Source organism: Anolis carolinensis, unplaced genomic scaffold, assembly GCF_035594765.1.
Source record: "Anolis carolinensis isolate JA03-04 unplaced genomic scaffold, rAnoCar3.1.pri scaffold_12, whole genome shotgun sequence".
Taxonomy (NCBI): domain Eukaryota; kingdom Metazoa; phylum Chordata; class Lepidosauria; order Squamata; family Dactyloidae; genus Anolis; species Anolis carolinensis.
Window position 1 is genome coordinate 9,559,310 of NW_026943823.1, and position 134,197 is coordinate 9,693,506.

General features: G+C 41.2%; 2 protein-coding genes across 4 annotated transcripts; one reads left to right on the forward strand and one right to left on the reverse strand.

The window, feature by feature from the left end:
- The first annotated feature begins 5,735 nt into the window (after positions 1-5,735).
- On the forward strand, positions 5,736-25,422 carry LOC134294032 (proteoglycan 4-like). 3 transcript variants are annotated; one of them, XM_062963674.1, is made up of 6 exons: positions 5,736-6,288; positions 6,517-6,648; positions 20,082-20,122; positions 20,238-20,353; positions 21,447-22,872; positions 24,195-25,414. In XM_062963674.1, the coding sequence occupies exons 1-6, from the start codon at positions 6,152-6,154 to the stop codon at positions 24,371-24,373; spliced, it is 2,031 nt and encodes a 676-aa protein (XP_062819744.1). In that variant the 5' UTR covers positions 5,736-6,151; the 3' UTR covers positions 24,374-25,414. The 3 variants fall into 3 exon arrangements, with proteins under 3 accessions (XP_062819744.1, XP_062819745.1, XP_062819746.1); XM_062963675.1 differs by having other exon boundaries at positions 5,738-6,288; positions 21,447-22,868; positions 24,195-24,361; XM_062963676.1 differs by lacking the exons at positions 5,736-6,288; positions 6,517-6,648; positions 20,082-20,122 and having other exon boundaries at positions 20,297-20,376; positions 24,195-25,422.
- A 1,777-nt stretch (positions 25,423-27,199) lies between these two features.
- Positions 27,200-88,332, reverse strand: rps6ka6 (ribosomal protein S6 kinase A6). Its single transcript, XM_062963673.1, has 22 exons — positions 87,838-88,332; positions 72,911-72,970; positions 64,949-65,068; positions 61,757-61,838; positions 60,987-61,067; positions 59,965-60,044; positions 57,882-57,988; positions 55,056-55,093; positions 53,356-53,498; positions 50,899-50,969; positions 48,358-48,446; positions 47,080-47,144; positions 45,272-45,374; positions 43,925-44,049; positions 40,527-40,652; positions 37,882-37,971; positions 35,873-36,031; positions 34,828-34,989; positions 33,864-33,940; positions 32,175-32,292; positions 29,426-29,566; positions 27,200-28,658 (listed from the first exon to the last, which is right to left on the reverse strand). The coding sequence occupies exons 1-22, from the start codon at positions 87,961-87,963 to the stop codon at positions 28,533-28,535; spliced, it is 2,289 nt and encodes a 762-aa protein (XP_062819743.1). The 5' UTR covers positions 87,964-88,332; the 3' UTR covers positions 27,200-28,532.
- Between the last annotated feature and the right edge of the window lie 45,865 nt (positions 88,333-134,197).

The following is a 134,197-nucleotide window of genomic DNA, read 5'->3' on the forward strand; positions in this document are numbered from 1 at the left end:
CTTCCTTCCTTCCTTCCTTTCTCACTTCTTCTTATTTAATCAATGCATTAGGACAAAATATAAGAATTATCCTGACCATTAATGCAACAGAAGATTTCACTCATGTTTTGTATTTTTGGGCTTTCCTCTGCACCTCAGTCAGAACGCTGGCCTCTATGAAACTGAAATAGAAGAGATGATGTCTGGTTTTGAGAAAATGCAAGTGAATGAAGGCAGCGAAGATGAGGAAAAAGAGGAGGATCATGACGATGAAATGGACTCCGGCAATGAAAGTTTGCACGAAACAGAACTTGCATTGCCAGCCACTGAGTCACATATGTCCAAGGAAGAAGCTAATTCACAGAAAATGGCCCAGAAAATGTGTATGTCTCTTACCCACTTAGTTTATCATTTAGAAGATAATAAGTGTGGGGAGGTGGGAAATAATCCTGGGGAAATGATGGGGAAATATCTCTCTCCTGTCCCTGAACATGAAACTGTGCATGAAACTATAGGTAAAGGTAAAGGTTTTCCCCTGACATCAAGTCTAGTTATGTCCGACTTTGGGGGTTGTTGCTCATCTTCATTTCTAATCTGAAGAGCAAGTGTTGTCCTTAGACACCTCCAAGGTCATGTGGCCAGCCAGAGCGGTACCTATTGATCTACTCACATTTGCATGTTTTCGTACTGCTAGGTTGGCAGAAGCTGGAGCTCCCCAGATTCGAACCTGTGACCTTTTGGTCGGCAAGTTCAGCAACCTGGCGGTTTAACCTGCTGCTCCACGGGGGTCTCACATAAAACTATAGCTGATGTTATTAATTCCTGACTTATTTAGCCCAAAAACTCATGTTGTGAGCTGAGACCCAGTGAACCATTTTCAGTATCTTAGATCCTCATAGTGGTAATTTTTCAATTTCTGGGCATTTATGCTTTTAATAGCAATAATTAAAACATAGAATGAGATTAAGGTAGAACCCCGTTCTCCAAAGGCTGGGTGGCCATCTGTCAGGAAGGCTTTGATTGTGTCTTCCTACAAGGCAGAATGGGGTTGGACTGGATGAGCCTAGGCTTCTCTTCCAACTCTGATTCTATGATCCTTTAGAAGTGACATTCCAGCTACTCCAATTCCCATAATGTCCCCTCCAATAAGTTCAGTGTTGTTATTTTTTATGTTCTCAGCTTGACTTAAAAGTCCAAAACTTGATTCTGGGAAAAAAATCCCAAGCAAAACCTGAAAAGATCTCACTTCAAGTGGAGATATTCCTAACTGTATTGTTACCATTCTTTAGTCCTAGATTTCATATTTGGTGAGTTGCCTCCCAAGTCTTTGATCAAGACAAAGCTCTTGTTTCCAAGGCCACCCTACCCTCTACAAAGACCACCGTTTCACACAAAAGTGAGTAAATCATACCTGCCGTTTACATTTAAAGTGTTGGCTTCTCATAATCGGAGATCTGTCCAGGTCTTGTTTTGGCAACATTGGTTGCTTGGCTTCTAATTCTATAGCTGGACTTTGAGATTGTGTCCTGGGAAAGCATCTCTCCAGAAATCTCTAGGTCCACCATCACCATTCAGTGGTCATCTTCTGGCAGAAGTTGACCAGAGAGCCTCAATGGAAGATCTAGAGATTCATAGAGAGAATATTTTAATCAAATCCGCAAACCTAAACCCCAAATATGGAGGGCTGACTTTAATTATTTCCAGTATAAAAATGGGATTTTTTTTTAGCTCTTTGAAGCCCCCCAGCCCCAACATAAACCCTAGTTATGGGTTAAAAAATCTCATTCAAAAGACGATCAATAGATTGTATTTCTAGCCTTTCTGCTGTTGTGACTGATTATGCAGGGAGGCTAATTTACAACACCATAAAACTCCCAGCAAAACACGAGGAAAGGAATGAGGACGTACAGCCACTACTGGACGGTGAAGCAACAGCTCCCCCTGTGGCCGGAATCGTGAAGCTGGAAAAATGTTTAAAAAATGCCTCTGAGTCTGTCTAATGTATGTTGTTTGTCTGTTGGCATTGAATGTTTGCCATATATGTGTTCATTGTAATCCGCCCTGAGTCTCCTTCAGGGTGAGAAGGGCGGAATATAAATACTGTAAATAAATAAATAAATATATTGGTACTACAGTAGAGTCTCGCTTATCCAACATAAACGGCCCGGCAAAACGTAGGATAAGCGAATATGTTGGATAATAAGGAGGGATTAAGAAAAAGCCTATTAAACATCAAATTAAGTTATGATTTTACAAATGAAGCACCAAAACATCATGTTAGACAACAAATTTGGCAGAAAAAGTAGTTCAATACGCAGTAATGCTATGTAGTAATTACTGTATTTACAAATTTAGCACCCAAATATCACAATGCATTGAAAACATTGACTACAAAAATGTGTTGGATAATCCAGAACGTTGGATAAGTGAGACTCTACTGTATTTTATTCCATTGCTTCTTGGATAGTCGATTGTTTCTTGTGCCGGCAGGACTGCTGACCAACAGGTCTGCAGTTTGAAGCCAGGGAGAGCAGGTTGAGCTCCCTTTGTCAGCTCCAGCTCCCCATGCGGAGACATGAGAGAAACCTCCCACAAGGATGGTAAAAACATCAAAACATCCGAGCGTTCCTTGGGCAACGTCCTTGCAGCCAGCTAATTCTCTCACACTAGAAGCGACTTGCAGATTGAAAAATCGCTCCTGACCTGAGTTGTTGGTCTCAAGGATTATCAGAATATATTTTGTAAAATGTGATGGATTTCTTGGCATTTGTGTTTTTAATAGCAATAATTAAAATATATAAGGAGATGAAAGATGCATTTTATGGTAGTAGCAGGAAAATCCTGGAATTTGTTTTTTACACTTCTTAATGTAAACATACAAAAAAAAAATCTGTGCTATTGTTGTTTTAAGATTTGCTTCACTCCTGAAGAAAGAAGCCAAGAAACCGTGACCAATGCTCCGGAAAAGGACGCGAAGGAAGCAATTCTGGAGAAACATTTCGTTCGCATTGGAGGCATGTTGATTATGCCAGTCCCGGCACCGGGCCCGATCTTCACAGATGAAGAAATATAAATGTTGAACCGTAAGATCACTTAAAACAGCAACAAAGGATTGATAAAAAGCACAACTCTGTCTTAGGTAATAAAGTCAAAGACACAAAGAATGAATGTCTGTCAGAAGAGTTGAGCATAAAATCAGGAACAGCCCAGTTGGTTTCACAAATCATTGGGAAATAATGGTTTCCCTTCAAATTTTAAACTAGACATAGTTGCTTATGATGCCTGAATTCAGGAAACTGTGATTTTCTTAAACTATGTTTGGAGGAGTAGTATCACTATTTGGTTCTGCTTTCTCAAGTATTTATTTTTCATGTCAGGAGCGACTTGAGAAACTGCAAGTCGCTTCTGGTGTGAGAGAACTGGCTGTCTGCAAGGACATTGCCCAAGGAACGTCCAGATGTTTTGATGTTTTTTCCATTCTTGTGGGAGGCTTCTCTCATGTCTCAGTGTGGAGCTGGAGCTGACAGAGGGAGCTCATTCGTGCTCTCCCCAGGTTGGATTCAAAACAGTAACCTTCAGGTCAGCAACCCAACCTTCAAGTCATCAGTCCTGCCGGCACAAGGGTTTAACCTACTGCGCCACCGGGGTAATAAATTCCAGGAGAAGCACATACTCAGCTTGGCTTCCTTTGGAAGGAACAATCATTAGAGACTACTGGTGTTTTATAATAATTTGGAATTTATTACAAATGCAGGCAGTCCCCAAGTAACAAACAAGATAAGGTTTGTAGGTTCGTAAGTTGGAACAGGTACCTCACAACCTCTGAGGATGCCTGCCATAGATGTGGGCGAAACGTCAGGAGAGAATGCTTCTGGAACATGGCCACACAGCCCGAAAGACATACAACAACCCTGGAACAGGTACATTTTTCAAGTCTAACTCCAGCTATATATATACAGTAGAGTCTCACTTATCCAACGTAAACGGGCCAACAGAACGTTGGATAAGCGAATATGTTGGATAATAAGGAGAGATTAAGGAAAAGCCTATTAAACATCAAATTAGGTTATGATTTTACAAATTAAGCACCAAAACATCATGTTATACAACAAATTTGACAGAAAAAGTAGTTCAATATACAGTAATGCTATGTAGTAATTACTGTATTTACGAATTTAGCACCAAAATATCATGATATATTGAAAACATTGACTACAAAAATGCGTTGGATAATCCAGAACGTTGGATAAGTGAGTGTTGGATAAGTGAGACTCTACTGTATATATATATATATATATATATATAGAGAGAGAGAGAGAGAGAGAGAGAGAGAGTCAAAAATAAATAAATAAAAAACCGATAAACTCAAGGAATCGCAAGCAGCTAAATAGTTTTAGACCAAAAACGGGCAACAGCGACTGCATTGTCTGTAGCTTTAAGCAGTTCTTCCTCTGTGCATGAGGCAGGGCACGGTGGGCAAGCATACAGATGTGGAGTTGTTTGTTCTCCTCCACAGTCGCACAACGTGGAGGGTTCTTCTAGGTCGTGCCATTTGGCCAGGTTGTCTTTTGATCTGCCAATTCCACTTCTGAGTCTGTTCATGGACTTCTTGGTTTGCCCCTGGAAGAAGATCCTTGTGGGGAGCCATCCAGTTGGAATTGCCTGATTTTGCTGCCCACAGGGATATTCTTGCTGTTGCTGGAGGAACATTTAGAGGAATGGTAGTTCTCGTGAAACTTTTCCTTGATTTGAGTCTACTGGGAGGAGGTTGATAGCCATGCAGTGTGTGGTTTTCACAGTATTCAACCTTATTTATCTTGCAATTGGCAGCAACTTCCCGTCACACATTTGGGGGGGGGGGGGGGCAATGCCAGCTAACTTATAAAGTCTAAAAGCATGTGTGTGTATATATGTAACAATTTGAATGAAACAAAGCAAGAACGCTTATGGGGTCATCACATACATACACTTTAAAGTAAGAACATCCTCTGAAGTTTGAACAAAGAGTGGCATCCAGCCAAGGACAAGTCATAGTATCAAATGAAGATTCTGCTAAGACAATTGTCCTGTGTTCCATCTTATTCCTGTCAGAGTATTTGCAGCGCAGCAGTAGTTGGATGGAAGCAGTGGAATGCAGAACGAAGAGACACTCAGAGATGTTGGTAAAACTATTTACAAAGTTTTACTGTATGCAGCAGTAATCAACACAAACAAACTTGCAGACGACAGACGAACACAGGACTGCTCTGTTCTCCAACAGAACTTGACTCGAACTCTAGGCAAACAGAACTCAACTGAACAGAACTGAACTGATGCAATCGTTATGCACAAAGACTTGTGTCTGGATACTCCCTAGTTCCAGCCACACATCAAGGTCATCATAGCTTCTTGGCAATTAACTCTTTCCACATTATGGTACATTCTGGATGATGCAATCAGTTGCAATACAAGCATGGCACAAATTGCATTTAAACACTATCAATACACAAATCCCACATTAACAATTCCTACTAATGGAAAGCCCAATGTATTTTATTTATTCATTAGCGTACAAACTAGATGTTACCTGACAGTCATTGGGACTGCTGTCTGCTTACTAGTTCTCTAGTTCTTGTAATGTGTTGTCGAAGGCTTTATTGGCCAGAATCATTTGGTTGTTGTGAGTTTTCCAGGCTGTATGGCCATGTTCCAGAAGCATTCTCTCCTGATGTTTCACCCATATCTATGGCAGGCACCCTCAGAGGTTGTGAGGTAATGGGTTGCTGTGAGTTTTTCAGGCTCTATGGCCATGTTCCAGTAGCATTCTCTCCTGATGTTTCACTTGCATCTGCTGTCCAGAGTGGGAGAAAGAACACAACAAACAAACTACAGACGCACCAAGAAATTTCAATAAATGCTATGTTCAGCAAAGGATAAGAGGGATCCTCTTACCACTGCAGGAGTCTACCGTATGCCATGCAGCTGTGGACGAGTCTACATAGTAAGTCTCATTAGAATGAATACAAATCCAATATGATATGAGCTACCTGTTGGCGTGAAATCTGTGTTCAGCGTGATGAATGTCAACCTACCTTGTTATGTGTGTCTTCTGTTTCTTTATGACATCATTATCTCTTCCCAAGAATTTGCAGGATGACTTCACAATATACATCCACAGCTAGAAGGGGAAAAAATGGCTACCAATGGAAAAAGCACTGACCAGCCATTGGTTAGAATGAAAGAAGAAGGAGGGGAGGGGGAAAATCTTACGACTTCTGAGCACGATACTGATCTGCTCAAAGATGTCCCAGAAACACCCACAAAATCTAGGTAAAGTGTAATCTCCCATATGGCATTATTGTCATGCTTGCCCGTAAATCCAATTTTAACATGTGATTGAGAAGAAATGTCCTGTCTAATGGAGACTGGCAATGGCCACACTTCAGGCAAGAGTTTGGTACTTGTATGTTATATCTGATGCTGTCTGGCCTACATCCTAAGCAGTAGTGTGTGTGTGTCTACCTATCTATTTATCTATAAACATTTTCAAACTACTAGGTTGGAAGAAGCTGGGGCTATCAACAGGCACTCACTCCGTTCCACAGATTGGAACCGCCGACCTTTCGGTCAACAAATCCAGCAACACAGTAGTTCAGCCCGCTGTGCCACCGTGGTCCCTAACAAGCAAACGTGAGTAGATAAATAGGTACTGCTCCGGCCACATGACCTTGGAGGTGTCTATGGACAACGCCGGCTCTTTGGCTTAGAAATGGAGATAAGCACCAACCCCCAGAGTGGGAATCAATTAGACTTAATGTCGAGAGGAAACTTTTACTTATATATATATATACACACACACACACACACACACACACACACACACACACACACACACACACATACAGTAGAGTCTCACTTATCCAAGCCTCACTTATCCAAGCTTCTGGATAATCCAAGCCATTTTTGTAGTCAATGTTTTCAATATATCATGATATTTTGGTGCTAAATTCGTAAATACAGTAATTACAACATAACATTACTGCTTATTGATCTACTTTTTGTGTCAAATTTGTTGTATAACATGAAGTTTTGGTGCTTAATTTGTAAAATCATAACCTAATTTGATGTTTAATAGGCTTTTCCTTAATGCCTCCTTATTATCCAACATATTCGCTTATCCAATATTCTGCTGGCCCGTTTATGTTGGATAAGTGAGACTTTACTGTATATGTGTGTGTGTGTGTGTGTATATATATATATGAAAGTGTGTGTGTGTATCTCATATATATGTGTGTGTGTGTGTGTGTGTGTGTGTATCATATATACTGTATATACTCGAGTATAAGCCTAGTTTTTCAGCCCTTTTTTAAAGACTGAAAAAGCCCTCCTCGGCTTATACTTGGGTGAGGGTCCTAGTTGGCTTATATTTGGGTCAGCTTGTACTCAAGAATATATGGTACATTTATTATTTTTCTCTATTATTGTTGCTACTATTACATTTATTTTACTCTATTATTATTATTATTATTATTATTATTATTATTATTATTGCATTTATTATTTTCCTGTATTTATTATTATTATTATTATTACATGTATTATTTTCCTCTATTATTATTAAAAGGATACATAAGCACATTTACATTGAAGAAGATGAGAATAATGATTTGATCAGAGTTGGACAGTCTTATTTTAAATTTGAGCTTGTTGTAAATATTCAAAAACATTGAACCTACTGATGCCTCAATTAATGTAATTTTATTGGTATCTATTTTTATTTCTGAAATTTCCCACCCTCGGCTTATACTGGAGTCAATGTTTTCCCAGTTTTTTTGTGGTAAAATTAGATGCCTCGGCTTACATTCGGGTCGGCTTATACTCGAGTATATACGGTATGTGTGTATATATATATATATATACACACACACACACACACACTACTTGTCTTATACACTACCACAGTACTTTTCTTATGCACTGCTACAGTATTTATGTTCACAATATAGTCTTTGGGGTATTGCGTGGTTTCCAGGACATATGGCCATGTTCTAGCAGCATTTTCTCCTGACGTTTCGCTTGTATCTGTGGCTGGCATCTTCAGAGGATATAGTCCTTGAGTTAATGATATGGTTGGCTTTGCAACCATTTGTGACAGTGCTCTGGTCCCTAACCTATCATCTAATTGGAGGGATGGCTGTATTGCAACAAAAAATAGGTTGAAAATAAAATAAAACCTGCTGTCCTGGACTGAGTTTTTTGAGCTTCCATGATTGGCAGTAGCTAGTAGCCACCCGTCATTAAAGCCATCAATGCGCATTTAAGAAAGCATCTTTTCTCCTTCAGTGCTCATTAAAGAAACATCTCCAGCCATCACCGCAACAGATGCCTAGAGGAAAAACAGTTTCCCGCTGCATAACCATAACATTATTGAATATTTCTCAAGCTAATAGCAGCAGAGTGGTACACACTAGACCTTGCCGCCTTTAATTGTATTTTCATTTCAAGCAGCCAATAGCTACTTATTTTGTTTCCTCGGTATAAATGACTTGCGTGCAAATGTACTCATGTACTGAAACATACCAAAGGAAGCAATTTCTTCCCGAATCAACCTGCTGCAGGCTCCGACGCATCAAACGGGAGCTTGTCTGCCAGGTCTTTCAAATTAGTCCCACTTGGCTTCTATTTGGGTGACCATAATGAATAATATTCAAAGTGGGGCATAACTGGGATGCTGGGAGGGTGGGAAGGAGGGAGGGAACAACACATTGATATTTTAGAAGTAGGAAATAGCTGAATGCTAGGCAAGGATTTCACCCTTCTTCTTATATGCACTACACGTTCATTTGAAATCATTTACCTACCAAATAGTGCATGTATATATATGAATAGGGTTGCCAGGTCTGGTGGCCCTCAGATTTCCACACCCTTCAACATTTCACAGATAAAATCTGGACAATGTGGCTAAACAACATCAGAGTGTGGTCAAAACAGTAAATGTTATGAATGAGTAAGTGCAGACAAACCAAAAGAGTAGTTTGCTTTTGCCTCAGTCTACAACAGTGGTTCCCAACCTGTGGTTCATGGACCACCAGTGGTCCCCAAGTACTAAAATATGGTCCACAACCTCACTGTTATTACACCGTTGCAACGAGACTGATTGGTCTCGCAAAACCCTCTAATAGTGCCGAGGCAATGGGGATGTCGGGAGGGAAGAGGCTGACTATCCATGAAAGGCACGACAACAAGGCTCCTGACTGCTGCTTCTCCTCCTCCTCCCTCCCTGTGAGCAGAGCCATTCTATGTGGTAACTCAAAACACAGGTTTCTATAATCTACAGAGAAACGTAAAAAAAAAAAGGAAAGTATGGTATATAGTATGTAAGTACTGTTGGTAATGTAATATTATATTCTATATAAACAACTTAGTGGCACTTGTTATACAAGCTGCAAAAGAAGGGGATTATGGTGTCGTATTTAACATCAATCTAAGTTGTTTATATAGAAGATAATATTACATTACCAACAGTACTTACATACTATATACCAGGGGTCCCCAAACTAAGGCCCGGGGGCCGAATGCGGCCCTCCAAGATCATTTACCTGCCCCCCGCCCTCAGTTTTATAATATAATATTTTTATATCAGTTTTAATAATATAATATATTGTATATACATATAATATTGATAATAATATTATGTTATACAATATAATACTAATAATAATACCATATAATAATATTAATTATATGTTATATATTACGTATTATATAATAGTATAGTGGTATAGTTCAATATAGTAATATATAATGCTAATATTGTGCTATGCTAATAATATCATATATTGTGTGTACATACAGCTGCTCTGAGTCCCCTTCTGGGTGAGAAGGGTGGGATATAAATATAGTAAATAAATGCAGTAAATAAATAATTAATTTTAGACTTAGGCTCAGCCAAAGTCTGAAATGACTTGAAGGCACACAACAACAACAATCCTAATTAACTTGACTATCTCATTGGCCAGTAGCAGGCCCACACTTTCCATTGAAATCCTGATAGGTTTATGTTGGTTAAAATTGTTTTCATTTTTAAATATTGTATTGTTCTTTCGTTGTTGCTGTTGTTGCGCTACAAATAAGACATGTGCACTATGCATAGGAATTTGGTATTTTTTCAAATGAGAATTCGGCCCCTCCACAGTCTGAAGGATAGTGGACCGGCCCTCTGCTTCAAAAGTTTGAGCACCCCTGCTATATACCATACTTTCCTTTTTTACCATTCTATGTGGTGCCTGGAAGCGAGGGCACTTTGGTGTCTTTATTTTTAGGTCTGTTCCTGGGGTTATTTGTGGTGCTTATTAAGAAAAATGCACTGGATAGACCACAATTGCTCTGGATAGATGATAAAATATGGTTTTCTGTGGGCAAACAGATGGCAACTGGATGACATACATTCTGTATCAGAAACTAGAGCTGATGTGGTCTATCCAAAGCAATTTTCAGATTCAGCACCCCAAATTACCAAAGTGAATCTGATTCATAATCCTTTCGGTACTAATGTTGGAGAGTGGTCCCTGGTCCAGTGGTCCCTAGTCAAAAAAGGTTGGGAACCACTGGTCTATAGGGAAGGGCAATACACTTCCCACTGGCCACTACCTGTATCCAGCCTAAAGAGAATGAAAAAAGACTCACATGGAGAGATCATAGGGGAGAATTTTTGGTTTCCTTCCCAGATACTTTACTAAAAAGATAGAGGGTGTGTGGACAGCCAGAGAAGCATCTACAATGTCTGATTTTTATAGGGATTTTGGTTAATTGGAGTCACCCCTATTTTTCCTTCCCTCTCTTCTCTTTCCCAGTTGGGTTTCTGGCAATGGTGGAGCAGGGGCTTCTTGGTGTGGGGTGTGGAGGATGCTAGGTGTGTGACTAGCCCCCTTTCCCTCCTCTAACACTCACTGTGACTAATCAAATGCACTTATTCCAAAATGTGGAAAAAATGGCAACATACAGAAAACTTCTGGTTCCAAGCCTTCTAGGTAATGGAGGCTCAACCAGTATGTATGTATGTGAATCCATATCTATCTCTACATTCAGATCTGGATATATTTAAGATTTCTATATACAGCAAAGAGGATTCCACCTGAACATTAGGAAGAACTTCCTCACTGTGTGAGAGAGCTGTTCAGCAGTGGAACTCTCTGACCCAGAGTGTGGTGGAAGCTTCTTTTAGACAAAGGCTGGATGGCCATGTCAGGAGTGCCTGCCTCGAATGTGATTCTCCTGCTTCTTGGCAGGGTGTTGGACTGGATGGCCCACAAGGTCTCTTCCAATTCTATGATGCTATGATACTATATAGGTTAGAAATATATGCTAAAAGGAAAAAGGGAGCCTGCTACAATGATGGAAGGGAGGAGAAGGGGGCTAGTCACACAACCAGCACAATTCATCATCATAATGTTTTGTCGCTCATAAGAATAAATATATTAATGAGTTGTGATAGGTTCCACTTTTTATTTTATCAAACCATTTTCCTTTATGAAAATCAGATGGTTTAAAACTTGAAAATTAGGTAAAATATGGACAGCAGTAGAAAACATGATCAAATTTAGTGGTATCTAGCATAACTTCCCAATAAGTGATAGTAGGCACCCTTTGGAGGTCCTGGATTCCCCACTTCCCTCACTTTCCAGCTTGCAATTTCAACTTGAAATTCAGCACTATCATTAGAGAAAGGGAAGCATTGAAGTGCATTGTTGTTGTTGTGTTCTGTTGTAAGAACCATATATTGTCTAAGTTAGATAATACAATAGGAAAAAGGAAAACAAGAAAATGTAGGTACCAGCCCTTCCTTCTGTTTTATCATGAACTGTTAGGAGAAATGGATGTTAGCAGGCAGCTTTGGAAGAGAGAGATGAGCAAGTCCATGGAAATGGACTTGACAGATGCAGACACCCTTTAATGGAGGCATTTCAAAAGCTCCCGTCTTGTTGATAAAAACTGGTCAACAGAGTTTAATCTCTCCAAGAAGTACTGTCATGGGTTGTTTCCCATATAATCAAAAGACTGTATTGCTCTTAAAGAGTTACTCGTACAGTTCTTCACATGGACACACTTTTCAATGCATAGTCACACCAAGGTGTCATGGAACCAAGTCCCAGGGCTGAATTTCCAAGCCCTGGACTTGGAGTCATAACATAAATAATTCCGGATGTCTCATGGAGCACCTGGCAGAAGAAGATAGAAGAGCCTGGGAACTCGGGGTTGAAAGTATAAACAATTATAATTGGTAGAATGTGTGGGAATAATAGTAATGTGATACAGGGGGTGGGATTTGGTGATGATATTTACGTGTGGTGTGACGTTACGACAGAGGTGATAAAAATGATTGTATGTAAACATTAGGTCATTCCCGACTTTTCCAAAGTCATGTATTCTTCAATAAAGATTGGATTTGAGAGCAGCAATCTTTGACCTGCGTTCAGACTGGTCCTTTGAAGTGAGCCTGACATTTAAGTCGGGAATCCCCGTTCTCACCCTCCTGCAGATTCGCAGTGAAGTGATAATGAGTGGAGAAGGCGATCAAAGCCTAAATGGAGCAGAGAGGCCTCTGCCAGGGGCCCGGCCGTTGGGGGAAGAAACGCTGCAAGCAATAGCTTCCTCTACGGGGTACCCCAGGCCTAACGGCGTGACCCAGAGGATTCCCAGAGGAGGAAGAGGCGTCTCGGCGGCTGCAGAAACCAGCTGGGGATCTGGAGGAAGCATGCCGGAGACCGTGGCCCTGCGGTTATCCATCCTGGAAACTAATTTATCCAGGCTGTCGGAAACCGTGGGGAGATTGGTGCCACTATTGGAAGAGAATCTCCAGAAGGAGCCCACCCGATATGGCGCCGAGAGAGAGCCAAGTAAAGAAGGGGCTTGGAGCCAGAGGGGCCAGCGCGCCTCAACGCAGAGCCCCGTGGCGGCGAGGGGCGAGGGGGATGAGGAATACTGGCAGGAACTGGAGTTCCGGGACAGAATGGCGCGCGAGGTGGAGCGCCAGCAAGCTCTGGGAACTCTGAGACCGCCAACTCCAACAGGACTCCCAACCCCCCGAATGGGCGTCGGGGTGGAAAGACCACTGGGACCAGGAATCGGGTCCAGTGGATTAGCAGAGGAAGGCGGAGAGGAGCCGGAGATCCAGGAAGAGGAGGAGGATGTGCCGTACGACGAAGGAAGGCGAGGTGCGGGGGCTACGGCGAGGCCCGCATTCGGATGGGGAGAAGGGTCGACAGCAGCGGCAGAGTTTCGGGAGCCGCGGGGAACGACCGCCGGAGTGGGGCGCGGCGTGTTCAAAGGGGCCGTCCAAGGGAACCCGATGCAACCCTTCCCCATGCCTCCCAGACAGCATCAACGGGCCGCAGAATGGATGCAGAGGAGGGAAGAGCTCAAACTGGAATACGGAGGGGAATCATCTGAACTGAACTTTTTCCTCATTGGCATCAGGGGATACATGGCGGACAATGCACACACATTCCCCTCCGAAGGAAGCATGGTGCGGGCCATCGGCAACACACTAAAGAGAGGAGCGGCCAGCTGGTATGTGCAACTACATGCCAGACGCGACCCGTGCTTGAGGTCAGTGCCCCGCTTCCTCGCCGCACTGGAAAACCGGTTCAGAGACCGGCTAGAGCAATTGAGGGCTCGAGACCAGCTTAAAGGAATAAAGCAGAGGGACAAAACGGTGCCCGAGTACGCAGAGGAATTCCTCCATCTCGCAGAAAGGGTACCAGAGTGGTCTGAAGTGACCAAAGTGGAGATATTCAAAGAGGGACTACGCCCCAAGGTTTTTAGTTGGGCGGCGCACAGAGACGATCCAGAGACACTTCAGGGCTGGATACAACTGGCAGGGCGCGTCGAATCCACCCTGGCCCAAGTAAAGCGATTCCGGAGCGGCGGCGGCCAGCAAAGACCGGTGGCGAGGGGTCGAGGAGAAACGAGGAAGCAGAAAAGGCCCGGAGGGAGGCCGGGGATCCCCTTCAAAGGAGACGACAACAGACCCAAGCCAGGATGCTTTGTGTGTGGGAAGACGGGCCATCGAGCAGCAGAATGTTGGGCCCGGAAGGGGGAGCCGCAAAAACCCCCAAAGCCCAAGCCAGCAGCCGGGAGACGAGCGGAGGAGGAGGTGCGAGCCCCAGAATCTCCGGAGAGGCTGGTGAGTCAAGACAAACGCATGCTAGTAGTGCTAATCTGCCTATCGGGGTTAGAGAATCGGGCCACCTACAGGGCATTCGTGGATTGCGGTTGTTCTAGGAACATTATAACTCCGGAATTAGCAGGAGCGCTAAAATGCCGGCAGACGCTGCTTGACTCCCCGATTGCATTTTCGCAGCTAGATGGATCAGTTGCTGCTGGAGAGGTATCTACGAAGGAAATACGGGGGGTCCCATGTAAAATAGGCAAATGGGAAGGAAGAATATCCTTTGTGATAGCCCCTATTGCCACATACAATGTCATACTAGGGATCCCATGGCTCGAACAGGCAAATCCCGAAGTAGATTGGAGAGGAAAGAGCCTGGCATTTAAAGAGCAACAAACACAATGGGAGATAAGCAAAATAGCAGCAGAGGAGGACGAGGGAGATGAAACAGGGGAAATAGACCCACAGCTATTGCCACCTGAATACAGAGACTTTGTGGATGTTTTCAATCAGAAAGAGGCAAGTAAATTACCTCCCAAGAGGAATATAGAAGTAGAAATTGAAATAACCCCAGGAGCAAACTTACCAAAACCAAAAGTGTATCCCATGTCTGTTCAGGAGAAGGAGGAATTGAGGAAATATATTGATAAGAACCTGGCGCGAGGCTTCATTAAGCCATCCAACTCTCCTCTCGGAGCCCCAGTGTTATTTAGGAGAAAGAAAGACAACTCTCTAAGATTGTGCATTGACTATCGAAATTTAAATGCAATTACTAAGGACAATAAATACCCTATGCCCTTAGTAAAGGATTTAATTACCGTATTGAAGAAAGGGAGCATATTTACTAAACTGGATTTAATTGAAGCATATCATAAATTAAGAATCAAACCCGAGGATACTTGGAAAACTGCATTTTCCTGCGCATTCGGCCATTTTGAATATAAAATTTTGCCATTTGGGTTAAAAAATGGCGGCGGTTGCTTTATGCAGCTTATAAATGAAATACTGCACCCATTGTTGTACCGAGGAGTATTCATATTTCTGGATGACATCTTGATCGTGAGCGAGGATAAGGAAAAGCACGTGGAATTGGTCCGGGAAGTTTTGCAAAGACTAAGGGAAGCAAAGCTGTATGCAAAACTGTCCAAATGTGAATTCAATAAAACTCAAATTGACTTTCTAGGGTACCGGATATCTCCAGAAGGGTTAGCTATGGACCCGTCTAAAGTATCAGACGTAAAAGAATGGGGAGTACCTCAAACAAGGAGACAATTGCAATCATTTCTGGGATTTGCAAATTTTTATAGATCGTTCATAAAAGGCTTTGCGCAAATAACCGCTCCCCTTACTGAACTTTTAAAAACAAAAGGGAAAGGGGAGACAGCAAAAGTGAAAGCTCCTGGCGCCAAACTGAGTTGGACACCAGAATGCCAAAAGGCATTTGAAACCCTAAAAGGACGCTTCACAGAAGAACCTGTCCTAAAACACCCCGATATCCGGAGCCCTTTCATAATTCATTGCGATGCTTCAGACTGTGCATACGGGGCAGTACTATTGCAAAAAGATCAAAATGGGAATTTAAAACCTTGTGGATATTTGTCTCGGAAGTTCAGTGAAACTGAAAAATGTTGGCCCATATGGGAAAAAGAAGCATTAGCCATATTAAAAGCCTTAGAATGCTGGCGGCACTTCCTCGAAGGGAGTGGAATCCCATTTGAAATTTGGTCTGATCATAAGAACCTCCAGTATTTAAAATCTCCTCGAAAATTGTCCCCTAAACAAATTAGATGGGCACAATACTTTAGCAGGTTCGATTTCCAATTAAAGTTTTTCCAAGGGAAACAGAATGTCTTGGCAGATGCTCTTTCACGCATGCCTCAACACGAGGGCATAACCACTACAAAAGAGGGAACATTATTTTCCGATAAACAATGGGGTTTAGCTGTCAGTACAAGAGCGCAGACCCAAAGAGAGAACACTGCTATGATTGAATTTGACGAGGAAAATAGTTGGGGAAAAGAACTGAGACAGTCATACGAAGGAGATCAGTGGATTGCATCCAACGCAGAAAAGGGGGAGCAGAAGGGGGGATTTTGGTTTGTGAACAAGAAACTGTATATCCCGGCAATATTAAGAATTAAGATTTTGCATCGTTTTCACAATAACCAGAGCGCTGGTCATACAGGGATTACAAAAACAACAAAGGTGATAGCAAAACATTGTTGGTGGCCTGGGATGAGGAAGGACATAAAGAATCATGTTGTCCAATGTGATGATTGTGCCAGAAATAAATCAAGAGGAGGGAAGCCAATGGGATTATTACAAACAGTAGCAGAACCTACCAGACCTTGGGAATGTGTGGCTATGGACTTTGTGGGGGAACTGCCGGTTAGCAAGGGACATCGTTATATTTGGACAGTATTAGACCTGTTTTCTAAACAGGCCCACTTTATAGCACTGACGAAACTACCATCGGCAGAGAAGCTGGCTGAATTGTACATAAACCATATTTATAAACTTCATGGATGTCCCAGTAGAGTGGTCAGTGACAGAGGGGTTCAGTTCACAGCAAAATTCTGGGAAAAATTCTTGGAAATGCTAGGAGCAGAAAGGAGCCTAAGTTCTGCTTTTCACCCCATGACAAACGGGGCAGTAGAACGTACTCAACAGACGCTTGGACAGTTCCTCCGCATGTACTCAAACATGAGACAGAATGACTGGTCTAAATGGCTAGCCTTCGCAGAACTAGCTTTTAATTCGGCTATACACTCCGCAACAAATAAAACCCCCTTTGAAGTTGTTTACGGGTATGAAATACAGCCTCTGCCCCAATTGCCAAGATGGACAGAGAATGAAAAAACAGGGGCAGGGAAATGGAAAACTCAAATGCTAGAATGTTGGAGTCAAGTGACTGCATCCTTAAAGGAAGCACACAAAAAGTATAAAACATTCGCAGACAGAAAAAGGATGGAAGGCGAAAAATTGGAGAAAGGAGATTTAGTATGGTTAAGTACACAAAACATCAAGTTGGGACTACCTTCGAGAAAACTGGGCCCCAAATATATTGGACCATTCAGAATACAGGGTGTTATAAACGAAGTGACTTTCCAATTGGCCTTGCCAAAAAGTTTAGGAAAAATACACCCAGTATTCCATCGCAGTTTACTGAAAAAGTATATGGGTACTTTGGACAAAATGGACACATAGAGTTATTGTTTGATTTATTTCAGAATTGTGATGAAAGCAGCACCGAAGAGGAGGATGGAGAAAAAGGGGGCGCCATGTCATGGAACCAAGTCCCAGGGCTGAATTTCCAAGCCCTGGACTTGGAGTCATAACATAAATAATTCCGGATGTCTCATGGAGCACCTGGCAGAAGAAGATAGAAGAGCCTGGGAACTCGGGGTTGAAAGTATAAACAATTATAATTGGTAGAATGTGTGGGAATAATAGTAATGTGATACAGGGGGTGGGATTTGGTGATGATATTTACGTGTGGTGTGACGTTACGACAGAGGTGATAAAAATGATTGTATGTAAACATTAGGTCATTCCCGACTTTTCCAAAGTCATGTATTCTTCAATAAAGATTGGATTTGAGAGCAGCAATCTTTGACCTGCGTTCAGACTGGTCCTTTGAAGTGAGCCTGACACCAAGGCGTTTTTTGTTTGTTTGTAAATATAACAATATGAGAGAATGATTTAAAAACCAACCAAAAGCACTCCTGCTGAGTTTGGACGGAACTTGCTTTTGTTTTAAGTAGCTGAAGAAGACAAACATTTCGCTAATACTGTATATAAAGTACTGTTTGTTAACCACTCTAACAAATAAAAACATAAGGGTGTAAATGCAAGAAGCAACTGTTTCAAAACATTAATAGCAAATACTGTATTAGAGCTTCTTGAATTGATGTGCCCAGAAATGGACACAGTCTTCTTCTCACCAAAGCAGAATACAGCAGGACTACTATTGATGCAGCCTTGAACTGCACAAGCTTTTCCGCTGTCGCATCACTATTTTGTAAGGTGCCATCACCGCCCAAGCAGGGAGCTTTGAAATAGTTGAAGCTCTCTGAAGCTTTAGGTGCTCTTTCTGCCTATTACAGGGAAACTAGCTGATTCCTAATCCATCTGAAACACAGACATGTGCTTTTCATCTTAAGAAAAGCTTTGGCATAGAGTGCTACCAGTATGCAGATGATACCCAGCTACTCTTGCGTCTCGAACCTGAGACAACCACGATTCCTGAGAACTTTAAGCTGTGTTTGGAAGCAGTGATGAGTTGGCTGCAAGCGAGTAGACTAAAAGTGAATCCCGCAAAAACTGAGATACTCTGGCCCGACCAGCCACCAGAGTTAATCCAGACACTGCCTGATTTCGATGGGGAAGTTCTGGTTCCGTCTGCTACTGTTAAAAGCCTTGGGGTTGTGTTGGACTCATCGCTGACGATGGAGGCCCAGATCACTGCCATAAGTAAGCAGGCCTTTTTTCATCTTCGCCAGGCAAGGAAATTGGCATCCTACCTTTCGACAGAAGCATTGGCAACGGTAATCCATGCAACAGTCACCACTAGGCTGGATTATTGTAACGCCTTATACGCCGGCCTTCCGAAGACAAAAACCCATAAGATCCAAATGGTCCAAAATGCGGCAGCCAGGCTACTAGCGGGATCATCTATAAGATCCCATATTGCACCGATTCTGAAACAACTGCATTGGCTACCAATAGAACATCGGATCTCTTACAAGATACTGATCCTGACATTTAGAGCTCGAAATGGCCAAGGACCATTATATCTTAGGGACCGCCTCATTCCTTTTTTCCATCAGTGGTCACCTCGATCCTCCCAGGAAAATCTCCTATACGTACCGGGCTCTAGGGAGGTACGCCTGGAAGCTACAAGCCATAGAGCCTTTTCGACCTATGCGCCAATTCTGTGGAACTCATTGCCTCCATATGTTAGAGCAATGTCGGAGTTGCGACCTTTTGGGAAAGCGCTCAAGACTTGGCTGTTTGGTTGTGCATTTAAGTAAATCAAATCTAATTTGCCAAATAGTCACTGTTGAATGTTTTTATGTTGAATGTTTTTATATTGTGGAATGATATTTTAAATTGTAAGTCGCTTGGAGCACTCTGGTGGAGAGCGACTAATTAAGAAATAAAGTGAAGTGAAGTGAAGTGAAGAACAGACAAGCATTTCAAGCCCTGAGAATTACCTGGGAAGGAATCCAACTGGAGCATTGCAGCATACCAAAATAACTGGGTGTTACTCTGGTCCGTGTTCTGACTTACAAGAAGTACTGCTTGAATATCAAGCAAAAAGTGGGTGCTAGAAATAATATCATACGAAAGCTGACTGGTACAGCTTGGGGATCACAACCAGATACAGTGAAGACATCCGCCCCTGTGCTTTGTTACTCTGGTGCTGAATGAGCATGCCAAGTGTGGAATACATCTCACCACGTTAAAACAGTCTTAATGAGACATGCTGCATCGTCACAGGATAACTATGTCCTACACCGCTGGAGAAATTATACTGTTTAGCCGATATAGCACCACCTGACACCCGTCAGAAAGTAGCAACCAATAATGAAAGGATCAAGGCATTAACATCTCCAGCCCATCCTCTGTTCGGGTATCAATCGTGGGCTAGTGAAGGAGACAGACAAAATAACTTGGCTAAAAGAATCCATTATTGGAGCTTCATTGATACTTCTTCCAGACAAAGGAAAAGCAATATCTTGAGAAAGAGCAAAAATGATATCTCCAAGTGAGAAGGAAGTAAAACTTGAACTCACAAAGTAAAAAAAAAAAGATGAAAACAAAGGGCAGGAAATTACTGGTACTTACATGTTGTTAAGAATTCTGGTTGTAAGGAACTACCTTAAATATTAGAAGAACAATCCAGAGTGTTGTGTTGTGTTAAATGTTCTTTCCTCTTTTTCTCTTACAGCCCTTATGGAACAGTTGCACTGTATGACAAATACGTCCCAGGTACAAAGGCGATTGAAAGTGGGGACATCCTGGGCCCAAACCGGTGGGATGTCATGATAGAGTTCAAGTAGTTCTTAACTTCAAAAATGTGTGTTGTTTCCATCTTCTGTTTCAGATATTGAAAGTTATGTTTCAATACAAAAGCCACGGACCAGTATATATTTCCCCTTGGACTTCCCAAAACCCGTACGGCCCGATAAACAGAAGAGATCTAAACCTTCGACTATAAAGGCAAGAAAAAAAATCCTACAGAGGTTAGAAAATATAATAATTGAAATATAGAATGCTGTGCTAGTATGTTAAACAGCACTGGAATCTGGGTTGTTGTGAGTTTTCCGGGCTGTATGGCCATGTTCCAGAAGCATTCTCTCCTGAAATTTATCTCACATCTATGGCAGGCATCCTCAGCGATTGTATTCACAACTACTGAATTTGCAGACCTAAATGTTGACAGTTCGAATCCGGGGAGCGGGGTGAGCTCCCGCAGTTAGCCCCAGCTTCTGCAGTTCAAAAACATGCAAACGCTAGATACTGGAAAAGCCCAGAGGTACCTCCCTTAGCAGAACTGGAACAATATATTATAGAGTTGCTGATGATGGACAAAATAACAACGCACTTAAGAGGAAAACCTTTAGAGAACTTTGTTAAGGAATGGCAACCAATGATCCAACATTTCAATGTAAAATTAATCTAAAAATGTATATAGAGGAAGCTAATAGACTGAAGGCAAAGAGGAAACAGATATAAATTTGGATATTATAATATTATTATATATACTATACACATAGAAGCCTGTGACCCCTTATTGTAAATATATTGTCTAAGAAATGATTATGAAAGACTAATAGATGAAAGTATTGCATTGTATGCAACGAAGACCTGCAATGTATGTATATTTGAATGAGTGAAAATAAATAAACATTATATATTTTTTTAAAAACATCCAAATCTGAGTAAATCAATACGTACCACTCCAGCAGGAAGGCGATGGTGCTCCATGCTGTCATGCTGACCACATGACCTTGGAGGTGTCTACGGACAATGCCGGCTCTTCGGCTTAGAAATGGAGATGAGCACCAACCCCCAGATTCGCACACAACCAGACTTAATGTCAGGGGAAAACCTTTACCTAACCTCCAATGAAATTTCAACTATTTGAGATCCTTGAAATTCTAACCAATTGCTTTTAAAGTACAATGTCCCCAGCTTAGAGCGGACGTAAGGTGCACTTTGAACCAGCCTGTTTTTCTATGTTTCGTATTTCCATCTCTGTTTAGCCTTTGCCATAGCCACTCACCACACATTTGGCCATTGCCTCTTTCAGAAATATGGGCCTCAAAGGAACCTCTATGGAAGTCCCATGGCTAGGCAAACCTTCCCTCTCTTTGGCAAGTTCCCACCTAGACAACCATCTCCAGAACAAGACCACACAGAGACGGAGGACTCCAAAAAGTCAAAAGAGAGGAAAACATGCTGGGATAGAATAAAATGCTCATGTTGTAAGAAAAAGAAGAAAGAGCCCATGCCAGAGTCTGATGAATCTGTGAAATCCGGAGATGAAACTATAATAATGCCTCCAGATGACAAAACTGTTGGAGTTGGGGAATACGATCCACTTGAAGATGAAGCCAAAGGAGTGAGACACTACGTCAGTGAATCGCGCCACATCACCACGTATCCTTCGTCACAACTCCCTGCCTCTCCGAAAGAAAAACCAAAGAGAAAGAAGAAGACAGGTGCTGAACAGGCTCAGTCATCCGTATCTGATGCTTCCAACCAACCGATTGGCGAATCGTCCAGATCACTGAAAGGGATTTTGAAAAGCTCTGAGGAAAGAGTGCGAGCTAGCAAATCCCTTTCCATCACACCATCAGAAAGGGATGCGGCAAAGACTCTTCCAGAGGTGATGTCAAAACAGTCGACTGTTCATTTCAGAAGTGAAGAGATCTCAACAAGCAATGAAAGTGTTTTCCAGCCATCTTCTGCGGAAACGGCTCCTAAATCACCAGCCAAAGAAATCCTCAAAAAAGGGCCTCCTTCTCCCACGATGCCTGATGGGTCTCCCACGGCTCCTCCTCCCTTGGCTGGGGCACCTCCACAAAAAGCTGCAGTAGAAGATTCCGGAAAAGGACCGGAAGAGGCCACCTTACAAGTTGGGGCAGAAATGTCACCCCCTAAGCCACCTTCTCCTTACTCTGCAGACCAAGCAACGTCACCCACCAAACCTCAACTCTCTTCAGAGAAAACGAAGCCCACATCTCCATCGGAAACCCATCAAGCTCAAAAAGAGGCCGAAGCCGTTCCCATCACTTCTCTCAGAAATCAGAGGCGAGCGCACTTCTTTGCCAGAGCTAGCGCACCATCTCGAAGGACTATCAGAGAAAAAGAAGAAGTTGGGAAAAGTTCTGGAGATGATTCTGGGGAAAAAGAGGTCAAACAAGAAACTCGGGCTAGGCCCCCACCTCAGCATCCAGCCATTCGGGAACTGCCACTTGTAGAGCAAACCCACGACGAGAAGACTCAAACAGAACCACTCACCGAAGAATTCAGCATGGAGGAGGTCCCTTTGCCCACCTTGTTTCCAGAACCCAAAAGCCCCTCGCCGAAGTTGACCAGAGAGAGCCGGCTCCATGATGTTATCATGGAAGGTGCTAGTAGAGAAAGAGGAACAGTCAGGTTTTCTCCAGTGGTAACGACGACACCAATTCTAGGAAGGCAACCGGAAGGGAAAAAATCTGCACCACTTGTGCGTGAGTTGTCATTGGCTTCAGATAATGAGTTGGTAGTCAGTAATGTTGTGGGTGAGAGATTGGATTGGGAGAAAGATCAGTGTGGAGGCATCAGGACCTCAGTGCAGGCATAATTTAGTTCTAAGATAGATTTATGACTCTGTATTTTGTGCATTCACATTTATGATTGTGTCACTGTTGCCATGATGGCAAATACTCCCTTAAGTCCATCTTAAACCACTGATGAGTTCTGCAGCGCTGCTGAGCAGGACATTGAAAGGTAAGGAGTCTCCTCTCACCAGTGAGACTCTACAATCTGCTTTAAAAGCCAGGCAACTGCAGTAACCATCAAAGGAGTTTCGTGGTATGGCATGGAAGAGGCTGGACAGGTAATCTTTCAGTCACCAGCACCTTCTGGCAGTGTGGCTGTCTGGCTTTTAAGGTGGATTTTCAGGAGTAGGATCCAGATATGAATGACAGCTATGCCTTCTTGGTCTGTATTTCTAAAGCTCTGGCTTCTACCTTTTCCATTGCTGATGGTAACAGTGAACTTTCACTATCCAAGGTGACCATTTAGATCATTTTGCTAAGTCATGAAGTTGAGCATCACTTCAATTAACTTATGGTGTGATTGACAGCATCTTCCTGGGATTTGAGATCAACTTGTTCAAAGTCAGCTCCTCCCCAATATGATCTTTCAGTTTCCAATACTTACTATAACATTGACAAAATGCTGCATTTAATTTTGACATAAATGTCTCTAAAATGTCTCAGTGGGCTCGGGCTGTGGCACAGGCTGGAGAGCAGCTACAATTAATCACTGCAATGAATCACTCTGACCAGGAGGTCATGAGTTCAAGGCCCGGCTCGGAGCCTATGTTTGTCTTGTCTTTGTTCTATGTTAAAAGGCATTGAATGTTTGCCTATATGTGTAATGTGATCTGCCCTGAGTCCCCTTTGGGGTGAGAAAGAAGGGCGGAATATAAATGCTGTAAATAAATAAATAAAACAGGAAAGACGTAGCCCTTTAATTGCAGTCCATAAGTAAAGGGTGTTGGGAATTGTAGTCCAACACCAATTGGAGGGCCATACAATCCCTACCCTGCTTTAAAAGATGGCTTCTTTGACTCTAAAAAAAAAGAGAGAAATGGTATTTTGCTTTGTTAGAATCTCCCTTTCTCTTTATCTCAGGTTAAGTGTCACCGTTGTAAAAATAATGGTCAGCATTTACAAAATACACCAATCCCAAATGGCAAGATTTGAGTTTTCATCGTGCAAGTTGGCTCAGTGGTTTATTATCTGCTCAAACCTTATGGCTTGTATCTTTTTCCCCCTTTCTCTAGCCTGGAGCAAAATGGGTCCACAAATTCTTTTTATAAAAAGAAATCAAGTATCGTTTTCCAGTTTCACCACATCCTTTTTCTGGCGATTCCTCAAGTGGCAACTGGAATCCAAGAATGGCTTCTTCCTCTTATTAAAATTAACCAATAAAATTCCTTCACCAAAGCCACTTCTGATTTGAAATTTATAGGCACGTGGAACAAGAGCGCAGTGGTCAAGCATTTGGTTTCTCCTGGAGTGGTTTGAGTGTCAAAACACTATTATTATTATTATTATTATTATTATTATTATTATTATTATTATCAACACAACGACGTTGTATGGCACAGCAAACAAGATAGATATGCTGGATTTCGTTTCGCAAAACCACAAGTCGAACACTTCCCAAGTGTCTAGGACTGTGTGATGCATTTTCTGATGATGTGTGCAGATCCCAGTAGGGTGGCCTTTTGCAGTTGGCAGATGGTGATTTTGTCAATGTCTATTGTTTCCAAATGCCGGCTGAGATCTTTTGGCACAGCACCCAGTGTGCCCATCACCACCGGGACCACCTGTACTGGTTTCTGCCAGAGTCTTTGAAGTTCAATCTTGAGGTCCTGATAGCGGCTGAGTTTTTCCTGTTGTTTTTCATCTATGCGACTGTCACCTGGGATGGCAACATCAATGATCCAAACCTTGTTCTTTTCCACAACTGTGATGTCTGGTGTGTTGTGTTCCAGAACTTTGTCAGTCTGGATTCGGAAGTCCCACAGTATCTTTGCATGTTCATTTTCCAATACTTTTGCAGGTTTGTGATCCCACCAGTTCTTTGCTCCTGGGAGGTGGTACTTGAGGCATAAGTTCCAATGAATCATTATTATTATTATTATTATTATTATTATTATTATGTTGTTGTTGTTGTTGTTGTTGTTGTTGTTGTTGTTGTTGTTGTTGAAGGCTTTCTTGGCCAGAATTGCTGCGAGTGAGTTTTCCGGGCTGTATGGCCATGTTCCTGAAGCATTATCTCCTGACATTTCTCCCACATCTGTGGCAGGCATCCTCAGAGGTTGGCGCTGGTACAATCAATAAAGGTGTGAACATATTCGTATTTCTATGTTTTAACAAAAACAGGACCTAAGTCTGTTCATCCTTTTAGTCTGAGTCGGACACTGTCAGCAGGGCACACATTGCATACATTGGGCAATGGCTCCATCTTCTGACTAAAAGAGGGAAAATATAGCAGAATAATGATTACATTCTTGCCATGTCTTGTCATACCAGCGTTACATACTGGCTTAAGTGTTGAACTAGATTCCAGGGAATCAGGCCTGGAATCAACGGCTGAACAGGCTCCATCTACACTGCCATATAATGCAGTTTCATGATGCTGCATTAAGAAATCATGATGCATTATAGGAGTCCACTGGCACATAATGCAGTTCTATGCAGTCAAACTGCATTATATAGCAGTGTAGATGGGGCCACACACTCTCAGCCTCAGAAGAAGGTAATGCCAAACCTCTTCTGAGTAAATCATATCATTTGAGAGGGATGTCATGAGTCAGAATTAATGTGAAGGTGCATAACAACTATGGTAGATCAGTGGTTCCCAACCTTTTTTGACCAGGGACCACTCTCCAACATTAGTGCCAAAAGGGTTACGAATCAGTTTTTGGTCAACTCTAGATTCAATTTGGTTATTTGGGGGTGCCGATTCAGAAAACTATATTGGATAGACCACATCAGCTCTAGTTTCTGATACAGAACCACCAGTGTTCTGAACTTTGTCACTTTGGAATCATGCGTCTTTCCCAGCCTAGCAGTTAAAAGGATCAAGTAGCAGATGTGAATTCCAACTCTGGCTGGAAGACAGATCTTGGGTAGAGAATACCAGGCTAAGTGAAGAAATGGTCTGACTGGGACCAGTTTAAGGCAAATTTACTATATAGATAAAGGCAAGGAGGTAGGTAGATGCCCAAGCTCCTCACAGAAAAGCTGGGGTTAAAAAAATAAATTATGACATAGAAATGGATATGAAACAATAGTATATTTTTCATTGGTAAGAACCTACATATATACAATTTTTAAAAGTATTCCATTTGAAATCTTTAGGTTGACCTACTTTGCCACTCTCAGCCAAGCACTCAGCAAAACAACCCAGAAATGTGTAATTAAGAAGCGCTCAATATGCAGCGAGGTCTTCATTTTCAGTTGCGTGTATTCAAAGGCTTTTTCTTCTTGCTCACGTTAGCAGTGATTTTCATGAGTTCACAATCAAAGAAAGTGATTATGTTTCCAAATGAAACTATTCCAATCAGTGATCCTAATCTAAACTCGTCTTGCAACCAAATAATTCAGGTGTCAACAGTGCAGCTTCTCGTCTTTGGAGTCAGAACAACTGCACTGTTATGTTTGGTAAGGAAATATGGTGGGACCTTCATGCAGTCCCTACTAAAGTTTATTAGTGATAGTTACTTATTTTAAAAATGACATTTTCTGAGGATACACATGCATGCCATGTATCCAAAGGCACCGCATGGGCTAACATCCACCAGCTGAACTATTCCTAGCCCAGCCTTTCCCTATAATATCCGCTCCGGTTATTATGGAATGAAGTCCTGATCTAGGATGGCCTATCATTGGACAAAGTGAAGCAGACCGGAGATCAGTGAAATGGAGAAGACAAGTGTGTGCCATATATTCTCTTTCACTCCGAAATATATCTAGCTTTTCAGTTATCAGCATAATTAACTACATTATGTAACAAAATTGGAAAATATGTTGTCGAAGGCTTTCATGGCCAGAACCACTGGGTTGCTGTGAGTATTCTGGGCTGTATGGCCATGTTCCAGAAGCATTCTCTCCTGACGTTTCACTCACATCTATGGCAGGCATCCTCAGAGGTTGTGAGGTCTGTTGGAGACAGAAATATCAATAATGGGACTCTCTTCTTCTTCCCCTGCCGGTTCTTCGCCTTGAGTCAGCAAAGGCACATCAAGAAGTTTCAAATAAGACATGGATATTAGCATTTAGCTTTAAAATCTTTATAAAGTGTCTGAAAAATGACATTTTAGAACTTTTTTTTCTATTAAGGGCGAATAAATAAAAGCCATCGTGAAATATGGTATGTAATAAAAACATCAGTATATCTTACAATTCAGGATGAATTAAATGAAAAAACAAAAACAAACCCTGCCCAAATAATGGAACGAAAGGGGAAAGAAACCAAGAGCACAGTGAATTACTAAGGTCGCTTCAATTGCCTGACTTAAGTGAAACCAGCCATTCTTTAGGTTCTCTCTCCGGAGGGCTTATTCTATGATTCATAATCTCAGTGCAGACACGACTTTAGCCCTTCGACAGCGAATGAAGAGGGCACAGCTCATGTTACGGAAATGTACACCGATAATGGAACACGTTTAATCCCTTGTCACAGGAGGATCATATTGTTGTAGGGGACTCATCTAAATCAACTCACAGCCCTAGGATATTCTATACCTAAATGTTTTATTCTATACCTAAAGCATACCCGACGGACACTTAACCCTTTTCCTGGGCACCTCCAAGGACGGAGATGCCATACGTATGATAAAAAATATAACTAGTTATTATCCTAACTACCACCACTACTCCACAGCCTTAAAATGAAGGCACTCCCCATCCAGCCAACCAACCAATCCTACAGGTCATAACAATGCTTTTCATACTATTAATTGAAGTGCAGGTTCACAGCCGGTACTTTTTGCACACTTTCTTCAATTGCAGGTCTAGGGCTTCCTTGCACTTGTGCGTTTTGCACAGACATATTCTTTTCTGTTGTCTTTGTCTCATTATATCTATCCATTTATGTGAATGGAGTTCATTGGTAGAGGAACCCATTTACAAAACTATAGCACATACGTGTCATCTCTTTTTTTTCTCTTTACAATAGGGCCAGATAAGATAGCAAAAATACTAAACACTGACTTTTTTGTTCAGTTTTAAATTTACAACTTGAAGCAGTGTCTATGGTCCGCTAAACCATATTATTTTAATAAACTGGGCAAAAACTATACATTATTTAAAAGTATTAACACAACGCAATAGATCTCGGAAAAGGACTGTGTACGGGAACTCCTCACGGGTGTTGCCATGTGCCCTGACGCTTTGCTTCAAATGAACCGCTGACACTTCCTGCAAAAAAGCATTATGAATCCACCGTGAACCTACGGACAGTTTGTTTTCCCTCCTTTCTTCAAACAGAATTCAAGTAGTGCAGAAGGAACATGTAGATGCCTTTGAAACCACAGGCGAGGCAGACGCAGAGCCACTTATTGGATTGTTTTTCCCCTGCTCCGTTTTGGCTAAGCGTCCCAGAGGATCTATAAGTCCGTTGACGTTAGCTTTTTCATGCTCCGCCGTTGAGCTAAGCTTGAAGCTGCGACAGGCTCCAACACAGGCTGAAATGTCTTGTTGTTCAGTGCAGAATATGTAGCAGCCATCGCTCCCTGGAAAACAACATCGGAAGAAATCATCACCTCTCCATCTGCAACGGTGGCACAAACAAAGACATCTTGGTTGTTGTATGTCTTTCGGGCTGTGTGGCCATGTTCCAGAAGTATTCTCTCCTGACGTTTCGCCCACATCTATGGCAGGCATCCTCAGAAGTTGTGAGGTATGGATTAAGTAAGGAAAGGAAAGAATATATATCTGTGGAGAGTCCAGGGTGTGGCATTTATTTGAGAACACAGAAATACTGGACCATTCCAACAACTATAATGTCAGACTACACAGATAAGCCATTGAAATCCACAAGCATGTGGACAACTTCAACAGAAAGGAGGAAACCATGAAAATGAACAAAATCTGGCTATCAGTATTAAAAAACTCTAAAATCAAAACAGTAGATGGGAACCAACACTCTGAGGGCAAAGGACAGCTAATGATCAGTCAAAAGATGCCCCCAGGCAAGAGACAAAACCTTTCCAATGCTAATTAGGGTGATTAACTGAAACATTAATGCTGGCTTCCCAATTACAAAGGACTCTTGCCACACCCTGGACTCTCCACAGATATATATTCTTTCCTTTCCTTACTTAGTTTATCCATACCTCACAACTTCTGAGGATGCCTGCCATAGATGTGGGCGAAACGTCAGGAGAGAATACTTCTGGAACATGGCCACACAGCCCGAAAGACATACAACAACTCTGTGATCCAGGCCATGAAAGCCTTCGACAACACAAAGACATCTTGGACCGGCCATGGGCTTTACCTTTACTAGATGTGGCGCATCTTGCCTATTTAGCTGGTAATGCGGCAGCTGGTCCCTGCAGGCGATCCATGAATGTTTAAGCACTTGCTCCGCGGTGTATCGTTGATGTGGATCTACATGTAGCATATGAGACAGCAAATCCTGGATGAAAGTAAAGGAAGCAGATACAACAGTTACAACCCAGTCTCAGGAGGGGAGCTGAAATTGGCCCTTCATACAATGACAAATAGGCATGTGCACAAAATTCACTCCTATCGTTTCTACTGTTTCTTTCGTGTCTTCCGTTTCTTCGGAAGCACGGAACGGGAAGTCCTCACACAAAAATCTGCTCAACACGAAAGCCTGTTTTTGTGTATATCTAAACTTGCCTCCTTGCCTTGGAAATAGGGTATGTGTTTGGTGGTACATGCAGGTAGGCAGGCCCGGAGCTCAGCTGCAAGCATGCTCTGGGCCTGCCTGCATGCCCTGAACTTGCCTATTTGCCTTGGGGCATGCAGGCAGGCCTGGAAAGCATGTGTGCCTGCCAGTGGCCACAGCCAAGCACCTCTTACTCTAGAGTAGAAACAGTAGGTGCCAGGTAAGAAATACCCATACCAGGAAGAGGAGCCAGTGGGTGGGTGAGAAGACCCCCTCCCCAATAATGGTCCGATTTTTGGACCCTGAAATGAGAGAACCAAAAACGATCCTCTCAATATCGGGAGGCTTACAAAAAACAGATTGGGGCTAGCAAACAAAAGCTAGCATGCAAAATGGGACAAAGTTTCCCTTGAATGCACATGCTTAATGACAAAGTAATTTTCTTGTCCAATGTACATATTGGTACCTCAAATGATAGACCTGTATCTGGATCTATTTGACCTGCTGATCCCAAAAAGGACCCATTTCCCCCTATCATGTTGAAATAGCAAAGCATTTCCAATTATAGAATACAACTAGCTGTGCCCGGCCACGCGTTGCTGTGGCGAAGTCTGGTGGTCTGGGAAATAAAGTATTGAGGAATTGGTGGTAGTTAAGGTCAAGGGTAAAGGTTTTCCCCAGACATTAAGTCCAGTCGTGTCTTACTCTGGAGGTTGGTACTCATCTCCATTTCTAAGCCGAAGAGCCGGCGTTGTCCATAGACTCCTCCAAGGTCATGTGGGATGACTACATGGAGCGGCGTTACCTTCCCGCCGGAGCAGTACCTATTGATGCACTCACATTTGCATGTTTTCGAACTTCTGGGTTGGCAGTAGCTGGGGCTAACAGTGGGGGCTCTCTCTGCTCCCCCAATTCAAACCTGTGGCCTTTCGGTCCAGAAGTTCAGCAGCTCAGCGCTTTAACACGCTGCGCCATCAGGGGATATTATTTCCTAAAGGTTGTGAATATACAATATTTCTGATTGGTTTTTTTTGTTTGTTGGAGGCAAGTATGAATGCTGCAATTAGGAAAAATGATTAGGATGTAATGGCCTTGCAGCTTTAAAGCCTCGCTGTTTCCTCCCTGAGTGAATTTTTTGGGAGGTGTTAGCTGTTTTTGTAGTCAGTGTTTTAAATTCATTGTGATATTTTAGTGGTAAATTTGTAAATACAGTACAGTAGAGTCTCACTTATCCAACATAAACGGGCCGGCAGAACATTGGATAAGCGAATATGTTGGATAATGAGGAATTAAGGATAACCCTATTAAACATCAAATTAAGTTATGATTTTAAAAATTAAGCACCAAAACATCATGTTAGACAACAAATTTGTCAGAAAAAGTAGTTCAATACGCAGTAATGCTATATAGTAATTACTGTATTTATGAATTTAGCACCAAAATATCACGATATATTGAAAGCATTGACTACAAAAATGCGTTGGATAATCCAGAACGTTGGATAAGCGAGTGTTGGATAAGTGAGACCCTACTGTAAATACTACATAGCATTACTGCGCATGGAACTACTTTTTCTGTCAAATTTATTGTATAATATGATGTTTTGGTGCTTAATTTGTATAACGATTACCTAATTTGATGTTTAATTGGCTTTTCCTGAATCCCTTCTTATTATCCAACATATTCACTTATCCTGCCGGCCTGTTTACGTTGGATAAGTGAGACTCTACTGTATATTTCTAATCTTATATTATCTGCTCAGAACTGGATTATATGAGGCTCCTTCTTCACAGCTGTATAAAATGCACACTGAAGTGGATTATATGGTAGTGTGGAGTCAAGATAATCCAGTGCAAAGCAGATAATATAAGATTATAAATGGGTTATATAGCTGTGTTGAAGGGCCTTGAGTCTACACTGCCATATAATCCAGTGCAAATTAGATAATCTGTGGAAGAAGCCTAAGTGAGGCCTAAATCTGCCTGTCCCCTAACTGAAACCTGGCTGTCCCTTGGTTGCTAGGCAACCAAGTGGGCAGAGATTAGCCCTCTAAACTGGCAGCAATTGGATAAAAAAAATTATTGCTCTCCCTCTAATTAGGACTTTATTTTTCTTTTCTTTCTGTTGTATCAACCTTGAGGCGTGGATGATGGGTTGTGTTGTCAAATTTTGAGGTTGGGGGGCCTGTACTTTTGTTGTTTTGTGAATCGCCGTGATGCCATCACTCTTTTATATATATAGATACTATTTGAATGACCATGTGGTATATTGACAGCATCTGTGTATGACTGTGAATGTCATGATACAATACCAAAGGGAGGGTGGTAATGGCGGAATCATAACCATGTGAGGGTTATTGCACCTTCCCATCCATTTGTGTAAGATAATATACCTTTGCTGCATCTGAAACCGTATCCCAGTTTCCTCCGCTTAAAGAAAAATTCCCACTGCCTATCCGTAAGAGGATTTCCTCAGGGGTGTCATTGGGACCATTGGCAAAAGGAGTATACCTGGATGTCAGTGTAAAAAAAAGAGAAAATTAATAAAGTAACTCCTACTACATTGATAGTACAATAATATTGGTCTCTTCCAACTCTATATTCTGATTCTATTGCTCTTTACTTTACATCCTTTTAAAAAATCACCTATTTACTAATGCAGAGCTTTCCAAACTCTGTGTCAGGACATACTAGTGCATTGTCTGCAGTCCAGAGGTGTAATATATGCTAGAAAAAAATTGTTCCCAAGAAATGTGCCTGGTAGCATGGGTAACTCAGGGGTTAAAACTACTCAGTGCCTAGAGAGGCTGGACCAGAACGACACCGCCAATCCAGTGAGACAGATGTCATGTCCAGGGTGTCAACTTAGAGATAAGCATGCAGGACAATGTAATAAAAGGCCTGAGCATGTGCTTGATCTCTCTTTCCTGCTGTGATCATCTGAATGTGAGTAGCCAGAGATACAGAGTTCCAGTGTGCTTGATTAAAGAAGCACAGAGGCAGGGGAAGAGCACAGAGCCACAGCTGCTTCAAAAGTGCATGTCTCAGATCCAACTGTTTAGGATCAAGGAGAAATTTCCAAACCTCAGTTAAACAGTAAAGATTACATGAAACAATGATATATATTATATATTGTATGAAACTCTTATAAGAGGTTGGTGTCAGGGGATGATGGGTAGCAGAGTGAAATCCAAAAATTCACCATCCCGGTCTTCACCTCCTTCACTCCAGACTGTCTCCCGTGTGGAAAAACAGCACTGGACAAACACACTCCAGCAGATGAGGGTTCGGTTGGAAATCCAACGGCAATAAACTTTTATTTACATTTCTATATACAAACAGAGCAAATCAGTCCTTCTCTCTATGAGTGCTCGCCGAAGCGACTCATGCACGCATACACACTGCTCAACTCCTCAGGAAACTCCTCTGCATTCCACAGGAACAGGAAAGAAAGTCCCGGTCAAAACAAACTTGACCCCATTGGTCCTGTGATACATCAGTCATAGCAGACTCTCATTAACTCCATAACTGCTGAAATGCCTTGCCAAAAAACTAACACATAAGGCATTTCTAATAACCCAGATTGATTTTAACATTTCACAATACACAATACCCTGACAGTTGGTCCAACCTCCAGCTTGCTAGTTAAACCCAGGCTGTGGCGCAGGCGGGAGAGCAAGCCAGTGCAATTAACTGCAATGAATCACTCTGACCAGGAGGTCATGAGTTCGAGCTCTGCTCGGAGCCTATGTTTGTTTGTCTTTGTTCTATGCTAAAAGGCATTGAATGTTTGCCTATATGTGTAAAGTGATCCGCCCTGAGTCCCCTTTGGGGTGAGAAGGGCGGAATATAAATGTTGTAAATAAATAATAATAAATAAACCGAATGACTGTGTCACGAAAGGATGCGGGTCTAAAAAGTCTGTCACCAACAAAAAATGTTTGGAAAGCTCAGCACTAAAGTTTTGAATCATCACATTTCATAGTAGAGGATAATGTGCTAAAGCTAGGAAGCAGAGAATAAGAATTTCTAAATAAGTTCTGAATGCAAGCAAGATTCAGAATGAGAAAGATGCTCCTTACCCGGCCAACATGGTATAAAGGAGGACACCCAGGCTCCATATATCACAAGCAGCATCATATCCCTGTCTCATGAGAACCTACACGAGAGATAACGACAGAATACTTTCTGAGAGACTATCACTGGAAAGCTCCAAATAAGAAAAATGATTTTCAGAAAATAGGAGCAATACATGACATTCATAGTCAAATACAGTGGCTACCTTTTCTGAAATGTTATGAACCATTTAGTCAATTTATTTTGGAAAGGTTTATCAAGTTGAGTTATGAGGACAGGTCTGTATAAAGGTAAATAAGTAAATACGCCCGGGCTGTGGCGCAGGCTGGTGAGCAGTCAGCCAGCTGCCGCCAGCTGCAACAAATTACTCTGACCAAGAGGTCATAAGTTCGAGGCCAGCTCGGAGCCTATGTTTGTCTTGTCTTTGTTCTATGTTAAAGGCACTGAATGTGATCAGCCCTGAGTCCCCTTCAGGGTGAGAAGGGCGGAATATAAATACAGTAGAGTCTCACTTATCCAACACTCGCTTATCCAACGTTCTGGATTATCCAACGCATTTTTGTAGTCAATGTTTTCAATACATTGTGATATTTTGGTGCTAAATTTGTAAATACAGTAATTACAACGTAACGTTACTGCGTATTGAACTACTTTTTCTGTAAAATTTGTTGTTAAACATGATGTTTTGGTGCTTCATTTGTAAAATCATAACCTAATTTGATGTGTAATAGTCTTTTCCTTAATCCCTCCTTATTATCCAACATATTCGCTTATCCAACGTTCTGCCAGCCCATTTATGTTGGATAAGTGGGACTCTACTGTACTGTAAATAAATAAATAAATAAATAAATAAATACGAGGGAGGAAACTGCATGTTTTTTCTATTAAAAGTAAGATACAAGGGGAATAAATTTTATGATGTAGCTACTTTCTTGAGATTTGCACAAAAATATACAAGATATTGTGTACCTCTGGTGCAACAAAGTTGGCTGTGTAGCATGGAGTTAGGAGAAGCCCGTTCTCCCCCCGAAGCTGTTTGGCAAAACCGAAATCACAGATCCGGATGGAATCGGCGTTATTGGAATCGTCCATATACAAAATATTACTGGGCTTCAGATCTCGATGCACTACCTGGAAAAACACAAGGAGGCAAATAACATGTGCTGAATACAAAAGCACGACCTGCTATGGTTCATAGCTTTTGCAAAACGTTAAAACAAATTACTTCAAGACAGTAAGTATGCAAGAACAATATAGGAGCCTTAATTGTTGAGATTATTTACAATACGAATCCCATCTAAACACAACTAACAGATCACTGGCTTAGGATCTTAGCACATAAGGAAATACTCAGTTTTGGTGACTGTTTGAGAATGATTGTGAATGGATCCCATCACATGACATTTGCCCCATTCCGTCAGTATTCCGTCAGAATCCGTCCGCAAAGTGACACAGATTAAAGATACCAGATTAAAGTTACAGTAGAGTCTCACTTTTTCAACATTCGCTTATCCAACGTTCTGGATTATCCAACGCATTTTTGTAGTCAATGTTTTCAATACATCGTGATATTTTGGTGCTAAATTTGTAAATACAGTAATTACTACATAGCATTACTGCATATTGAACTACTTTCTCTGTCAAATTTGTTGTATAACATGATGTTTTGGTGCTTAATTTGTAAAATCATAACCTAATTTGATGTTTATTAGGCTTTTCCTCAGTCCCTCCTTATTATCCAACATATTCGCTCATCCAACATTCTGCCGGCCCGTTTATGTTGGATAAGTGAGACTCTACAGTACCAACAAATAAATACCTACAGACCAGGGAAATCATGTTACGCCCTATTCTCCCTTGGTCAGACCACATCTGGAATCACACTGTGATTGGTTATTATACCACATACTATCTGGTTTACTCAACCAAAATAATAAGCCCCCTTAATTGCTGTTTGTACAGGAATGTAAATATTTTGTTAACACAGAGAATAATCGGAATGTGTGCAACTTACTCCTTGACAATGAAGGTAGTCTACTGTTTTAGTGATCGTATATAACACAGCACTCGCTTCCCGTTCCGAAAAGCACTTTTGTCGAAGAATGCGATCCAGCAGCTCCCCTCCCTTCATCAATTCGGTGACAAGGTAGATGTATTTACCATCATCGTATACCTGTCAAAATATAACGCTGTTGGGTAATTTGGGGTTCTCAAAGTACAGAAGCATCTCAACATTTATTTCAACAAAATTTAGAAATACTCAGATATTCATTTCAAAAAAAGGATTGGAGATGGATGTGAGATAAAATATAGGCTGGGTTTACACTGCCATATACTGTATATACTTGAGTATAAGCCTAGTTTTTCAGCCCTCTTTTTAAGACTGAAAAAGCCCCCCTCAGCTTATACTCGGGTGAGGGTCCTGGCTGGCTTATATTTATATACTCGAGAATATATGGTACATTTATTATTTTTCTCTATTATTGTTGCTACTATTACATTTATTTTACTCTATTTTTATTATTATTAATAATAATACATTTATTATTTCACTCTGATCTTATTGTTATTATTATTGCATTTATTATTTTAATTCATTATTACATGTATTATTTTCCTGTATTTATTATTATTGTTATTACATGTATTATTTTACTCTATTATTATTAAAAGGATACATAAGCATATTTACATTGAAGAAGATGAGAATAATGATTTGATCAGAGTTGGACAGTCTAATAATAATAATAATAATAATAATAATAATAATAATAATAATAATAATAATAATAACAACTTTATTTTTATACCCCGCCCCATCTCCCCGAAGGGACTCGGGGCGGCTTACATGGGGCCTAGCCCGATAAAACAATCAAATATCAATGATACAACAATAAAACAATTATACCAATAAAACCTCAATTATCAGTAAAACAATCGATAAAATCGACATGAAGCATACAATATTAAAACAGGAGACTAATTCATAAAACCCAGTACAGAATGTGCCGGAATGGGGAAGGTATTTCACGGTTGAAATGGACAATAAAGTACAAAATAACATTGGCAACACCTCAAGAATGGGGCTATTATAAAATGGGCAGATAGATCAGTCCAACAACAAATTAAGTGTCAAAGGCCTTTTGGAAGAGCCAGGTTTTTAAGCTCCTTCAGAAGGAGAGGAGGGTAGGGGCCTCTTAAATTTGAGCTTTATGTAAATATTCGAAAACATTTAACCTACTGAGGCCTCAATTAATGTAATTTTATTGTTATCTATTTTTATTTCGGAAATTTACCACCCTCGGCTTATACTTGAATCAATGTTTTCCCAGTTTTTTGTGGTAAAATTAGGTGCCTTGGCTTATATTCGGGTCAGCTTATATTTGAGTATATATGGTAACTCAGCTTCAGAATGCAATTACTTGCATTGAACTGGTGCAGACTCATATAATCCAATTCAAAGCAGATAATCTGAATCCAGAAACTGGATTATATGGCAGTATGGATCCAGCCTTAAGTCTCATTTTTGGGATGCTCATTGACATTTGCACATTTCTTGAAATCTTTACAGCCGTGACAATTACCAACAACCCAGTTTTTGCTTGCTATTCCCATGCTTATTGTAGCGAACTCAATGTTTGTGTTGGTAAATTCAAATGCATGCTCTGTTTCTTCATAACTTTCACTGTATGCTTAGAATAAATTGATAAAGGCATCAATAAAATATTATTAATTAGCACAGTACATTATCCAGGAAAAGTTGATTAACAGATTTCTACATGCACATATTAAATTATGCATTGGATTTACTTAATGGAAGTTGTATGTGCCATAATAGGAATGTGTGAGCATAGGACTGGGTTTCAAAATTTGAATTAAATATATTGAAATGTTCAGCATGTTTTCAAAGTTATCAGAAGAGGATATAGATATTATATTGGGGAAATAACCTTAAGACAGTGGTTTACTGCCTCAATATATACAGATGACAGACTATTTCGGAAACGAGCTATAATTACTCACATCTTTTAATGTAATGATATTAGGGTGCTGTCCATAACGCATCAGAATCTCAATTTCTTCTGAGGGGTCTCGTTTACTCTTGTCAATTATCTAGAAAGAGCAAAGAGTACGAAAAGTCACACAATATTAACCTCAACACAAATATAATATACCATGACACCTTAAAGGCCAAATCTAAGCATTTGAATGTTAAATTATTTTAAGACAGATACATGGTTTCATTGGTAACAGCCTACTTTGTCAGGCGCATAAGAGTAAAATTATATTAGCAAGCACAATATTTTATTGGAAAATCTACAACCAAAAGACCTACTCCACAACAATTCAGTGAAAGGGTGATATCTTATAAGTGCAGGCTCTTGAAAACTTGGTTGTGGGGCCAGGCTTTCGAATAAGAATCAGCAGCATTAATTACTATTATGTATACTGGAACTCAATTGACAGACCCAGTCTTTTAAACTTGTACACGCCTACCTATATTTTATAAATGCATTTTATGAATGTTATATGTAAGTTAATTTTTTAACTGATTTATAGTGTATTGTACTGTTTTTATATGTCTGTTTTATTGTAAGCCGCCCTGAGTCCCCTGTTGGGTGAGAAGGGCGGGATATAAATATTGTAATAAATAAATAAATAAATCACACCCTAGCCAAGGTGAAATCTAAAACAACTAGAGCACAATTCATGAACATGGTACATTTCATATAGGTTGCTGTGAATATTTAGATGCATATTTGTTGGAAATAACAACCTTCTACAAGCCTCCTAAACTAGTTATTTGTTATATGTATAATTGAGATTGATTGCTATATTGTGTGTAATTATTGGTATGCAGCTTTCCCCTTAACTCTATGTTGTTTAAGGTTGTGGGAGAGACTACAGACCATGTGACCAGATCTGGGACTATTCAGACTGAGACTTCATTTTAGAAGTCAGTACAGTTGAGTATAGTATAGTAGTCAGTATGCATCAGTCAGTCAGCACAGTATGTAGTTGAGTTAAGTATGTTGCAGAAGTCAGTCAGCATGCATTAGAAGTTGGTCAAGTACAGTATGCCTCAGAAGAGAGTGTTAGTCTGTATGCAACAGAGAAGAGACTAAAACCGAATGCTTAAAGAACAGACTGTTTAAACTTTAAACCAGTAAGAAATGTACCTGTATGCTAAATACATGAAGTTTTGTAAGTAAATAAACTATGTAAACTTTTAACGAAGACTATTTATTTTTGGTCTCTTGAGAGCATGATTTAAAGGCAATATATTTTATGGGAGAGTAGATGTATTTTTGGGCCACTGAAAAGAAACACTTCCGAAGATTTTATGCATTGGAATATCTTTGTTCCTAACAGTTCAAAGAGAAAACCAGGGATATCAGTCTAACAATTGAGAAACCTAAATGGCCTTGCATAAATACTAGTGGATATTTACCACTAAGGAGAAGATTGACTCAACTGTGACGGCGCGAGTGGCGCCATCTATATGTCAAACTGTAAGTTGCAAGATTTGAATTGTATCATGCCTGATTTTGCTTTTACCCTGTAAATGTAGTTGGACTGATTGGTTATTTATAGCTGTCAATCAATGTTGTTTGCACCAGTTATTTGCTCCCTCAGCTCAATTGTTTGACTCCACCCTTTTCTGGAGTGGGTCAGTGTTTCCTTTTTCATTCCACCATCAAGCTTTCTATCAGATGGACGTGAGAGGGAGACTTGGCTCTAAAAGCCCTTGATTAAGTTACCTCTCAGTACCAATTCTGAAGTTCTTACCCTTGAGACTTACGCTTCATGTTCAGGGCCAACCTGAACGACGTTGAGGAGTCTCAAGAGCCTTCAAATCAGTCCTTTGGCAACAGAGGAAGACTCTGTCTTCAAACATAGGCCATTTGGACTGAGGCTGAGTTTGCTCCGGCATTCACAGCCATTGAGAAAGAGGGATCTGGAAAAGCTTCTCAGCTACAGAGCTCCTTGGACTTAAAACAACCAAAGACTGTAATGTGTATTTTTCTTTACCCCTTTGAAACTTCCAGCTTATTGGGATAACCTTTTGTGAACAATAAAACCAGTTTTTGAGTTATGTACAGTGTTTGGTCCTTGGGAGTTCCAGTTTCCCTAAAGGAGGACAAGAAACAACCCCCTGGGGAAAGCTGTCATGTCCATGCCTCTTCTGCTAAGAGTTACAGCCCCAGGCCAACTATGTAAACTTTTAATGAAGACTACTTATTTTTGGTCTCTTGAGAGCATGATTTAAAAGCAATATATTTTATGGGAGAGTAGATGTATTTTTGGGCTACTGAAAAGAAACACTTCTGAAGATTTTATGCATTGGAATATCTTTGTTCCTAACAGTTCAAAAGAGAAAACCAGGAATATCAGTCTAACAACTGAGAAACCTAAATAGCCTTGCATAAATACTAGTGGATATTTACCACTAAGGAGAAGATTGACTCAACTCTTCTCAGGAAGATCATACTTTACAAAAAGGTTATGATTATTCCAAATAGTGTGAATGCCAATTGATCTCCAAAAAAGGTCACACTTCCAAATGGCTATGGAGATTCTGGCTTTCCAAAAGGTTACGATATCTAAAAAAGGTCATGCTTTTTATTCATAATTTCTGTGGAAAGAAAGAGGGATCCCATACATACCTTTACGGCAAACTCCATGTTTGAAACTATGTGAATACAACGTTTACACACTGAGTACGAGCCAACACCAATGTCCTCCTTGAGTTCGTAAGCATCTGTAAACAGTGCACTGTTCCCATGAAGTTGCTGAAAACAAATATAAACTAGTATTATTACACCAGAATCAGAGATCCAACTATTCTCAGACATATTGGGTTTGATCCAAAGCATCTCTGTTTTGTCTGGATTGAGTTTCAATTTGTTTTTCCTCATCCAGCCCATTATCTCCTCCAGGCATTCATTCAGCTGCTATCCTTAGCTGAAGCTATTTTGAAGGCATGGAGAAATATATTTGGGTGTCATCAGCATACTATAAGTTTGTATTGCTATGTTTGTTTACTGTTTTGATTTGGTTTGTTTCTATTGTTTATTATGGCACTGAATGTTTGCCGTCTTTTGTTGGAAACCGCCCTGAGTCATAAGAGTCATAAGGCGGGTTATAAATAGATATTATTATAATCATCATCATCATTATTGGAGCCCCTGGTGGCACAGCGTGTTAGAGCACTGAGCTGCTGAACTTGCAGACCAAAAGGTCACAGGTTTGAATCCGGGGAGCGAAGTGAGCGCCTGCTGTTAGCGCCAGCTTCTGCCAGCCTAGCAGTTCGAAAACATGCAAATGTGAGTAGATCAATAGGTACCACTCCGGAGCGAAGGTAACAGCACTCTATGCAGTCATGCCAGCCACATGACCTTGGAGGTGTCTGCGGACAACGCCGGCTCTTCAGCTTAGAAATGGAGATGAGCACCAACCCCCAGAGTTGGACACGACTAGACCTAATGTCAGGGGGAAAACTTTACCTTTACCTTTTATTATTATTATTATTTTATTGTATGACACAGCAAACAAGATAGATATGCTGGATTTCATAGCACAAAATCACAAGTCGAACACTTCCCAAGTGTCTAGGACTGTGTGATGTATTTTCGCATGATGCATGCAGATCCCAGTTGGGTGGCCTTTTGCAGTTGACAGATCATAATTTTGTCAATGTCTACTGTTTCCAAATGCTGGCTGAGATCTTTTGGCATGGCACCCATCACCACTGGGACCACCTGCACTGGTTTCTGCCAGAGTCTTTGAAGTTCAGTCTTGAGGTCCTGATAGCAGTTGAGTTTTCCCTGTTGTTTTTCGTCAATGCGACTGTCACCTGGGATGGCAACATCAATGATCCAAACCTTTTTCTTTTCCACAACTGTGATGTCTGGTGTGTTGTGTTCCAGAACTTTGTCAGTCTGGATTCGGAAGTCCCACAGGATCTTTGCGTGCTCATTTTCCAATACTTTTGCAGGTTTGTGATCCCACCAGTTCTTTACTGCTGGGAGGTGGTACTTGAGGCATAAGTTCCAATGAATCATTTGGGCCACATAGTTGTGCCTCTGCTTGTAGTCTGTCTGTGTGATTTTCTTACAGCAGCTGAGGATATGATCAATGGTTTCGTCAGTTTCCTTGCAGAGTCTGCATTTTGGGTCATCAGCTGATTTTTCGATCTTGGCCTGAATTGCCTTTGTCCTGATGGCTTGCTCCTGGGCTGCAAGGATCAGGCCTTCTGTCTCCTTCTTCAGGGTCCCATTCGTGAGCCAGAGCCAGGTCTTCTCCTTATCAACTTTTCCTTCAATTTTGTCAAGGAACTTTCCATGCAATGTTTTGTTGTGCCAGCTGTCAGCTCTAGTTTGTAGTGTGGCTTTCTTGTACTGGTTTTTTGTCTGCTGTGCTTTGAGGAGTTTCTGATTTCTGACTTCAATCAAAGCAGGTTCTTCACTTTGCTTTACATATTCTGCCACCTTGACGTGGTGGAGGGGCTTAACTGCTCCAATGATGACTGAGGGCTGTGCTGGCTGTAGTGTAACTACCGGCAGGTCCAACCAAGCCAGAGAGGCCTCAGCTGAGGAGTGGAACTAAGAGCACCTAACCCATTAGCATTATGGAGAAACAAACCCAAACGAAGCCTATACTGGCTCGGTCATCACCCAGGATAAAAAGGACCGCGGTGGATGCTGCTGATTCTGGACATCCATTGACAAGTGGGCTATGGAATCAAAATACAAATGAACAGTCACAGAAGCGGCAGAAATATACAATGCCAGAAAACCGCACAATTATTATTATTATTATTATTATTATTCTGAGAACACCTTACCCCATGCCTATGGATGGTCTCACCTAGCAGCTTCATCTAAATATTAAAAAGCATTGGGGATAGAATGGCGCCTTGTGGGACACCACATAACAGCTCCTTTTTGGAGGAGTAGCTATCCCCAAGCACCACCTGAGAAGTACGACCAGAAACATGAGTTAAGAGCCTGTCTTCTAACCCATTTCTCATACTGAGGATGCAGACTAAAGCTCTGTCAAGTCATTTTCCTGAACATGTGAAGACATGCTGTCCCCATGCTGCCCCAGTGCCGAAATGCATCAGAGGGTCCGAATGAATGAACCATGCAACTGGAAGAACCGCTTTAACAGGAACTATCAATTGCATTGAGTGTTTTCCTTGGCATCAGGAGACTGAAACCTGAGATTTTGCCATTCAAGAAGGAAAGATGAAGAACAAGAAATCGGCTGGGTATGCGGCATAGGGGAGAGGCCGCATGTGCCTTCTTACATTGTGCCTTCTTACATTGATCGAACACCTGCAAAGGGCTCAACTGCAGTTAACAGCACCAAATAAGCTATTTTCCACCTGTCTTGCTTGAAAGTTGTCATAGTTAGAATGATAAGAAACGGTTGTTACGAGAAGCTTCCCAAACTTTTTGAAACTTTCCCCATGAGGAAGAGGACAGTGCATGACTTCAAGGCTGAGAGCAATTTGTTCTTGTTTGTACATGTCGTGTCCAACGATGATATAGCACAATATGCAAACGTGGACATTTTTGTGTGACCCAGATGCTAATGAGAAGCCAAGTGGGCTCGGGCTGTGGCGCAGGCTGGAGAGCAAGCCAGCTGTAACCAGCTGCAATGAATCACTCTGACCAGGAGGTCATGAGTTCGAGGCCCGCTCGGAGCCTATGTTTGTCTTGTCTTTGTTCTATGTTAAAAGGCATTGAATGTTTGCCTATATGTGTAATGTGATCCGCCCTGAGTCCCCTTCGGGTGAGAAGGGCGGAATATAAATGCTGTAAATAAATAAATAAATAAATAAGTGCCTAAACTGGTATGTTACATGTAGAGAGGAGAATAAACTTCCGCAATTTCTAAACCAGAAATTGCACAAATCAGCTCTTAAGACTCCTGAGTCTCCTATTACAGCATCTAACCTTTTTTATGGAACAGAAAAACCGAGGGTTATTAAAATAAGCAACATTCACTTAGCAACACTATACTAGTTGTAATAATTCTGTAAGCATAGAGGAGTTACCTGTACTATTGGCAATATATTGTTGAGAGGGGAGATTTTGTGGTCTTCGATGGCAGTCGTTGCAACAAAGCTAAAGCCTTTGAAGAGCTGGTGCGCGTTAGCACTAGGAGGAACCCCAGGGGAATCTGACGGTTGAATTCACATGATGTTAGATTATTCACAATACATTTGCAACACATCATACTCTATTCAATATAGATTGATAAAAAAATATATGGCACAGTAGATTAAACCACTAAGTTGCAGAACTTGCTGACCAGAAAGTTGGCGGATCAAATCTGTGGGATGGAGTTTGCGCACGTTGTTATCCCCAGCTTCTGCCAACGCAGCAGTTCGAAAACATGCAAATGTGAGTAGATCAATAGGTACTGCTTCGGTAGGCCACATGACCTTTGAGGTGTCTATGGGCAATGCTGGCTCTTCGGCTTAGACACGGAGATGAGCACCAACCCCCAGTGTTGGACTCAACTAGACTTAATGTCAAGGGGAAACCTTCACCTTTTCTATTCTAACTATATAAACTCTCAGTTAACCGATATTCATAAGGCTTAGTAGGTGCCAGATAAATGTAGTTTTTGATTGTTGAGAGTTGTTATGAAAAAATAGACCTAATTAATACTCTACCCCATATTGCACCATAACATTAACTCTGTATTTTTTTCGTGTCAGGACTACTTGAGAAACTGCAAGTCACTTCTGGTGTGAGATAATTGACAGTCTGCAAGGATGTTGCCCAGGGCACGCCCAGATGTTTGATGTATTACCATCCTTGTGGGAAGCTTCTCTCCTGTCCCTTCATGGGGAGCTGAAGCTGACAGAGAGAGCTCACCCACTCTCCCCGGAATCAAACTGGCAACCTTCAGGTCAGCAACCCAACCTTCAGGTCAGCAGTCTTGTCGGCACAATGGTTTAACCTATTGCACCACTGAGGACTTGATATTAATACTGAAATACAGTATTTAAAAGCCAATTAAAACAAATAAAGACAAATATAACTTAATATAAAAGTTTTTACTCTTTTACTGTATTATCAAAAGGTGTTCTTTAAAGTATTCTTTCTTCAGGTTGCTGTCTTTTGGGCTGTATGGCCTTGTTCCAGAAACTTTCTCTCCTGACGTTTTGCTGACATCTGTGGCAGGCATCCCCAGAGGTTGTGAGGTATGTTGGAAACTAGGCAAGGGAGGTATCTATCTATCTATCTATCTATCTATCTATCTATCTATCTATCTATCTATCTATCTATCTTATTTCTTCAGTTTTTGGCCAATTACTTGAGAGATCTTGCTAATTGCGATTTGAATGTAGTTAGGAGAACAGAATACATTTCATTCATCTTAATAACATTACCTTTTGGAGTTTTTGCCGTGAATTCCGGGTCAAAACAAAATGTGTCTTCTGGCCTTCCAGAAGCAGGTTTAAATGGGGGCTGAATTTCTCTTCGGTATAACTTCTGGAATGGGAATCACAACACATTTATTATTATAGATGACCACCGATTATATCCAATTGGGGATCTCTTCTCAATGGGAGGCTTTTTGCTCCAACTGAGGCTTCCGTAAAACCAAGGATATTATTTTCCTGCAATCTCTTGTGCCACTTCATAGGCTATTTGAAAGGCTCAACCAATTCCTTGGAACATATACTTCTTAAATTGTGAGCCCCAACCCCAAGTAGTGTCCCCTTAGTTCAATGGAAAAACATAACAAACAATGGAAAAACAAAACATAACAAATGGCAACAATAAAATATCTCAGAATGCCATCCATTTGCACTAATGTGTTTGCAGTGTTCATTTTTTTATATTTTTTATATTTTTTATTATTGAAAATATAACAGACATTCATGAATGTGAAAAACAAGAAATAAAACAAAATAAACACATACAAAAAAAGAAATACAGAAAGATATAAATGTTTGCACTGTAGTGTACAGCCAGCGCTCGCTAAACTAATGAATATTTGCAGAGTGGTTGTAGCGTTGTTATACTTTAACTTATCCTCGTCCCCCTAACCCTTCACCCATTACCCCAACCCCCTAGACCTCAGATACCACTCAGTAAGTATCACGTAACTGACCATCAACTACCCATGTATCTTCTTTCACTAAATCCCCTTTATGGCAGTCATCAAATCTACCTTTGTCTTCTTTTCCAAATACCCAAGTGCCAGCCTCCATTTGTTTACAAAATCCTCATTATTTCCTCCTCTGTTACTATTTGTCAGCTTGGCCATTTGGATATATCACCCCAGTTTATCTCTTCAGTCTTTAAAACCTAGCTCTTCTTCCCCCTTCCATGTTTTAGCTATTATTAGTCTTGCTGCAACAAAACAGTATTGGCAAATTTCTTCGTCTCCTGCGCTAATACGCCTTCTAAATAAACCTAATAAGCACATTTCCGGGTTTTTCTTGACCTTTTTGGTAATCATATTGTTTGTTTCTTTCACCACTTTTATCCAGAATTCTTGAACTGTATTACAGGTCCACCATACGTGGAAAAAGGTTCCTTTCGCTTTCTTGCATCTCCAACAGGCCCCTCTTTCTGTTTTCTCTATTTTCGCCAGAAGCTCTGGAGTTATGTATGTGTTTGCAGTGTTTACAGCGGACTCTCCAGAAAATGCTTCAGCTGGATTCCACACAAAGGAACATCAGCCTGTTTAGCAAGCCATGCAAATGCTGGTTTGCTTGAATTTGACACTCTTTTATATACCTGTATTACCTAGGGCCATGTAAAAATGTATTGGGTGGAAAGGTGGTCACAAGTGGAAAGTATTCACCTCTTGAATACTAAAAATGCATCAATGGGTGGAAATTTAAGTGCTACTCTTTATGTTGGATTCACTTGGTTTTCTATTGTGAATTTGTGAAAAAATACCTAAATGCCACACAAAAAGGAAAGAAGTAGCAGCATTTCCTACTCATCTCCAACACCAAAAAAAAGCAAAAGACGGGATCGTCTGTCTCCCAATGCATCTCTTGCAAACACTGTTTCCGTTTATCCTCTTTGATACAAGTGATAAAAGTATGTGCTGGCTGTGTTTGCTTCATATTCTTGACATAGCTATCCTCTTTTTAAAAATGCTGTATTTACAAAGTGATGTCTTAACTCCTAGTCACTATTAGTAAAACAGTAATTCACACTTCTTCTATGCACTTACATTCCAGTCAATGGTTGAAAAGAAAGGGTGCCTCTTTATTTCTTCTACTCCATCAGAACCAGCTCCTATAATGATAGGAGAGAGAAGTTTGAAATGGCTGAGAATTAAACGGGATAAGGAAATATATTCTAACACTCATAGGTAAAGGCAAAGGTTTTCTCCTTGACATTAAGTCTAGTTGTGTCCGACTCTGAGAATTGGTGCTCATCTCCATTTCTAAGCCAAAGAACCAGCGTTGTCCATAGACACCTTCAAGTTCATGTGGCTGGCATGACTGCATGGAGTGCCGTTACCTTCCCGCCGGAGCTGTACCTATTGATCTACTCACATTTGCATGTATTCGTACTGCTCGGTTGGTAGAGCCCCAGTAGCACAGTGGGTTAAACCACTGAGCTGTTGAACTTGCTGACTGAAAGGTTGTCATGTTCGAATACAAGGAGTGGGGTGAGCTGTTAGCCCCAGCTTCTGCCAACATAGCAGTTCAAAAGCATACAAATGTGAGTAGATCAATAGGTTCTGCTCTGGCGGGAAGGTAACAGCGCTCTATGCAGTCATGCCAACCACATGACCTAGGAGGTGTCTACGAACAATGACGGCTCTTTGGCTTAGAAATGGAGATGAGCATCAACCCCCAGAGTTGGACACAACTAGACTTAACATCAGGGGAAACCTTTGGTAGAAGAAGCTGGAGTTGGTAGAAGCTGGGGCTAACAGCGGGAGCTCACCCCACTCCCCAGATTCGAATCGCCAACCTTTTGGTCAGCAAGTTCAGCAGCTCAGTGGTTTAACCCACTGCCCCATGAGGGGCTCCTCTAATGCTCATAAAAAACATTAAGTTCCCAAACATTATGTTGTCAAATGTGTTCCCAGACATTTCTCTGTTCTCGTTTCAAAACTAAAGAAACTTTGCAAAGCAGTTTGCAATTGGACACAATGAGCAGTTGGTAAAAGGGAAACAAATGGGCACAAGTCGTGAGACTTGTTCAAGACTTAGAATGAAATCTTAATTAATGAAATCTTCGGATAGTAGTTTATGGGCCCCACATGGATACCAAAATCTGCGATGTGCAAGTTCCATTATATGCAACGGGGTAATCAAATGTTTTCTCCTCTATAAAAAGGCATGGGAATGACTATGTAATCACAGACATTTGTGGTTCAAACGTCATCTTCAGGTCTTCCCACTGAGACCATTGAAAGATATGCACCTGATTGCATCTAGTCCACATTATAGGAACCTATGTAGTTCAGGGAAGACTACTCTGAGAATTAACTTACCTAATCGATTTGCAGGATTTCTTTTGAATAACATCCTCAGAAGACTCTGAGCTTCGGGACTAAGGAATTGTGGCATTCCAAGCTTAGCTCTGCACACAAAAAATGAGGTTTTGTTAAAAATCCAGAATGTACTCACTCAACAGTAAATTGGATGAGACTCATGTAAACAGTTAGGCCTGCAGCGAGGAAGAAAAGGAACTGAAATAATCCAAATACAGTAGAGTCTCACTTATCCAACGTTCTGGATTATCCAACGCATTTTTGTAGTCAATGTTTTCAATACATTGTGATATTTTGGTGTTAAATTTGTAAATACAGTAATTACAACATAACGTTACTGCGTATTGAACTACTTTTTCTGTAAAATTTGTTGTTAAACATGATGTTTTGGTGCTTCATTTGTAAAATCATAACCTAATTTGATGTGTAATAGTCTTTTCCTTAATCCCTCCTTATTATCCAACATATTCGCTTATCCAACATTCTGCCGGACCATTTATGTTGGATAAGTGGGACTCTACTGTACATATTAGAATACTACTAGCTGTGCCTGGCCACGCGTTGCTGTGGCGAAGTATGGTGGTATGAGAAATAAAGTATCTTATATTATCTGCTTAGAACTGGATTATATGAGGCCCCTTCTATACAGCTGTATAAAATGCACACTGAAGTGGATTATATGGCAGTGTAGAGTCAAGATAATGCAGTTCAAAGCAGATAATATGAGATTATAAATGGGTTATATAGCTGTGTGGAAGGGCCTGGAGTCTACACTGCCATATAATCTAGTTCAAATATGATAATCTGTATTTTATAGGTAGTGTGGAAGAGGCCTAAGTGAGGCCTAACTCTGCCTGTCCCCTGGGCTGAGTGGGTTGCTAGGAGACCAAGTGGGCGGAGCTTAGCCTTCTAACTGGCAGCAATTGCATAAAAACAATTATTCCTCTCCCTCTAATTAGGACTTTATTTTTCTTTTCTTTTTGTTGTATCAACCTAGAGGTGTGGATGATAGGTTGTGTTGTCAAATTTGGGGGTTGGGGAGTGTTTAGTTTTGTTGTTTTGCTCGGTGCCAGGATTTCATCACTCATTTATATATATAGATGATTCTATGAAATATTGCTGAGCTCCATATTCCTTCTCAGAAACAAATCCTTAAAGTTCACGACTACTGAAGATATTCCCGCACCCCAAATAGGCAATCTTGCAAATAACCAACTGTCTAGAAAGTATATGTAACACTGTAGAGATTAGTAGTCCAAAATCTATGAAAGTGTCTCCAATTTATAGTGTCTCCAATAAACTGAAGCAAATTCAACAGCAAATAACAAGAGTGCCGTAAGCTCTGACTTTAATTTGTACATATGTATACATACTGTTCATAATAATGGATACTTATTACTGTAATTTTTCCTCACTATATTATTTCTCACAAGTGTAAAATATAGATGATTATAAGGTATCACTAACATACAATTTCGGTTGCATATTCTCACTTGCGCAAACAGAAAAATAAAATTACTGTATATACTCGAATATAAGCCTAGTTTTTCAGCCCTTTTTTTAAGACTGAAAAAGCCCTCCTCAGCTTATACTCGGTTGGCCTATATTTGGGTCAGCTTATACTTATTTTTCTCTATTATTATTGGTATTATTACATTTATTATTTTTCTCTATTATTTTCTCTATTATTGTTGCTACTATTACATTTATTTTACTCTATTTCTATTTTTTATTAATAATACATTTATTATTTCACTCTGATCTTATTGTTATTATTATTGCATTTATTATTTTACTCTATTTATTATTACAGTAGAGTCTCACTTATCCAACATAAACGGGCCGGCAGAACGTTGGATAAGCGAATATGTTGGACAATAAGGAGAGATTAAGGAAAAGCCTATTAAACATCAAATTACATTATGATTTTACAAATTAAGCACCAAAACATCATGTTATACAACAAATTTGACAGAAAAAGTAGTCCATTACACATTAATGTTATGTAGTAATTACTGTATTTACGAATTTAGCACCAAAATATCACAATGTTTTGAAAACATTGACTACAAAATGCGTTGGATAATCCAGAATGTTGGATAAGCGAGTGTTGGATAAGCAAGACTCTACTGTACATTTATTATTTTCCTGTATTTATTATTATTATTATTATTATTATTATTATTATTATTATTATTATTAATTATTACATGTATTATTTTACTCTATTATTATGAAAAGGATACATAAGCACATTTACATTGAAGAAGATGAGAATAATTATTTGATCAGAGTTGAACAGTCTTATCTTAAATTTGAGCTTTATGTAAATATTCAAAAACATTTAACCTACTGATGCCTCAATTAATGTAATTTTATTGGTATCTATTTTTATTTCTGAAATTTACCATCCTCGACTTATACTGGAGTCAATGTTTTCCCAGGTTTTTGTGGTAAAATTAGGTGCCTCGGCTTATATTCGGGTCGGCTTATACTCGAGTATATACAGTAACTCAAAAGAGTAAATAGAAAAATACTTACTTAAGTATCATATTCATGGTTTCATTTCGATCTTTGCCTTGAAATGGCAATGTACCAGTAAGCATCTCAAACTGGAAAATAAACAGCCCACATTTAGAAATGTAGATTCCAGATCATTTCAACAAAAAAGCCACTTCATTGTATCCTATTTTAGCTGCTTTGCATTCCGTTTATAGTAAGGAAGTAGTGTTATCATAAAAGCAAAAACACAGCTAGAAAAGAGTTTAATATTAAACAGTGAGTTTAATACACCATGAACAATTTAAAATGATGGTTTATCCCTATCTCTTTCTCTCTGTTTTTCTCTCCAGATGTCAAAGTAATATTTCAGACAAAACCCTTTGAAAGATTAAAATTAATCTCTGTGGGAATTTTACCGTACATTTATTACAGCCACAAAAAGACATGTAATAATAGAATTGTCAGCCAATCACTTCTCTATACAAAGACACTGCTATACCAAGCAGTAACTGTAGTTACTACTTTACTTACAACTTCTTTCACCAAATATTCTTTCCTCTGGTCTCGGTTACGTCTTTTTGTGAAGCTGTTTTTATAGCTCTCGGTAAAATATTGCAAAATTTAGAGCATTTTGGAAATAATAATACATAATAATACACTTTATTTATATTCCACTCTGTCTCAGAGAGGATTACAATATAAATAGTAAAGGTAAAGGTTTTCCCCTGACGTTAAGTCTAGTTGTGTCCGATTGGGGGTTAGTGCTCGTCTACATTTCCATTGCTGAAGAGCCGGCGTTGTCCGTAGACACCTCCAAGGTCATATGGCTAGCATGACTGTATGGAATGCCATTACTTTCCCACTGGAGTGGTACCTATTGATCTACTCACATTACATGTTTTTGAACTGCTAGGTAGGCAGAAGCTAGGGCTGACAGCGGTAGCTCACCCTGGCCCGCAGTTTTGAACTGCCAACGTTCTGGTCAGCAAATTTTTCTGCAGCTATTGATTTAACCCACTGAGCAAACCTTTTCTTAGTATGTATACTAAGCAACATAATAGTGTATCAAAGTTCTCAAGAATCTCAAGAATGTATGAACAGCATATCAATTTCCTTGGTAACATTAAGAATAATATCTTCAGTGGATTGCTGTGAGTTTTTTTATTTGTATGGCCATGTCCCAGTAGAATTCTTTCTTAATGTTTCTCCTGCATCTGTGGCTAATGGCATTATCAGAGGTTATGTTGGAAGTGAGGCAAGTGGAGTGTACATATATATGTCTGTGGAATGTCCAGGGTGGGGAGAAGAACCCTTGTCTGTTTGAAGAAAGTGAGAATGTTGTAATTAGAAAGCTTGAATTAGCATTTGAGTAGCCATGAAGTTTGCAAAGTCAATCAGTGAGGGTATCTGCATAGAGGAAGCCTGGCTTTTGTTGCCTGGAGGCATCTTTTGTTTGGCACACAGCCCAGAAAACGCACAGCAATCCAGTGACTCTATATAGAATATAGAGTCTATAGAATCTATAGAATATTGGGTGGAATAAAAGAAGGAAAGAGAAAAACACCACTCTTAAGGAAATATGGGAGGAGGAGTTAGAGGTGAAAATAAATGAAATGGAATGGTCACAATTGTGGAAACAAAGGCACTTGAAAAAATTATCAATAAGAGTTAAAGAAAATTATTATAAGATAATTTGGAAATGGTATTTAACGCCATTAAAAAGGTCAAATATTAATAAAAACCATCCAAAAAATTGCTGGAGAGGCTGTCAGGAAGTGGGAACCTATATACATATGTGGTGGCATTGTAAATATGTAAGGAAATTTTGGTATAAAATATTTAAAGAGATAGAGGATATAATGAACATCAAATTGGAAAGAAGCCCTGGTATTGCATTATTATCAATTTATAATAACAATAAGATGGATAAAAAAGAAAAAGAAGCAATAACAAATTTATTGACAATAGCAAGAATGCTTATAGCAAGGAACTGGAGAAAAGTAATAGATGTTCAGATTGAAGAATGGTATAAGGAAGTATGGAAATTGGCAATAAACGATAAGCTAACATGCAAATTAAAAGTTAAAAGAGGGATATGGAATAAAAATGATTTTGAGGATGTATGGGGGAAATTTATTGAGAAAGGACTCCAAAAAAGGGATGGAGGGCTACCGACTCAGGAAGAAATGAGATTTTGGTTGGACAATATATAAGAAGTGGCTCGGGGTGGGAGGGGGGGATACACAGTGGTGAAGAAATATAGATGGACAAATGTTAACATTGTAGTAGATATAAATCAACAATAGATATAAAAGAATGATGCAAGTATTGTACGATACATTAAATATCTGCTATGTGATAAAAGTAATTATTGTATGAAAAATTTTAAATTCAATAAAAACTATTTTAAAAAAAGCAATCCAGTGACTCCCGGTCATGAAAGCCTTCAACAATACATAATATCTTCAAGTTAAACAGGCAATGAAATATAATTACCATGAGGACACCAAACGACCACCAGTCCGCACTTTGGTTGTGGCCTCGCCGGTTCACCACTTCAGGGGCCATGTACTCAACGGTGCCGCAGAAGGAGTAGGCTTTCTTCTCTTGGTCGACCGATTCTTTGCTGAGGCCAAAGTCTAAAACAGTATTATAAAGGAATATCAAAGACAAAGACATTTTGTGCAAAGGCAGCAACAGAACATAAAAACAAAACAAAAAAGTGAATCCTTTAGGATTAGGATACACGTGCAATATCTAACGCCCATTTGGGGAACCCGGACTGCCCCATTATTTTGTTGGTGCCCATAAGGTTCTCAACACCAGGACAACATAGTTCCATTTATACAGTGGGTTGCTGTGAATTTTTTGGGATGTATAGCCATGTTCTAGCAGCATTCTCTCCTGACGTTCTGCCTGCATCTGTGGCTAATGGCATCTTCAGACGTTCTGTTGACAGTGAGGCAAGTGGAACGTATATATACTTGTGTCCAGGGTGGAGACAAGATCTCTGACTGTTTAAAGCAAGTGTAAATGTTGTAATTATTAGCAAGTTTGAATAGCATTGAATAGCCTTGCAGCTTCAAAGCCTGGGGGGAATCCTTTGTTGGGAGGTGTTAGCTGGCTTGTTAGATTGTTTCCTGTGTGGGATTCCCCTGCTTTTTGAGTGTTGCTCTTTATTTACTGTTCTGATTCTAGAGGTTTTAATACTGGTAGTTTTTTTAATGCTAATAAATACATTATTAGTAAAGGTAAAGGTTTCCACTGATGTTAAGTCCAGTCGTGATCGACTCTGGGGGCTGGTGCTCATCTCCATTTCTAAGTCGAAGAGCTGGCGTTGTCCATAGACATCTCCAGGTCATGTGGTCGGCATGACTGCACGGAGTTGTAATATTATACTGTAGTGTTATAAGAAACCATCAGGGCCAGCTAATCACCTCGCAACAAAAGATTCCCCCAGGCAGGACTCTGCCAAACTTTGAAGCTGAAAGGCTAGTCAATGCTAATCAAGATGATCCGTTGCGGCATTCATACTTGCCTCAAACAGACAAGGTTTCTTTCTCCCACCTTGGAAATGATTCCATAGATATATAAGCTCCACTTGCCATAGATGTGGGCGAAACGTCAGGAGAGAATGCTTCTGGAACATGGCCAGACAGCACTGAAAACTCACAGCAACTCTTTGATTTCACTTTTAAGAAAAACAAACACGTTAAGAATGTGAGCCTTAGAAAACATGACAGCCAAACAGGGCACTAAAATAGATAAAGTGTGTAAATGAGGAATTACCAGACAGACAGCCGCATGCACCCGCCACACTACTTAAACCCATAGTGATCCTGGAATAATATTCAGAAATTTCTCCCAAATGCCATTTTAGGATTATTTTATATTTCCGTATGAACTAAGAGCTTTACCATCCTGCAAAATCCTCATCTTGCTTCTCACTAAAAGCAAAAGAGCACACATTTCGCCCTTTTAATCTCTTTGATTACTCTTCTTCGGAGAGGCAGATGTTTGTATGATGTCGTTTGGCTCAGGTAGAGTGTCTGGGTTCAACTAAAGTTAGACTCAAAATGAATATGAATAAATATCTAGGCACAACGTGATCCAATTTTTATAACTCTGCTTTCATAGATACATAGGCAATTGAAACAAATAATGTTTAATATGTTAAACTAATAAATTTGACCTACCTGTTAACTTGATATGTCCTGCTTCGTCAAGCAAAATGCTGAAAATTAAAATTCAGATTCACCAACACATAACAGGAATATTTATAAGACATTTTAGCATAGCAATAGCACAAATAAGGATTAGGTTAACATTGCAGTATGTGTGTGTGTTTGTGTGTGTGTGTGTGTGTGTGTGTGTGTATGTATGTATGTATATATATATATATATACACACACACACACACACACACACAGTAGAGTCTCACTTATCCAACATAAACGGGCCGGCAGAACGTTGGATAAGCGAATATGTTGGATAATAAGGAGGGATTAAGAAAAAGCCTATTAAACATCAAATTAGGTTGTGATTTTACAAATTAAGCACCAAAACATCATGTTTAACAACAAATTTGACAGAAAAAGTAGTTCAATACACAGTAATGCTATGTCGTAATTACTGTATTTACGAATTTAGCACCAAAATATCACAATGTATTGAAAACATTGACTACAAAAATGCATTGGATAATCCAGAACGTTGGATAAGTGAGACTCTACTGTATATATATACACATACAGTAGAGTCTCACTTATCCAAGCCTCGCTTATCCAAGCCTCTGGATTATCCAAGCCATTTTTGTAGTCAATGTTTTCAATACATCGTGATATTTTTGTGCTAAATTTGTAAATACAGTAAGTACTACATATTAATACTGCGTATTGAACTACATTTTCTGTCAAATTTGTTGTATAACATGATGTTTTGGTGCTTAATTTGTAAAATCATAACCTAATTTGATGTTTAATAGGCTTTTCCTTAATCCCTCCTTATTATCCAAGATATTCGCTTATCCAAGCTTCTGCCAGCCCGTTTAGCTTGGATAAGTGAGACTCTACTGTATATATATCCCAGGGGTTCTCAAACTTTTTCAGCTATGGAGCTCTTGTTGAAGTAAAGGTTTCTTGTGGAGCCCTAAGAAATACTTATAGATTATATTATATGCTATCTTGGGTACCCACCATTGCCTGGGTTACTTCTAAAAGTCAATTTTTAATTGTACGAAATGCAAAAGGTTGTGAATTAACTACAACTGACACCATGCCAGGTTAACCCCCAGAAACTCCATCAGTACTTAAAGTTTGTTATGTTGGACATGTTTGCTCTGGATGCATTATCGGTGGGGTTCAGTGTGCTTTCTGGCTGTAGGGTAAACTACAACTCCCACTATGGTGAGTCAATCCCCTCCAACACCTCCAGTAAGATGAGTTAGTTATAGGGGTTCTGTGTGCCAAGTTTGGACCAGGTTCATCATCAGTAGAGGTCAGTTTCTCTGGTTGTGGGTGAACTACAACTCCCAGAAAGGAAGGTCAGTTCCCCAAACCCCTTCAGTAATCAAATTTCGGCATATCAGATATGTGTGCCATGTTTGATCCAGATCAGTCCGTGTTTGGGTTCACAGTACTGTCCAGATGTAGGTGAACTACAACTCCCCAAAATCAAGGTGAATTTTCCCCAAGGACCTCCAGTGTTTTTTGCTGGTCATGGGGGCTCTATGTGCCAAGTTTGGTCCAATTCCATCTTCGGTGGAGTTCAGAGTGCTCATTGGTTACAGGTGAACTATACATCCCAGTACCTACAACTCCAAAATGTCCAGGCCAATTACCCTCAAAACCCACCTGTAAAGAAGTACCGGTATGAATTTTAGTTTACAGATGTCATTTTTAATTGTGTTTTAAAAGTCATGTTTAACTGTGTTTTAAAAAGGGTTAATATTTCAGTTACTCTGCTCTCATGAGTGGTTGCCATGGAGAGGGGGGTGGAGTCAACTGGGTTGGCTGAAGAGAGCAGAATTTGGAGGGAAAAATCAGTCAGTCAGTGTCTGTGGTCAGCGAACGACAGGGAAGTCTGATTTTCAGTTGGAGGATCAGGGTGGCTCAAATGTGGGACTTTGAGTCAATTCTAAAATAAGTTTGGTGACTTATTTTAGGTAGTCTGTGCCCTGATAAGGTACAGGGAAGTCTGATTCTCAGTTGAGGGAATCAGGGAGGCTCAAGAGTTTATTTGAGTCAGTTTAAAATAAGTTTGGTGGCTTATTTTAAGGTAGTCTGTTAGTGGAGAAAGAAGTGACATTTTAGGAAGCTTGAATCACCTCATTCTGTTATTGCAATTGTTAAGGAAAGTGCCTCTAAGTGAGAAATTGTCACCATTAAGCTGTGCCTGAATAAACTTGTTATTGTTCTATCAAACATCTCAGTCTTTCATATATACACACATTAAGAATAAACAAGAAGAAGGAAGAAAAATAAAAGTCTCCTCTCTAAGTAGCCAGTGGCTAAATCTTCCAATAGTGGTGGCAAGAGTTGATAATCCCCTTTGTAATTTGGTGGAAGCATTATAAAACCTCTATAATTTGGTGGCAGCTTTTAAATAAAAACATCTTTATATTGGTGGCAGCGGATATATAAATATATAATAATTAATTAATAGAAACATCATCCTTCTCCACAATCGGTGTCAGAGGTGGAAGATTCCCCTCTGCCTGAGTTCTTTACACCACCAATATTCAAATTTGAGCATACCGGGTGTGCATGCCAAATTTGTTCCAGATCCATCATTGTTTGGGTTCATAGTGCACTCTGGATGTAGGTAAACTACAACTCCTACAAATCACTGATACCGTCTGTTAACAAATGTACAGTCGGCTACTCAATTTTAAGATGTGTATTGGAAAAACAAAACAGAGATGGAGAGCTTTCCGATTATTCTAGGTATAGTTATGACACAAAATGCAAACCAGCCTTTAAATAAGAATACTGTAGTAGTGGATAAAATACATTTTACTTTACTTTTCTGGCTTCAGGTCCCTGTATACAATCCCCAAGCTGTGCAGATGATCCAAAGCAAGGGCCAGTTCTGCGAGGTAGAATTTCACATCTTCCTCTGTAAACATAACCTAATAAGAACTATATAGATTTACATTCTGATCTTGTTAAATTTCTATATGTCTCAGATATTCACAAACTCCACTGGCATTTAAAAAGACATGATGTAGATTAACTACAAGGCACTGGTACATTCGCACAGCAATCTATCCAATTAACACAAATGGGAAATGTATTTGTTACACTGGTCAGCGCACATTTTGCAACTAGGTTTAGATACAAATAAAATCACATCCAAGGCCCATTTAGTAGATTTAAAACCATACATAGAATTAAAGGTTTCTGGTAAGAAAAAAACCTCTAAAATCAATATCCTATATTCTCAGCTATGGTAGGAAGGGGGGGTTGAAAATAATATTTCTTTATGAATAGGCAGTCCCAGACACTAATTAAATACATATGTCTCTCCATTTTTCTGCCAACCTAGCAGTTCGAAAGCAAAGTGTGAGTAGATAAATAGGGACCGCTTAAAAGTGGGGAGGTATAAAGGCACTCATAAGAAAATGCCAGGCAATTCGATTTTTTTAAAAAAGACGAAGTTACGAATAAAGCTTTTTGGCAGGGAAATGGAGTGACAGCACCTCCCTGGGGCTAGAACCAAGAACAAGCTTCCAAGATGCCGAAGATGGGGAAAGCCTATATACCTCTCTACCTATGTTTAATTGTCTATCTTGTCTGTGTATAAACAGCATAGAATGTTTGCTGCATATATATGTCCTGTCATCCGCCCTAAGTCCCCTTCGAGGTGAGGAAAGCAGAAAATAAATATTGTAAATAAATAAATTTGCACACCAAGCACTTTATTGCACAATATTATGTATGTTTACTGAGAATAGTGCCTCACTGTATTAGGAAGGATTCCCAAGTAAGTGAGCACAACTTGCAAAGGCAAAACCCCAAAGGCAAAACCCCATTGATACAAAGGACCTGACTTCGAAAACTTGCCATTCCCCAGAGGAATTTAGCCCCCTTGTAAAATCCAGTGTTATTTGCCTTGAACTGGATTATTTAGCAGTGTAGACTCATATAATCCAGTTCAAAGCAGATAATTTGGATTATCTGATTTGGTAATCTGGATTATATGGCAGTGTAGAATAATAACAACTGCAAAGACTCTGGCAGAAACCAGTGCAGTTGGTCCTGGTGGTGATTGGCACATTGGGTGCCATGCCAAAAGATCTCAACCGGCATTTGGAAACAACAGACATTGACAAAATCACGATCTGCTAACTGCAAAAGGCCACCCTGCTGGGATCTGTGCGCATTATCCGAAAATACATCACACAGTCCTAGACACTTGGGAAGTGTTCGTCTTGTGATTTTGTGATACGAAATCCAGCATATCTATCTTGTTTGCTGTGTCATACTATGTCGTTGTGTCAATAATACTTTATTTATATTCCGCCCCATCTCCCCAATGGGGCTCAGAGCGGATCACAGTACACATACATGGCAAACATTCAATGCTGTTTGGACATTGGATTTCTGGTCTTGTTCTTTATGGTGTCATAAAATATCTCCTCTGCTTATTAGCAGTACTTAATTTCTCTACTTACAGCTCTAAGCTGTTTTTGAACTGCTTAGGTAAACATTGAGCTGGGCTTGACGGTCGAGTGCTCACCCCGACCGGGCTTCGAAGTGGCCACCTTTCAGTTGGTAGATCTTATTACTGCTGGTGATTTGCCAACTGTGTTAAAGCCCAGCCCAAGGGTCCTCAAAGCACTATATATAATACTGCCCTACTCTTTCAATAGTATGTTTGCAAGAACAATGGGATGGAGTTTAAGTTGACAGAAAGGGATAGTCCTAAAACAACCCAGGGCTGAATACTGGGTCAGATTTCAACACAGGAGACTCAAGATCATGTTTGTACTCCAGACATTATATTGTTCCCATCAGATTAACCATTCTTAACATTTACATTCAGTTTCCCGATAATTCCCCTCTAAATTGTGCTTATGTTTTAATATTTTTTCTAAATACGTACCTCTTTGGATAATCTCGTGAACACGTCTCCTCCCCTGAGAAAATCCAGTATTAAATATAGCTTCCCTTCAGTCTGAAAGGCTGATGTGACAAAGCAAATACGAATCAATGGGCAAATCATATACACACAGCATATATATTATTAAATAATGTCTTTTATTTCAAAATGTGTGTCTGACATTTGTAAAATCAAAACTGTTCAGGCAGAAAGAACTGATATTCCTAAAAGGCTACGCTCACATCGTGCATTCAGATATAACTTTAAAATGCTTCTTTACTAATTTTCCAGGCAAGTAATTTAGGATTTTCAAGGCTTACCGCAAAGACAAAGGTATCTGATTTTTCCCACATATTTATCCAACGTATGGGTTAAATTAAATGCATATTTATCCTTTTTTAATATCACTTTTATTTTTTGCAGGAGCAGAACCCTCCATGTGAATTCAGCCGAACATTATTAGGACAGACAAGCAAATGTGTGCGAGAAACACACTTCACGCCAGATTACAATTAGCACTCCAATTTGGTCGTGTTGAAGCAAAAATCTTACATTTAGCATTCTAGTGACAGGCTACCAGCATGTCAGACTCTATCGCTGGTGCAAATTGCCCTGGAGCAAAGGGCAGTTCGAAGCTTTCACAGCCATTTTTGAAAATAGGTGCTTATAAAACTATAGTTATTTTGAGCTGGGTCAAATGTTAAAGCAGGAAGATCCTGTATTTTCAATCGGAATGCTTTGAACATAGCCTGCATACTTTCCCAATATTATTTTTCTGTAGTTCTGTAGTTCTGAAGTTTGTCTATGCCACCGAATCTAAATTTGTAGGCACGTATCTACTTTGCCATCGGCAGGATTATCAAAGCAACTGTTGTGTTCCATAAAGCGACTAATTCAAATACTTTCAGCAATTGTCTTATTACTCTTTTTGCTAACTTTTGGACAGAATTTCAAATAGTAGAACTGGAAGAGCACTAGATCACAAACAACAGCAAAACAATGCAAATAAACAATTAAATACTCACCATAGTGCAGTTTGACAATAAATGGATGATTTACTTCTACTAATATATCTCTCTCCATCTTTGTGCGGACTCGATCTCGAACTGCAAATCAAAATAACAGCTGTGTATGTAAATAAATAATTTAACTCTGGATCTATTTCAAGCAGGAGTAAACACTGTCACTTGCTGGCATGTGCACCTCTTGATTCCATGCGGAAATACAACCATTAACAATTAGGCACTATTTGTAAAGGACTTTCTCGACACAATTTAATAAAGGTCAGGGTACAAAATCATTTTAATTTCCTCTTTTTCATCATTTTTTATAATCTACTTGGCTTTCCCTAGTGTTCAGTCTTGCATTCGAAAGTTTTAAAAAGGGTTCAACTTTTCAACCAAGTTCGCTTTCTGACTGTTCTCAGAAATGGGTGCTCCCTGTAATAACAGATATTTAAAGTAGAATTTAAAGTTACATCTGCAGAGAATAAATACTCTCTTCACCAAAGGAAACCACTGAGGAAACCAAAAACCTGTTTATCATTAAATTATGTCATTAGAAGCAATCAATAAACCGATCTCATGAAAGCCTTCTGATGTGTGCCTTGAAGGAACGCAGCCAAATGCTTCCATTTCAAATTTATATACAAAGGTTTCAAGTATCACTATATCTAATTGGGCTTGTAAATACCTTTAACACTGGGGTGGCTTTTATACTATACTTAGTAACTAAACAACTATGTTTAATGAAAGAATTAAATTACGGCACTTCTTCCTATTAAAATTAAGCATACCTTTCAAAGATGCTTTCTTCAGGACTTTCATTGCATACAGCTGCCCAGCATCGGGACCAATAATTTTCCTTACAAGGAAAACCTGACCAAAGAAAAAAGATCATTTTTACGGGCAATTATTGTAGTGTTCATAACCATGTGACATCAAATGCGCACTTCTTTTAACAGAACAATGAATCCCAGAACCTCTAATTAGATGAACTCCTGCAAGGGATGCAACACAAACCTAAAATAAAAAAGGTAAAGGTTTCCCCTGACGTTAAGTCAAGTCATGTCCGACTCTGGGGGTTGGTGCTCATCTCCATTTCTAAGCCGAAGAGCTGGCGTTGTCCGTAGACACCTCCAAGGTCATGTGGCCGGCATGACTGCATGGAGTGCCGTTACCTTCCCGCCAAAGCGGTACCTATTGATCTACTCACATTGGCATGTTTTCGAACTGCTAGGTTGGCAGGAGCTGGAGCTAACAGCGCTCAAGCCGCTCCCGGGATTTGAACCTGGGGCCTTTCGGTTTGCAAGTTCAGCAGCTCAGTGCTTTAACGCACTTCGTCACCGGGGCTCCTCAAACCTAAAATATTCATTCCTATATCATGATATGGCTCAGCTAACGCGGTCCTTCATCATTTTACCAATCTATATATATAAAAGAGAGATGGCATCACGGCGACCAACAAAACAACAAAACTACAGGTCCCCTAACCTCGAAATTTGACAACACAACCCATCATCCACACCTCTAGGTTGATACAACAAAAAGAAAAGAAAAATAAAGTCCTAATAAGAGGGAAAGGAATAATTGTTTTTATCCAATTACTGCCAGTTAGAGAACTAATCTCTGCCCACTCCTAGCAACCAACTCAGCCCAGGGGACAGGCAGACTTAGGCCTCGGCCTCTTCCACAGATTATCTAATTTGCACTGGATTATATGGCAGTGTAGACTCAAGGCCCTTCCACACAGCTATATAACCCATTTATAATCTTATATTATCTGCTTTGAACTGGATTATCTGGACTCCACACTGCCATATAATCCACTTCAGTGTGCATTTTATACAGCTGTGAAGAAGGGGCCTCATATAATCCAGTTCTAAGCAGATAATATAAGATTATCAATATAATATGTAATAATTACTGTGATATAGAATCATAGAATAGTAGAGTTGGAAGAGACCTCATGGGCCATCCAGTCCAACCCCCTGCCAAGAAGCAGGAAATCGCATTCAAAGCGATTAATAATAATACAGAACAATATAATCTCTAAAATCAGGACAGTAAATAAAGAGCAACACTCTGAAAGCATAAGCCACAGCAACGCGTGGCCGGGCAAAGCTAGTGTTTAAAAAAGTCTTCAAGCTAGACAGAGAAAAAGGAGAAAAGGTAGCTAGGAAAAGACATTGGCCCCATCTACACTGCCATATAATCCATTTTCTGAATCTAGATTATCGTCTTTGAACTGGATTATATGGCAACGTATATCCAGTAGGCTTGTGCATGATTCAGAGTCGTCGGTTCCTTCGGCCAATCTGGCTTGTTTGATTTGGCCAGATGGCCATAATGTTAAGGGTTCAGCCATGTATTTTTGTCCATTTTGGGACCACGTGGCAGTCGATTGTGGCTCCTCCTCCCCTCTTCAACACCACACGGCATTCTTCAAATCCACACTCTCTTGAAAGGAAGAAAGGAAAGGGTCTGAGGAAGGATGCTAACTTAACCCCGTTGCTCAAATCCAGGCTCCCTTGAAAGGAAGAAAAGAAAGGTTCCCAGGAACGGAAAGGGGAGCCTCTCAAGTTCCCCATTCCTGCCAACGGGACAAATCTTCCAGGATCCTTTGGCTGCAGACCAGAAATGGCTATTCAGCAACCCACCTGTTTTTGGGAGGTGCACAAAAATGGGTCTGCGGGTTTCTCGGAATTTGCCCAGCAGAAACTGATAAAGATTTGGCTGAAATGCACAAGCCTAATATCCAGCCATTGTAAAAATCAGAAACTTTTGAAATTGAGATATCTCTGTAGTCCTAATTTCCCAAACTGAATTTTATAAAAATAATTGTAACCCAAAACTGATAGGCTATGTAGTAAATCAACAAAAAGGCCAAAAAAATCAGGTTTGTATCTGCTCCTTCATGGCTACCAACTTGAAAACATAAAGGCTGAATGAGTTTCCAGGGTGGTATGAAGGAGGACAGAAGACAAAAGGGAACCAATGAAGAAATAAACAAAAAGGTCAGTCCATTTATTCTTGGATTTACGAAGATTAGAAGTATAAAAGCACTACAAGGTTAAGAATCGGTGTTCTATTCAATTCCAATTTAAATATTAACACTACTCAAGTTAGTAATGCTTAGGAAATAAGGGCACATTTTAGATTCAGATCCTTCTTGATCAGCTCTTTTAGTTTTTGAGGTTGCCATGGTGTAGCATTAAGACTATACACATATTTAAATATGCACTAGTTTGCAAACCAACTCCTAATTATATTGCAAACTGCCAATCAGAATTAAACAGTAGTTAACAGAGGTTCAAATGAGGAAATAATGCTGTGGTATGGTTAACAGTGAAAACACAGATAGTAAGAAAATACTAGTGAACACAAAGAGGCATGGATAATTCTTGCCTTCTAATTATTGTTCCGTCACCAAGCATAGCAATACCAGAACCATGTTACAATCAATATCCCAGTTTTGTGACCATCAACTCAAGTATAAAAATGCTTATTTTATAAGAATTAATTTCTGTGCCATTTACATTTCTACTCAAAGTGCAAATCAGGGTATGAGCAAAATCTGTAAATATTATGAGACATGAAAATGCAAAAGAAAAACGCAATGGCAATCTTCTCTGTCGTGTTCTGGAGAAACCAGCAACTGATCCAAAAACGCTCACACATTTTAATGTTTCGGTAATGGAGAAACAGATGAACACCCATATGCTGAAAGGACACTTTCATCATTTCTAAATGATGTTGGCTAATCATTTACTCCCAACAAATCAAGGATGGTGTCTTCATCTTCTACCTTGCATCCAAAGCAAAACAGTCTGAATTTTCAAGAAAATAGTTGCAACACCTTTTTAAAAAGGAGTCTTGGAAAGCCCCATCTACACTGCCATATAATGCAGTTTCAGAATGCTGACTAACTGCATGTATACTTGGAAGACAACTGCATTCAGAGTCAAGGGCGGCTCCTTCTGTCTTACCTTTCCAAATGATCCCTGACCAAGAACTTTAAGTAATTCAAACTGTGCAGGATCGGCTTTTTCACATCCTTCTTTCACATGGTGGGTAATGGGTATCTCTTCTACATTTCCTTCATCAACCTATTCAAGCAAAAAATGTAGTAAGTAATCTTTATTTATACCCATTCAAAACAACGACAGGCATAAAAATTAAAAACACATTAAGATATGAAGTTTAAATATAAAAATAGTGATAAAAGCATGAATGCAACTCTAATGCTGCCTAGATTAAAAGACCTTATGTATCCAACAGTGATCATTCAAATGTCTGGAGAGACAAAAAGGGCTACATATTAAAGCAGGGGTCCCCAAACTTTTTAAACAGGGGGGCAGTTCACAATCCTTCGGACCGTTGGAGGGCCGGACTATGGTTGGCCACCAAGCAATAATAATAATAATAATAAGTAATAAATAACAACAACAACAACAACAACAATAAAAAGAGGGTTGGCAGAGACCCTTTGGGCCATTGAGTCCAATCTCCTTCTGCCTTTGTGGACCAAAAGCATAAGCAAAGCACCCCTGACAGATGGCCACCCAGCTTCAATGTTAATAATAACAATAAAGAGTGTTGGAAGAGACCCCTTGGGCCATTTAGTCCAACCCCCTTCTGCCTCTGTGCACCAAAAGCACAAGCAAAGCATCCCTGACAGATGGCCACCCAGCCTCAATGTTAATAATAATAATAATAATAATAATAATAATAATAATAATAATAATAATAATAATAATAATACAGGGTTTTGGAACACAATACTCCTGACCTCACAATCGTGTTAAAAAACAAAGTATAGATTGTCGATGTTGCAATCCCAGGTGACAGCAAGATTGAGGAGAAACAACTGGAAAAGCTGACACAATATGAGGATTTAAAAATCGAATTACAAAGACTCTGGCACAAGCCAGTCAAGGTGGTCCCAGTGGTGATCGGCACACTGGGTGCAGTGCCTAAAGGCCTTGGCCTGCACTTAAACACAATCAGTGCTGACAAAATTACCATCTGCCAGCTGCAGAAGGCCACCTTACTGGGATCTGCACACATTATTCGCCGATACATCACACAGTCCTAGACACTTGGAAAGTGTCCGACGTGGGATCCAATTCAACAGCCAGCAGAGTGTCTGCTGTGGACTCATCTTGTTGTGTTTCTAATAATAATAATAATAATAATAATAATAATAATAATAATAATAATAATAATAATAATGGGTTGTAAGAGAATAAGAGACCCCTTGGGTCATTTAGCCCAACCCCCTTCTGCCCTTGTGCTGTGGGGGCTGGATAAATGGCTTCGATGGGCCGCATCCGGCCCCCGGGCCTTAGTTTGGGGACCCCTGTATTAAAGGATTGTGACAAAGGGGTAGACTGGGGTCCTGTCTAACTATTAGGCTTGTGCAATTTGGATGGATGATTTGTTTTTGCTATCCAAATTTCAATGGGTACCCAGATCCATGTTCAGGATCCTCCGGAAAACCGGCTAATGGAAAAATCTGTTTTCAGCTAGGCAGCCGAAAGATCCGGCACATTGACGGGAACTGAGAATTTGAAGCTCCCCTTTGAATGGGGTTTGAAGAACACTCCTCCTGAGAACCATTTCTATCTTCCTTTCAAGGAAGTCTGGGTTTGAGCAACGGGGTTAAGGAAGCCATGTGTAAGACACGTTATGGCGTTCTTATATTCTGACTGGCCCAACAGGCAGGGCTCATAGAGAAACACCATGCAAGCAGCATGCGGCTGCTTCTCCGTGATGCCGAATAGGGGAAAAGGAGCCCTGATTGGCTGACACGTGGCGCCGTTATGGACGAAAAAACATGACTGCTGATCTCTTACCATTATGGCCATCTGAACAAATTGAACAAGCTGGATTGGCTGAAGGAAACCGACCAAACCGAATCTATGCACAAGCCTAATAACTATGCAACTACAGTAGAGTCTCGCTTATCCAACCTTTGCTTATCCAACGTTCTGCATTATTCAATGGAGTCTGCCTCCCGCCTGGATCCACAGCTGCTTCTCTAGGCAGCAATGCACAGCGGGCCAACACACACAACAACAACACAAGTGCAGTCACACTCCCAAACAAGTGGCAGTCTTGTTGTACAACATGATGTTTTGGTGCTTAAATTGTAAAATCATAACACAATTTGACGTTTAATAGGCTTTTCCTTAATCCCTCCTTATTATCCAACATTTTCATTATCCAACGTTTTGCCAGCCCGTTTATGTTGGATAAGTGAGACTCTACTGTATATGAATCTATTCCAAACCTAGAAGGATTCAATATGCCTGGCGCTTTCATAATAAGAAAAGTTATGAATTCCACTTGCTTGCACTGCTTGCTTTCAACAATAGGAGCCCCAATGGTGTAATGGGTTAAACCCTTGTGTTGGCAGGACTGCTGACTTGAAGGTTGCCGATTCGAATCCAACCCCGGGGAGAGTGCGGATGAGCTCCCTCTATCAGCTCCAGCTCCAAGCAGGGGCATGAGAGAAGCCTCCCACAATGGTAAAAACATCAAAACATCTGGGCAATGTCCCCTGAGCAACGTCCTTGCAGACGGCCAATTCTCTCACACCAGAAGTGATATGCAGTTTCTCAAGTCGCTCCTGACACAAAAAAAAATACAATCTGCAAAGGAGTGAATGAAACACTCATTGAATCAAACATTCATTGTTGTTGACTGGGCTTGGCCCCATGTAAGCTGCCCCGAGTCCCTTCGGGGAGATGGGGCGGGGTACAAAAATAAAATTATTATTATTATATTATTAATGAAACACTCCAGATAATATACACTAAGTTCTAACTTTTCTGCTGTTCCTCATGATATTGAGAAGCAGAAGCTACAAAAACTATATGTGCAATAATGGCGATGCACTGAAGTCATGCAATGTCAAGCCTTTTTTCTTTTTAAAGTACTCGCCTCCTTCAACTATACACTGAAGATATAAACACCCCCAGCTCAAACTCCCCAGTGTACAAAAACACTTTACGTCAGAGCCTCTCACATAAGATTAGAAGGCATCTGAATATTATAAATGGATCCTTCCTTTCAGAAAGAACAAAACAGTGAAAATACTACAGTAGAGTTTCACTTATCCAACACTCACTTATCCAACGTTCTGGATTATCCAATGCATTTTTGTAGTCAATGTTTTCAATATATCATGATATTTTGGTGCTAAATTCATAATCCACTATTGCAACCTCATTGTTTTTAATTTGATGTTTTAGTTCTGTGTTGTGTTTTTTCGCCTATTGTGTATATTTTATTATTGGTTTCTGTTGTTGTCCTTTGATGTTTCATATTTTATCATTGCTTGTATTTTGATTTTGCTGTAAGCCGCCCCGAGTTCCCTTCGGGGAAGATGGAGGCGGGATATAAATAAAATTATTATTATTATTATTATTATTATTATTATTATTATTATTATTATTATTAAATACAGTAATTACTACATAGCATTACTGTGTATTGAACTACTTTTTCTGTCAAATTTGTTGTATAACATGATGTTTTGGTACTTAATTTGTAAAATCATAACCTAATTTGATGTTTAATAGGTTTTTCCTTAATCTCTCCTTATTATCCAACATAATAAGGAGCCCCCAGATGGTGTAGTGGACTAAGTGACTTGAAGGTTGGGTTGCTGACCTGAAAGCTTCCAGGTTCGAATCCCACCTGGGGAGAGTGTGGATGAGCTCCCTCTATCAGCTCCAGCTCCATGCGGGGACATGAGAGAAGCCTCCCACAAGGATGGTAAAAACATCATAACATCGGGCGTCCCCTGGGCAATGTCCTTGCAGACGGCCAATTCTCTCACTCCAGAAGCAACTCCGGTTGCTCCTGACACGGAAAAAAAAAAATCCAACATATTTGCTTATCCAACATTCTGACGGCCCGTTTATATTGGATAAGCGAGACTCTACTGTATATTTCAAGATGCCTGGGGACAGAAAAAATAAAACCAGAAACCATATCAATCAGCACTAAGGAAGTCTTCAGTAGCGCTGATGCCACACAAAAGACACTCGATGACACTATTTTTCAATTTTAATACATTTGAACATTTGCAGAAAGTAGACTCTACCAGACCGTCTCTGTTCAACATGCATCTTAATTCACTATTCTGTGACATCACAACTGGTTTCTGTGGAAACTGACACCACCGTAATTGAAAAGGAGCTTGACAAACACCGTTTTAATGCAACTGTCGGGGAAAATGATATAATCTCTGCCTTATAATACAAATCTGAACACTGTTGCCGGCTGAGTCACTCTAGACCCCACATGGAACTCAATTATAGCCCTGTGTATAGTCGCCAATTTGGAAAGCGACGCCCAGTGAATCCTAAATACTGAATCGGAGGCACATAACAGAACAACTTGGAAGCTCAACAGCTGTTGAGTGTGGGTAAGAGTGACACAAGCAGAACGGCCAGAAGAGGAGGAAACAGGTGCTGGAAAGGAAACTACACAAGGCTCTTAGTCAATAGTCGCATCAGGCTTGGTACTCCTTACCCATCGTTTTCTGACCCCTGGACTTTCCATTTCCTAGTTCTACCTTCACCTGTTAAAACATTTCATCACCTTCCTTCAACTTCTCACTTCCAGCAACCTGTTCAGGATTTCGCAACTGGAAATGTTTGCAACATAAATGGAGACCAGACAGGCGTCGTGCAGAATACAGTAGCAATTTAGCTTCATGGAGATCACAAAATATTATGACTTTACTCTCCTTCATCTTCCCTGACCTAAAAGTCCCCAAACATGGTGACACAATCTCCACAGCAGGCCAAAATAAGCTTGCAAGCCAAAATCTTTTGTCAGAAACCTGGATAACATAGGCTGCATCGATACTGCAAAGTAGAGTCATATAACCCAGTTCAATGCAGTTCGGGCCCTATCTATACTGCCATATAATCCAGTTTCCAAATGCAAATAATAATAATAATAATAATAATAATAATAATAATAATAATAATAAAAAATAATTGAAGGAAAAGTTGATAAGGAGAAGACCTGGTTCTGGCTCATGAATGGGACCCTGAAGAAGGAGAGAGAAGGCCTGATCCTTGCAGCCCAGGAGCAAGCCATCAGAACAAAGGTAATTCAGGCCAAGATCGAAAAATCAGCTGATGACCCAAAATGCAGACTGTGCAAGGAAACCGACAAAACCATTGATCATATCCTCAGCTGCTGTAAGAAAATTGCACAGACAGACTACAAACAGAGGCACAACTACATGGCCCAAATGATTCATTGGAACTTATGCCTCAAGTACCACCTCCCAGCAGCGAAGAACTGGTGGGATCACAAACCTGCAAAAGTATTGGAAAATGAGCACACAAAGATACTGTGGGACTTCCGAATCCAGACTGACAAAGTTCTGGAACACAACACACCAGACATCACAGTTGTGGAAAAGAACAAGGTTTGGATCATTGATGTCGCCATCCCAGGTGGCAGTCTCATTGATGAAAAACAACAGGAAAAACTCAGCCGCTATCAGGACCTCAAGATTGAACTTCAAAGGCTCTAGCAGAAACCAGTACAGGTGGTCCCGGTGGTGATGGGCACACTGGATGCCGTGCCAAAAGATCTCAGCCGGCATTTGGAAACAATAGACATTGACAAAATTACGATCTGCCAACTGCCACCCTGCTGGGATCTGCGCCCATCATCCAAAAATACATCACACAGTCCTAGACACTTGGGAAGTGTTCGACTTGTGATTTTGTGATATGAAATCCAGCATATCTATCTTGTTTGCTGTGTCATAATAAAATAATAATAATAATCCTCAGCTACTGCAAGAGATCGCACAGACAGACTACAAGCAGAGGCATAACACCGTTGCTCAGATGATTCATTGGAACTTGTGCCACAAATACCATCTGCCTGTGACAAAGAACTGGTGAGACCACAAGCCGGAAAAAGTTACAGAGAATGAACATGTCAAGCTACTCTGTGACTTCCAAATTCAGATAGACAGGGTTTTGGAGCACAAGACTCCTGACCTCACAATTGTGTTAAAAAACAAAATATGGATTGTAAATGTTGCAATCGCAGGTGACAGCAGGATTGAAGAAAAACAACTGAAAAAGCGGACACAATATGAGGATTTAAAGATCGACCTGCAAAGACTCTGGCACAAGCCAGTCAAGATGGCCCCATGAAGTTTGTAAGTAAATCAACTATGTTACTATTAACAAAGACTATCTTATTTTTTGTCTCTTGAGAACATGATTTAAAAACCAATATATTTTATATTTAGATTAGATGTTTTTGGGGCAACTGAAATAATAACTTTCTGAAGATCTGCTATATATTTTGTGCATTGGCATATCTTTGTTCCTAACAGTTCAGAGTGATAACAACTGAGAAACCTAATTTGCCTTGCATGAATGCTAGTGGATATTTACCACTAACTAAGGAGAAGATTCACTCAAATGAGTATTTAACTCTTCTCAGGAAGATCATACTTTACTAAAGGGTTATGATTGCTCCAAATAGTGTGAATGTCAATCAATCTCCAAAAGGGTCACGCTTCCAAAAGGCTATGGAGATTTCTGGTTTTCCAAAAGGTTATGGTCTCTCAAAGGTCCTGCCTTTCCAAAAAAAAGAAAAAAAAGAAAAGAAATAACAAATATTTTAAATGTACTAAGTTGCATTGAATAACATAAAGGTTTTATTAAAGAACTTAAAACTCTGTATGTATGTATGAAAACATGTGGCTGTCAACTTCTGGAGACTACATGGATATTACAAGAATTTCTTAGGCAAAGAATACTCATCCAACCAGACATTGAAAAGGCTTTTGCATGGTAAAATAATGCTATCTCTTTCAGAATTGTTTTATCCTGTTTTATTATTAACAGTGATAATAAGATTATAGAGTTTTTCAAGTAAATGTTTCCAATTCATATAATCATATTATGGGATATGCATGCCTCTTTTACATTCATAAGTTGCTGTTTCGCTTCTCCAAACTGGCAAAACTTCAAATTGTCCTTTTGCAATCGCATCTCAAAAAAAAGAAAGAAATCAATTACACCAGTTTGTCATCTGACTTTTGATCAATTTCCTTGGCCAAATTTCTGGAAACTGGCAACCGAGAAAATGGCATGCCAAGTGCCAGCTCTAATTGCAAAACACACAAGATGGAAATTCATAAAAATACTATCAGATTTATATGTACTCGCATTGCAAGTTTTGAAAACAAAACCACTATGTTGCTGTGAGTTTTCCAGGCTGTATGGCCATCTTTCAGAAGCATTTTCTCCTGATGTTTCGCCCACATCTATGGCAGACATCCTCAGAGGTTGTGAGGTCTGTTGGTAACTAGGCAAGTGAGGTTTATAAATCTGTGGAAAGTCCAGGGTGGGAGAAAGAACTCTTGTCTGTCAGAGGTAAGTGTGAATGTTGCAATTGGCCACCTTGATTAGCATTGAATGGCCTTGCAGCTTCAAAGTCTGGCTGTTTTCTTGCCTAGTTTCCAACAGAGATTAGCCACATTATAGAGACATACACCCTGGACATCATTCCACATATATATAAACCCTACTTGTCCCAGTTTCCAATGGACCTCACAACCTCTGAAGATGCCTGCCATAGATGTGGGTGAAACGTCAGGAGAGGATGCTTCTGGAACATTCCCATACACCCTGGGAAACTCACAGCAACCCAGTGATTTTGGCCACGAAAGCTTTTGACAACAAACAAAACCACTATTTTTAAGCAGCCTTATATAACACCTTTGTGGATATCTACCATTCCAAATATTTGGTCCTCCAAGATTTCTGTAAGTTTGGTTGCTGTCACAGTACATACGTTTCACAAAGGAAAATTATATCAAGCTATTTCAAACTATTTCAAACGGCAATTGTTATGAACTATTTGGTGTTATTTGCACCTGTACTTACGTTATAGGAATATGGTTCTCCCTCTTCCATCGGTTCATCTACCATTTTAATGCCATTTAGCTGCAAAAAAACAAACAAACAAATGGCGATGAAGTAAAACAGAAACACAAATAATCACAATATTCTTTCAAATGCATAATTATTGGTAATCTAATGTTCCCAGTGGCGCGGCAGGTTATACTGCTGAGCTGCTGAACTTATTGATTATATATTTATTTGCGGTATTTTTATGCCACACTTCTCAACCCCGAAGGGGACTCAGGGCAGTTCACAGTGTTGGCAACAATTCAATGCCCTCGATAAAAAAACAGCATAAAATATCAAAGAAGACCCTCCCCTAATAAAAAAATTAAACATTATTAAACACATCACATAAAATAACATCATATATCACACAAATACATAGCCATTGTCCATAAAGAGTCCTGGGTCATGGACCTAATAGTCGGTGGTTCAAATCCGGGGAGTGGGGTGAGCTCCCGCAGTTAATCCCAGTTTCTGCCAACCTAGCAGTTCGAAAACATGCAAATGTGAGTAGATCAATAGGTACTGCTCTGGCGGGAAGGTAACAATGCTCCATGCAGTCATGCCGGCTACATGACCTTGGAGGTGTCTATGGACAATACCAGCTCTTTGGCTTAGAAATGTAGATGATCACTACACTTCAGAGTCAGACTCAACTAAATTTAATGTCAGGGGAAAACCTTTACCTTTACCTAATGTTCCCTAATAAATTAGGAATGCACCCACATATAATTTGATTGTTCAGAATATATTTTAAAAATATGTAAGAGAAAGCAGATGAGAGGAACCTAAAGGTCACAAAACAGTTTATGGAATCTGTGTAATGACAAACTTCAACTAAAGGAGATTAGCCACATTATAGAGACATTATTCCACACATATATAAACCCCACTTGTCCCAGTTTCCAACAGAGCTCACAACCTCTGAGGATGCCTGCCACAGATGTGGGTGAAATGTCAGGAGAGAATGCTTCTGGAACATGGCCAGACAGCCTGGAAAACTCACCGCAACCCAATCACCTGTTTGAAGTCTAGTTATTCACCTATGAGCATAATTTATATAAAAAGGAGGCATAACCTCTCAATTTAATTCTGCAAATATTGGTTTTCATTTAATGAGCAGACTCACTCAAATTGCATTGTACACATGCCTTCTTCTGTCTTTTCTCCCAGGCTACAAACAGCCAAACTTTACAAACAAGAATATAGGATCTTTTTTCCCTCCAAAAGGTACAACGCATTAATTAAAAACTGGAAAAACCTGATAAATAAGGAAAGGTAATTATTTAAGTAGCTATTTTAATTATCACATATTTCAGTAAGAACTCATTATCATAACCACTCTGCCATCCAAGAATGCACTCACACGCAAATATCCAACATTGTATCCTGAGAAAGGAATTTTTTTTAAAAAGGAATCCAAACAAATAGATTACCCTATATAACATGATTTTTGTTCCTGGCCTATAAATGTCATTTCCTAATTAGTCTATCATGAAAACATGGAAAAAACTTATTAAACTGCAAAAACTTTGTTTTGTTGGGACATTCCTACAGTACATTTTGTTATAGTTTTTCAATGAAGATCTCGTAGAATCTCAACCAATTCAACATAGTTTGTGGCAGCCACAAAAACAAAGTTTCTGGAGTGGAACAACTAATTTTAAAATTGGTACCACACAATCAAACAGGAAATAACACTTTCAAACCAGGAACAGAAAAAAAAATCAAATTTTGCAACATAGTGTTATTAACAGTGTTTATAGGATAGTATGTAGAAGAGTAAATAGGACAATGCAATTCAATAGCAAATTGATATAGTTTTTTAATCAAAGTAAAAACACACAATAATGGGAACTTAAAGTTAGAACAGATTAAAATGTGTGTTCCTCTATAGCAGTGGTTCCCAACCTGTGGTCCATGGACCACCAGTGGTCCGCAAGAACTAAAATATGGTCCACGGCCTTACTGTTACTACTACAGATAATAGCACAGCCCAAACAAAAACATTTTTTTTGTATCCTGAGTCTAAACATAAAATGCATTTATGGTCCATGTACACCTTATACCCATATTCTGGAAGTACAATTTCATACAATATTTTTGAGAATTTTGCAAATGAAACAAAGTTTGTGGACACTGAACCATCAGAAAGCAATGGTGTTAGTGTTTCAGCTGTTGGCAATTCCAGATAAGAAAATGCTCAACCTGTATGTTCCGACTTTCATTTGTGCAGGAATTCATTCTTGGAAAATTACTGAGGGTATTGTAGGGAGTGGTTGGTTTACAGTTCTGGTTTGGTGAAAGTGACAGTTTGCAAGAGAGGCAATTGCTAAGCACTGTGGGAAAAAAATCCAGATTTTAATTTTTACTTAGCCATCAAGAGTAGCTGACCTTGAGCCAGTCACCATCAAAAGGAGTGTTTCTCAACCTGTTGGTCCTCAGTTGTTTTGGCCTACAACTCCCAAAAAACCCAGACAAACGACTCTTGTCACACCCTGGACTCTCCACAGATATATATTTACCTTCCTTGCCTAGTATCTCCATGCCTCACAGCCTCTGAGGATGCCTGCCATAGATGTGGGCAAAACGTCAGGAGAGAATACTTCTGGAACATGGCCACACAGCCCGAAAGACATACAACAAGCCTAAAAATGAAGATACCAAGGTACCCCTGCTTCCAGGCGCCACATGGAACAACTCCACTCAGGAGGCTTGTTGTCATGCCTTTCGTGGGTAGTATAAGAGGGTTTCGTGAGACCAGTCACTTTCTTTGCAATGGTGCCATAATGTTGAGGCCGTGGACCATATTTTAGTTCTTGGGGACCACTGGTGATCCACAGACCACAGGTTGGGAACCACTGCGTTAAACCAACTCTTTATAAGAGATACGGACAAATACATAAATTGTAATAACAAAATGTATGAGGATACAATATGTCACATGAAAACCCTCTCTCTCTCTATATATATAAAAGGGTAATGAAATTTCGGCCTAGGACAAAACAACAAAACTACACATCCCAGAAACACTAAACTTGGCAGCACAACCCCTCATCCATGCCTCTACGTTCATACAACAAAAAGAAAAGAAAAATAAAGTCCTAATTAGAGGGAGAGGAATAATTGTTTTTATCCAATTGCTGCCAGTTAAAAGGCTAAGCTCCGCCCACTTGGTCTCCTAGCAATCCACGCAACCCAGGGGACAGGCAGAGTTAGGCCTCACTTAGGCCTCTTTCCCACTGCCTATAAAATACAGATTATCTGATTTGAACTGGATTATATGGCAGTGTAGACTCAAGGCCCTTCCACACAGCTATATAATTCATTTATAATCTTATATTATCTGCTTTGAACTGGATTATGTTGACTCCACACTGCCATATAATCCACTTCAGTGTGCAGTTGGACTTAACGTCAGGGGAAAACCTTTACCCTTTACCTTAACTACCACCAATTCCTCAATACTTTATTTCCCATACCACCATACTTCACCACAGCAACGCGTGGCCGGGCACAGCTAGTTCTTTTCTATATTACAAATATGATTTATTGCTTATTTCACATAGACTCGGAGGTTTCTCATTATGTTCGCACGGCACACCTACACACTGCAGCCAACACACCAATGTGTCACGACATACAGTTTGGAAAGCTCTGACCTAGATGTATGAAAACAGGTTTCACAGTATCAATATAAATGGAGCCAATGATACAAAAGCAACTGAAAGTCCTGATTTTGTCACTATGAGGATAGCAGCGGCTGAGCTGGCAAACTAAGTGGGAATTCTTGTTTCTCCCCAAATCGACAATGAGCACATACACAAAAGAGGCACTGATCTGGCACGGCAGCAGAAAGAGCAAGGTTCAATTCATATTCATGACAATATTTGCGGTCTCCAAACCCAACAGCATTGTCCTAAGTAAACATCCCCTTTGTTATGGCTGAGTAATCCCATTTCAGGCCACTGTGTTATTCTGGCATTTGAACTTCAAAGAGGCAAGCCACAGTTTCCCATGTGCAAATCTGCTTTTCAGAGAGTGAAAGTCTGACTATTTCGGGCCTAACAATCAACAAAGCTAAGAAACACTAACAAGATCTAACAACACGCTTGCGCAATTTGTTACGAAAGTCATAATATACACAGGATGTTACAAAAGGAAATCAAATGTATCCACGGATCAAATGCACAACTTAAGTTGCAAAACTCCATTAACAGTGTTTGGGAATGGATAGAAGACACTGAGAGTGAATGTTAATCTACAGTACTTGAAACTAGAAATCAATAAACCCTTTCTACAATGCCTCTCCAAGCAGTCAGAACTTAAATAATCTATTTCATACATGTCATAAGCATTGCAGTGACATTGTTTATGACATCATTCAACTAACCTCTAAATCCTTGATTTTATTTATAGATTGGCAAAAACTCTTTAAACATTTAGCATGGAAGGCCAGGACTCATATACAGTAGAGTCTCACTTATCCAACGTAAACGGGCCGGCGGAACGTTGGATAAGCGAATATGTTGGATAATAAGGAGAGATTAAGGAAAAGCCTATTAAACATCAAATTAGGTTATGATTTTAAAAATTAAGCACCAAAACATCATGTTATACAACAAATTTGACAGAAAAAGTAGTTCAATACGCGGTAATACTATATAGTAATTACTGTATTTACAAATTTAGCACCAAAATATCACGATATATTGAAAACATTGACTACAAAAATGTGTTGGATAATCCAGAACGTTGGATAAGCGAGTGTTGGATAAGTGAGACTCTACTGTACTTCAACAATAAAAGCTATGGGTTGCTGTGAGTTTTCCAGGCTGTATAGCCATGTTCCAGAAGCATTCTCTCCTGACATTTCCCCTACATGTATAGCAGGCATCCTCAGAGGTTGTGAAGTCTGTTGCAAACTAGATAAGTGGAAAGTCCAGGGTGAGAGGAAGAACTACTGTCTGATTGAGGCAAGTGTGAATGTTGCAATTGGCCACCTTGATTAGCATTGAATAGCCTTGCAGCTTCAAAGTTTGGCTGCTTTCTACCTGGGGGAATCCTTTGTTGGGAGGTGTTAGCTGGCCCTGATTGTTTCCTGTCTGAAATTCCCATTTTTTTAGTGTTGCTCTTTATTTAGTCCTGATTCCAGAGTAGCAAGATTTTGTTCATTTTCATGTTTTCCTCCTTTCTGTTGAAATTGTCCACATGCTTGTGGATTTCAATGGCTTCTCTGTGGTTTCCTTGAAATAAGTGGTGCTTTTCCAACAGAAAACACACAAACAAGTAAGGCTGGAACTACACTGCCATATAATGCAAATTCAGAATGTCAATTAACTGCATTAAGATGGATTATATGGCAGTGTAGTCATATAATCCAGTTCAAAGCAGATAATCTGGATTCAGAAACTGCATTATATGGCAGTGTAGATGCACCCTTAGTCCTGAATAAGCATGCTTAGGATTACAACTTTAGAAGACGATTCTACTGAAACAGGCGAGACAATTCTGTAATATTTTGAACACAAAAACTAGGAATATTTACACCTCGCGAACAAGTTCCTATGAATAATTTGGAAATTAAATAATTTGCTGCCGTCACTGCTGCTGTGTTATATTTTAACAGCTCCCAAGTATAAATATCAATCAGCAACACGCTAGAGGTAACTGAATGTTTTTATTTAGATAGCCAATAATGTAATTTTATTATAGTATTTTCCAAAATTACTCAGGCATACAGACCATCATTAAGTATTCAATCACGGAAATATTTCAAAATGCATGCAGCTATAATAGAGAACAGCACAGTAATTATAGTACTTAAGAACAGCACTCTATGGACACACAAACAGGGAAAAACTAAAAGACTAAAGTTACAATCCTGAACACAGTTAGGCTGCTTTCAGTCCCACAGACTTCAACTCGATATATATATACACATTTGAATTTAAATATTGCTGAATGCTGTGTGGTTCTTGTACTCACAAGAAAACATGTCCAGGATCAGGTTGTGCTTGAGCAAGGAGTATTAAACTTCTAATTCTCTCATAGATTTACAATCTAACCCTATAATAAACTCCAACTGTAACAGAAATCCTCTACACTGCCATACAACCCAGATTATCAAAGCAGATAGTCCACATTATCTGCTTTGAACTGTATTATATGAGTCTACACTGCCAAATAATCCAAGTCAAAGCAGATAATCTGGATTTTATATGGCAGTGTAGAAGGGGGCTAAATATGATGACTATTTTTACAAAAACTACCTTTTAAAGAACAACTCAAAAGTACTAACGGAAGCAAGTCAAACCAGTTTCTGAAAAAGTGTTTAGATTAAATCTTCCCTTGGTATAGCTGCATATAAATTGGATGGAATTGCATGGAATATAAATAAATTATTATTTTATTATGACACAGCAAACAAGATAGATATGCTGGATTTCATATCACAAAATCACAAGTCGAACTCTTCCCAAGTGTCTGGGACTGTGTGATATATTTTCGGATGATGCACGCAGATCCCAGCAGGGTGACCTTTTGCAGTTGGCAGATCGTAATTTTGTCAATGTCGATCTGCCAACTGAAAAAGGCCACCCTGCTGGGATTATTATTATTATTATTAGTAGTACTATTATTAAGCCGCATTTCACATCCAACTCTCATTTACCAGTTCCAGAAACCTAGTGTCTACTGTAAAGTTGGATCTTGTTTTTAAAGTATTGCAGCACATATATTAAGATCTCGTAAAACACTTCAATAGGATATGGCCATTTTCACAGTGTGAGCTCCATTAAATCGTACAGCGCCCGCCACACTTCCAATAACGACCATTTTAAAATTAGGAAAGTGCTTAGACAACTGATCATTTAAAAGAATCCAAACTTCTGGCTAAGGTTGCTGCTTAGTTTTGTCATGAATCTGTTGGGTATTTTTTTTTAAAGGCTCTATCCTGACACTGTTAAGGAATGGCAACTACAGTAGAGTCTCACTTATCCAACACTCGCTTATCCAACATTCTGGATTATCCAACGCATTTTTGTAGTCAATGTTTTCAATACATTGTGATATTTATATATGTGTGTGTGTGTGTATACACATGCACACACACGCACACACATCAATATATATAATATTAATATTAATAATATTATGTTGTAATACAATGTAATAATAATTATAATTCACTATTATAATTGTATATTTATATTACATGCAATATTACTAATAATATTGCAATATAGTTGTATAATATAATATATTGTATGTATATATACTTGTAAACCGCCCTGAGTCCCCTTCGGAGTGAGAAGGGCGGTATATAAATGTCGCAAATAAATAAATAATAAATAAATATTTTGGTGCTAAATTCGTAAATACAGTAATTACTACATAGCATTACTGTGTGTTGAACTACTTTTTCTGTCAAATTTGTTGTATAACATGATGTTTTGGTGCTTAATTTGTAAAATCATAACCTAATTTGATGTTTAATAGGCTTCTCCTTAATCTCTCCTTATTATCCAACATATTCGCTTATCCAACATTCTGCTGGCCCGTTTACGTTGGATAAGCGAGACTCTACTGTACTTGATGCATCTAATATGTTTGTTTAATGGAACCTCGGTTTTTGTCTGGAGCAGGGAAACGGGTCGATGGCCAGACCGCTGCAGTGAGGCCCACTGAATGCAGAACAAAAGCTATTGTGACAAAGGCTGTAACAACTACTTAGAAGTGAATAAAGAACATCCTGACACCAAATGGCATTTTCTAACATCCTGGCAGTCTAACATCAAGGAATATATTCTCCAAGATGGGCCTACTGATGTATAGATGTCACAGAACAGTAAGTACAAATTCATCACGTTCCATTCACCTAAAGCTCTTCCTATCTTCAGCTTGCACAACTTACTTTCATAATAAACAAGCCCTTCAGAGGCCAAGAGTTTATCAGCCTCTCCCTGCCTTAGGAACAGGAATTACAAAAGTACTCAGCTCCTCTAAGGACAAGTAAAGCCTAAACTTGCAGGTGGCTTATAGATATGAAGATGGAACAATTGTAGGCAGAAACTGTGGCGCGTGCAGGCGGTTTAGGGCTTCTATAGAAGAGATGAGGACCTTTGCCCCCATCTAATTCTTTGATCTTTAGCTTCAAGACGACTTCAGCCAATATCGCTCATAATTCTGGGAGTCCTAGACCAAATGGCTTCACGAGATAAAACTATCTAGACTTCTTTCAAATAAAGCTTGGATGCAGGGATATTCCTAAGGACACATAAGCCTTGCTGAAATTAGATACCGTGTTTCCCTGAAAATAAGACAGTGTCTTATATTAATTTTTGCTCCCCAAGGTGCTCTAGGTCTTATTTTCAGGGGATGTCTTATTTTTCCATGAAGAAGAATTCACATATATAGTTGAACAAAAAAATGAACATTTATTATATACTGTACAGTTATCATAATAAACCAGCATAAACAGACAAACTGTGAATCCTATCAAGAATTTCTTGTTACTACCAATGTTTCCATGTACAACACTTTATGGGACGTACTACATACATTTACCAATCCTGCATCCTCTGGTGTTGTTTGGCGGGTATGCTTCCAAACAAAAACTTTTCTAGGTCTTACTTTCAGGGGAGGCCTTATATTTAGCAATTCAGCAAAACCTCTACTAGGTCTTATTTTCTGGGGATGTCTTATTTTAGGGGAAACAGGATAGGTATGGGTCTATATAATGCCTGCAAAGAAGAACAGCTGATAAATCCATATAGGCTAGACATGTGCATTCGGGGGAAGCCTTGTCCCATTTTGTGTCCTGGCTTTCGTTGGGGCCCCCCAATCTGTTTTTTGTAAGCCTCTCAAAATTGAGAGGGTTGGTTTTGGTTCTTTTGTTTCGGGGCCCAAAAATTGGAACATTATGGGGGGCTCCCCTTCCCGGCATGCATGCATTCTTCTTACCTGGCCCATTTTGTTTCAACTCTAGAGTAAAAGGCGCTTGGCTGCAGGCACTGGCGGGCGTGCACATTTTCCAGGCCTGCCTGCACACTGCGCCACACACACACACTCCTTGGAAATAGTGTGTGTGTGTGGTAGAGCATGCAGGCAGGCCCAGTGCCTGTAGCCAAGAGCCTCTTACTCTTAGAGTAAGAGGCGCTCAGCTGCAGGCACGCTTCAGGTCTGCCTGTCTGCACACCCTGCCCGACACACACTCTCTTTCCAAGGCAAGGAGGCAAGTTTGGATGCACATGAAAGTAGGTTTTCATGTTGAGCGAATTTTCATGTGGGGATGGAGCTTCTCATTTTGTGCTTCTGAAAAAATAGAAGTCACGAAAGAAATGGTAGGAACAAATTTTGCACACATATCTAATACAGACTTCAAGTTTTACTAAAGTCTGGCACGCTATGGATGTGACAAATAAATACAAAAATAGTTACAGTAGAGTATCACTTATCCAAGCCTTGTTTATCCAAGTTTCTGGATTATCCAAGCCATTTTTGTAGTCAATGTTTTCAATATATCATGATATTTTGGTGCTAAATTCGTAAATACAGTAATTACAACATAACATTACAGCGTATTGAACTGCTTTTTCTGTCAAATTTGTTGTTAAACATGATGTTTTGGTGCTTAATTTGTAAAATCATAACCTAATTTGATGTTTAATAGGCTTTTCCTTAATCCCTCCTTATTATCCAAGATATTCGCTTATCCAAGCTTCTGCCGGCCCGTTTAGCTTGGATAAGTGAGACTCTACTGGACTCGAAGTATGACAGGGAGCAAGTCAGGAGCCCACGATGGTGCAGTGGGTTAAAGCCTTGTGACTTGAAGGTTGGGCTGCTGATCTGCAAGCTGCCAGGTTCGAATCCCACCCGGGGAGAGCGCAGATGAGCTCCCTCTGTCAGCTCCAGCTCCATGCAGGGACATGAGAGAAGCCTCCCACAAGGATGGTAAAAACATCAAAGACATCCGGGCGTCCCCTGGGCAACGTCCTTGCAGATGGCCAATTCTCTCACTCCAGAAGCGACTTGCAGTTTCTCAAGTCACTCCTGACACGAAAAAAAGGGCTATCTAGACCAAGGATGTGGCTAGATTGCAATTCCAAGCAAGTTTCATGTAAGACAGGGCCAAGAAGAGGTACAATCCAGCAGCATTTGAAAGGCTGAACTTTCCTCACTGTGATCTAGACCAAAAACAGAGTATCTTTAGAAGAAGGCATGAGAAAGATCCATTAATAACCCTCAATGCTTGTGTTAAACTTTAGAGAACATCTCTTGTGTCTACTACTTAATCAAGCTGGTGACAGACTCAGCATACTTATATCTAAAATTAAATGTTAGCATCAGGACTGAAGGATTGACACACAAAATTTTGCTGAAACGTGCAGGTCATTTGGAACAATTAAAGGACATCTCAGGGACAAAGCTAGGCTGTCTTGAGAACTGCGGTTCAAACAGAAATTTAGAACAGAAAGGAGAAACCAATTGACTAGTGAAGAAGACCAGTTTAGTCCCCTCTACACTAGCAATACAGGAAATATATTGTACCTATAGTAAAATAAGTCATCTTACTCTTGTCAAATGGTAGCAGGGAGTGCTGTAATCAAGATGGAGAAAATGGCATTTTTGTAGAGACTGCTAATTCCCAAAAAATGGGGAGGTCTAAATCCTAGTAGTAGAGAAATAATATGGTAGATTCTTGTTGCACGTGTACATATGTGTATGTGAAGCAGCCACTACCGTGTTTCCCCAAAAATAAGACAGTGTCTTATATTAATTTTTGCTTCCAAAGATATGCTGGGTCTTATTTTCAGGGGACGTCTTATTTTTCCATGAAGAAGAATTCACATTTATTGTTGAACCAAAAAATGAACATTTATTATATACTGTACAGTAGTTGTTATCATAAACCAGCATAACCAGACAAACTGAATCCTATCAATAATTTCTTGTTACTACCACTATTTCTATGGTACTTACATTTACCGATCCTGCATGCTCTGGTGTTCTGTTTGGTGGGCATACTTCCAAACAAATCTTTGCTAGGTCTTACTTTCGGGGGAGGCCTTATATTTAGCAATTCAGCAAAATCTGTACTAGGTTTTATTTTCCGGGGATGTCTTATTTTCAGGGAAACAGGGTATTAGGAGTGTATCTAAACTGACCAATTATTGCAGTCTGATCATTGTCATGGTTGTATCCTTATAGAGAATTCTTTGTTAAGAGTCCCAAGTCTACTTCACTGAACTGCAACAGGGAATTCAAAATCCGTCACCAAACTACAAACCCCAAGATTCCACAGGATGGTATCAAATGGCTATAACTGTCAGTATGGATATATCCTCCTCATCATCATCATCATCATTCATACTGACATAGTATCGTATGGTGTAGTATCCTGCCGGAATTATAACTTTAGGCATCTTACAAAAACAAAACAATTCAAGGCATTCAAAGACTGAGCTGTCCAGAACCACCTCTCTCTTATCTTGATTACACTTCCATTTGTTTGCCCTTATTCAGTCCATTGCTGATGAGAAACACCAGTCTAAAACCACGACAACTTGCTTGGATTGAGGTGGAAAAGAGTAGTAGAGTTGCATCTGCATATAGATGGTGTTGTACTCCAACCTCCAGACGTCTCTCAGTGGTTCCATGTAGATATTAAACAGAACAGGAGACAAAACAGAGCCCGGAGGTACCCCATAGACCAGTGGTTCTCAACCTGTGGGTCCCCAGATGTTTTGGCCTTCAACTCCCAGAAATCCTAACAGTTGGTTAACTGGTTGGGATTTCTGGGAGTTGTAGGCCAAAACACTTGAGGACCCACAAGTTGAGAATCTGTCATAGAACAACAGTCAGGTTCAAACATGATTCTCCCAAGATCACCTTCTGGGTTCTGGAAGGAATGGAGCATCTGTAAAACAGGGCCTCCCAGTCCCATCCCAGTGAGGTGACCCAGAAGGTTATCATGGTTGATGGTATAGAAAAGCCACTGAGAAGTCTATCAGAACCAACAAGGACCCTCTGTGGAGGTCATCTAAGAAGGCAACCAAAGCTATATCTGTTCAATAACCAAGTCTGAAACCAGACTGAAATGGAACTCCTGGAGTTGGAAGACCACCATATTCCCCAATACACATGTATCAAGAACAATATTTTCGGCACAGACTAATAATTATTAATTATACAGGGATAATATTACAAGGGTAATACTTCCAACAAAGGCTGTACAATGTCCTTCTCTAGGGCGGAACAATGGCTTCAAACTACAGGAAAGGAGATTCCACTTGAACATCAGGAAGAACTTCCTCACTGTGAGAGCTGTTCGACAGTGGAACTCTCTCCCCCCGGACTGTGGTGGAGGCTCTTTCTTTGGAGGCTTTTAAGCAAAGGCTGGATGGCCATCTGTCGGGGGTGCTTTCCTGCTTCTTAGCAGGGGGTTGGACTGGATGGCCCATGAGGTCTCTTCCAACTCTACTATTCTATTTATTTATTTCAAATATTTCTATCCCGCCCTTCTCACCCGGAGGGACTCAGGGCGGCGGTAGAATTCTAGCCCACTGCCCTAGAATTCTATGATTCTAGGGCAGTGGGAACTCTTCCTTGTGGTCAGGAAGCACAAGTGGTCTCCTTCACTCTCTGCAGCAGTCCTCTCTGGCCTGGTTAATGTGCCAGAAAGGGCAAGGGGCTGATGATACACATGGGTTGGCTCTCACCTTTCCCAAGGACCTTATCCACATCCTCACGCTGCATGAAAGTATCCAATAACACTGGGCGAGCAAAAGCCAAAGTTACATCCACTGGAACGAGATCAACTACAGCATCCAAGTCATGTGCGTCATGGGTAGATTCATGACTGATATTGCTATTATTATTATTATTATTATTATTATTATTTACCACCATCACTAGTACTAATATCTGACCATCTCTTCAAAACAAGGGTTAAGTTGACTTATAAAGAGGAAACCAGAAAGATCAAAAACATTCAAAACAAACAATATAAAATGTGTCATTTAAAAAACTCCAAAAAATAATAACAGTCAGAATGGAGACAACGATTAAGAAGCCAGAAGAAGGTTTGGAAGAGCATCTAGGAAGGAACTAGTTACCAGACATTATCCTGCAAATTTAACTATCAAGATATATCAATTAATACTAAAGTTAGGTTTGTATTTCCCATACCTATGTACACCTGAGGAAGCCCTACAGTGAAGAAAGCTAGCAAGCAGGGCCTCCTGACTTTTAGGGAGAGTTTGGGCTCAATTTGCTCTTGGGCCTATTCATTTGTCATTTTGGCAATCCATAGCATCCACAGACCTCTCCATCACCACCATGTCTTGGAAGTTCTTCCAAATGTTCTGGTGGAATCTCCTTTCCTGTTGTTTGAAGCCATTGTTCTGTGTCCTGGTCTCCAGTATAAGTACAGTAAATAATAGTAGTAGTAGTAATAATAATAATAATAATAATAATAATAATAATAATACAACAGACGTTCCCAACCTTTGAGCCTCCAGGTGTTTTGGACTTTAGCTCCGACACTTCTTAACCACTGGGGTTTCTGGGAGTTGAAGTCCAAAATACCTGGATGGCTGAAGTTTTCCCATGCCAGAGTTAGCAGAATTGTTTTTATTGTCTGAATCTGGCATTGAATTATTGCCATAGTTTGTAACCCTTTAGGGGTGAGAAGGGTGGGGTATAAGTACAGTAAATAAGAATAATATTACAGCAATAGTTCCCAACCTTTGGACCTCCAGGTGTTATGGACTCCACTGCCCATACTTCCTAACAGCTGGGATTTCTGGGAGTTGAAGTCCAAAACACCTGGAAGACTAAAGGTTGGGAGCAGTCATAAGTCATAACCAGTTTCTTCATAAGGACTCGGAAAACATCTAGACCAGTGCTTCCCAGCGTTTGGGCCTCCAGGTCTTTTGGACTTCAGCTTCCACACTACAAAACAGCTGGGATTTCTGGGAGTTGGAGTCCAAAACACCTACAAGACTAAAGGTTGGGAACAGTCATAAGTCATAACCAGTTTCTTAAGGAGCCTCCGGTGGCCAAGGGGATAAAAGCCTTGTGACTTGAAGGTTGGGTTGCTGACCTAAAAGCTGCCAGGTTCGAATCCCACCTGGGGAGAGCATGGATGAGCTCCCTCTATCAGCTCCAGCTCCATGCGGGGACATGAGAGAAGCTTCTCAACAAGGATGGTAAAACTTGGGCCTCCAAGTGTTTTGGACTTCAGCTCCCATACTTCTTAAGAAGTGGGATTTCTGGGAGTGGAAGTTCAAACACCTGGTAGACTAAAGGTTGAGAACAGTCATAAGTCATAACCAGTTTCTTCAGAAGGTCTCTGGGTACATCTAGTTGAGTGCTTCCCAACCCTTGGTGCCTCCAGGTATTTTGGACTTCAGCTTCCACACTTCAAAACAGCTGGGATTTCTGGGAGTTGGAGTCCAAAACACCTACAAGACCAAAGGCTGGGAACGGTCATAAGTCATAACCAGTTTCTTCAGAAGGTCTCTGGGTACATCTAGATCAGTGCTTCCCAACCCTTGGTGCCTCCAGGTATTCTGGACTTCAGCTTCCACACTTCAAAACAGCTGGGATTTTGGGGAGTTGAAGTCCAAAATATCTGGAAGACCAAAGCTTGGGAACAGTTACTGGTTTGCAGAAACCGGGCTCCTTCTGCAAAACCCAAAGTCCTAGCCATGCTAGGTGTGACTCCAAAGCGAGCTCATCGGGATCGCTTTCTTGGATGGAGAAGGAGAGACCTGGAGAGGTCAGAGAAGGGGGGGTCCTTCTTTGGGGCGGCCAAGAGGAGGCGCAGGGGGCCGGGTTTCGGGGGCGTCTCCTCGGAGCGGAACAGGAGGACCACGCGGCTCGGCGGGGCTGCTCACCTCTGCTCCTCCTCCTCCTCCGGGGGAAGCGGAGACCTCCATGGGGCCGGGCAGGAGCGGGGCGGCCTCGGGCTCCGGCGGGGGAGGCTCCTCGGCGCCCTCCTCGGGCCCCGCGAAGGGCACCATGGCTGCGGCTGCTGCTGCTTCTGCCGCCCGGCGTCTCCTCCTCCTTCTTCGCCGCCGCCTCCTCCTCCTCCTCGCCCTCTCCTCCGGCTCCTGGCCCAGGCAAAGGCCGGGACGGGGCAGCCTCGCATGCTCTTCCCCTCCCCCGGAGAGAAGGGAGGAAGGAAAGGCACTAAGAGGAGGAGGAGGAGGAGGAGGAAGAGAAGCAGCAGCAGGAGGAGGAGGAGAGCGCCTCGGCTCCGCTCCCGCCCGCCCAGCCCATCCAGAAGCAAGAGGAGGCGGCGGCTGGGGCTGCTTCTCGGGCTGCTTCGGTTCCTGCTCCTCTTCCGACTCTGGCGGGGACGCAGCCCCTTCCTCGGGGGAGCAAAGGGGGAGGGGGAGGCAGGGTGTGACGTCAGCTGTGACGCGGGGCCGGGGGGAGGAGGGGGAGGAGGAGAATGACGTCGGCGGGCGGTGACGTCGGCTCACGCCTCTCTCTCTTTCTCTCTCTCTCCTCCCCCCCCCCCCCCGCCTCCGCCTCTTGGGAAGCCAGAGAGGGCTTGGCTCTGAAGCTGTGCTTCTCAACCTCCCCTCAACCTCCCCCAAACGTAAAATTATTTTCCTTGTTACTTCGTAACTGTCATTTTGCCACTTACTTACTTATTTTTATTTATTTATTTACAGCATTTATATTCCGCCCTTCTCACCCCGAAGGGGACTCAGGGCGGATCACATTACACACATAAAGGCAAACATTCAATGCCATAATATAGAACAGAGACAGAGACAAGACGCAGGCATGGGCTGGCCTCGAACTCATAATCTCTTGGTCAGAGTGATTTGTTGCAGCTGGTTTGCTATCCAGCCTGCGGCACAGCCCGGCTTAGGCGAGCCCTCATAGCCCCAGGATGATGGCCCTCCAAGTGTAGCGTCTTGGTGGTGGAGGCATGGGTGGCTGTGGAGACCTCAAACAAGCCATAGGCTCTGCTCTAACTCATCCACAATTCATGATATCCTTCAGAACTGTGTCATACAATCATCCTTATTTACTTAGGCAATCCCTTGTAGCCCAAGGATGATGGCCCTCCAAGGGTAGTGTCTTGGTCGTGGAGGCGTAAGTGGTTGTGGAGACCTCAAACAAGCCATAGGCTCTGCTCCAACGCATCCAAAATTAATGATATCCTTCGGAACAGTGTCATACAATTATCCTTACTTACTTACCTACTTAGACGATCCCTTGTTGTCCGAGGATGATGGCCCTCCAAGTGTAGTATCTTGGTGGTGGAGGCGTAGGTGGCTGTGGAGACCTCAAACAAGCCATAGGCTCTGCTCTAACTCATCCACAATTCATGATATCCTTCAGAACTGTGTCATACAATCATCCTTATTTACTTAGGCAATCCCTTGTAGCCCAAGGATGATGGCCCTCCAAGGGTAGTGTCTTGGTCGTGGAGGCGTAAGTGGTTGTGGAGACCTCAAACAAGCCATAGGCTCTGCTCCAACGCATCCAAAATTCATGATATCCTTCGGAACAGTGTCATACAATTATCCTTACTTACTTACCTACTTAGACGATCCCTTGTTGTCCGAGGATGTTGGCCCTCCAAAGTGTAGTGTCTTGGTGGTGGAGGCGTAAGTGGTTGTGGAGACCTCAACCAAGCATCCAAAATTCATGATATCCTTCATAACAGTGTCATACAATCATCCTTATTTACTTACCTACTTAGGTGATCCCTTGTTGTCCGAGGATGATGGCCCTCCAAGTGTAGTATCTTGGTGGTGGAGGCGTAGGTGGCTGTGGAGACCTCAAACAAGCCATAGACTCTGCTCTAACTCATCCACAATTCATGATATCCTTCAGAACTGTGTCATACAATCATCCTTATTTACTTATGTAATCCCTTGTAGCCCAAGGATGATGGCCCTCCAAGGGTAGTGTCTTGGTCGTGGAGGCGTAAGTGGTTGTGGAGACCTCAAACAAGCCATAGGCTCTGCTCCAACGCATCCAAAATTCATGATATCCTTCGGAACAGTGTCATACAATTATCCTTACTTACTTACCTACTTAGACGATCCCTTGTTGTCCGAGGATGTTGGCCCTCCAAAGTGTAGTGTCTTGGTGGTGGAGGCGTAAGTGGTTGTGGAGACCTCAACCAAGCATCCAAAATTCATGATATCCTTCATAACAGTGTCATACAATCATCCTTATTTACTTACCTACTTAGGTGATCCCTTGTTGTCCGAGGATGATGGCCCTCCAAGTGTAGTATCTTGGTGGTGGAGGCGTAGGTGGCTGTGGAGACCTCAAACAAGCCATAGACTCTGCTCTAACTCATCCACAATTCATGATATCCTTCAGAACTGTGTCATACAATCATCCTTATTTACTTATGTAATCCCTTGTAGCCCAAGGATGATGGCCCTCCAAGTGTAGTGTCTTGGTGGTGGAGGCGTAGGTGGCTGTGGAGACCTCAAACAAGCCATAGGCTCTGCTCCAACGCATCCAAAATTCATGATATCCTCCAGAACAGTGTCATACACCATCCTTACTTGCTTACTTAGGCGATCCCTCGTCATCCCGAGTGTAGTATCTTGGCAGTGGGTACGTAGGTGACTGTGGAGTTCTATTCTTGACCTGCATGTTCTTCTGCAGTGAGGACATTGGTTTCCAGGTGGAAAGAGATGACACTTTGGGTGTTCCTTTGGAAGGGGACTGTCAAACAAGCCATAGGCTCTGCTCCAACGCATCCAAAATTCATGATATCCTTTGGAACAGTGTCATACAATCATCCTTATTTACTTACCTTTACTTAGGTAATCGTTATCCGAGGATGATGGCCCTCCAAGTGTAGTGTCTTGGTGGTGGAGGCGTAGGTGGCTGTGGAGACCTCAACCAAGCCATAGGCTCTGCTCCAATACTTCCACAATTCATTATATCCTTCGGAACAGTGTCATACAATCATCCTTACTTACTTACCTACTTAGGCGATCCCTTGTTGTCCGAGGATGATGTCCAAGTGTAGTGTCTTGGTGGTAGATGCATAGGTGGCTGTGGAGACCTATTCTTGACCCGCTTGTTCCTATGCAGTGAGGACATTGGTTTCCTGGTGGACACACTGTTCCTTTGGAAGGGGACTGTCAAACAAGCCATAGGCTCTGCGCCAACTCATCCACAATTCATGATATCTTTTGGAACGGTGTCATACACCATCCTTACTTGCTTACTTAAGCGATCCCTCATCATCCGAGTGTAGTGTCTCGGCAGTGGGTACGTAGGTGACTGTGTAGTCCTATTATTGACCTGCATGTTCTTCCGCAGTGAGGACATTCCGCAGTGAGGACATTTCTCCAGGTGGAAAGAGATGACACATTGGGTGTTCCTTTGGAAGGGGACTGTCAAACAAGCCATAGGCTCTGCTCCAACTCATTCGTGATATCACAATTCATGATATCCTTCGGAAAAGTGTCATGCAATCATACCTACTTCTTAGGCGATCCCTCGTTGTCTGAGTATGATGGCCCTCCAAGTGTAGTGTCTTGGTAGTGGATGCATAGGTGGCTGTGGAGACCTGTTCTTCACCTGCATGTTCTTCTGCAGAGAGGACATTTGTCAGGGACCTCATATCTCCCAAATTGCTTCACTGATTGCTTCAAAATTTGGACACAACATAGCATCGAAACTGGAAAGTGTTTGAAGGTATTCACATACCTACTACTACACACCTGTCACACCTGAGACAGGTAAAACCATGCTTTGGTTCACAAACAGTGAACAACTGCTGGACAAACAAGCAACAGCCACTGTACTAAAAACTGTTTCAGAAAGGAGAAGGGCATGTGGAGACGGTGAGAGCTGAGGAAAAACCAGAAGTGGTGGGGGAAAAGGAAGGGAGGAAGGCGGCGGAGGAGAAGAGGGGCCTTTCCCTCCACCTCAGAGACAGGCCACAATGGAAATTGCCTCCCTGCAGGGAGGCCTGAGGGCTGAAGCCTGAGGATGACTAATTGACAGAGAAGAGAAGAGAAGGGAATGGAGGCATTTAGGAAGAGTCTCCCTCTGCTTTGGGAGGGGGCGTCACCTCCAAGGTGGAAGAGGCCTCCAGAGAGGTTAGAGGCCTGAGGGTGAGTGACTGAGAGGGAAGGGAATGTAATAGAGACTTTTAGGAAGAACAGAGGCGGTTCAACTGCGAGGCGAACCAGGCACTTGCCTGTGGCGCCATTCTGTAGGGGGCACAGTTGAGGCGCTCTCGGGTGTGTGCACATGCACCTCCCACCTCCTCTCGGCTTTGGTCTGGACTCGCTCGCCTCCGAGGCCTGTGGCTGCCTCCGAGGCCTGCGCCCGGCCTTCAGTAGGCATCCTCAGAGGTTGTGAGGTCTGTTGAAAGTTAGGTAAGTGGGGTTTATATATCTGTGGAAAGTCCAGGGTGGGAGAACGAGCTCTTGTCTGTTTGAGGCTAGTGTGAATGTTGCAATTGGCCAGCTTGATTAGCATTTAATGGCCTTGCAGATTCAAAGCCTGGCTGCTTACTTCCTGGGGGCATCCCTGGTTGTGTGATGTCTCATGGGCCTTGTAGTCCCGTTCCTAGTAGACGAGGAGGAAAACATGGGTTTTCCACCGGTTCAGCTTGAATCGGAGCCTCTCCACCTGGGGGATGTTTGTCCTCAGGAAGTTAACCAAACAAGCCTTGGGCAGAATTCTCCCCCGTTTTCCCGAAAGGACAATTATAATAGAGATAGAGGAGTCAGGGAGGCTAATCGCCGGAGTCTCAGAATCGCTGCCAAACAACTAGCTGATTAGGTCTGCTTCCCTTGGGAAATTCTAAGGAGTCATGCATCTGGACAGAGTTGGGTTTCGCTTCTTGTTCTCCAGGGGAGGTGTTCTGTTGGCGGGAAAACAAGACCCTATATAGGGGTTTTGCCGCAAGGGGAACCTTGCGGAGTCAATTGTTCAGCTTGAGGAGAAAGATCGTGTGTGGACTTCATAACCCCAGTTCCTTGTTTCCCGGATCAAGTTTCCAGCCTTGCCTTGTTTCACGGACTTCCTTGGACTTTGTTTATGCTTCATGTTTGCCTCGTTCAAGTCTTTGATCTAGCCAAGAATCAAGTTTATTTTCCAGCCTTGTTGTCAAGCTACATTGGACTTTAAAGACTCTGTCATTTCCCCACACTTTGCTTGGCAAAGTGTGTGTTTCAGTCAAGTGGATTAAAACTTTGAACTTTAATATCTTATATTGGACAATACATTTCTGGACTATATTTGACCTCATCTGAAAGGTCTGCTTCTGAACTATATTCTTCACTTGTTTTTATTGACTTTATATATTTCTATAATAAAGATATTAGATAGATTCTGGCCTCTGTGTAAGGTTATTGGTGCTCTGCAGCCTGGGTCCTGACAGGTTGTGAGGTGTTAGCTGGCCCTGATTGTTTCCTGTCTGGAATTCCCCTGTTTTCAGAGTGTTGTTCTTTATTTAGGCTTTTCCTTAATCCCTTCTTATTATCCAACTTTTATTTTTCAGTGATTGGTTTGGGTTGGGGGGAGCAAAATTCTGTTCGTCTGCACTTGAAATTTACCTTGGGCCGGCCCTGAGGAAGACAGTACGCTTAGGGAGTGGGGGCATCTTTGAGACCCCATCCACTTCCTAACAAGAACTACAACAACAATAACAGGGAGGAGGGGGCACTGGGATCACTCCCTGGGAGGGGTCTGTGGACTCTCCCAGTAGGAAAATAACTCAGGGGCATGGCCAACAAGGAAGTCACGCCCCCATCATTCTCCCCAAGGGGAGGACATAGAAAGAAAGAAAGAGATCTGTATCCATCCATACTTCCATCCATCCATCTATATTTACACTCAGGAGCAATCTTTAGAATTCTGCCGTTTCCATCTAGACACAGATTGGTTCTCACATGGACAATAATATGTTGCAACAAATCAAAAGCTACTAGGTAGCTTTACTCATGCGTGACAAAGGAATCACAGAGATGATGAGTTCATACAGATATTTAACTAATATCGTTATTAAATCATCAAAGTATCCCTCATACAGCCTGGCAGTTTACTGTTAAAACATTATTTTAATGTCCCCATATATTTTAATAATTCTTGTGCTGAGATGCTGAGGCTCAGACGCTGCCCACTGCTTCACTATCTGCATCTGGATCTCTGTATCCAGGGATCATGCATCGACAGGTTTAAGCATCCCTGGCATGGAAATTGTTTTTTTTTAATATCCCAAAGGCAAACCTTGATTTTGCCATTGTATAAACAAGACACTATTGTTTACAACAGGACTTGAACATCTATGGATTTCAGTATCCACGGAGGTCCTGGAACCAATACCAGTGGATACCAAAGGTCAGCTGTGTCCATATATGGAAGAGACCCCTCTCATTAAACACAGCAGAAGGGAACAGTGATCTTGATCAGGGTGACATTACTTTGTGCGATGAAGTTATATCTGATAAGTAAGATTAAACGTAACAGGCTTCACTGGCACCACATCAATGATCCTGATCATTATTCTCCCTTAGCTTTGCCACAAAAGGGATGTGTGGGTTTGTTTCCTATTCTTCAGAGATCTGTGAGCCTCCGAACCCCTCTGCCTCCTTTTGCATTTGGGGAAAATAAAAATAGACTCCTTTAAACTGATGTTCTGACAGTAACTGCTAAACTCAAGATCCGATCAAGCTCAGTGAAGGGATAGAGGGAGTATGCGGCGGAAGAAAGTAGGAGCGTGGGAGAGAAAGTGAATGGGAGTGTGTTAATGAACAGGAGTGTTCATGTTCTTTGTCTTCCTTAAAAACACCTGCCACTCTTTACTTACTATCAAACCCACTCATTTGTACAAAACTAAAGGCTCTCAAATCCAAAAGCCTCGACACTCACCACGTCTACTTTTACAAACACAACTCTAGAACCAAATGGGCACATGGTTCAAAGAAGTGTCGGTATCCGGCTAGAACCCGTGTCATCTAGCTTTTGCCTGATATATTTTAGTCTTATATCTGATGAGAAACTAACTCCTTGTGTTGTCGAAGGCTTTCATGGCCGGGATCACAGGGTTGTTGTATGTCTTTCGGGCTGTGTGGCCATGTTCCAGAAGCATTCTCTCCTGACGTTTCGCCCACATCTATGGCAGGCATCCTCAGAGGTTGTGAGGTAACTCCTTGTGCTTGAGTGTAGACTGGAAAGTGGAATGAGCTCCCTGTCTGCTGAATGGAGACAGGGAGCTCATGTGTGAGTTTGTCCACTTCCGAGGACGTTGTTTTTGCAGTTCCTAATAACAAATCTCAATATAAACTTTGCACTAAATCATTTCAGTGTAGCTTTGATGTTATGATTGTTCATCATGTTGGGCTTCTTAATACATATATATGTAGGAAAGTCAGCATTCTGACATGTGCAAATGATGGATTTACTACATGTTAGTGTCCTGCTCACTTCAAAGGATCAGTCTGAACGCAGATTAGAGATAACTGCTCTCAAATCCAATCTTTATTGAAGAACACATGACTTTGAAAAAGTCAAGAATGACTCAATGTTTACATACAACTATTTTTATAACTTTTGATGCTACGTAACACCACACGTAAATATCATCATCAAGTCCCACCTCCAATATCACATTACTACCATTTTCACACACTAAACCAATTATAATTGTTTATACTTTCGGTCCCAAGTTCCCAGGCGTATTCTATCTTCTTCTGCCAGGTGCTTCTGGGATTGTTTATGTTATGACTCCCAGTTACAGGGCTGAATTACCAAAGCCCTGTAACTGGGTTCCATGACATGGTGCCCTCCTTTTCTTCGTCCTCCTCTTCGGTTCTTCCTTCATCACAAATCTGAAATAAAACAATCATTCTATGTGTCCATTTTGTCCAGAGTACCCATATATTTTTTCAGTAAGCTACGATGGAATACAGGGTGTATTTTCCCTAAACTTTTTGGCAATGCCAACTGGAAAGTCACTTCGTTGATAACACCCTGTATTCTAAATGGTCCAATATATTTAGGGCCCAATTTTTTCGAAGGTAGCCCCAGTTTGATGTTTTGGGTACTTAACCACACTAAATCTCCTTTCTCCAATTTATCACCTTCCACCCTCTTTCTATCTGCGAACACTTTATACTTTTTATGTGCTTCCTTTAAGGATGCAGTCACTTGACTCCAGCATTCCATCATTTGCGCTTTCCATTTCCCTGCCTCTGTTCCCTCATTCTCTGTCCATCTTGGCAGCTGGGGCAGAGGCTGTATTTCATACCCGTAAACTACTTCAAAGGGGGTTTTGTTTGTTGCTGAATGTATAGTCGAATTAAAAGCTAGTTCTGCAAAAGCCAACCACCGAGACCAGTCATTTTGTCTCATGTTAGAGTACATTCGAAGGAACTGCCCAAGTGTCTGCTGAGTACGTTCTACTGCCCCGTTTGTCATGGGGTGAAAAGCAGAACTTAAACTCCTTTCTGCTCCTAGCATTTCCAAGAATTTTTCCCAAAATTTTGCTGTGAATTGTACTCCTCTGTCACTGACCACTCTACTGGGACATCCATGCAGTTTGTAAATGTGGTTTATGTACAATTCAGCTAGTTTCTCGGCTGATGGTAGTTTCGGCAGTGCTATAAAGTGGGCCTGTTTAGAAAACAGGTCTAATACTGTCCAAATATAACGATGTCCTTTGCTAACCGGTAGTTCCCCCACAAAGTCCATAGCTACACATTCCCAAGGTCTGGTAGGTTCTGCTACTGTTTGTAATAATCCCATTGGTTTCCCTCCTCTCGATTTATTTCTGGCACAATCATCACATTGAACCACATGGTTCTTTATGTCCTTCCTCATCCCTGGCCACCAGCAATGTTTTGCTATTGCTTTTGTTGTTTTTGTAATTCCTGTATGACCAGCGCTCTGGTTATTGTGAAAACGATGCAAAATCTTGATCCTTAATGTTGCTGGGATATACAGTTTCTTGTTCACAAACCAAAATCCCCCCTTCTGCTCCCCCTGTTCTGCATTGGATGCGATCCACTGGTCTCCTTCATAAGACTGTTTCAGTTCGTTTCCCCAATTATCTTCCCCGCCGAGTTCAACCATAGCAGTGTTCTCTTTTTGATCCTTTTGCAATAGTACTGCCCCATACGCACAGTCTGATGCATCGCAATGGATTATGAAAGGGCTCCTGATATCGGGGTGTTTTAGAATGGGTCCTTCTGTGAAGCATTCTTTCAGGGTTTCAAATGCCTTTTGGCATTCTGGCGTCCAACTTAGTTTGGCGCCAGGAGCTTTTACTTTTGCTGTCTCTCCTTTCCCTTTTGTTTTTAAAAGTTCAGTAAGGGGTGCAGTTATTTGCGCGAAGCCTTTTATGAAGGATCTGTAAAAATTTGCAAACCCCAGAAATGATTGCAATTGCCTCCTTGTTTGAGGCACTCCCCATTCTTTTACATCTGATACTTTAGCTGGATCCATAGCTAACCCTTCTGGAGATATCCGATACCCCAGAAAGTCAATTTGAGTTTTATTAAATTCACATTTGGACAGTTTTGCGTACAGCTTTGCTTCTCTTAGTCTCTGCAAAACTTCCCGGACCAATTTCACGTGCTTTTCCTTATCTTCAGTCACAATCAAGATATCATCAAGAAATATGAATACCCCTCTGTACAACAATGGGTGCAGTATTTCATTTATAAGCTGCATAAAGCAGCTGCCTCCATTTTTTAAACCGAAAGGCAAAATTTTATATTCAAAATGGCCGAATGCGCAGGAAAATGCAGTTTTCCAAGTATCCTCCGGTTTGATCCTTAATTTATGATATGCTTCAATTAAATCAAGTTTAGTAAATATGCTCCCTTTCTTTAATACGGTAATTAAATCCTTTACTAATGGCATAGGGTATTTATTGTCCTTAGTAATTGCATTTAAATTTCGATAATCAATGCACAATCTTAGGGAGTTGTCTTTCTTTCTCCTGAATAACACTGGGGCCCCGAGAGGAGAATTGGATGGCTTAATGAAGCCTCGCGCCAGGTTTTTATCAATGTATTTCCTCAATTCCTCCTTTTCCTGCACAGACATGGGATACACTTTTGGTTTTGGTAAGTTTGCTCCTGGGGTTATTTCAATTTCTACTTCTATATTCCTTTTGGGGGGTAATTTACTTGCCTCTTTCTGATTGAACACATCCACAAAGTCTCTGTATTCAGGTGGCAATAGCTGTGGGTCTATTTCACCTTCTTCATCTCCCTCGTCCTCCTCTTCTGCAATCTTGCTTATCTCCCATTGCGTCTGCTGTTCTTTAAATGCTAGGCTCTTTCCTCTCCAATCTACTTCAGGATTTGCCTGTTCGAGCCATGGTATCCCTAATATTACGTGGTATGTGGCAATAGGGGCTATCACAAAGGATATTCTTCCTTCCCATTTGCCTATTTTACATGGGACCTCCCGTATTTCCTTTGTAGATACTTCCCCAGTAGCAACTGATCCGTCTAGCTGCGAAAACGCAATTGGGGAGTCAAGCGCCATCTGCTGGCATTTCAACGCTCCTGCTAATTCCGGAGTTATAATATTTCTGGAACAACCACAATCCACAAATGCCTTGCAGGTGGCCCGATTCTCTAGCCCCGAGAGGCAGATTGGCACTACTATCATGCGTTTGTCCCGACTCACCAATTTTTCTGAAGGTTCTGGGGCTTGCACCTCCTCCTCCGCACGCCTCCCGGTTGCTGGCTTGGGCTTTGAGGGTTTTGGCGGCTCCCCCTTCCGGGCCCAGCATTCTGCTGCTCGATGGCCCGTCTTCCCACATACAAAGCATCCCGGTTTAGGTTTGTTGTCGTCTCCTCTGGAGGGAATCCCCGGCCTCCCTCCGGGTCTTTCCTGCTTCCTCGTTTCTCCTCGACCTCTCGCCACCGGTCTTTGCTGGCCGCCGCTGCTCCTGAAGCGCTTTACTTGGGCCAGGGTGGATTCAACGCGCCCCGCTAGTTGAATCCATCCCTGGAGCGTTTCGGGGTCATCTCTGTGCGCTGCCCAGCTGAAAATCTCGGGGCGTAGTCCCTCTTTAAATAATTCCACTTTGGTCACTTCAGACCACTCTGGTACCCTTTCCGCGAGGTGGAGGAATTCCTCTGCGTACTCGGGCACCGTTTTGTCCCTCTGCTTTATTCCTTTCAGCTGGTCTCGAGCCCTCAATTGCTCTAGCCGGTCTCTGAACCGGTTTTCCAGTGCGGCGAGGAAGCGGGGCACTGACCTCAGGCATGGGTCGCGTCTGGCATGTAGTTGCACATACCAGCTGGCTGCTCCTCGCTTTAGTGTGTTGCCGATGGCTCGAACCCTGCTTGCTTCGGAGGGGAATGTGTGTGCGTTGTCTTCCATGTATCCTCTGATGCTAATTAGAAAAAAGTTCAGTTCATCTGATTCCCCTCCGTATTCTAGCTTGAGATCTTCCCTTCTTGGCATCCATTCAGCGGCCCGTTGATGCTGTCTGGGAGGCATGGGGAAGGGTTGCATCGGGTTTCCTTGGATGGCCCCTTGGAACACGCCGCGCCCCACTCCGGTGGTCATTCTGCGCGGCTCCCGAAATCCTGCCGCCGCTGTCGGCCCTTCACCCCATCCGCATATTGGCCTCGCTGTAGCCCCCGCATCTCGCCTTTCCTCGTCGTACGGCACATCCTCCTCCTCTTCCTGGATCTCCTGCTGCTCTCCGCCTTCGTCTGCTAATCCACTGGACCCGATCCCTGGCCCCAGTGGTCTTTCTACTCCGACTCCCATTCGGGGGGTTGGGAGCTCTGTTGGGGTTGGCGGCCTCAGAATTCCCAGAGCTTGCTGTCGCTCCACTTCGCGCGCCATTCTGTCCCGGAACTCAAGCTCTTGCCAATATTCCTCGTCTCCCTCGTCCCTTGCCACCGCGGGACTCTGCGTTGAAGCTCGCTGTCCCCTCTGGCTCCAATCATCTCCTTTGCTTGGCTCTCTCTCGGCGCCATATCGGATGTGCTCTTTTTGGAGATTCTCTTCCAATATTGGCACTATTCTCCCCACGGTATCCGACAGCCTGGATAAATGAGTTTCCAGGATGGATAGCCGCAGGGCCACGGTCTCCGGCATGCTTCCTCCAGATCCCCAACTGGTTTCTGCCGCCGCCGGAACGCCTCTTCCCCCTCTGGGGATCCTCTGAGTCACGCCGTCCGGCTTGGGGTACCCCGTAGAGGAAGCTATGGCTTGCAATGTCTCTTCTGCCAACGGTTGAGCTCCCAGCGAAGGCCCCTTTGCTCCGTCATGGCTTTGATCTCCTTCCCTGCTCATTATCACTTCACTGCAAATTTGCAGGAGGGTGAGAACTGGATTCTTGACTTAATTGTCCTGCTCACTTCAAAGGATCAGTCTGAACGCAGATTAGAGATAACTGCTCTCAAATCCAATCTTTATTGAAGAACACATGACTTTGAAAAAGTCAAGAATGACTCAATGTTTACATACAACTATTTTTATAACTTTTGATGCTACGTAACACCACACGTAAATATCATCATCAAGTCCCACCTCCAATATCACATTACTACCATTTTCACACACTAAACCAATTATAATTGTTTATACTTTCGGTCCCAAGTTCCCAGGCGTATTCTATCTTCTTCTGCCAGGTGCTTCTGGGATTGTTTATGTTATGACTCCCAGTTACAGGGCTGAATTACCAAAGCCCTGTAACTGGGTTCCATGACATGTTAGGGTGAGATTGCAATACAGCCGGCCTTTCATGTTTTCTACGTAGTATTGGAGACAAAGGACCCCATGAAAGTGAAACATGGCAAATAATTGTTTTCTTTTGTTTTCACCTTGGAGACTTGCTCTCTAGGAACTTCTGATGGAAACGGACCATAGAATTTCACTAAAGGACCTCAAGATTCCTAGGAAGGTGTTCTCTCTCCAGATCTCTAGAACAGTGGTTCTCAACCTTCTTAATGCTGTGACCCCTCAATACAGTTCCTCATGTTGTGGTGACCCACAACTATAAAATTATTTTCATTGCTACTTCACAACCTGTAATTTTGCTACTGCGGCTGTGGCGCAGGCTGGTTAGCAGCCAGCTGCAACAAATCACTCTGACCAAGAGGTCATGAGTTCGAGGCCAGCCCGTGCCTGTGTCTGTCTCTGTCTCTGTTTTATGTTATGGCATTGAATGTTTACCTTATATGTGCAATGTGCTCTGCCCTGAGTCCCCTTCGGAGTGAGAAGGGCGGAATATAAATACTGTAAGTAAGTAAATAAATAAATAAATACAGTAGAGTCTCACTTATCCAACATTCGCTTATCCAACATTCTGGATTATCCAACACATTTTTGTAGTCAATGTCTTCAATATATCGTGATATTTTGGTGCTAAATTCGTAAATACAGTAATTACTACGTAGCATTACGGCTTATTGAACTACTTTTTCTGTCAAATTTGTTGTATAATATGATGTTTTGGTGCTTAATTTGTAAAATCATAACCTAATTTGATGTTTAATAGGCATCTCCTTAATCTCTCCTTATTATCCAACATATTCGCTTATCCAACATTCTGCCAGCCTGTTTACGTTGGATAAGCGAGACTCTACTGTAATGTCTGATATGCAGGATGTATTTTCATTCACTGGACCAAATTTGGCAGAAATACCCGATACGCCCAAATTTGAATACTGGTGTGGTTGGGGGGGGGGGGGGGATTGATTTTGTCATTTGGGAGTTGTAGTTAATTTACAATCAAAGAGCATTTTGAACTCCACCAATGATGGAATTGAACCAAACATGGCACACAGAACTCCCATGACCAACAGAAAATATTGGAAGGATTTGGTGGGCACTGACCTTCAGTTTTGGAGATGTAGTTTACCTACATCCAGAGAGCACTGTGGACTCAAACAATGATGGATCTGGACCAAACTCGGAATAAATATTCAATATGTCCAAATGTGAACATTGGTGGAGTTTGGGGAAAATAGACCTTTACATTTGTAATTGCTATGATTTATAATTCACCTACAATCAAAGTCCCCCTTGAACCTCACCAACGATAAAATTAGGCAAACTGGGCTTTTGGTGGGAGGATTCGCCATCTGTTTCCAAAAGGGAAGGACAGGCAAAGAGATCTTCAGCCTTCTTTGCCAAAGGGGCCGGGCTGTGGCGCAGGCTGTTGAGCAGCTGCAATAAATCACTCTGACCATGAGGTCATGAGTTCGAGGCCAGCCCGTGGCGGGGTGAGCACCTGTCAATTAAAATTTTTTTAAAAATAGCCCCTGCTCGTTGCTGACCTAGCAACCCGAAAGATAGTTGCATCTATCAAGTAGGAAACAAGGTACCACTTATAAAGTGGGGAGGCAAATTTAACTAATTTACAACCTGGAATGAGGAAGTGCCATCAGAGTGGATGATGAAGCAGCTGCTCCCCCCTGTGGCCAGAATCGAACATCCCCTCAGGAGAAGGTTAAATTGCCTCTGCGTCTGTCTGTCTCGGTCTCTGTTTGATGTGTTTATGGGCATTGAATATTTGCCCTGTGTGTGTATAATGTGATCCGCCCTGAGTCCCCTTCGGGGTGAGAAGGGCGGAATATAAATACTGTAAATAAATAAATAAATAAATAAATAAATATGTGTTTTCTGATGCTTTTTGGTGACCACACTGACACTCCCTCATGACGCCAGATGTCCCGACCCGCAGGTTGAGAAACGCTGCTTTAGATCCTCCAGACTGAATGGAAGAACCAGGCCACAAAGTCACATTGGAGGATGTAATGGTCCCTAAGTGATTATGACAGAAGTTCTCTCAATTCATTTTGGTAAACGTTGGTCCTTGATCCTGTGTGCACTTCAAGAAACTTCCACTTCAATCTCCATTTTACTTCCATACCTAAGAAAACCCAAAGCACCACTTGCAGAATGCATATACATTCCTTTAGGATTCGGATAAGCATTTCACTGGAAACAATGGTATCCATCCCTTGTTACTTGTCTTGCCACCTACGGATGGAGTTAACCAACCATGACTTCAAAAATAACACAAGGAAGACCTCAGGACGAAAACCCCATTTGTTTTAAATCAAGCACAGCTTTGCTTCAGCAACATTTTAGCACCGTTCCTATGATTAATTCTCTCTCCCACCATTTCCTGTGTGATGGCAGAGGAAGTGGGCACTGCAGGCATGTGTCTAGGCATCTGGCTCCTCTTCTGTGCAGGAGCCAAAAGGTGTAGGCGAGGCAATCTTTCTTCCTCCCATACTATTTCCGTGCAACCATCTATCCATCCCGGAGACTTTAAAGAGTCATGTTAGGGCAAAAAACTGGAAATGCCTTATATTATAGTAGCTTTATATAGGTCAGGTTTGCAAAACATCACATCGTACTAGAAGTATACACATGTGATGCTCCTCCTGTGAACACAGAAAGCCATATGCCATATTTAGATAGACCCATTTGTTTAAAGCAGGGGTCCCCAAACTAAGGCCCGGGGGCCGGATGCAGCCGAATAAAGCTATTTATCTGGCCCCCACGGCACAAGGGCAGAAGGGGGTTGGGCTAAATGACCCAAGGGGTCTCTTCTTCTCTTACAACCCTTATTATTATTAAACATTGAGGCTGGGTGGCCATCTGTCAGGAATGCTTTGCTTGTGCTTTTGGTGCACAAAGGCAGAAGGGGTTGGATTAAATGGCCCAAGGGGTCTCTTCCAACCATTATTATTATTATTATTATTATTATTATTATTATTATTATTATTATTATTATTATTATTTTATGACACAGCAAACAAGATAGATATGCTGGATTTCATATCACAAAATCACAAGTCGAACACTTCCCAAGTGTCTAGGACTGTGTGATGTATTTTCGGATGATGCGTACAGATCCCAGTAGGGTGGCCTTTTGCAGTTGGCAGATTATAATTTTGTCAATGCCTATTGTTTCCAAATGCCGGCTGAGATCTTTTGGCACGGCACCCAATGTGCCAATCACCACCGGGACCACCTGCACTGGTTTCTGCCAGAGTCTTTGAAGTTCCATCTTGAGGTCCTGATAGCGGCTGAGTTTTTCCTGTTGTTTTTCGTCAATGCGACTGTCACCTGGGATGGCAACATCAATGATCCAAACCTTTTTCTTTTCTACAATTGTGATGTCTGGTGTGGTGTGTTCCAGAACTTTGTCTTCAGATTAAAATTATTATTATTATTATTATTATTATTATTATTATTATTATTAACATTGAGGCTGGGTGGCCATCTGTCAGGGGTGCTTTGCTTGTGCTTTCGATGCACAAGGGCAGAAGGGGATTGGACTAAATGGCCCAAGGGGTTTCTTCCAACCCTCTTTATTATTATTATTATTATTATTATTATTATTATTATTATCATCATTGAGGCTGGGTGGCCATCTGTCAGGGGTGCTTTGCTTGTGCTTTTGGCGCACAAAGGCAGAAGGGGATTGGACTCAATGGCCCAAAGGGGTCTCTTCCAACCATCTTTTTTATTATTATTATTATTATTATTATTATTATTATTATTATTATTATCATTGAGGCTGGGTGGCCATCTGTCAGGGGTGCTTTGCTTGTGTTTTTGGCGCACAAAGGCAGAAGGGGATTAGACTCAATAGCCCAAAGGGGCTCTTCCAACCCTCTTTATTATTATTGTTATTGTTGTTGTTGTTGTTAATTATTATTGCTCGGTGGCCAACTATAGTCCGGCCCTCCAATGGTCCGAAGGATCATGAACCGGCCTCCTGTTTAAAAAGTTTGGGGACCCCTGTTTTAAAGTATTTGAATCAGCTAACAGTATCACAGTTCATAATTAAGACAGGGATTTCAATACACATGCATTCCCTCATATAAATATACATTGGTTATTCTGGTATGTATTTTTCGCCCTCAGGTAATTCAGCAGGAGGGAAAGGAGAGGAGAAGAGAGGGCAATGGCTTCTCCTTTCCAGGAGGCTCAGGCAAAAGAAAGCCACTGCAAATTCTTCCTCTTTAATTGTTACCTTCCTGATGTGGCTCAACCATACACATCCCCGTTTTCATTTCTGGAAGTTTGGAAGGTCTGGAAACAGAATGGCTAATCCCCACTAAAAATGCCATATTTCATCGCATAATAGTCACTGTCACATAATAGTCACACCTCCATTGTTGGGTGGTACAATTCAAACTTTTGTTTTTCCCTACATAATAGTCGCACCCTTAGTTCACTTGCTTGGGCAAATTCACTCCGCCATGCACCTTCTCCCTTTCTCTGTGTAACAGTTTTTAGCCCTCTTTTTTCATCCAAAAAGTTGGGATGAAAATGCGACTATTGTGTGGTGAAATACACTAAATGTACAGTCGGCCCTCCACATTTAGGGATTTCACTTTTGCAATTTTAATTATTCTTGGCATTGATTACTGTATATACTCATATAGAAGTTGACCTCATGTAGAAGTTAAGGGTAGGTTTTGGGGACATAATTATGAATTTTGATATCACTCATGGATATGTCAAGGGTCATTAAGTGAAGAGTGGAAAGCACCAAAGCCATCTTAAGAGTCCAGCTACCCTTGGCTGCTATTGCCATTTTCTGCTTAGGATTTCAGAACAACTGGGATCAGTACCACAGTGGAGGGAGTAGCAGAGGTCGGTGTTTCTTCTAGTTTCTTCTGCGACTCCTCAGAGACGTTTCTTCTGGGTTCTTCTCAGAGCAGGTGCTGGTTCCTTTTTGAAAAGTGTTAGGTTACCATAATTACATTGACCCATTAATAAGTTAACCTAGGGTTGTTGTTTTTTAGTTGATTTAGTTGAAAGCCTCATGACTCTTAGAGCTTTACAGAAGAAGCTAGCAACCACACGACACAGCAATGGGCCTGTCATTTAGTTTCCCCCTTCCTTTCATAACATTGACAAGACTGCTGGAGCAATCTGGTGCACCACATGGTTCGGAAAAAGATTTCTTCTCTCTCAGTTCACAGTCAGTGATCACATTCGTAAATCTGGGTACAACCTACAGGCTGTTGCTGCGTTGTTTATTAGGATATCTTGGGAAGAACTACATGTTTTATTCAACTAACCGTAATGCATTGTAACACAGCTATATGACTCCAAACGATCGGCGTGTTGTGGGCGTTGAGAAATATGCACACATGTAGCTATGTAGTGAATGACAAGATCTGGTTGGGATTTTTTTTTTTAGCAAAATATGTGGTGACTTTATCAGAAGCTCAGCAACTTGGATGCCTTGTTTCAAAGGGAGGACCTGATCCATCCCAGCATTTGCGGCAACTTGGGGCTCAAAGGCAAGAAAACTGAACCTAGATTCTCAAACTAAGCAGAGAGTGGAACAGATAATAGAAGACTGCTCTGGTCTTCTCTTTATTTATGAATATTTATGTATTTATGAAAAACAGTTATTGCTGTTTTTAAATTGCTTAGATTTTAGCTGTTTTTATAAGCCACTCCGAGCCCTGGGGGAGTGTTTTTGAGATTTTTTTTAAAGATATTTTAAAGATGTTTTTAAATTGTTAGATTTTAGCCTTTCTTGTAAGCAGCCCCAAGCCCTAGGGGAGTGGCGGCATATAAGTTTAAATAATAAATAAATAAATAAATAAAATATTTTAAAAATATTTCTTGCATTTTAACTTACAGTGACTTGCATTTGCGCAGCATACATTCAAACGTGAGAATATTAGAGGCATATTAGAAAACTAAGTAAGGGAGGTTTATATCATTTCAAGATATAGTTTCCAACAGACCTCACAACCTCTGAGGATGCCTGCCATAGATGTGGGCGAAACATCAGAAGAGAATGCTTCTGGAACATGGCCATACAGCCCGGAAAACACACAACAACCCTGTGATTCCAGCCATGAAAGCCGTCGACAACACAATTATACCATATTAGCAAGGGAGGTTTATATCATTTCAAGATATAGTTTCCAACAGACCTCACAACCTCTGAGGATGCCTGCCATAGATGTGGGCGAAATATCAGAAGAGAATGCTTCTGGAACATGGCCATACAGCCCAGAAAACACACAACAACCCTGTGATTCCAGCCATGAAAGCTGCCGACAACACAATTATACCATATTATCACATTTTCATAATTTAACTCAGCTCCTTTCTCTCTGTAGCTCTCATTCCCATAAAGAAGTCTACCTCCAAGCCATCTGCAAAGCTTTCCTTGGAGAGGCCTAACTGCATTCATCAATACTTTATGCGAACTACATTTCTCCACTGCATCGGCTTCATTATCAGTGATGTCACCAGTTAATGGACATTTAATCCTCCCTTCCTTTTCCACTCTCTCGCTGTGATTTACGGCCATCGGACTGGCTACCCAGAATTCTCATCATTAACACTCTATTGCAGGAATGTGTGCTTTTCCAAGAAAGCATTTAGGAAGGTTTCCGTCTTGTGGTTGCACTTGACGCGAAAGTCTTCAGCCTACACTTCATCGCAGTTTTCCTATATCCAGTTACCATTAAACATTAATATGAGGGGAAATGAAAGACTCGTTTTGCATACAAAACATAATCTAGATACTGACAGGTGTTCACAGAACGTAAAATGCGTCTGAGTTGCACATTTCTAAGTGATTTGCAGTGGATTTTTGGCTATCTTGATGTGTGCAATGGGGCAGAAACCAGTCCTTTCCTGAAATCAGGACATTTGGGTTATAGTTGCTGGGATTTATAGTTCACCTACAATCATAGAGCATTCTGAACTCCACCAACAATGGAACTGAACCAAACTTCCCACACAGAACTCCCATGACCCAACAGAAAACACAGGAAGGATTTGGTGGGCACTCATCTTGAGTTTTGGAGTTGTAGTTTGTTGGATTATGTTTGTATGTGTATAAAATGTAAATCAAGTGTTTTCTGCTGTTTTGCAAGAGTGTGTGTTTCAGTAATGAAACAGTTAACAGCATGATAGTTTTGACTGACAGCCTGTTGTGACTGATATGACCTATCAGGCATGATTTCGGAACCTATCAGGTCGGAACTTCCTGCAGACTGAGGAATGTGTTTTATCTTATCTCTCTGTGTGTTGAGCTGGTGCTTGCCGAGGCAAGAGGCTATAGAAGAATGCCAGCTCAGAGCGATGGCTTTTGCTGTGCTTTGCAAATACAGTAGAGTCTCACTTATCCAACACTCGCTTATCCAACGTTCTGGATTATCCAACGCATTTTTGTAGTCAATGTTTTCAATACATCGTGATATTTTGGTGCTAAATTTGTAAATGCAGTAATTACTACATAGCATTACTGTGTATTGAACTACTTTTTCTGGCAAATTTGTTGTTAAACATGATGTTTTGGTGCTTCATTTGTAAAATCATAACCTAATTTGATGTTTAATAGGCATTTCCTTAATCCCTCCTTATTATCCAACATATTCGCTTATCCAACGTTCTGCCGGCCCATTTATGTTGGATAAGTGAGACTCTACTGTATGTTTGTAGATATTGAATAAATGTTTGGACTTCAGACTACAGATGTGTTTGAGTCTGACATTGAACACAGGAATTGGTGTGGCAGTCGATTGCAACCAATTCGTCAGGGTGCTGGAGAAGATGATTGATGGTGTTTGGAGAAACCCACCCTACATGCACCCTGACCTCTCCACGCTCACATAGTTCACTTACATCCAGAGAGCACTGAGAACCCAAACAATGATGGATCTGGACCAAACTTGGCACAAATACTCAATATTCCCAAATGTGAACACTGGTGGAGTTTGAGGAAATTAGACCTTGACATTTGGGAGTTGTAGTTGCTGGGATTTATAGTTCACCTACAATGAAAGAGCATTCTGAACTCCACCAATGATGGAATTGAACCAACCTTGGCACACAGAACTCCCTTGACCATCAGAAAATACTGGAAGGGTTTGGTGGGCATTGACCTCGAGTTTTGGAGTTGTAGGTCACCTACATCCAGAGAGCGTGGTGAACTCAAACAATGATGGATCTAGACCAAACTAAGACCATCAGAAATATGTGTTTTCTAGTGGTCTTTGCTGATCCCTCAGTCACCTCCCTCGTGACCCCCCCCCCCAGGGGTCCCGACCTCCAGGTTGAGAAACACTGATGTAACTAGTAAAGCTTAAACAGGAGTATATGAACAGTAATATAGAAAACTTCCAGGATATATTAAATCCAAAATCAAAGCTTGACTTGAACCAGGAACAAGAGAACTCAGGCTTAGCTTCTTACTCTAACACAGCATTGCCTGAACTGACCTTAAGGTAAACAACTCATTGCTTAAGTCACCCATGAAAGCATTCAGCTTCCCATGATCATTTGTGCCTCCCTTCTCCAGACCATTCAGCACTGGATTGAATGAGGCTATCAGCATATCCCACATGCGCCGCTCTATTTTGCATTTCATATTAAATATCACATAAAACAACGGTTCCTTTTGGAGGTGTAGTATAAATCTATATAAATCCATGATATACAAAGTATAGTTTTTTAAAATACAACTGACACTCTGCTATTTCTGTCACTGCCAGAACAAGTTGACTGTTATGAAGATTTTAGTGAAACTTGGAATGACTACCTTTTTTTCCCTTGCAAGATTTCTATTTCAAGAACAATAGCATGACAATTTCTATCAATCTTTATATCTTAGTCATACCTTGATAACTGGCTAATCTCGGCTTCTTTTCTTCCTCTGCCTGAATAGTACCTTTTAACAACATCTTACACAGGCTTAGAAAATAATGAGATGCCATGAGAACAATATGTTCAGGAAGAGCCTCCATAAAAGCACAGCATCCTTTTCAGAGATCATATGGCACATGTGAAACTATACAATGTGTAGGGATAACCATGTTGGCCATCCAACAAAATCCAAAATAGACCTACATTGGAGACAAACTTTATTATGCCTACCGGCTGTTAGGAGTTGCGGGAGATGGAGTCCAAAACACCTGGAGGGCCAAAGTTTGCTCATGCCTTCCCTTGAATAACCGCAAACAATACAGTATCTGGAATAATTCTGGTCAATGTAGACAGGCCCTTGGTCCTTTAGGTTTCCATTCCGGAGCTTGCAGTTTCAGAATAGGCTTGAGCTCAAGGATTTCTAGTTCTCAAAATCGGCAATGGAACTGAATCCCCTAAACAGCTCCTCCTTTTACTGAAACACTATTCCCAAAGTCTGTCATTCATTTCCCTCTTATTCTGCTTTTAAAGCACATATCTATCATAGCAATTATACTTGGTGTCATTTAAAAATGCATTACTTCAACGTGGAGATGGATTACAGAGTTTTTATAATAGCAGCACTATGTAACAAGGTTTGAAAAAAATCTGTTCCTGGTTTGAAAGTGTTATTTCCTGTTTAATTGTGTGGTACTTATTTTGAAAGTAGTTGTTCTACTCCAGAAACTTCGTTTTTGTGGCTGTAAAGATAAAGGTTTCCCCCTGACATTAAGTCTAGTCGTGTCCGTCTCTGAGGGTTGGTGCTCATCTCCATTTCTAAGCCGAAGAGCCGGCATTGTCCATAAATACCTCCAAGGTCATGTGGCCGGCATGACACATGGAGAGCCATTACCTTCCCACCAGAGCGGTACCTATTGATCTACTCACGTTTGCATCTTTTCGAACTGCTACGTTGGCAGAAGCTGGGGCTAACAGCGGGAGCTCCATTTTGTGGATGAGGATAGTACTATTATTTCCTCCAGTCTAGTCCAGTGATTCCCAAAGTGGGTGCTACTGCCCCCTGGTGGGCGTTGCAGCAATCCGGGGAGCGGTGATGGCCACAAGTACATATATCTTTCTGTTTAATTGCTATTAAAAAAAATTTTTTTTAAAAAAATATTAATTTCCAGAGCGCTGAGTAATATTTTTTCTGGAAAGGGGGTGGTAGGCCAAATAAGTTTGGGAAACACTGGTCTAGGCACTTCATTTGAAATTTTCCTTAATGAAAATATACAATTTTTAACATTTCAAAGATAACCACCTGACGCCTAACCCTGCCAAGACACAAGTGTGTGCTTTCCATCTACATAATCGTGAAGCCAACAGGAAACTGAAGGTTACCTGTGAAGGCCAAGAGCTTGAACACAGTTCCCACCCTAAATATCTCAGCGTCACCGTAGATCGAACACTAACATTTTGGAAACACTGTGTGAACACAAAGGAGCTGCATGCAATAACATCCTGTGGAAACTTACTAATAGCGCATGGGGTGCAGACCCCAAATTAGTAAGAACATCAGCCCTGGCCTTGTCTTACTCAACTGCTGAGTGTGCCTACCCTGTCCGGCACAAGTCTGCCCATGTGAAGCAGGTGAATATAACACTGAATGAGACATGTAGAATAATCACAGGATGTCTTAAACCTACACCTGTTGATAGACTCTATACTTACTTATTTGCTTACTTACTTAGGCGATCCCTCGTTGTCTGAGTATGATTTTTGGTCTAAAACTATTTACTGTATATACTCGAGTATAAGCCTAGTTTTTCAACCCTTTTTTTAAGACTGAAAAAGCCCCACTCGGCTTATACTCGGGTGAGGGTCCTGGTTGGCTTATATTTGGGTCAGCTTATACTCAAGAATATATGGTACATTTATTATTTTTCTCTATTATTATTGGTATTATTACATTTATTATTTTACTCTATTATTGTTGCTACTATTACATTTATTTTACTCTATTTTTTATTATTAATAATACATTTATTATTTAACTCTGATCTTATTATTATTATATTTATTATTTTACTCTATTTATTACTACATGTATTATTTTCCTGTATTTATTATTATTATTATTATTATTATTATTACATGTATTATTTTACTCTATTATTATTAAAAGGATGCATAAGCACATTTATATTGAAGAAGATAAGAATAATGATTTAATCAGAGTTGGACAATTTTATCTTAAATTAGAGCTTTATGTAAATATTCAAAAACATTTAACCTACTGATGCTTCAATTAATGTAATTTTATTGGTATCTGTTTTTATTTCTGAGATTTACCACTCTCGGCTTATACTGGAGTCAATGTTTTCCCAGTTTTTTTGTGGTAAAATTAGGTGCCTCGGCTTATATTCAGGTCGGCTTATATATATGGTAACTGCTTGTGATCCCTGTTTATCAGTTTTAAACTTATTTATTTATGCAATGCTTTTGACACAAAATAAATAAAACTCTGATTTCGTGACAAGATTAATTCGGAGAGGTTTGGACATCGTCGTTCTCTGGGGATGAGAGAATGCAACTTGGCCAGAGTCAACTGGGTTTCAATGGGTGCATTAAGGCCTTGATTTGAATGCTTTCTCGATCCTAGTACAATAACAACAACAACAACAACAACAACAACAACTTTATTTTTGTACCCTGCCTCCATCTCCCCAAAGGGACTTGGGGTGGCTTACATATGGCACAAGGTGCCTAAAAGAATGCATAAAATAAACACACAGTACAATACAAAAGAAAACCACTAATATATAAAACAATAATTTGTACTCAGAACAGCACCAATACAACTCTTAAACCTCTACACCACTCTGACTCCTTATAACCACTTACAATAAATTAACCAAATCATGGGAAGAGGGCATGACCGTTTGAAAAGAAATATCCAAATCCAATAATTTATGAGCTCCCTTCCTAATTAACAGGTAGCTTTTGACAAGCCTGCTGCCTGTTGCCACATGTTACTGGCTTTTCTTGAATATCCAGTTTGAGCTGTATTATTCCATCTAGCTGAGTTGAATGGCCTGGGAGCTTGCAACAGAGTTAAAAAAAAAAAAAAAGGGGGGGGGGGACATCTAACTCCCTCTCTCATATACCCAGTCTAATTCTTCATGCAATACACTTGCCACACAAAACTGGATCTACATGGACGGAAAGATTACAAATCCCACTCTATTAATTGCATTAGAGAGTTAGCCATGCAGTAATAACCTATGTTAGCCAGAAAAAACGGTTGTGTGTCTGTGCTTGAGAGCATGTGTTCAGATGTGTGTATTATTTATACACATGCATCACTGACAATTTTATTGGTCTTTCTTGAGCTGGCTCCCAGTGCAACATCAAAGCAATAAATCATTTAAAGTGAATAATAATAACACATAGGAGCCCTTGGTGGCACAGCATGTTAAAGCACTGAGCTGCTGAACTTGCAGACTGAAAGGTCGCAGGTTCGAATCCAGTGAGCAGAGTGAGCGCCACTGTTAGCCTCAGCTTTTGCCAACCTAGCAGTTCAAAAACATGCAAATGTGAGCAGATCAATAGGTACCGCTCCGGCGGGAAGGCAACAGTGCTCTATGCAGTCATGCCAGCCACATGACCTTGAGGTGTCTACAGACAACGCCGGCTCTTCAGCTTAGAAATGGAGATGAGCACCAACCCCCAACGACTGGACAAAGTCAAGGGAAAACCTTTACCATTACCTATATGACACTGTTGGTCCCATTTTAGGAGGCAACCCTCCAGTGAGACCAGGAAGATGCCTGTTGGCAGAAATCCAGGCAAGTGGTTTACCTGAGCTGCCCATTTTGAGTGAGTCCCTGCTATGGCGAGCATTTAGATTAGGCCCAATTGAAATTAGCCAGCAAGCAAGGAGAGAAGGTGATTTTCAGCCAAGGAAGATTTTATTATCTGCAGATAAGATGCTAGCTAGTGATACATTCACAAAGTAGATAGCGTACAGAATACAGTTTCATGGCCCTTATTATACATAGGCTAATTCTGACCAGTCACAGCCACTGGCCAGCGTGGGCTGGGAACAAAGGATGGTTAAGTGTCGATAAATCGGGTTCCTTTTACTGAACAGGAAAAATAACAAAGTGATTGAGGGCATTTTCTGGCCCTACCCAGGAATGCTATTGTCTTATGAGATGAACATGGCATGGCCCCTTAATAGGGCTGGCCTAGCGGTTCCAGACCTCAGAGAAACAAAATGTCATATTAATGCAATCATGCAAAAATGACAGAGGATGGGTTTGGCTGTAGACATGCAGATTTCCTTCCGATGCGAGAGGTCCCGTTCATCAAAGGCACAGTGTGGTGAAATTGGTTCTTTCCCAGAGGGCAGGGAGAGGTGATCTCCCCCGCCTGAATAGAAGTATTGTGTTGCAATATACAGATAAAGTCCAAGAGATGGGTGTGGCTGGAAATTGATGAGGAAATTCCCAGCTTGGTTTCTTTTCCCCAGGCTATGTAATTGTTTGGGATGCAAGACATCTTTGGGTTCAGGAACAAGGTTTCCCCCAAAGGGAAGGAATGGGGATCTCAGGAGCCTAAAACATTAGGTTAACACAACATATAGGCAAAATAGGAACACATAGGGAAAAACATGGAACATTTTGGGTAAATTATATACATGAGAGACATAGTTTTCCAAAGTACCTTTGACAAGCCAAGCTCCCCAGAAGGAAGGCAGGTAGATTGGAAGAAAAGGAGGAAAGGAAAAAAGTGAGGAAGTGAGGAAGGGAAGGGGGAAGAAAGGAAGGAAAGGAGGGGGAAAGAGGAAGGAAAAAAGAGGAAAAAAGGAGACTTCAGTGAGTGGGGACCTGGCCCAGGTAAACTAGACATCCCAAGGACCCGGGGCTGGTTTTCTCATGCAACAACACCATTCCAACAAATGACACCATCTATCTTGATAGACATCAAAGCAACAAACTGCAATGGGGGGGAGGCTATATAAAGCCATCTTAAGATAATCAGACTTGGCTTCCTGTGCAATGAATGCTGGAAGTGAAAAGATACAGCATGTGAAGAAGGACTTCCTGTTTTTTTCCAAGCTGTAGCCAAATTACTTTCATTTTCTGAAAGAGGATGAATAATTTCTGCCTGGCTAATTTGGTGCTTGCTAATCTATACCTTTTAGAAATAAGTTTGTTTTTTCCCCCTTGGCTCTCTGTATCCATAGATTCTGCATCTACATATTCCATCCATGGCTTGAAAACATAAGAAAACCCACAAAAGGCAACCTTGATTTTGCCATTTGACATAAAGTGTGCCATTTTACTACACCACTGCATATAATTGGACTTGATTATCCACACATTTTGGGATCCACGTGGAGTCCTGGAATATATCAAGGGCTCCCTGTAGATCCAATCTCATAAGTTGTTGTTGTTGTAACCATCTTGAGTCCCCTCGGGGAGATAGGGTGGGTTATAAATAAAGGTGGTTTTTGTTGTTGTTGTTGTTGTTGTTGTTGTTGTTGTTGTTGTTGTTGTTGTTGTTTTTACATAAGGTCCTCTGGATCATCTGAGGTGCCCTTGTCTTTAGTGGTGCAGAACAACAACAAACATTATGAAAAGCGCCATAGGAAAGAATGACACAGGTGGCGAGAATGTGTACCTCTGCCTGCACACAAGAGATAATTTAGACCAGGAATCATTTCCCAGCCTGCCTGTAATGTATAAAGCAGATAAAATCTCTGCCAAATTGTTCCTAGTCTTGGATTTCCACTCTTTATTTTCTGTTCTTTTTAATGCTTTATAAGATAGCATTCAACTGGCTACTGTAATAAAAGTCTTCTGGAGGGTAGCTATTTGGTGATTCATATGCATGACCTTATGAAATTGTTTTCTTCCAGTTTCCATGGTCTTGTGGGGTAATTCATAGAATGGAGATATGAGTCTTACAGCTAAATTCAACCGCCTGCCCAGCACTCCATGCAATCTATATATATAAAAGAGTAATAGTGTTTGTTCCTCCTGCTAAACAACAAAAGTACAAGCCCCAGTACCTAGAAATTTGGCAGCATAATCCACCATCCTTGCCCCTAGGTTCCGACAACAAAAAGAAAAGAAAAATAAAGTCTAATTAGAGGGAGAGCAATAATTGTTTTTATCCAATTGCTGCCAGTTAGAAGGCTAAGCTCCGCCCATTTGGTCTCCTAGCAACCCACTCAGCCCAGGGGACAGGCAGAGTTAGGCCTCACTTAGGCCTCTTCCACAGATTATCTAATTTGCACTGGATTATATGGCAGTGTACACTCAAGGCCCTTCCACACAGCTACATAACCCATTTATAATTTTATATTATCTGCTTTGAACTGCATTATATTGACTCCACACTGCCATATAATCCACTGTGTATTTTATACAGCTGTGTAGAAGGGGCATCATATAATCCAATTCTAAGCATATAATATAAGATTATCAATATACAGTAGAGAACAGCAGAACGTTGGATAAGTGAATATGTTGGATAATAAGAAGGGAGTCCTGAAAAGCCGATTAAACATCAAATTAGGTAATCATTATACAAATTAAGCACCAAAACATCATGTTATACAACAAATTTGATATAAAAAGTAGTTGAATGCGCAGTAATGCTATGTAGTAATTACTGTACTTAAAAGTTAACACCAAAACATCACAATGAATTTAAAACACAGTCTACAAAAATATTGACTACTAAAAGTCAGACTGCATTGGATAATCCAGAACACTGGATAAGCGAATGTTCAATAAGTGAGATTCTACTGTAATATGAAATAATTGCTGTGGTATAATAATACAGAACAATATAATCTCTAAAACCAGGACAGTAAATAAAGAGCAACACTCTGAAAGCAAGGAAATTGGGAATTCCACAAAGGAAACAATCAGGACCAGCTAACACCTACCTAGAAAGGATTCTTCCAGAAAGGAAACGGAGAAGGGAGTGAAGCAGTGTGTATTACCAAAGTCATTATTATTACTATCATCATCATCATCATCATCATCATCATCATCATTATTGTGTTGCTGTGAACCGTGAAAATGAATACAATCTGGCTCCAAGTATTCAAAAACACTAAAATCAGAATATATAAAAATTACTCTGGTATAATAAAACAGAACAATACAATCTCTAAAATCAGAACACTAAATAAAGAACAACACTCTGAAAACAGGGGAATTCCAGACAGGACACAATCAGGGCCAGCTAACACCTCCCAACAAAGTATTCCCAACACCAAAGTCTGGCAAATCCTTTGTTTTCTCAGGGCCACAGACTTTTTTTTTGGGCGGGGGGGGGGGGGAGGACTGTGTGCGCTCAAGCACTGCATATGGGTTCTTCTCCATCTACACAGACAGTAAAAGCACATAAAATATCACAAAGAACACCACTCTGAAAACAAGGGAATTCCAGATAGGAAACAATCAAGGCCAGCTAACACCTCCCAACAAAAAAATTCCTCAGGGAGGAATCAGCCAGGCTTTAAAGCTGCAAGGCCATTACATGCTAATCATTTTGCCTAATTGCAGCATTCATACTTGCCTCCAACAGACAAAAAAAAATAGCCCAATCAGAAATATTGTATATTCACAAGCTTTAGGAAATAATATCCCCTGATGGCACCGCGTGTTAAAGCACTGACCAAGAGTTCATGGGGGTTTATAGAAGGGCCTAGGAGCACTGAGTAGCCAGTGTCCATTCATAAAACAGGAGTTTCATTCATAAAAAAGGAATCTAATTAATAAATAATAGCCAAATTGGTCAGATGCTAGTTTGGGTTACAGGTGTAACACCCCTAAGCAGTGCGAACACTGGAAACCAACACGGAGGCCAATAAACAATGTAATATCTTTATTAAAGCAATAAAAGTTCTAAACAAAAATGAGCAGAATATATAGTCCAGCAGTTGACCTTTTAGAGAGGATCAAAATTAGTCCAATATAATGAAGTTATATGTCCAGTATTAGAGTCCAAAGTCTATAATCCAAATAACCGAAACACACTCAACTCTTTGGAAGTTTGAGTGGGGAAAGAGCAAGGTTTCACAGGGAGATTCTTGAAGTAAAGTCCAGAAACAAGGATTCAAGGCTAGGCAAGGTATTTCGTGGTGGATCTGAAACACAATCCAAACTTGACAAGGAGTGGAACGCAACTCCCGGTCTATTCGTGCGTAAGCGCACTGGAGGGCCGCTTCGAAGCTCAGGAACAAGAGTCGATGTTCTTCTATGAATAGTCACGTTGACACCATGATAGGGAAAGCTCAGTGCAGAACTTTTATGGAAGTTCAAGAGCTCCCCCCAACAGGTGTTAAACTCCCCAATTCTTCCCAGAGAACGAAGCTATTTCAACATCGTACCAGATGCCTGCCTCCCCGAAACTTCCCAAGGGAAACGGTTTAATCACAATCGTCCCTCTCCGCTAATCTCGTTCTTCGTCTTAGAAACTGCTTCTGGGAGCGATGTGTTTTGAGAAAAGCCTTCCAATCAAACACCAAACTTTCCGGGGATCCAGGCTCTGTTTCAAGGGCGGCCCTAATTGGCTCTGGCATGAAAATGTCAACAGGGGACATCTGGAATGGAACAGAATCTTGCTGAGATGGGAAAAAGCCCAAATCCTCTTCAGTTTGATCCATGATGGCTGCGGGGTCATGGGCCAAAGGTCCCTGAGACATCACAACAGGGGCGTTGCCATGCGAGGCCATGGGACCATAGAAAAGCCTTAGGTTTCCACATGGGGAGAGATAGGGGATTATGGGATCATTATAGCCTGATGTCCTTGGCAAAACTATGAATTCCCTGTTTTTGAACTATCTTTTACAGAGTCCTGGGGGGGGGTCACCTCCGATCACACCAGGTTAATGTGTGAGCCTATTGTCAGCCATGGATTCAGTACTGAGTCACACTTTGCAAAGCTACTCCCAAAATTACCAAGAGTTTAGTGGCATTATGTGGCACGCTTTTCACCATACTGATGTTGCCACACGTGTATTTTTATAACGAAAATCATCTTTATTATCTAGTTTTGTATGTGTGATGGAAAGCCCCTGATGGCGCGGCAGGTTAAACCGCTGAGATGCTGAACTTGCTCCCACTGTTAGTCCCAGCTTCTGCCAATCTAGCAGTTCAAAAACATGCAACATGAGTAGATCAGTAGCGGGAAAGTAACGGTGCTCCATGCAGTCATGCCAGCCACATGACCTTGGAGACATCTACGGACAATGCCGGCTCTTTGGCTTAGAAATGGAGATGAGCACCAACCCCCAGAGTCGGACACAACTGGGGAAAACCTTTACCTTTACTATATGTCATGAAGGGATGTGAATATCAGAAACATCCTAGAGGGATTGTAGGTTTTGAATGGTTTGATTTAGGTGGCAGTTTGGAAACCAAGGGCCAGGTTGTAGCTTTAAGTGGGCATAGATGAATGGCTCGCTGAGTCAACGTCTTGCTCCGGTGTGGGAGAAGTGAGCCGCCAAGCAATGTCAGCATGAGCTCTACCATGTAGCCTTGAAGGAGCCATCAATGATCAGAGTGAATACGAAGAACAGCAGCAATGCTAATTGATGATCAAGCGCATCTTCCCGGAGCATCCCAAGGGGAGCTGGAATGAAAACCCAAAGAGACCTCCAACCTACATCTCATTATTTTTGCATCACTGGAGGTTTTCAGATTGAAGCAAGAAATATAAAAAGCTAATGTTAACATTAAAGGCAGAGTGGATTTTTTTTCTCCTTTTCTGGTATATTTTTCATGTCTCATGATGTACCAGTGACGCACGCTTACGGGGCAGCAGAAACTCTCATTAAAAAGCTCCGTCGGCTCTGAAAAGGCTCTTGAAACTGTGACACCGCCTTTGCCAACTGGTCTGCAACCAAGATGTGATTAGGTTGCTGTGAATTTTCTGGGCTGTATGGCCATGTTCCAAAAGCATTCTCTCCTGATGTTTCACTCACATCTATGGCAGGCATCCTCAGAGGTCTGTTAGAACTAGGCAAGTGGGGTTTATATACCTGTGGAATAATGTCCAGGATGGGAGAAGGAACTGTTGTTTGTTTGAGGCAAGTGTGAATATTGCAATTGTCCAGCTTGATTAAGATTGAATGGCCTTGCAGCATCAAAGCTTGGCTGCTTCCTGCCTGAGGGAATTCTTTGTTTTGTACAGTAGAGTCTCACTTATCCAACACTCACTTATCCAATGTTCTGGATTATCCAACACATTTTTGTAGTCAATGTTTTCAATACATCGTGATATTTTGGTGCTAAATTTGTAAATAAAGTAATTAATACATAGCGTTACTGCGTATTGAACTATTTTTCTGTCAAATTTGTTGTAAAACATGATGTTTTGGTGCTTAATTTGTAAAATCATAACCTAATTTGATGTGTAATAGGCTTTTCCTTAATCCCTCCTTATTATCCAACATATTCGCTTATCCAACATTCTGCCGGCCCGTTTATGTTGGATAAGTGAGACTCTACTGTATTTAAAAACTCTAAAATCAGGACAGTAAATAAAAAAAACAATACTAAAAAAACCCAGGAGAATTCCAGACATGAAACAATCAGGGCTACTTAACATCTCCCAACAAAGGATTCCCCCAGGCATGAAGCACCAGGCTTTGAAGCTGCAAGGGTTTTCTGTGCTAATCAAGCTGGCCAATGACAACATTCACACTTGCCTCAAGCAGACAAGAGTTCTTTCTCCCACCCTGGACATTATTCCACAGATATATAAACCTCACTTGTCTGGTTTCCAACAGACTTCACAACCTCTGAGGATGCCTGCCATAGATGTGGATGAAATGACAGGAGAGAATGCTTCTGGAACATGGCCATACAGCCCAGAAAACTCATAGCAATCCAGTGATTCCGGCCAAGAAAGCCTTTGACAACACAAGATATGATTTTTTCTCTCTCTCATTTCTCTCTTGTTCTCTTTCCTAAGCCTTTTTATCCCACTCTTCAACATGTTCCCAGCGTGACTTACAGAAATAGATGAAATAACAAGGTTAAAATAAACAACAGCAAACCTCAAGGCAGCGATTTCATAACTATTGAAAGAATTTGCTGAAAAGCCCCCAAATTTAAAGTCTTTGTCTCCTGAGAGAGGAACATCAGTGTCGGGATGAAGAGGGCTTACTGGGAAGGGCCTCTTAAATGGTGTCAAAAGCAGAGTTCACGTCTTCTTTTTGCTACAGACTCAACTCACTCTATATAGAGAAGGCCTATGTACTTCTGCTGGAGGAATGGAGCATTTCTACCTTGGTTTGGACTAATGACTTCCATTCTGTTACCTATCACGATATCTAGGGACAACGTCTCAGAAATCGATTTAAAAAGCGAGAACAATCCGATTTAAATCCGAATTAAGACTCAAAATGAAAATTTGGACAAGCCTACTATACACATAATAAAAGTGAAGATATGTATCTGTGTATGTGGCACGAGTGTCTACTCACACAGACAGCCTCCGGCCTCCAAAAATAGTTACCATTGCTTTGGAGCCACCAAGTCACTCCCTCCCAGGACATTGCAAATTACAACGAGCACATCCCAGCGTTCCTTTCTCTCTCCATTTGCATGACCCCACCCACTGCCTCTTCCTTAACCCTTTCCTACCCTTTCCTATGGCACACAGCAAACAGAGGAATTGATCAGCAACTGAACATGCTGGAGAGGTTTGGGGAGAATTCACCATGATTTATAGCAGTTGTAGGGACTGGGATTTGTAGTTCGCCTGCAATCTAAGAGCGGTATGTAAATGATACAAATAATAAATAAATAAATAAGAGCACTCTGAACCCCACCAATGATGGACCTGGAACTAACATGACCAAGTGTGCATACTGGCGGGGGTTGGTTGTGATTGACCTTGGCATCCGGGAGTTATAGTTCACCCGTATTCAGAGAACACTGAACCCAGCAAGTGACGGATCTGGACCAAACTTGGCACACAGACCCAACATGGCCAACTGTGAATACTGGCAGGCTTTGTGGGTGATTGACCTTGACTGTGGCACCAGAGAGTTATAGTTCACCTGTATTCAGAGAATACTGAACCCAGCAAGTGCAGGTCATCCTTGGGGATGCCAGATAGCTCTGTCAGTTTATTTGCTGAACTTCCCAGTCTTGCGTTGAAGTCTCCAAGTAAAATTATTAATGCTGTTGGTTGTTCAATAATAACTTCTTCTAGCGCTCTCTCAAGAGATGTCCATGTAGAGTATTGAGCAAATCTGGACGACATAGGAGGCATATATACGTTTATGATGACCACGGTAGGGGGGATGGTTTTACTCTTTTGTAATGGGCTCATGGTTGAAAATTTTACTGCAAGAATATTTGTCTGCTCTGGGAGATCTTTAAAAATAATTTCTTCTCCTGTCCAGCCTAGTTCGCCCTTCACCAAAAGTACTAGGCCTCCACTTGGTCTACCGTATTTAGCAATTTTGAATGCAGGCTTTGTCCATCCTACAAAACCAGGAATTTGGATTGGTTGGTCTGAAGCAAGGAGCCAGGTTTCCTGCAGGGCCACAATTGAGTTCTCAGCCAAAAAGTCTTGCAGTTGTGGACAGATAGCTTTTCCTGCCCACCCTGCTAAGTTCCATGTAAGCAAATTGGGGAATAGATTGTTATTGCATTTTAGTCAGTCTTCCAGTGTGGTGACTCAGGGCGGATCACATTACACATATAAGGCAAACATTCAATGCCTTAACATAGAACAAAGACAAGACAAACACAGGGCTCCGAGCTGGCCTCGAACTCATGACCTCTTGGTCAGAGTGATTTGTTGCAGCTGGTTGCTCAACAGCCTGCGCCACAGCCCTAGTTCACCCACATCCTTATGCATTTCTGAATGGGAGCATTCAGTATATTTATAAATAACAGTTTTATTATTCTGATAAGCGGCAATATGTATGATCACTTGCCATGGCGCTCCTTTGCTCCTCCATGGACCCGGACATTTCTGAATCCAGTTACCCCCGCTGCATACTCTCTATCTCCTCTCATTAGGACCCAAACCAATAAGGATCAAAACCATTAACATTTCCTTCTGCAGGTTCTTCAAAACACTTGGCTTGGTTTGTACACATGAATCACCAGGTCTTTGCATTGGCTCCGCAGATACCCTTCTGCAAGGCATTTATTTTCCTGGCTTGTCACACATTATGATTAACAAAGACTGAGTGGGCAGAGGTGTCGGCACTGTGACGTCTCTTCCTCATGCTTTTGTCTCAGTGTCTATTTGTACACTTTCTTGGCCAAGATCCCTGCCAATGCCGTGAGTCCATGGAGGGAAGAACACAGAATGACAATAGAGGTGGAGAAAAACACGCGAGACCAGAAGGCAAGTGTGGAGCAGCATTATCAGCGGAGAGCAGAGATCCATGCGCTTGTGGTCAGCTATTGCTCAAGCAAGGAGGTAGGGTTGACTAAGCATCAATATATAACAAGCCTCAGAGAAAACCAGTCCAAGAATATGAACAGATAGCATTCTACTGGTACAGGGTTAATTCTGAAATGCCAATGTAAACCTAAGAAGTAAAGTGGTAGACCAGTATCACATTGTTGGTGACCCCTCTTGTAGAATCCTAGAGTTGGAAGAGACCTCGTGGGCCATCCAGTCCAACCCCATTCTGCCAAGAAGCAGGAAAATCGCATTCAAAGCACCCCCGACAGATGGCCATCCAGCCTACGCTTAAAAGCCTCCAAAGAAGGAGCCTCCACCACACTCTGGGGCAAGAGTTCCACTGCTGAACAGTTCTCACAGTGAGGAAGTTCTTCCTAATGTTCAGGTGGAATCTCCTTTCCTGTAGTTTGAAGCCGTTGTTCCGCATCCTAGTCTCCACGGCAGCAGAAAACAAGCCTGCTCTCTCCTCCCTATGACTTCCCCTCACATATTTATACATGGCTCTCATCATGACTTCTCTTCTGCAGGCTAAACATGCCCAGCTCTTTCAGCCGCTCCTCATAGGGCTTGTTCTCCAGACTCTTGATCCTTTGAGACGCCCTTCTCTGGACACATTCCAGCTTGTCAACATCTCCCTTAAATTGCAGTGCCAGAATTAGACACAGTGTGATTCCAGGAGTGGTCTGACCAAGGCAGAATAGAGGGGAAACATGACTTTCCTGGATCTAGACACCAGACTTCTCTTTATGCAGGCCAAAATCCCATTGGTTTTTTTAGCTGCCACATGACATTGTTGACTCATGTTTATTTTCCACAAGGACTCCGATATTTTTTCCACACATCCTCTTGTCGAGCCAGGTGTTCCCCATTCTGTAACTTTCATTTCTTCTGTCCCTGTTGACCTTCATTTTGTTAGTTTCCGCCAGTCATCTCTCTAATCTATTACTTGTTTATATTCTTGCAAAGAGCACTCGGCCAACAAGCAAGAATGGAAAACTTGGTTGCTACCATTTAATGGCATCTAATGTGAATAGATTAAATAGAAATGCTTCATGAAGATTCTAGTTGTCAGTCACAACCAGAGGTGGGCAAATGTGGCATCTTGTTGGACTTAGGGCCTTTTACCCTAGCACTCAAGACCTGGCTCTTTACTAGAGCTTTTGATCTATGTTAATTTTATCAATATTTGTATGTATGTTTTTATGCTTTACAATTTTATCTTATAAATCGCCTAGAGAATCTTGGATGGAGGGCAATTAATAAGTAATTAGATGATGATGATGATGATGATGATGATGACTTTATATCCTATTAGCATGGCGAGGAGCTGGGAGTTGGTAAGCTCCCATTGTCAGCCCCAGCTTCTGCCAACCTAGCAGTTTGAAAACATGCCAATGTGAGTAGATGAATAGGTACCACTCCGGCGGGAAGGTAACAGTGCTCCATGCAGCCATGCCAGTGGCCACATGACCTCGGAGGTGTCTACGGACAACGCCGGCTCTTCGGCTTTGAAATGGAGATGAGCACCCCCCTCCCCCCCCCCCCCCCCCCCCCGAATCAAGCACGACTAGACTTAATGTCAGGGGAAAACCTTTACCTTTACCTAGCATGGTGAAGATAACCTCTGGAGGAACATTGACACTTGAGTGTTGGATTTAGATAAAATAAGCCAGTTTTGACAGTCTCATGAAGCTCACTGGGTATCTTGGGTAATTAGTTTTATCTTAACGAGCCTACCTGGCAGGATGCTTGTATGACACTGTTCCGAAGGATATCATGAACTGTGGATGAAGTTGGAGCAGAGCCTACAGCTTGTTTGACAGTCCTCTTCCCTTCAGTTCAATCATTTCCTCAAAGGAACATCCAAAGTGTCACCTCTTGATCCAAATAGTGTATCAAAGCTGTCAATTCTAATAACCAGTTAAGTACAAGATACTTAAATTCTCCTACTTCTCTGATGGTTATGACAACCGCTGAATAACTCCTCATACGGACCTGTGTGATCCTGGGAGGATGGGTTATAATTTAGAAATCAGCCGAGACAGAATAAGGTGCAAATTTGAAACCCGGAGTCTGGAAGAAGAGGGAGGGCGACGACTGGCAGAATCAAACAGTTGGCAGAATCAGAACAACCGGGCGAGGGCTGTGTGCGCAGGAAGGAAGACTCAATTCAATAAGAAATATTTGGCAGAATTATTCCAACATGTTTATAGTACAGATGGGAATGCGCATATGATTCACTTGCCGAGCAAAGCTCTTGCTCCTTTTCAGAACCACAACAAAAAAAGCCAACATTGCACCATGAAGTGGGCTTCAAAGACCATTTTCCGAACATGGCCACTGCCTAATGATCCTGGTTAGAAAGTGTACATGCATTATAGGCTTGTAACTCAATATTGTATTGAATGTGGCTGAAGATTTGGGAACGTGACTATTTTATGTGCCTTTTAAATGTCTTGCTCTGAGCAAACTAGGAAGCCCTTACCCTCTCTAAATACCAATCTCATTTCAGAAGTAGACACAGAAAACATTATGTTGTCGAAGGCTTTCATGGCTGGAATCACTGGGTTGTTGTGCATTTCCCAGGCTGTATGGCCATGTTTCAGAAGCATTCTCTCCTGACGTTTCACCCACCTCTATTGTGAGATATAATGGAAAACTAAGCAAGGGAGGTTTATATATCTGTGTAAGGTTCAGGGTGGGAGAAAGGACTCTTGTCTGTTAGAGGCCAGTGTGAATGTTGTAATTAATCACCTTAATTAGCATGAATGGCCTTGCAAGCTTCATTCCTGCCTGGAGGAATCCTTTGTTGGGAGGTGTTAGCTGCCCCTGTAATTCCTCTATTTTTGAGGTCGAACAGAATAGGCTTCCTGCATTCAACCTAATCTGACCTGCTGCAGGGAGTTCCGCAGATCTGGAGAAAAGCCCTGCTGGACCAACCAATAAATGAAATGTGTGTTCCAACAGCAGCTTATAACATGTTTCTTTTTTGCCTTCCTCCCTATCCCCAACAAGGCCGCTCAAAAGAGGAATTGATCACTTGGTTCTCTGACACATGCAAATCTGGGACGATTTAGCCTTCGGAAAGCCAAGATCGTCCTGCCTGCTATTCCCTTTGTCAATTTACCTGGCCAAACATATTGACAAGGAACTCGCCCATCAGCTCTGCTTCCAGCATTCTGAAAACCGGAATCTAGCAAGCCACGCCAGACCAATATGTATATTTTCACCCCTGGAAATAATCTTTGGACACCTTGAGGGCTTTTAGCTATCAGTGGCCATTATGTACAGATTAGACTTACTGATTCATTCACAAATCCACTCAGTCACCCTTTGTCAGTAACTCAGACCACCCCCTCGCTCCTGATTGGCTGAGGAGCCGAAGCAGGGATAGCCCTCTGATTGGACAGAACGTTCACGCCTCTCCGCCAGCTGATTTTGACAGCCAATTAGCCCGAAGTCGGCTAAGGGAAGTGTGGCGGGAAATTCAAACCTCACCACCCCATTTCTTTACTATAAAAAGTGTTGTATTCTGTTGTATGACATGTCTTCTTGACGAATGATTGTGGTTGACATCCTATCCAGCTGGATCGAATAAAATTCGGTGGTTCCTTCTGCAGCTTATGGTGAGAATTATTTGGGATTGGGGGATCTCTGATTCGCAGCAGCTCTCTCCTTCTTGCCAGAAGCAACGAACCCTTGGGGAGGTCCCAGGTCCCTCTCCTTTCTAAGGGGACCTCCAAATTCTAGCTCGCATTTTCAGATTGTTGTTCCTTATTTACTGTTCTGATTTTAGAGTTTTTTAAAAAATACTCTGCATTTTTTTCCGACGGCAAACATTGTTTATCTTAATTTGTAGGAGCCTCCAATGGCCTAGGGGATAAAAGCCTTGTGACTTGAAGATTGGGTTGCTGACCTGAAAGCTGCCAGGTTCGAATCCCACCCGGAGAGAGCGCGGATGAGCTCCACTCTTTCAGCTCCAGCTCCATGCGGGGACATGAGAGAAGCCTCCCACAAAACATCAAAAACATCCAGGCGTCCCCTGGAAAACGTCTTTGCAGACGGCCAATTCTCTCACTCCAGAAGCAACTCCAGTTGCTCCTGACACGAAAAAATCTTAATTTGTCACACTTAATTCAATCATTTACATCTAATAAAACCAAGGGTGTGTCTACACTGTAGAATGAATGCAGTTTGAATGCACTTTAACTACCACAGCTCAATGTTACGGAATCATGGGAGCAGTAGTTTTCCAAGGTCTCTAGCCTTCTCTGCCAAAGTGTGCTGTGTACTCACCAAAATAATTCCCAGGATTCCATCACATTGAGCCCTGGCAGCTAAACAGCATTCATTCTATAGTGTAGATGTCATCCAGACACAGCAAATGTGTCCTAAGAATGAGGTCTTTTTTGCCATTTGAGGATTTTTTTGACATAGTTCTTTGTTGTTGTTGTTGTTGTTGTTGTTGTTGTTGTTGTTCTAAAATACCACAAACCCTCCATGTTTGCAGATATCACATATGGGTTTGATTCTTTTTTTAAAAAAAATCTTTATTAGCAATTTTTCATACAGTTTTTATAAAAAGTAGAGAGGATGAGTGTTTAGAAAAGGGGGGAATTGTGGGAAGGGGGGGAATAGAGAGGAAAAGCCAGGGAAATCATATTGTGGGATATCAAAAGGGGAGGTTGAATTAAAAAAAGAGAAAAAGAAAAAAAATCGAAAATAAAAAGTTAGGGTCAGAATAAAGAATAAAAAAAGTATATAAAAGTCTGGATCTTCCAAGTCTCTTCCGGTGAAGTATTTTTTTGTTTGTTGTTTTTTCTTTCTCTATCTTCATTCAGTTCTTCTTGCTTCTTTGAGTATATTTATATTTGAGCCTGCATACATATAAACAAATCTATATTTATATCTATCTATATCTATATATATTTTTCTGAAGGGTTGATCTTTCCTATTGTTTTTTAGATATATTATCTTCTTCTCTGTTCTTTATCTTTATTTTTCTCTTTTCTATTTATATAGTTTTCTACTTGTTGCCAATTTGTCTCTTTTCTTGGTTTTCCCTGCTGTTTAGCCATTAGAAAAGTTAGTCTATCCATATTTTTTATTTCTGAGACTTTAATTATCCAATCTATTTGCCTAGGCGTTTCTTTTTGTCTCCAATATTTCCCATAAATAATTCTGGCTGCAGTTGTTAAATATGTTACTATTTTTTCATCATTTGACCCCGGTGGGAGGTTTGAGATGCCCAATAAGTATGTTTCGGGTGATTTATTAAATCTTTTTTCTAGTATCTTTTGTATACTTTCATGGGTTTAATTCTTCATGGATTGGGTTAATCTCTAGGATTTCCAGCATGACATTGACAATAGAACCATACTGAGGACCTAAAGAGGTGTTTGCTCAGGCGAAACGGGCAATATAACCTGTACTACTGTGGGTTTTGCTCTTGGCTGTCACCATAATGTACTTGCACTTCAGGAGTGAACAGAGTTAATCTGGGTTTGCATCAAGAATAGTGGGAGATGCTCCCGAGCTTGTGTGAAACTCCAGAACAAGTCTGTGGGTCCGGTGTTATGGGAACATCCAAATTTGGTCCAATTCCAAGAGAAGTCACTTGCTTTGGGAAATAGGGAAAACTAGCTCCCTTCATAAAGTGACCACAAATGCCCCTTGGCTTCACCCTTCTTGAAAATACATTCGGACCATTATGGCACCCTGGATAGAAAATCTGGCACAGATGCTGAGCAATCGTGCCGTTGGGAATACCAAACCATGTCTGTCCTACGTTTCCCTCAAAATAGTTCTACACGTGATCAAATGGGAATTATCAAAAGGGCAACCTAAATAATTCAGAAGGAAATGCTATTTTATGCGAGGAGACTGTGAGAGGAGGGAATACGTGCTTTTAGGCAAAAAGGGCTTTGATGTGGATAAATGAAATGCTGCATTTTTCCTTTCCCAGAGATAAGGTGAATATTTCAGAAATCTATTCTCAGCTTCCTCAGAATTTCACCTGGAGGCAATGCTTCTCGCCACGTGAATCGTGATTTGTGCTTAAGACGTATCTGTTGGATGAGAACTGAACAAGAACTAGCAGTGTTCGGCATGAGCCCAGCAGAGCCTTGGAAGTGGAACTTCCCCTAAGATTTCGTTCTGAGGCTCCCGTCATATTCCCACTTACCCATTATAATCAATGGGGTTTGCTGCTGAGTAGAAATCTATAGGTTCCTATGGCTGTCGATCCCAGCCATAGGAACACGAGGTGTGTCTTTACAGATCATTGGTGCAGTTTGATACCATTTTACTTGCACTTTTTAATTATGTCAACTCGATATAGACACAGGGTCTATTCCCATCCCAATTTGCACTTCCAAGAATTTGCAGCACTTTATCAGTCACCTCGTGTTTACAATATTTATATGGTGCACCTTACACAGTCTACTTTTACAACCTCTCCGTTTTAATCCATGTTTTTATTAGTTCTTGTCATTTGTTTTTATTGGCTAATATTTAAATTTTTATAATTGTGCATGTCTTTTGTCTATTGTTGTGTTTTTGTTTGTTTTTGTTGTTTTTATTCGGGCTTGGCCCCATGTAAGCTGCCCTGAGTCCCCTTTGGGGAGATAGAGGCGGGGTATAAAAATAAAGTTGTTATTATTATTATTATTATTATTATTATTGACACAACTACATGGTATGACACAGCAAACAAGATAGATAAGCTGGATTTTGTATCACAAAATCACAAGTCAAACACTTCCCAAGTGTCTAGGACTGTGTGATGTATTTTTGGATGATGCGTGCAGATCCCAGTAGGGTGGCCTTTTGCAGTTGGCAGATCATGATTTTGTCAATGTCTATTGTTTCCAAATGCCGGCTGATATCTTTTGGCACGGCACCCAGTGTGCCCATCACCACCAGGACCACCTGCATTGGTTTCTGCCAGAGTCTTTGCAGTTCAAACTTGAGGTCCTGATAGCGGCTGAGTTTTTCCTGTTGTTTTTCGTCAATGCGACTGTCACCTGGGATGGCAACATCAATGATCCAAACATTTTTCTTTTCCACAACTGTGAGGTCTAGTGTGTTGTGTTCCAGAATTTTGTCAGTCGGGATTCGGAAGTCCCACAGTATCTTTGCGTGCTCATTTTCCAATACTTTTGCAGGTTTGTGACCCCACCAGTTCTTTGCTGCTGGGAGATGGTACTTGAGGCATAAGTTCCAATGAATCATTTGATTATTTTTTATTATTATTATTATTATTATTATTATTATTATTATTATTATTATTATTATTTTAGGTGCAATGAATCTTAGGATGTGTAGGAACAATTCAGGTTTAGCCAAAACTAGGTTAGTCAGTTCAGAATATAACTCTGCGAAAGAGGAATTGGAGCAAATCAGTTAGAAAGCAGAGACAGAACAAGGGCAGCAGAACTGTCAGATTTAGTCAGAAGTTAGTAGCTAGTTTGTGAGATGAGTCTGTGTGAGAGAGAAGTCAGAACAAGTAGGTCACTTAGGGCAGCCAGAGATTAGAGAGTAGACCTCAATAAAACAGAAAGTAGAACCTGTGAGATACATTATGAGGTAAACAAATTGGAATGTGGCGGAAATGAAGTTGTGATTTAAGTGTTCATAGAATCATAAAGAAACCATAAAGACCATCTAATCTAACCTCCTACCATTGAACTAGGACAGTGGAGGACCAGGTTTAAATTCCTGCTTGGCTAGGAAACCTTGGGTAGGTTAAACCTTACCAACCACAGAGAAAAGCAATGGAATATCCCATGATATGCTCACGGTGGGATGACCATCGATCATTATTATTATTCCTGCCACCACTATGAACTTCACTATCATGAAATGATAGTAATTATGTCTTTCATTACCATTTTGGAGATAAGATGTCTCCCATAAGGATCAACTTAGACGCCGTCATTGGGGCAGAAGTCGATAATGAGGTGCCCAGCAGCTCTGTGAGTGAGAATACATTGGGCTAGTTTCGATTGGTGAATAGTAGAGTACTGTTGATGGGGACAAGGGACAGAGCAAGTAAGGAAGACAATCTGTTTTCTCGATTCTTGCTCCTCTTGGCGAGTCATCCCAAGGAGGAGATGCAATTTGATTTCATTTCAAACATATTATTAGTGCATCTTTCAGCGGTTACGTATTGTTTAAAGCATCTTAACCTAACCTTCTACCCACTACACTACACTAAGATCAAGATCAAGTCAGGGGGTGCTGTGGTTTTTAACTCTGAATATGTTTTAATGGTTTTTAACTGGGAATTTTAAAAATACTGTTTATATTTAATCCTGTTTTAATATTTGCATATTTGTATATTTTAAATGGTATGCTGATATTTTTATATTAAGCTGCTTTAATAATAATAATAATAATAATAATAATAATAATAATAACTTTATTTTTATATCCCGCCCCATCTCCCTGATAAAACAAACAATAACAGTAACAAAGCAATAAAACAATTATCCCAGTAAAAAAACACCAACATCAATAAAAACAATCATTAAAATCAACAAGCAGGATACAGTGTTAAAAACAGGAGACTAATTCGTAGATCCCAGGCGAAATGCAGAGTCTTTAAGTCTCCTGCAGCAGAGATAAAGCAGGGTATAAATAAATATTATAACAACAACAACAACAACAACAACAACACACTATTATTTGCCAGGCCTGTTCCAGCCATTTTTTCCCAATTAGGCTGAATTTATGCATCAATACCGCTAGGTGGCAATACAACAGCGTCTATTAGGCATAGAATGAATGTGTTTCCCCAAATTGTCTTTCACCTGTTTGACTCATTTATTTTTCATAAGAAATGTCTTCAATATTTTCAAACCCCAAATTGCCTCAGAAAACTTTCATCGGTTCTGCATTTTGCACATAATTGGCTTGATGATGACAGAATGGTCTTACAGAATCTAGTTTACTGTATGCATTAGGGTTGTGCATTCGTATCCCTGCTTTCGGTGGGAGCCCCGATCCATTTTTTTGGGAGCCTCCCGAAATCGGGAAGGCAGATATCTATTTTTGGTTTGAGGTCCTGAAAGATCTGTGTTCTATGGGACCATTATGGGGAGGAGGCTTCCCACCCACGCTCCCCTTCCTGGCGCACACTTTAAGGAGGCTGCTTGCCTGCTGTTTCTAATCTAGAGTAACAGGCGATTGGCTGCAGGTACTGGCAGGTGCGCGTGCTTTCTGGGCCTGCACATCACACATGCACTCTCTTTTCAAGGCAAGGAGGCAAGTTCTGGGAAGTGCTCAGCTGCAGGCGAAAGCAAGCTTGAAGCCAGGATCGGCTCCAGCTTGCTTTCGTGTCGAGCTGATTTTCGTGCAAGGAGGGGGGCTTCCCGTTTTGTGCTCCTGAAGAAATTAAAGAAATGGGAGAAACGAATTCCACGCACAACTCCAGTTTCCATTTGTTTTAAAAGAACATATCACTAAACTGTTGGAAAATCACATTGCTGCCCAGAGTTAAATCGTATTACTTCCCAGAATCAAATTCAATCGAAAATTTGAAATTACATCAAACCAGATAAAAATTCCAAGTTGGTGCGTTCATATCTTGGTGTACTGGGGCCAGGCTGTGGCACAGGCTGGTGAGCAACCTGCTGCAATAAATCACTCTGACCATGAGGTTATGAGTTCGAGGCCAGCCCGTGGCAGGGTGAGCACCCGTCAATTAAAAAAAAAATAGCCCCTGCTCGTTGCTGGCCTAGCAACCCGAAAGATAGTTGCATCTATCAAGTAGGAAATAAGGTACCACTTATAAAGTGAGATGTTGACAAGCTGGAATGTGTCCAGAGGGCAACTAAAATGATCAAGGGTCTGGAGAACAAGCCCTATGAGGAGTGGCTTAAAGAGCTGGGCATGTTTAGCCTGCAGAAGAGAAGGCTGAGAGGAGACATGATAGCCATGTACAAATACGTGAAGGGAAGTCATAGGGAGGATGGAGCAGGCTTGTTTTCTGCTGCCCTGTAGACTAGGACACGGAACAATGGCTTCAAACTTCAGGAAAGGAGATTCCACCTGAACATTAGGAAGAACTTCCTCACTGTGAGGGCTGTTCAACAGTGGAACTCTCTCCCCAGGACTGTGGTGGAGGCTCCTTCTCTGGAGGCTTTTAAGCAGAGGCTGGATGGTCATCTGTCGGGGGTGCTTTGAATGCGATTTCCTGCTTCTTGGCAGGGGGTTGGACTGGATGGCCCATGAGGTCTCTTCCAACTCTACTAATCTATGATTCTAAGTGGGGAGGCAAATTTAACTAATTTACAACGTTGGAATGAGGAAGTGCCATCACAGTGGATGATGAAGCAGCTGCTCCCCCCTGTGGCCAGAATCGAACATCCCCTCAGGAGAAGGTTAAATTGCCTCTGCGTCTGTCTCTGTCTCGGTTCTATGTGTATATGGGCATTGAATGTTTGTCCTATAAGTATATAATGTGATCCGCCCTGAGTCCCCTTCGGGGTGAGAAGGGCAGAATATAAATACTGTAAATAAATAAATAAATACTCAGGTCACCAAGAGAAATATTTCATAATTTAGGGTTCACTCAATTAATTTGAAAATGCAGGTCAAAACATTGGGGGATGCATAAAAACAAATCAGATCTAATGAGTAAGAAACAATAATCGTTGCTATTTTTTTTCGAACCTAACAAAACATCACTATAGGAATGTCTAGGTGTTCTGGAATGAAGATATGGTTAATTTTTTGCTCACATTGGAGGATCTAGGTCAGGCATGGGCAAACGTCGGCCCTCCGGGTGTTTTGGACTTCAGCTCCCACAATTCCTAACAGCCTACCGGCTGTTAGGAATTGTGGGAGCTGAAGTCCAAAACACCCGGAGGGCCGATGTTTGCCCATGCTTGACCTAGAGATTCTTCAAGAAGACCTTTTTAAATCAAATTGGTGAATAATCAAACCCACCACTTTCTGTTGAAACATGGATGCTACATTCATCTCTCGGAAGAAGTCTTGGAAAGTGGCATGACCCCTTCAGACATGCCCTCGCTTTCCTCTCAGTCTCCATGCTTCCAGGGCCTCAAAGAACCTGATTCCTATCATGGCGGTTTGTCTGTTTTTTCTAGACGCCATCTGGCCGGCTCCCTCTCCACGAAGCTGCTCATTTCAACTCTGTAT

What these genes read in the sequence shown, in the direction of transcription:
- LOC134294032 (XM_062963674.1), top strand. Translation starts at nt 6,152, where the DNA reads ATGGCTACCAATGGAAAAAGCACTGACCAGCCATTGGTTAGAATGAAA. An exon ending in GTATGACAAATACGTCCCAG is followed by an intron (nt 20,123 to 20,237) that starts GTACAAAGGCGA and finishes CTTCTGTTTCAG; the next exon opens with ATATTGAAAGTTATGTTTCA. An exon ending in CTAAACCTTCGACTATAAAG is followed by an intron (nt 20,354 to 21,446) that starts GCAAGAAAAAAA and finishes TGCCTCTTTCAG; the next exon opens with AAATATGGGCCTCAAAGGAA.
- rps6ka6 (XM_062963673.1), bottom strand. Translation starts at nt 87,963, where the DNA reads ATGGTGCCCTTCGCGGGGCCCGAGGAGGGCGCCGAGGAGCCTCCCCCG. An exon ending in ACTACCTTCATTGTCAAGGA is followed by an intron (nt 34,990 to 35,872) that starts GTAAGTTGCACA and finishes GTGTTTTTCCAG; the next exon opens with GTAGTGCATCGAGATCTGAA. An exon ending in CCAACTTTGTTGCACCAGAG is followed by an intron (nt 33,941 to 34,827) that starts GTACACAATATC and finishes TCTCTCGTGTAG; the next exon opens with GTTCTCATGAGACAGGGATA.